Source organism: Notamacropus eugenii, chromosome 6 (assembly GCF_028372415.1).
Source record: "Notamacropus eugenii isolate mMacEug1 chromosome 6, mMacEug1.pri_v2, whole genome shotgun sequence".
Classification (NCBI taxonomy): Eukaryota; Metazoa; Chordata; class Mammalia; order Diprotodontia; family Macropodidae; genus Notamacropus; species Notamacropus eugenii.
Genome location: NC_092877.1, coordinates 25,390,850 through 25,535,028, shown reverse-complemented (window position 1 = coordinate 25,535,028; position 144,179 = coordinate 25,390,850). Strand labels below are relative to the sequence as shown.

General features: G+C 36.9%; 1 long non-coding RNA gene across 1 annotated transcript; it reads left to right on the top strand.

Moving 5' to 3' along the window:
• Window positions 1–24,366: 24,366 nt before the first annotated feature.
• On the top strand, window positions 24,367–112,783 carry LOC140512513 (uncharacterized). The gene is made up of 3 exons (XR_011969785.1): window positions 24,367–24,487; window positions 34,107–34,174; window positions 111,708–112,783. It is a non-coding gene; the product is annotated as an uncharacterized lncRNA (long non-coding RNA).
• The last annotated feature ends 31,396 nt before the right edge of the window (window positions 112,784–144,179 follow it).

Sequence of the window (144,179 nt, the reverse complement as noted above, 5' to 3'; positions counted from 1 at the left end):
ATACATTATACTTATACATGACATTGCCAGGTTGCAGAACTTTTGACTGAAGCCAGTGTCCCTTTCTACTATACCACCATGCATTTTGAAAGCTAACCACTGCAAGCTTTGCAAGGAAAGGTAGCAATCATGTCTTCTCCCTGTATTGCTTACAGTGCCTAAGGCAGTTCAATTGTCAAAACATAGTATGTAAGAAATATTTTGAATGGGAGTTTTTCATAGAGTTGGCAGCTGTTGTTTTTTTTTTTTTTCCACTGACACTTAAATTCATATTGACTCATTGAAATTAACTAGATAAGAGAGAGCTGGCACGGAGATCTAGCAATTACCAGATGATTAGAATGAAAAGAAACTTCAAAGAGCAATTAATCCAATCTTTTTTTCCTCCTATTTTACAAGTAAAAATTGAGTCCCAGAACACCAGAAAAATCAGAATTCAAACTTATATCCATTGACTGTATATCCTGTGCTATTTCCCTTGTACCAGGCTCCCTACACAGATTTAGAATTCGAAAGGACATTAGAACTCATCTACTCCAATTTCTTCATTTTCTGTCAAAGGAAACTGAGATCCTATTAAGTTCATGAGATTAAGTTATTCATCTAAGTATTCATTGGTATACTTAAAAAGTCAAATCTTTTTATCTTTTTTTCCCCCAAACTCCAAATCTAGTATACTCTCCACAATGGCATGATGCTTTCTGTGACTTTTTTTTTTTTGTATTCTCAGTGACTACTGGCTATAACTGTACATGTTCCATATGATTTTTCTTGAACAAGCATGGTTGTGGATATAACATGAATTTCTACAACCTACAATTTAATTCTTCTGAACAAGCATTTATTAGTTTGCTAGTATGTGTAATTCACTGTGCTAGGAACTCAGTGGGGGAAATTCTGACTTTAAAACAATTTGTTTGTTAGTGAAAACAACATGTGTAAACTACTACTTCAAGTGAAGTTAAATTCATTAAATAAAAATGGCATATGAAACACTGGATATAAGAAATGAAAAGAAAATCCATGATTTTCATCTATTTTGGTTCTTTTGAGCTTAATCAATATGGCAAAACTTGGCGATATTTACATTTTAATTAATATTTTTAATATACAGCAAAATTTTTAAAAAAGTTCATGCTTGCACACACACACAAAGACTGTAGAAAAGTCGGGATCCATTGATCATGTATTAATTGAACCAATTGTTTTATGTGATTGTAATTAAATATTATTGTGCCATAAAAATAGATATTAGTAATTCAGAGAAACATAGGAAGACTTGAATGAAATGGTACAAAAAAGGATAACGAAAAACTGGGGAAAATATTCACAAAATAAAAATGACAAAATAAATGAAAACAATATAAAACAAAACAATTGAGAGCAAATGCAACGATGAATGCCATTTCTAGTAGTGCGTTGATGGAACTCACTCCCTGTGTTTCACTAGAGAGCAGGTGTGCTGTGTACTTGGATTGCTGCATACATTATCAGTCACAGGAGGGGTATCAGAGAATTTTCCTCAGTTTTGTTGTTATAAAGGAGATAATTCAAGTTATTAGGAAATGATTGTTGTATAAAGAAAACATACTTCAGTAACAATTTTTAAAGGAAGGAAGCAAGTAAGACACTATTGAGATGCTCTTCCATTTGAGTGAGGCAGAAGAAGCCTACCAGGGTCTGAAAAAAGGGATAATATCCAGAGTTAGCCAGGGAATATCTCTGAACTGGATAAAGTAAGAATTGTCAGAAAGATACTAACCTCTGAGCTAGGTACCTTGACACAGTGAATAGCAAATTATCCTTAAAAAGGAAAAATTGGGTTCAAGTCTCTTCTCTTCTACATTTTTGCTTTGTGACCTTGGGCAAGTCACTTCACATTTTATTTAACTAAATAATTCTCTACTGCTGTTAAAAGTGCAGAAAATGGTACCAACCTACCTTGGGAAATGGGTCCCAGTTCCTCTCCTGAGGATGATTCACAACATAAATATAGATATATTAAGGCAAACTATAATCTATCACCATCATACTTAACAATGTTTTAGATAAACTTGCAGAAAACCTATGGGAACTAGACCACCTACTAAGGGTAGGTGAAGTAGATAAATATATCATTTGGCACTTCAGATTATCCTTATTTTATATTTTCTCTGTTTATTTTTGATTAAAGGTATGCTTCCTTTCTGTTTAAAACTGTGAAATATTCTTTTATTTCTTCAAATGGGCAATACACATTTATTAAGTACCTAATAAGGTACTTATTATAATTAAGTAAGTATGTCAGGTACTATGTTAAGTACTTAGGATACAAAGAAAAGTCAAAGACAGTCCCTACAATGAGAGTTCACAGTCAGTGAGAAAGCATGCCAACAACAATGGGCAATCAAGCTACATGCAGGGATAAACTAGAAGTAATCAATAGGGGGAAGGCACTAGCATTATTGGGGGTCTGTCATGAAAGGATTTTTTGTAGAAGGTGAAATGTTAGCTAGGATTTGAAGGAAACTAGGAGGCAAAGGTGAGGAGGAAGAACATTCCAGGCAAGGAGGACAGCTAGTGAAAATGCCTAGAGTTGTGAAATGGAGTTTCTTGTTCAAATAAAAATAAAGAGATCAGTGTTACTGGACTGAGGAGTGCATGGAAGAGTATTTAAGGTAGAAAAGACTGGAAAAATGGAGTTACAAAGGGCTTTGGTTGAAAAATAGAAAATTTTATATTTGATCCTAGAAATAATATGGAGTTCACTAGAAATTATATAAAAGGGAAGATGACAAGGTCAGTGCTGTGTTTTTAGCTCATTACTTGCACAACTGAATGGAGGATGAAATTGATCAAGGAGAGATTTGTGGCCAGGAGACCAATCAGCAAACTATTATAATTACCTCTCCTTGAGGTGATAAAGCCTGCACTAGAGTGATGGCAGTGTTAGGAGAAAAGGGAGCATATGGGAAAGATATTATGAAGGTAAAATCAAGAGTATATAGCAACTTATTGGATGTGGGGGTGGGGAGAGAAAATGAGGAGTTTAAGGTGACAGGATAAAAGCCTGGTAACTGAGAAGAAAATGATGCCCTCAATAATAATAGGCACCTTTGGAAAGGGGAAATTTTAGGAGAGAGAGAATAAGTTTTGTTTTGGACATGTTGAATTTAATGAACCTATAGGATATACAGTTTGAGAAGTTGTTTTATTTTCCTCAGTTATGAGTAAAAACAATTTTAACATTCATTCTAAGAACTTTGAGTTCTAAATTTTCTCCCTTCCTCTCCCTTGCCCCTTACTCATGGGAAGGCAGGCAATTCGATACAGGTAATCAATGTGTAGTCATGCAAAACACTTCCATAATAGTCATGTTGTGAAAGACTAACTATATTTCTCTCCATCCTATTCCACCCCCCACACAATTTATTCTATTCTCTCTCTCTTCTTTCACCCTGTCCCTTGTCAAAAAGGTTTTGTTTCTGACTACCCTCTCCTCTAATCTTGCCTCCCTTCTATCACTCCCCTTCAATTCCCCTCTTCCCCCTGCCCCTCCACTTTTCTGTAGGTTAAGATACATTTCTATATCCAGTTGAGTGTGTATAGTATTCCCTCCTTGAACCAATTCTTATGAGAGTAAGGTTCACCCACTCCCTCTTAAATACCCCCTTTCCCTAAAATGTAAAAAGCTTTTTTGTGTTTTTATATGAAAATTTACCCCATTCTATCTCTCTTTTTCTTTTTCTCCCAGTACATTCCTGTCACTATTATTTTTTTTAAATATGATCCCTTCATTTCAACTCACACCTGTGCCCTTTCTACTCATTCTAACTACCTTAATAATAAGAAAGGTCTTATGAGTTACAAATATCATCTTTCCATGTAGGAATATACACAGTTTAACTTTTATAAGTCCCTTATTATTTCTCTGTCTTGCTTACCTTTTCATGCCTCTTGAGTCCTGTCACATTTCCTATTTAGCACTGGTCTTTTCTCAAGAATTTATGAAATTCCTCTGTTTCATTGAACATGCATTTCCCACCAGAAAGATTATGCTCATTTTTTCTGGGCGGGCAATTCTTGGTTGTAATTCTAGCTCCTTTTCCCTCATAATATCGTGTTCAAATCCTCTGATCCTTTAATGTAGAAGCTTCTAATTCTTATGTTATCCTGAGTATGGCTCACCACACTTGAATTCTTTCTTTCTAGCTGTTTGTTATATTTTTTTCCTTGATCTGGAAGCTCTGAAATTTGACTATAATATTCCTGGGAGTTTTCATTTGGGGATCTCTTTTTCAGGAGGTAATCAGTGAATTCATTCAATTGCTATTTTGTCCTCTGGTTCTACAAAATCAATTTCCTTCTGACCTTCCAAGTTTTCTTTGGCATCTGTGAACTGAGAAGTCCGGAAACCACCACTGCTACCAGTGATTCAGTACCCCCAGGCCTGCTCTGGGTTTGCTGTGACCTAGTCTGTGCAAGTGCAGCCTAAATTGGACTGAGCTGGGTACAACAGACCTTTCCTGTTGACCTTCTAAGTTATATTGGATTAGAAATTTGTTTCTCTCTGTAATTTTGTGAATTCTTCTGCTCTAGAATTTGTTTAGTCATTTTTAAAGGTAGTTGGAAGGGTTTGAGGGAGAGCTCAGGCAAGTCCCTGCCTTTATTCCCCCATCTCAGCTCCACACCTGAAAACTTCTTATGCACTTAGATAAGTGAAACTGGAAAATAATTACATTAGTAAATTTGAGAATATTAGTATAATTGACTCAATTGATAATTGAATCCAGGGAAGCTCATGAGATCACCAACTGAGATGATTTAGAGAGAAAAAAGAAGAAAGTCTAGGCCAGAGCCCTGTGGGATGCCCACAGTGGTCAATATGACCTCAGAGAACCACCAAAGAAAATTGAAAAGGAATGTCCAGATAATAAAGAGGATAACCAATAGAGATTAGTGTCACTAAAATGTAGGGAAGATGGTATTTAGCAAAGCATCATCAAAGGTGCCAAAGGCTTAAGATATGTCAAAATGATTCACAATGGAGAAAAGATTATTAGAATTGACAATTAAACAATCATTGGTATGAAGATGAAGTTTCAATTAAATTACAAGGCCAGAAATAAATTGTAGAGTTTGAGAAGATAGTGTGAGGAAAAGAAATTTAGGAACATATTGTAGATGGTCTTTAAGGATTTTGGCCCCAAAAGGAGGAGAGACATATGGAACTCTTGCTTCTGGTTGTGCATTGATAAAGTGAGAGATTTGGAGGATGAAGGAGACCAGCATATTTGTAGGCACTAGGAAAACAGCCAGTAGACAGGAAGGAGTTGAGGTTAACTGTGAGAGTAGGGATGAAAAAGGGAACAATTTGTGCACAAAGACAAGATTGAGTAGGGTCACTTGTGCCTAAAGAGGCATTTTCCATGGAAAAAGGAAGGATATCTTCTTCATTTTGTTCAAGGAGTAGGCATGAGTATTATGTCTGATTATGCATATGTGGAGTATCCAAAATTCTAAACCTGCTTATTGGTACCATTTCCTGCCTAGTGGTATCAAGCTTGGTTGAGGATAAACCCTAAATGAAAATATTTGGAATGTATTCAAAAGTTTAATAATGTAATAAGTATCAAGGCAACCTTAAAGTCACCAGGACTAATGTAATAATACAAACAGAATTTTTTACTGCCCTTTGCATGTACCATGAAGACAAAAGGAATGATAAGAGTTTCAGGAAGGATATCCATAAACTTTGTTATTTGAGCACAACAAATCAACTTTTCAAGTAAATGACAAGGGGATGTTGTTAGGTAAGAATTCATAAACAAAAGCAGCAAGAGTTGTAGTGGACTAAAAACTGCATAAAACAGCATGGTACCACCCCCAAATTAATGAGAACTTAGAGTTCATTAAGGAAAGCATATCATGGGGCGGAACCAAGATGGCAGAGTAGAAACACACAAATACGCTAGCTCCGAAACCACAGCCCATGAAATATCTGTAGTAAAGAGCTGCCAATAAATTCGGGAGCAGGAGAAGCCACATAACAGCGGAGCAGATAAGATTTCTGTTCCAGAGGGACCTGGAAACCTCTCGCAAAAGGTCCGTCGTGCTGTGGATGTGGAGCCCAGCCCAGCCCTGCCATGGCCCCGGCACCAAGAGGAGAAGATCCGAGCAGATTTCAGGGACGGGATCTCCAGCGGCCATGCAGGTCCCTCCACCCACAGGTGATGGGGGTCGGTGAGAAGGTCTCTTTGGTGGGTCGAGAGGGGAGTGGGGTGCCCCCATACTCAGGCCCCCTTGGGAGGCAACAGCGGAGGCTGGAGCAGACCAGGGCTCCCCAAGCAGGCAGGAGCCTGGATCCATTGTTGAAGGTCTCTGCATAAACCCCCTGAGGGAACTGAGCCAGTGGTGAGGCGGCCCTGCCCCCACCTGAGCACCTGAACATAATCTCACACTGAATAGCAGCCCTGCCCCCTCCAAAATCCCTGAGGCTGGGAAGCAGCATTTGAGCCTCAGACCCCAAGCGCTGGCTGGAAGGATCCAGAGGCGAGGTGGGTGTGAGGAGAATATTCAGAGCTCAAGTCACTGGCTGGGAAAATGCCCAGAAAAGGGAAAAAAAAACAAGACTATAGAGGGTTATTTTCTTGGTGAGCAGGTTTCTCCTCCCCTCCCTTCTGATGAGGAAGAGTAGTGCTCACCATCAGGGGAAGACACGAAAGTCAGTGATTCTACATCCCAGCCCACTCAATGGGATCAGTTCTGGGAAAAGGTCATAAAGAGCTCAAAAAATTTTCAAAATTATGTTAGAGAGGTGGAGGAAAAACTGGGAAGAGCAATAAAAGACTTGCAAGCAAAGCATGAACAACAGATCAGCACCCTGCTAAAGGAGACCCAAAAAAATGCTGAAGAAAATAACACCCTGAAAAATAGGCTAACTCAATTGGCAAAGGAGGTTCAAGAAGCTAATGAGGAGAAGAATGCTTTCAAAAGCAGAATTAGCCAAATGGAAAAGGAGATTCAAAAGATCACTGAAGAAAATAGTTCTTTCAAAATTAGAATGGAACAAATGGAGGCTAATGATTTTATGAGAAACCAAGAAATCACAAAACAAAACCAAAAGAATGAAAAAATGGAAGAGAATGTGAAATATCTCATTGGAAAAACAACTGACCTGGAAAATAGATCCAGGAGAGACAATTTAAAAATTATGGGACTACCTGAAAGCCATGATCAAAAAAAGAGCCTAGACATCATCTTTCATGAAATTATCAAGGAAAACAGCCCTGAGATTCTAGAACCAGAGGGCAGAATAATATTGAAAGAATCCACCAATCACCACCTGAAAAAGATCCAAAAAGAGAAACTCCTAGGAATACTGTGGCCAAATTCCAGAATTCCCAGGTCAAGGAGAAAATATTGCAAGCAGCTAGAAAGAAACAATTCAAGTACTGTGGAAATACAATCAGGATAACACAAGATCTAGCAGCTTCTACATTAAGGGATCGAAGGGCATGGAATAGGATATTCCAGAAGTCAAAGGAACTAGGACTAAAACCAAGAATCACCTACCCAGCAAAACTGAGTATAATACTTCAGGGGAAAAAATGGTCTTTCAATGAAATAGAGGATTTTCAAGCATTCTTGATGAAAAGACCAGAGCTAAAAAGAAAATTTGACTTTCAAACACAAGAATAAAGAGAAGCATGAAAAGGTAAACAGCAAAGAGAAGTCATAAGGGACTTATAAAAGTTGAACTGTTTATATCCCTACATGGAAAGACAATATTAGTAACTCTTGAAACTATTCAGTATCTGGGTACTTGGTGGGATTACACACACACACATGCACACACACACACACACACACACACACACTCATAGAGACAGTGCACAGAGTGAATTGAATAGGATGGGATCATATCTTTAAAAAAATGAAATCAAGCAGTGAGAGAGAAATATATGGGAGGAGAAAGGGAGAAATGGAATGGGGCAAATTATCTCTCATAAAAGAGGCAAGCAAAAGATTTTTTTAGTTTGGGGAAAAAGAGGGGAGGTGAGAGAAAAACATGAAGTTTACTCTCATCACATTCCACTAAAGGAAGGAATAAAATGCACACTCATTTTAGTATGAAAACCTATCTTACAATACAGGAAGGTGGGGGACAAGGGGATAAACAGGGTGGGGGGGACGATGGAAGGGAGAGCATGGGGAGGAGGGTACAATTTGAGGTCGACACTCACAGGGAGGGACAGGATCAAAAGAGAGAATAGAAGTAATTGGAAGCAGGACAGGATGGAGGGAAATATAGTTAGTCTTATACAGCATGACTATTATGGAAGTCATTTGCAAAACTACACAGATTTGGCCTATATTGAATTGCTTGCCTTCCAAAGGGAGGGGGAGGGGAGGGAGGGAGGAAAAGAAGTTGCAACTCAAAGTTTTAGGAATAACTGTCAAGTACTGTTCTTGCCGCTAGGAAATAAGAAATACAGGTAAAGGGGTATACAAAGTTATTTGGACCAACAGGACAGAGGAGAGGATGAAGACAAGGGCAGAGAGGAATGATGGAGGAGAGAGCGGAGTGGTGATGGGGGCAATTGGAATGCTCGGTGTTTTGGGGTGGGGGGAGGGGACAAGGGGGGAGAAAATTTGGAGCCCCAAAATTCTGTGAAAATGAATGTTAAAAGTGAAATAAATAAATTAATTTAAAAAAAAAAAAAAGGAAAGCACATCATTCGGGATAAAGAAGAGGATGTTTCCGCTCTGCTCTGGAATCATATCTGGAACACATTGTTGAGTTAAGGACAATGCATTTTCAGAAGGACATTAGCAAACTTTCAAATGCTCAGAAGAGGAGACAAGAATGACAAGATTGTTCAGAATCGTATCAAATGAGGAACATTTCAAGAAAAGGCAGTGTAACACTTTGGAAAAATCACTGAATATGAATCAAAGATTTGGCATTGAATTCAGTCTCCACCACCACTACCTTTGTGATATTAAGCAAGTAATTTAACCTGTCTGCCCTTCAAAGACAAATATGAAGAATTTGATTAGATGACTTTTTGAGCTCCTTCCAGCACTAAAACTGATCATCCACCTTAAAAATAAATGGAGGTTTTTAAACTGAAGAAGAAATGACTAGGGTAGAGTGGCAATATGGCTTTAGCCACCATTAATTTCAAGGTTTGTCCTGTGAAAGAGGAATTATATTTGCCTCACATCACTTTGGGAGACATAGATGAGTAAAATTTGCATGGAAGTCCAGTTCAGCTAAAAAGAAAAAAAGTTACTCATGTGAAGGGATCTTTGAATGTGAAATATAGTGGAGAGAAGTTTTACATCAGTATTATATAGTGACAGGAGCACTGGATTTGGGGTCAAAGAAACTAGCTTGGAATACCCGTTCATCTGTGTGACTTCATACAGTTAAACTTTCTAGATATTAATTTTCTCATCTGTAAATTGACTGAGTTGAAATAGATAATATTTAAGGTCCCGTTCAACTCTAAATCTGTTAGTTAATGACATCTGAGGTCCCTTTCTACCATGAGATTATATCATAAATAATAATTTCATCCCTCAAAATGAGAAGAAAGTGACAACCAAATTATTATTCTGGATTTGATTCTAATTCATTTGACAGGAAGTAATTGTTGAAGAAGAAATATTTGAAATATTGGGGGGATAGGACCATGGCATATTAAATTTACAATAGATTGGAGAAAACCTTGGTGTTGGTCTGTTATGAATCCTACACTTTGGATGAACAGATTTTGAAGAATGGGGGGATAAAAAGGAAGAATCCCTGTGTTCAAAGTTGACAGAGACAGTTTTCCCCAGAGAGATGGAACACTCTGAAGTGTGAAATCTTGAAGACACAAACAGAAGCAATTCTCCTCAAAATTTAGCACCTGACAAATCCCTGAACTAACACTGCTCTAAGTTCTACATTTGTCTCTTAATTGCTAAATCTAATGGACTTTTCTTGTTGCTGTCGACCTCTCTCCAGTATTTGACACCCCCTTCCTCTTAGATATTCTGTTCTCCTTTGCTTTTCAAGCCACTGCACTCCCCTAGCTCTCTCTCTCTAATTGACTGAGAATTCTTTTCCAGTCTTCTCTGCTGATCATGAATTTTCTTCCCAGTATACATCTAAAAGGCAATATTACCTCCTTAATGAAACTAATTATGCTTTCCCTTATATCAATCCTCTATCTCTGTCTTCTCTATTTCTTTTGAGAGCTCTATCATTTTTCTATTATCAGTTTAGGTTTTCAACTTATGAATCATTCTTGATTCTTTTCCATCAGTTCTTCTATGCAATTAGCTACTGAGTCTAATTGACTCTATCTGCATAACCCCTTCTGTGCCTCTTCCAGCTCCCACTTCCTCCCAAAGATTGTCCAGTACCCAGATGGATCAAAATGTTTTCATCACCTATCCAAATTCACATGAGACCTCCATACTCTATTTTCATGGGCATTGCCTAGAGTAACTGTGGCACTAGGACAGACATTCTCCTGTGAGATTCCCCTGTCTAACTTCCTTTTCCCCATTCTTTGCTTCCTTTAGGGTCTGTTTAATGGGATCAACCTGTAGCCAATTAAAAAAAAATTGAATTTACCCCCAAGTAACAAAATTCTGAATTGTAACTCTAAGTATAATCTTCCCCATTTAATTTTTTTTATTCTTTCCACCCTACAAATTTGAATATATTAAGACAATTGTGTGTACCACAAAATAAAGGAAAGACATTTTCCTAAGCAAGAAAAAATATTTCAAGAAATACATTACATTCCTATCATATGTTGATTAGTTAAGAGTGTTATTGTTAAGTCATTTTAGTCACGTCTGAGTTTTTGTTACCCCTTTTTGGGGTTTTCTTGGAAGAAAACACTGGAATGGTTTATCATTACCTACTCTAGCTCATTTTATTACTGGGGAAACTGAAGCAAAAGGGGTTAAATAACTTGGCCAGGGTCACACAGATAATGGGTCTATGGCTGGATTTGAATTTGGGAAGATTCATTTTCCTGACACCAGGTACAGTACTCTATCCACTGTGGCACCTAGCTGCCCAAGTTAAGAGGGTAAATTCATAGATTTTTTAACCGAAATTGAACTTATAGGCTATCTGGGCCAACATCTTCATGTTAGAGATGACCTCTAATTAAAACTAGTCCAAAGTAGAATGTGATATCTTTAGAGACAATGAGTTCTTACTCATTTGTGGTCTTTATGGGTAACTTGAATGTTTGTTGGAGATGATGGAGAGAAGTTTCCCATTCAGGTGCATGTTTTACTAGATAATCTCTGAGATATTGCTTACCTGTAACATTATATTCCTTTCTCTTGTATCATGGTGCTTAGAATCCTTAACATGTATATTGTAATTTTTTTAATTAAATTAATTTATTTTCAGTTTTCAATATTAACTTGAAAAAAATTTTGAATTTCAAATTTTCTAACCATCTCCCCCCTTCTCCCACCCCAGGACAGCATGTATTCTGATTACCCTTTCCTCCAATCTCCCCTCCTTTTATCAGCTCCATACACACACACACACACACACACACACACACATACGCACACACAAACACACACATCCTTATGCCTTCACCTACTTTTTTTCCTGTAGGGCAAGATAGATTTCTATACCCCATTGTCTATATATAGTATTTCTCAGTTGCATGTAAAAACACTTTTTAACATTAATTTTTAAAGTTCTGAGTTCCACATTCAGTCCCTTCCCCTCTCCCCATTCACACATTGAGAAGTCAAGAAATTTGATGTAGGTTACATATATGTAGTCATGCAAAATACTTCCACTGTCAGTGGCTGCTACTGCCCTGGGACTGGGACTGAGGTTGGACCAGGCTCTCCTCTCAGCCAGGTGAGAGACCCTTCCCACTGACCTTCAAAGCTATCTTTGTCATTTGTAGGTTGAGAAGTCTAGAAACCACTGCAACTCCCAGTGATTCAGTCCCCCAAGGTCTGCCCCAGTTCCATCAGAGGGTCCATTCTGAATTGTGCTCCATTCCTAGCCTGGTATGATATACCCTTTCTGTTGACATTCCAGATTGTCCTGGGTGGGGAAGTTGCTTCAGTCTGTCATTTTGTGGCTTCTTCTGCTCTAGAATTTGTGGAGAGCAAGTTTTTAACACATTTTTTCAGGGGCTTGGTTGGAGAGCTCAAGCAGGTCCCTGCTTCTACTCCACCATCTTAGCTCTGACCGTTTATATTGTTCTTAAAAGTCTGAAAAAGTGTAAATACACACACACACACATATGCATATATACATATAGGCGTTTGTGTAATTCTGTAGACTTAAGAGCAATAATGTGTATATAAATATATACTTGTATATACATATGCATATGTATATATGTGTGTATGTACATATATATATACATATACACATACATACATAAACATACCTACATATACATTTCATTTCATCCTTAACACCAACCTTGTGAGGTAGCTTCTGTTATTATCCTCACTTTACAGAGGGGGGAAATTAGACACAAAGGGCAAGTGAGCTACCTAAGTCCATACGGCTATTGGCTTGTTGTCTACAGTTGAACAGATCATAAGAATATAATAAATGACATGCTTCTAAGCTAGATCAAACAATGCCTTAAACTTTCTGTCCCTTAGACTCACTGTCTGCAAATCTATGCTAGTGCTTATATTCCTTCTCCAACTTTTCTTCTTCCTTTCCAGGATTTGTATCAAGATAAAATGGGGCCATTTGAGAGAAAAATAGAAAAGCATTTTTATCTCCTTTATGTGAATGCACTGTACTGTTGGTTTGGTTTGTTTTGTTTTGTTTTTTACCTCAGAAAAAAAAAAAAAAACTTTCCTCCTGACCGTACCACATGGAGTATTGTAAACCCTACTTTTGTCATGCCTGCCATATGCATATGAGGCACGTATGATTATTCATAAGCATTTATAATAACTTCCTATCCATGAATGATTTTATCACTAGGAAAAATGACTTATTCTTGATTATCATTTTACCATTGACTATCAGCTCTGAAAACAGAAATTAGGCGCCTGACAGGCTGCCTGTCATTTGTATTTTCCAATATGTGTACAAACGTGTCACTATATATGTAGCACATGTGGCAACATGCCATGCACATATAGTACATACATGTATAATGTTTTCAAAGCTCGAATCAGTCCAGTTCATATTCTCTTGAAGCTTATTCCCATTTCAGATCCCCATGGATTCAACAAATCACCCAGCCAGTTGGCTCCAGGAGTCTCTTCACATCCTGAGCAAAAGGAATGTTGCCTTTCTTTTTTAATGTAAGAACTGGAAATGGAAGGAAGAGAAAACTGTCAAATTAATTGAAAGATACATCTATCTAACCTCGAATATCACAAGATGTGCTGAAAGTCACTGTAGTGCTTTTGAAATACTTTCAAGTATCCCAGGTCAGATCATCAAAAATTCAATTCTGATTTGAGCACAAAGAATGTTTCTTAGTAAACAGAAAGGCAGAAATAATATTTTCTACTAACCTTTGGGTTAAATGACAGTTTGAGCTCATCTTTATCCATTTTTAAATTTAAGTATCTAAATATCCTTCTCCTTTTCATCTTAAATGCGTAGATAAATTGTCCATTGGGTAATTCTTTTAATGTAATCCTGTATTGATATTCTAGTTCAAAGTCAGTCACAGGTGGGATAAATATGGATGATTAACTACTGAATCTAAAAGGCCATAGGCCATCAAGTGACTGGCTCATACCAGCCTGCTCTGGTTTATTCTCAGTTATATAATGAAGGCAATTTGCAAAGTAACTAACTAGAAATAATAATATTATTGAGGGATAAACTGTGAAACCCTCAAACAAAAGAAAACAAACTAGCACTTGTCTGAGAAGTCATACAGGACAGGCATTAATAAATCATATTTCTAGTGTATGAAAATAAGTGCATTTATTTAATAAATATCACCCATTAGGGCAGGATACCTTCATTCTCATGGAATAAAAACCTAGGAAATAACTCGGCATTATTTGGAAGGGTACTATTTCATTTGCTTTCTACATTACTGTTTTCATTACTAATCAACAGAAAAAGAGTTTAAGTAGTCACTCCCACTCCCTAGCTCTGTAACTGAAGATGAATCAAATCTCTGAGACTCAGTTTTCTCATCTGTGAAATGTGGTCAATATTATTTGTACTCTCTGTATCATAGGTTATAGTAAATGTGATGCAACCCTTGGTCCAAAACTGAAATTCAGAGTTTCTTTGGTCCAACTTCAGTCTTGGGGCCATCTCTCAAAGTGATTGGCCCATGTCTCCATTCCAGATTTCTCCTGATGGCAGCAATATTTGGCTCATTTTGTCACTTCCCAAGGTCTTGACTATCTAGGGATATAATTCATGTCCAAATTGCCATGTAAGTTTAAAAAACATCCCTGTTTCCATGTAAACACTCAAACTCATATTATAATTAACACAGAACAGGTTTTATTTTGCCCAACCAAAAATATAAAATAGAAGGATTTACATGTTGGTCCATTAGCAATCCAAATGACTGCTGAACATACGACAGTTCCATAATATTGAGTACAATATACTTATTTTTCTGCATTCCATGTATAACATATGGAAATGTTAATTTTATTTCGTGTATGTTGAATTCTAAATAAAAAAGAAAAATTCTTGAAAAGAAGTTTTTAATGTATAAAAAGCACTTTATCCCCCAAAACCATGAATATATTCCTAAATTCTTAAGAGTTTAAGAGTGCTATGACTTCTGATAGATCCTACTTTGCTGGAAAGGCTTGAGAATAGTTGCTTACTCTAGAGTCATATATTATATCTGTCATTTCAGAAGCATCTTAGACACCAAAGTGAAGTGCTTCCCCCTTCCTTTCTTCAAGTAAAGAAGATCATCTATTAAGGCAAAAAGAGCATTTTGATCATAGAAGCATAGATTTTGATTTGTGAGGGACCATAGTAGTCGTGTTCTCTAATCCACCATTTTACAGATGAAGAAACTGAGGCCCAGGCAGTTTATGTAATGTTCCCAAGCATCATAGGTAGAATTGGAATCCAGTTCTAATGACTCCAAAGCCAATATTCTTTTTCTATCAATACCAGAAGGACCCACACTAATGGCTCCCTGAAGAGGTGATTTTGTTTGCTATTTATTGTAATCTCAGTAATGATTGACACAAAAAAATACATTCAGATCTTTTTTTTTCCAAATCATGCAGGAAATCTTAAGCTCAGTTATTTATAATGTGTTTTGAAAATGACAAATCCATGTGATATTAAAGGCGACACGTTATTAATGAAACACACTATTTGCCTGTGGGTCACTTTTTGCATTTTTATTTATTTTGTAAAAGCAGTTTCCCAAATTCTATTGGCTCATTATGAGTTCCTTAAGGAACTCAGATGTAAATCCAGACTAATACCCTACAAGACACATGACTATCTCACCATTTTTTTTTTTTTTTTGCAGTGGCTTTCTGGCATATCTTTCCAATAGAGGCTGTGCGCTTGTGTGTGGGGGGGTGGGGGTTGTCAAAGTTTATGACAATTGACTTGATTCATTAAATTTTATTCCCAGATGCTAAAAGTTGGGGGTAAATAGTAACATTCCAATGAGTCAACACTTAATTTCATTGCCTGTGAGCTTAGTCAAGGCCCATCGTCTTTCTCTCTTTCCTACCAGCTAGTTGGGACATAATACAAGACTCCCTCAAACTCAAACTCACTGGAAATCACTCTGAAAACCCTACTCTATGATCCATACAAAACAAGGAATTGTTTAGATTTCGGATAGATCTGTTCTTAATTTCTTGTACTAATTCCATTCTAATTCATCAATGCTTTAGTTATCCATTGTTAGACTAGAATTTTGTATGTAGTGTCAGAAGGACTTGGGTTTTAATCCCACATCTTATGATGTGATGATGTTTGATATTCCCAAGCAGTTTAACTCGCATGAACCACAGGCAACTAAGAATCCTCTAAGTCATTCACGGGTCATCATCTGTGTTGGTGGAGGTCCATACTAAACTGATGAAATTTCAATATTTTGTGTACTCATCTTATTCTTGGGAGAGAAGTACAATATGATTTGATGTGCAAGTTTGATCCATCCTTCGAAGCATCAATGGTCACATAGGATGTATGAAAACTCCTTTCGTGCTAACATGTTTGTGTTAAGAAGAATGGTGGAGAGGCAAAAATAATGACCTGGAGCTCACGAGACCAGAATTATACTACAGTTCTGCCACAGTCTTGCTCTAAGTCTTCAAGAAATTTTCTTCTGTTCTCTAAGCCTTGTTCCTTAACTTGTAAAATGAAAGAGATAGACTAGATGACCTCTAAGATTCATCCCATCTCTTAAGAGTCTAAAATGACGAACACTGAGAAAGCCTCCATGGTTAGGTGGTACAGAGAACAGAGCACTGGGCTCGGAGTCAGGGAGACTCTTCTTCCTGAGTTCAAATCTGCCCTCAGACACTTAATACCAAAGTGACCCTGGGCAAGTGACTTAACCCTATTTGCCTCAGTTTCCTCATCGGTAAAATGATCTGGAGAAGGAAATAGCAAAGCACTCCAGTATCTTTTCCAAGAAAACCCCAAATTGGTTCGCAAGGTGTTGAACTGGATATAACAATGACACAAGACCACCAGAGGACCACACTTGCTTTTGACATGTCCTACTTGAGACACATATTTGGGGAGCTCCTGCTTGATATGGGAAATAGAAGGAACACAGAAATAGCTTTACCAAGAAGAAGAAGGTCTCAAACCAGGGCAAAAGGCAAGCACCCCTTAATCTTTTTACTAGCTCAATGTCTTATAAAGACCCTCAAAGACTGTCCCCAATCCCTTGATTTGACTCTTGTCTCTCCTTGTTTCCCCCTGCCTAGATTGAACTCTGAATGGAAAACCTTTTAAAGGCACTCATAGTTTAACTTAGCCCATGTTGTACTGTACCATCTGGATACCTGGGAAATGCTTTCCTTTTCTATAACAGTAAAAAAAAAACTTTGTTTTCCTGCCTTAGCTCTCTCAGTTGCTATATGTATCAGTCAACTTGGGCAAGAGTGCTTAATATTTCTGAGCCTGTTTCTTCATCTATATAATAGAGATAGTGCATTTCATAAGACCTTACTCTCTATCAGGCACTGTGATAAATACAATTAGAACAGCACCTAGTTCCTACCCATAGGGAACTTATATTCTAATTGGGGAAAACAACAGATGAAAGTGATGAAGAAAGGGGGGAAGGATCAAGAGGGGGAAGACAACTGACTGACTACTACCTAGAAAATATCAGAAATTTAGCAATGGACCCAGAAGAGAAATGAGTATAGGTGGCCTGAGCCCCCATGAGATGGTGGTCCTAGACAGGTACCCATAAGTCAGAGGAGAAGGCTTCAGAGTTAGGGGAACACATTAGCTGCTTGGCTTACTATGTTAGAATTTCATGAGAATCAAATGAAAAGAAGCATTTCGAAGACTCACAATTGTTATATACATGGAAAAGACCATTAGTTTCTTTCAACTTGGCGTAGTTCTATAGTAACTTCTACTTATATTACCTTTCTCTCTGCTGAGGCCTCATGTTCTGACTTAAAATTTGCTTTTGAATATTTGGGATTCAGGTGCCTCCTGTTTTCAAAATGAACTTTTCCTCAGCAGTGAATTGCAGGCTGCCCTCTGTCGGATATGCATTAGCTCCCCCAAGCCTGGCAAGGTTTCTCCTTTATGATGGAATTCTGACCAGTGTGGGCAAACCTGGCCCAGTGAGTTCTCAGCACCTGTGGTGGGTACATTATCCTTGTCAGTTGTCTATTCTGCCTTTGACTGGTTTACATTCTAGGCATCTGAGTCTAATCCCTTTGGGTCCTCATGACAGCTGTATGAGTTGGATAATTGTCTCTCGTTCCAAATTCGACATATCACCCACCTATGTGCTCCTATTAATGTTCCCTTCTAGGGCAACATTTGGGAAGCTGGTGATTCTTCAGGTGACGCATTCTGTATTGTTAATCTTATTAAATTGTAGTATACTTCTTCTGTTGGTTGTGATTTCTTACTGTGACATGTTCAATTCAAACCAGAGGTTCTCCATGGGAGTGGGGGAGTGGGGTTTGGAGGAAGTCTGTATGTGTGTGTGTGTGTGTGTGTGTGTGTTCGTGAGAGGTAGAGAGAGATGGACCTATTATATTTTTTTCCATTCCAGTACACAGGCCCACAGAAATCTATCCATGGACCACAATTTGACAACTCCTGACATTACATAATATGTTTTTTCCAGAGTTACTATCTAAAATATTTTGAATAAAGTATTGATGAAGGCATACTGTATTTTAGGAAATACTGCTGCCAGAAAGATTTAGTCATTCTTTTGCTTTTCTATATCAAAATATGTATGTGTGTGTGTGAGAGTGTGAGTGTGTGTATGTGTTTCCCCACATGGGTGTTGCAAATTATCTTAGACAAATTACCATCTCAGTTACTATCCTCACCAAGACAATTACTTCTGTACCTATCAGCCCACAGGGTGTATATAGAGTATTGGCGCATAGGTAGTATTAGCACAGTGTGCTAGGAATGTTGGATATGTACAAGGCATATTAACTTTCTAGCCTCTGGGGAGTTTTGTTTGATGAAGAAGACTGATAGTGAGAAGTACAATGGAGTGGCATTTAAACAAGCACTAGACCAGAACGTGAAGTAAGCAACGTAAAGCATGCTGTTGTGGTCAAGGGAAGGCATATATCTGGAGAAAACTGAATCTCAGAGTTGAAAAGGTCTTCAGAAACCACGTAGTCTGATCTGCACTGGAATTAGGCGTACCCTCTACTGCAAGCAGGGGTTCTTTACCTGGAAATCCAGGGATACCCAAAATATATGTATGTAGTATATATGTGTGTGTGTGTATGTATGTATGTATGTATGTGTACACACAGCACTTAAGGATATCCATAGCTATGTAGGTATGTACACATATATGCAGATGTATATACAAACACATACATATATATGCACATATGTATATATAGACATACATGCACGCATGGGTGGGTGTATACATATATGCACAATATTTATTCGCTAGCCTCTCTCAATTATGATTATAAAATGTTTAAGAACAGATTGCTAACCATATTTCAATGCAATTGTTTTTTTAAATACATATATATGCATGTGTGAATATCTGCACATATATACATACATATACATATATAAACATATACATATATAAACATATATATGATATATGTTACATATTATATATATATATACACGTACATACAAATGTGTGTGTTTATTAGATTGTGAGCTCCTTGAAGACAGGGACCGTATTTCTTTTATTAATGATATCCCTAGCTCTTAGCATGATGCCTGGAATGTAGTAGGTGCTTAATAAATGTTTATTGGATTAGATTGGTCATCTCTATGCATTTATAAACATTATTCTGAGAAAAGTTTTATAGGTTTTACCAAACTGCTGCCAAAGAGGGTGAGAATATGACGAGCCTAAGCATCTCTTCTGCTGCATCCCAAACAGCTGCCTTTACAGCCACTATTTAAGCGTCTCCAATGATAGGGGACTCTCCAAAGAAGTTGACCCTCCAGACTTACATAGAAGGATGTTCTCAAGCAGCTTAAAGTGGCTCACAAGAGCCAACTGTTAAATTTTCAATGTATTAAACCTTGGAGATCCTGAAACACTTCAAAGCCAAGTCTTGTTTCATTGTTTTGTTGGTTGTCTAGACTTAAAAGAATGACTGTGAAAGTGTTTGTAATATAAATTAAATATAAAAGTATCAAGAGTACATTTTTTTTCCAAAGAGCACAGCATACCCCTTGTCCATATCTTTGAGCCATTGCTACTAGTATTTTCATTTTACACAGTCAGGGCCAATCCAATCCCATTTCCAAATAAGAGGCATTTTAAAATACCTCGTAATCCTAAGTTTTAACCTCTTCAATCCAAACATCCTGAGTTCCTCCAGACACATGTTACAGGATTTGGATCTTTGAATCAAGGCAAATTAAAACAAAATTTTGGACTTATATACTAGGGGCGGGAAAAATTAATATTGCAATGTAGGTCCAGGATAATTTCGTTTTTAAAGACAGGTGCTATTAAGAACTTACTAAACCTCATACTAATGAATATATTTGTAGCTTGTGGGCATTATCACCTCAGTAGCCTCTCAGAATCAGTTTAAAATTGTGGAGAATTTTAGTGGTTATTTACATATCTTAGTGCACTTATTACCACCCAATTAAAAATGTGAATGTATAAATTCAGTTCAAGGCTAATAATAATAAACAATAATGGTGACTGTTAGCATTTCTATGGTATTTTAAGGTTTTTAAGTCATTTTATTAATATTGGCTCATTCGATTCTCACAGCATCTCTGAATGTCAGGTGGTATTGATATGCCCATTTTACCTATATCCTATGTTCAATATGCTACTTGAGTGTAACTTACTAGGTTTTTCACCATCCTGTCAAAACAAGACAAAACCTAACATTTAAACAGACTATTTGGAGCAGGAGTTCTTAACTTTTTATCCCCTTTGAAAGTCTGGTGAAGTCTTTGTATTTTTCTCTATTTTTAAGGGATAAAGATTCATACAGTTAAAAGGAAGCCAATTACATTTAAATATGATTGGCGAAATATGTTTAAATGTTCTCAGACCCCCGAAATCAAACATACCCTTTAGGTTAAAGAGCCTTTGATTTAATGGGGTCAGAAATCATCTGTAAAATAAGGGAAGAAATATTCACAAATGAGTCAGATGTCTTTCTGTTCATTCTCACTGAGTAGTGTGAGAAAGGAGCTCCCTCAGGGCCCCAACAAGAGGACATAGTCTCAGAGTACAGAAATGGTCTTTCTAGCTGGTCCTATGTCTGAAGGTTGCAGTGAAGGGCCATTTGTCTCTTGCATCGCTGGCTCATCCTCCTCATCTTTTCTAAACAGCCTTTTTCTGTATCAGTCACCTCAGCATGCCTCAGGTAAGGTGGTGGTGGTGGTGGCACCTTCTCAGATACGACTCTTTTTGCCCTTCTCTACCTGGTCCTGAAGACAGTTGACTTCATTGCTACTCACAACTGGATTAGGGAGAAAACAGACTCCTTCTCCTTGTGATCATTTAATCAAGCAGAGACCCAAGGATCCCATCCTTAGCTAAAAAAAATCTTTTGTCTCCCTAATACATGTGCAGCTTATCTCTTTACTTCTGTGGGAAAAGAAGAGGGTAGGGGAAGGAAAGAATGCAGGGAAAAAGAACACAGTGTTTTGCTTCATAACCTTAAACCTCCCCCTTCATTTGGGCCATGAAATGAAGGCATGATATCTCCTATGGATTGATAAAACACTTCTGAAGTCTCATCAGGATGACCTCTGAACTATTTCTCTTAAAAACATAAGATCTGGGTTTGATTTCTGAGTCTAGAAATCACCTGCCATATGACCTCAGTCAAACAACTTTTGTCGAATTTCATTTTCCTCATCATTAAGGTATCACATTCACTGTCCTCCTCATAGGGTATCAGAAACTGAGGCAGAAGGTCGTTCCAACTGGGGCCTCTGGTTCCAACTTTGTGTGGCTCAACTGGATTATGCACAGCCTTTAGAAAAACCTTTAGCTTTGTATCTATAAGTCTTTCTCACACAATCATTCCCAGTAATTTTTAATCCCAGTCCAAGCTGGAACTAACTGGTCTATCAGCCTGTGTCTTACATTAGAGCACTGGAGATCCTATACTTAGCTAAGACTCAGAGGGATTGTGACTTTTTTTTCCCTTTTAGAAAGGGTTATAGCACTCTGGTAGATATTATCAGTTGGATAATTAGCATTTATTAATTGCTTGCCCAGAACACTAGGCTTTTACCTAGATAAATGCTGATTATCAGCAATTACTTAAGTCTAATGATTGGCAAATATAGAGAGTGTTTATTCTAGAAACAAAAGTGGTTTTACCTTAGGCTGTGCGTTTGGCATCTATCCCAGAGGCTTTGGAATACCCATCCAAAGTGTTTAAACAACTGACACATTGTGTGTGGGGGGAGGGGGTTGAAGAACTGGATTTACTGCAAACTAGAGATGGGAACTTCACTTTGTCTTTAGTTTGTCTATATTGTCAATTATATTTCCTGTGTTTGGGGGAAATGAGAGGAGGGTATTGCAACCTTGTCAGTTCCTTGTTTTCCCCAGGAATTCCTTTCATACTTTATATTTTACTTTTATAAAGACTCTCGTTTTCTTTTTCTTTCCATTTTTTATATCATCACCCCTTTTTTGATGGAATCTCAAAGAACCGTAGAATGTCAGCTGCATTTTATTAAATTTACCTTAAGGGATACCACCAGTTTTTCAGAAGGATGTATCTTTCCCATGAGGTCAAAATAAGTTGTTGTTTTTTTTTTTCCTCTCAAGATTACAGGAAAATTCATGCGTGTCTGTATATAAGTTAAGGTCCAACAGTTCAGGTGAAAAGAGATTTGGGCTTATTAGTATATCACAAATTCATTCTGGGTAAGAAAAAGGATATAGTCACTAAAAAATAAACAAACAAAAGAGCAAATTCAGTCTTAGGTTCCATAAACAGGGGCATAGATCTCAAAATACAAGATCTACAATCCTACCATATAAAAAGAGATTTCATTTTTCCAACATATTTTATTTCATTAATTTTTTCCCAATCATATGTAAAAAATTAACATTCTTTTTTTTAAAAAGTTGCATTTCAAATTTTCTTCCTTCCTCCCACCTCTTGAGAAGGAAAGCAATGTGCTCTCAGTTATACATGTGAAGTCATGCAAAACATATTTCCATCTTAGCTATGTTGAAAAGAAAATACGCACACACACACACACACAAGCAAGATAAATAAAATTTTAATAAGTATGGTTCCATCTGTATTCTGAGTTCATCCGTTCTCTCTCTGGAAATAGATAGCATTTTTCATCATGGATCCTTAGGAATTTTCTTGGATTTTTGTCTTGATTAGAACAGATAAGTCTCGCAGTTAGTCATTGTACAATATTACTTCTCCCGTGTAGAATGTTCTCTTTGTTCTGGACAAGTTATTCCACACCAGTTTATATAAGTGTTCTCTGGTTTTTCTGAAGCCATCTTGCTCACCATTTCTAATACCACAGTAGTATTCTATTATAATCATATACCACAATTTGTTCAGCCATTCACCAATGAATGGACATGCTCTCAATTTCCAATTCTTTGTCCCCAAAAGAAGAGATGCTATAGATCCTCTCCCATTTTCTTTGATTGATTGGGAAGAGGAAGTACAATTTGTAAGATGTTGCTTTGAGAGAAAATAGGATGTTAGTTGAAAGAATTTTGAAAGTGGAGCCTCAGCCACTTGATAGCCTATAACTTTTGACAGGTCTTTTTATTTCCATAAAATGGAATTTCCTCTAAGTGGAAAGGTAGAATTGGCAGAATCTAAGTATCAGTGTTGTTAATCCTTTTTTAAGAGGACCAATGACATCATGGAGCATTTAAGTGAGGCAGAGTTGCACAAAGTTCTCAGCCTCACTCTTTCTTCCAGGGTCATCAAAGTTCAGTGGCAAGAAAAAATTCAAGATAACTTGTGATGGCCCAGGATGCAGTGGATAACCTTGGCATCTTTGGTATCTAACTAAACTGTAAGACATTTCACAGCACCTGCTTCAACTATTTTCATGGTGGTTGTAACAAATTGTTCTCATCTACTCATTCCACTGTGGGGAGTCTTCACATCCCTAGAGTAAACAGCTCCTAACTTGCTGAAAGGTTTGAGGTTTGCTGTTCAGCCTCAGTCTGGTTTAGCTCATCTACCTAGATAGTGTTACCTGGCTCTTATCATGGCACATGCTACAGCTTCTTGAAGGCACAGGCGAGAGTTGAGTGCCAAGTGGACACCGAAGGTTAATTAGCAGCCATGGAAAGAAGTGAGCAAGCCCTCATACCAGAAGTGCTAGTTTTCCTTGAACATCCCAAACATCCCATACATCCCAGCGAGATGGCACAGTGGATAAATCACTAGGTCTGAAGTTAAGAAGACCCGAATTTAAATCCACCCTCAGATACTAGTTGTGTGACCCTGGACAATGTCACTTAACTTTGTTTCCCTCAGTTTCCTTATCTATAAAACGAGGTGGAGAAGGAAATGGCAAACCACTCTTTTCAAAGAAAACCCAAAAGGGGTCATGAAGAGCTGTACACAACTGAAAAGGATGAAGTAACAAGTGTTAGCACAACCAGGAAGACAGGGTAATGAGTGCTTAGACCAGGAAGGCAACAGCTGTTGCCAATGTGTCTAAGGTAATCAGCAACCTCTGTCTTATGCTGAGGCTGCCGGTAGTTTGTAGTTAAAAGTCAGAGGAGGCAGACCTCTGGGCTGGTGATCCCTAGATTCTTTTCCAATGCTATCAGAGAGCTGAGTATGTTCAAAGGAGGGAGAGCAAAAGGACAAGGTAAGAGGCAGTGCAAGGAAGCTTTCCTACATCCTAAGTAGCTTTCCTCCTTTAGGTGTGTTGTATATGTGTACATATGTATGTTGTGTATGTATGTGCTGTATATGTCATTGAGGAAATCTTTGTGAACCATGCTGTGCAACAAGCAGCCTGGGGGTTAGAGTACAGAAAACAATAATGATTATCAAATATTCACAAGTTAAGCTACATGGGTTGCTTTGACCCCTACCTCACCCGAATCTTTTCATGATCTCTTGGAAGCATCAGCAGTGATAGAACCTAACAAGTCAGAGGCAATGACCTTTGACACTGAGGTCATCTACATAAAGAGATGGTAAACTTACAAATGAGAAGGATGCTGGTTATGTAATAAGATCAAGATTTATGCCGAGACAAGATTTGTAAAGAAATTCATCAAGTTATGAGCCACAACCAGGAAAGTTGAAAGTTTAAAAAAAAAAAAAGGAGCTTTCTGGACCATTTGAAAAGAAGTATAAAGAAATGTTGTCCCCTCCACATACCTTATGTCAGCTTCCTCTTATATATTGTCTTCCATAGTTAGAATGTAAGCTCCTTGAGGGAAGGGACTTTCTTTCTTTCTGCTTTTTATTTTATTTTATTTTGTATTTTCAGTGCTTAGCAGAATACCTGGCATACATTAAGCATCTAATAAACCGTTGTTGATTCACTGTTTTCTGGAATGGTGGCTAATCCTACAAGCCTTTTGAACCACCTTGCCCAAAGTAACCATCCTTGTAACTTGGGGAATATCAGTTTTCATCAGTTTCTTTATACATTCAATAAGAGACTTCCTTCCCTCTCCAGATGCAGTCTTCCCTCGATAATGGCACAGGCAGTATGACTGACAGGTCTGCTAAGCCTGCATGCAATTTTAGAGATGCTGCCTATGGATTTCTCGGCTCCTTAACACTGAAGCAATAAGGAAAGGCCACCAGAATCCCAGACTTGGTGCACTGTCGACAAGCTGTATGGCTTGGTGTGATCACATTTTATGAGGGTAATTTGGGGTTGTCTGCTCATATTACTTGGCATTTAAAATCCGATGGGACAATATACTATGGAGTAGAGAACAATTGTACATCAGCTGTGAAATGGACTGGCTGAACTGTAGGTCATTTCCATCTTAAATCTGTGTGATTCTGCAATTCTTCATTGAGCCCAAGTAAGCTAGGAAGGTCTAGCTGCTTGGAATCTCATTTCACATGAGTCACTTTCTCAGAGGGTTGGAAGCCTTTTTCTTTCTTATTTTTTCATCACAGAAATGTCCCTTTTCCTCCCCTCTCACATTAAGTTTCCACATGATTGTCATTGTTTTTTTTTAATCTTCTGTTCATATTCAAGGAAATACTGTGACTTCATCCAACTTCTAACCTCTTGTACACTTGGCAATTTTCATTTGCTTGGTCCTTGAGCTAGTAAAGGCTGCACATTATGGGTGACTGAGTATATCTGGATAGGGTTAGAGGCATATCATTTCTACCAACATGAACTGAAGATGGAGTTGTGTCAGAATAGCAAACTAACTTAGGCTACATCGTTAAAAATTAAAAATTTCTTAAATACTGGGAGCCAAGTTTAGGGATGATTGCTTAAAAACAATTCTTTTTTTAACTTCCAGAGTGATGACAGGTGTGTAAAAGATGTCACCTCCTACTGCCTTAAATTCTAAAACAACATAATACTAGATGAAACTATGTTTGGCGAAATTAGCTCAATAGGAACACTATTAAAAATCTTTAGAAATGTATGTTTGTATACCCGAATTGAATATAAAGGATATATGAAGGAAGATATTTGCATCCAGAGAAAGAACTGATAAATAGTGGTATCTATAGATAATTTGATATATGTTATACATACATATGTAGACACACGTGTGTATCTATATATATGTTATATATATATATGTATAAATGTACAAAAATACACATCCCTATTTGTGTCTAATGGTAGCCATCTCCAGGGCAGTACAGGGAAGGAAAGAAAAAAATAAATTTGATAATTTTGTTGTATATTTGAAAAGTATAGCAATTTGAGCATGGTAGATTTGCAGTTTCATGTGTAGACATCTTTTCATTAAACTATGTTTTGAAAATGCTTGTTTTAGTCTATAAATTCAAAATAAAATTAATTTAAACGAGAAGAAAAATAGATGATTGTCCCTACCTCCACGAAGGAAAAAGTCCTTTGCAACAAAATAAGTTCTAATCCATCTCCTTCTAATAAAAACAGATTCCATTGAAAATTTTCCTATGTTATATGAAGATAATTCCAAATCAAAAACACAAACACTGTGATAAATGTTGTTTAGATTTCAGAATCTTAGAATAATAAAATCTCCGACCTAAAAGGGTCCTCAGAGATTATCTAGTATAACATCTTACATAAGTATAAAGATCCTCTCTAGTGTCTCTGGAAAAAAGGATGTCAATTATCCTTTAATTATTTTTTTTGTTGTTGTTTAAGCTTTTGCTTGAATACTGTTAGCCATGTGGTGCTCACTACCATATGGAGTAATATATTCCTCCTCCAGTCAACTGTTTGTTATTAAATTCTTTCTTTAAAAATTGTTGATATGTTTCATATCCCTTAATTTTCCATTTTACCCCTTTCTGATACCTGTCTGTACACAACATTAGTAGATGCCCCAGGTCTTTGACACTGTTAGTCATGAGGGCTTATGGAAAATTATGTCAACATTAGGTTGTACAGAGAAGTTCATCAGTATTATATGTCAATGTCATGAAGGCATGTTTTCCCAGGTTCTGGATAGTAGACAAGATTCTTGTGCCTTCCCAGTCACCAATGGAGTGAAACAGGGCTGTGGGCTTGCTCCCATGCTTTTTAGCATGATGTTTTCAGTCATGTCGTCAAATGCTTTCAATGAGGATGAGCATGACGTGAAGGTCAGTTACTGTACTGATGTAAATTCTTCCATTTGAAAAGGCTACAAGTCAAGACCAAAGTGGAGGGAGTGTTGGTGCATGTTTTTCTTTTGCAGATGACTGTGCATTCAATGCAGTCTCTAAAGCTTAGATGCAACAAAGTATGGATCAGTTCTCTGCTGCCTGTGCTAATTTGGGTCTAATAACACCAAGAAAACATAGGTGCTCCATCAGGCACCACCACACCATCCATATGTGGAGCCATCCGTTACAACAAATGGAGAACTTTTGAATACTGTGGATAAGTTCACTTAGCTTGATAGTGTACTTTCCAGGGATGTACACAGTGACAATGAGCATACATTGCCAGAACTATCTCAGTGTTTGGGAGGTTCTGAAGAAAAGTATGGGAGAGATGAGATATCAGACTGACTACCAAACTGAAGGTCTACAGAGCCTTTGTGCTGACCTTGTTGTATGCCTGTGAAATGTGGACAGTCTACCAGCACTATGCCAGGAAACTGACTCATTTCCATTTGAATTGTTTTAGGAAGATTCTGAAGATCACATGGCAGGATAAAGTACCAGACACTGAGGTCCTTGCTGGAGCTAAGCTGCTAAGCACTCAAGCAATGCTTCAGAGAGCTCAACTCTGATGGGCTGCCACGTTGTTCAAATGCAAAATGTTCACCTGCCAAAAAGATTATTTTATGGGGAACTCTCATGAGACAGGCAATAACTGGGTGGTCAGAAGAAGGGATACAAGGACACTCTCAAGGTCTCTCTTGAGAACTTTGGATTTGATTGTGGGACAAGGGAGACACTGGCACAGGACTACTCAGCATGGCATGCCCACATCAGAAAGGGTGCTGTGCTTTATGAGCAAAGCAGAATTGAAACACCACAAAGGAAACATAGGATGCACAAAATTTGGAGTATCCACCCCAAATGTTCACGCAGACTCTCTGTGCCCATTCTCTAGTAAAGCATTTGGAGCTCGCATTAGTCTGATCAGCCACAGTCGAACACACTGAAACTTGACTTTATTAGGGGGATGTCATTTTTGTCCTCTTTGAGAACAAAGGACAACCCAACCATACCCTATCCAGAGAGCATTCTCTTAAATAAAAAATGAAGAAAAACTATCAAGTGAGAAAATCTATCCACATAAATCAAATCCAGAGCTCTGTGTTCCATATCTGTGAAGAAGGGAAGGAGGGGGTAACTTGTCCTACAGAGTCAAGCTGGGTCATTAGAATTGCACAAGATTCACTTTGAACTTCTGCTACTGCCTTAGTTCTTGATTTATGTTTCTTTAGTCAAGTGCATAGTTTTCCTGAGTTCTCATGCTTTATGTCATATCAGTTCATATAAATCTTTCGATGTGTCCCTGGATACTTTATATTCATCATTTCTTACAGCGAATACATTCATATATCATAGTTTGTTCAGTCATTCCCTTTATTGAAAAGCAAACTCTTTCCCCTCTTTTGCTATTATAAATAGTACTACTCTAAACATAATGGTAATTAGATCAATATACTGGACATTTTTTTTCTTAATGCAAGGAAATAGAGGGTCAGGGGAATTGCCTAATGTGGCCCCTGACCTGGGCATGTGTGTGGTCTGCCTGCCTGACAGAAACTCACTTGAATGCTTGGCTACTCCAGGAAAAAAATGAGATGGTGTGCCCCACCTTCCTCTCTGGAACATATGCAAGTAGTATGCTGTGACTATTTCTTACGCTTCCTCCATGGTGAAAGAAAGCCATTTAATTCCTTACATCTCATGGCCAATGGGAAGAAAAGCAGAGTTTTTGTGTATTGGTGCTTTTTGTACTCATATTCTGTTTTAGCTCAGCAGGCAATTTAAAAAAAGGCTTTTGATTATCACCCTGAGAGGAAAGAGTTGTAAGGTACTTACAGATACTCAGTGCCCTCCATACCCATGCCTACAAGCAGGCTTCCCCAAACTTTCACATGGGTTGCCACCAAACAGAGAAGGCCCTGCATGCTCCCAGGACTAGGTAGTCTTTGACCAGTCCCCCATCCTCCAATTATACTATTACCTGGATTTTACAATTAGGAGAAGCATCTCTCATTAAAGAAGGGAACGTTCCCCATGTACTGAGCAGAAAGAAACCTTCCTCTGACTTCTGTCCGTTGGCAAAAAGAAGCAGCCATCTCCATCTTCAAGTTGTTTACTGTCTGGCTGAGGGAACAAAGGAAAAGCAGGGGATATAACAAGAAAGATTTAGATATTAAATTGTACGGTATTGCCTGGAAATCTAAAGAGAGCTCAAAGAAAAGAGAAAGAAATGTGGCCTAGAGTCAGAACCAGAAGCAATAATTTTGTCCTAAGGAGACCCAAGAAATGATTGTTTGAGAGAATAGAGATTGGATGAGTAACTTAAAATGTCAGTAAAAGATGGAGGGGATTCCAGAGTATAAAGGACTGCATGGGAAATTTAAGTTCAAACAGAGCTGGATAGTGGAAAGACATAGCTATCAGTGCTCACTTCAGTTCCAGCTTTACTCACTCTGGACTTTTCCTTACTTCACTGGAGATGTCTCCCCACCCTGGACTCTGTCTTCTTACTGATGAGCCTGTATCATCATTCCATGGGGCTACCTGTCCATGATCATTTCACTCTAGATGCACACCCCAAACCCTTCCTATCAGCCTTTAGATATCAACCTGCCTATTCTCCACATCCCTTTTATGTGTTTTCCTCTATAGCAATAGAAGTTCCTTAGGGGTATTTTTGTATTTGTATCTGTAGCACTTTGTGCAGGGCCTGCCAAAAGTAAGTATTTGACAAGTGTACCAGCAATGAATCTGGCTTTCCAGAGGGCGCGATTAGAACACAAAGCACATAGGGAGAAGGGAGAGAGGTAGTCAAGGATGGGAAAATGTAAGTAGCAAAAGAGGGAGCAGTAAAGACGATCTACCTTACTTCTCTGTTTAAGTGTAGGCTTTATCTGAGGTAACAGAATCAGAGAACAAGTAGAAAAGATAACAGCAAGGGGGAGGGGCAGAGCTGAAATTGACTATCAATGACATGCCATTCTAGACATAACCTTGGTTTCTGGCCAAGCCTCAAGTGTTTTACTAGCCACTCACTTCATTGGTGGAGAGAAGGATGACTTGATACTGCACTCCTGTGGGAGTGGTTTGGGGTGTGTTGAGGGGTGATTGGGAGACTTTTTAGAGAGGGAGACATTTCTTTTTATTCAATAGTCATTCATGATTCCAGATGCTTCAGGGCATTAGGCAAGAGGGAGAAAAAGACTCTCTTGAAGGAGAAGCTGACTTCACAACATGTCCTTGATTACCAGCTTGCCTGCTTAGACACTTTGGGGAATTATGCTTTGGTGAAACTGGGGCTCTTGCCTTGGCTGAGTGAAGTATCATCTTGCTCCTATAAAGAGAGCTCATTCTTTCTCGTTTATTTGCTGGTGTATGTTAATCTGTAAAACTTCTCTCGTTTCTGTTTGCTTTTTTCTTTGCCAAAAGACTACTCATTTTGCTCTTCAAGATAGTGTTCATATGTGGTGTGTGTGTGTGTGTGTGTGTGTGTGTGATTGATGTTTCATATGAAGGAGCCAAGGCAACAGTGTAACCTTCAAATATCTTCCCTTCCTAATGAATTTTTGTTTTTATGAAACAATTGTTTCCCTAGATTAACATTTTTTTTTTGTGGGTGGGTACTGATAGATATAATTCTAGTTGTATATTCATTCTGTCAGAGAAGACTAGAATGTCCTACCTCATGGTCCGTTGTACTGCTCTCCTAAAGGCATGTATCACAATATTTCCCAGAGAGGGATAGGCAAAATTCCAAAACAATCTATCAATATCTCCTCCTTGAACCTGCTGTGTATACATTTAACCATCCCATGTGGATGTATGCATCTTAAATGGGCAATATGCACCATACTTAAATATCCATGCAAGAAACATTTCATCAACTAACTACCATGATCAATGAATCAGACTAGGTGCTATGTTTGCGGAGAATATTCCTTACCTTTAAGCAACTTAACATTCTACTGGAACTGGGGTGAAGTAATCAGAAATACTGATTGCCAACAGATATGTTTAACCAAAGGCCAGAACGATGAGGAGAAAAGTGGAACTCGGAAAATATTTTTCAACAGCTTCCAGGAACAATTGAAAAGTGAAAGAATGTGTTTAGTTAGGGAAATATGGAAGGTTTTACTTCACATTAGAGGTGGCATCGGAACTAAACCTTGTAGGAAGGTCAGGATGCTGGATGCTTTACATGGAGGGAGGGCCTTCTAAGAAGGGAAAATAAATGCACAAATGCTTAAAAATAGGGAGGTGATATTTTGCATTTGGAGGAATAGCTATCTCTCTGTCAATGAGCCTTTATTAAACACTTACTATATGACAAAGCATTGTGGTAGCTCACAGTATACAAAGAAAGGGGAAAGGTAATCCATACTCTCAAGATGCTGACAATCTGTTGGGAGACACAACATGCAAATAACTAGGTAAAAATAAGTTTCATACAGGATTAACTTGGAGGAAAATCACCGGTATTAAAGAATGTCAGAAAAAGACTCACTGTGGAAAATGGTATTTCATCTGGGATATTAAGGAAGACTGAGAAGTCAGTGAAAATGCCTGGAATCAGGAGATGGAGTGTTTTGTTCAAGGAACAGGGTGGCCAGTGTCACTGGATTGTATAGTACTTGGGAATAATGTGTATAAGATATCTGGAAAGGTAGAAGTTGGCCAGGTTATAAAGGATTCTGAATACCAAACAGATAATTTTATATTTTATGTTGCTTTCGTTAGATACTAGTGAAGTTTAAATAAACTAGAAGATAATTTGGAATATCTCTTAATAGGAGTAATTCAGATATATATAGATATATATATATATATATATATATATATATATATATATATATATATATATATATATATATATATATAAAATCTCAATCCAAGAAAAAAATGAAGGGAAGAAGAACCCAATTAATCACATGGCACTTCACATAATTGATTCAGTGTCCCAGAAGCTTCTGTTTATTAGAAACTGAACACAAGCACTTCTCATGTGAAGAGATTTAATTAAAGTGAGGATCTCTTGAAAACTGCCTGACCCTTTGCTAAAATCTAAAATGTAATCTCTCTTACCCAGCTGACTTGGGGTCCTGGGACATTTCCTGACCATTTGTACTTGCTTTTTTTTCTTGCCTTGATCAATACTCTATTAGATGCAACAGTTCCATAGCAGTCATCCATGAAACGATATGGCCAAGTTTCTCATCCTCTGGCTTTATTACAGAATTAGGAGCCCCTCTGTGAGTGCCATTGCTAGCAAACCATGGCCAATGGTGCAGTTTAATGAAGATAGCTGATGAAGCCAATATTGTAACATATCAAATGTAATGAAAAGCAATTCTTGTCGTCACTCACAGATCATCTGGGATCTGTTACTGATTAACTGGATGCCATTGGAGGAGGGGCTCTCAGCATTGTATAAATGTCCAAATCAGGGGAGAAGGTAGAATTGCAGCAAATGGGTTATATACTAAAATTCAGAGATGCATAACTTGCCCACGCTGCATGGAGTAAGGAAGGCAATGTCTTTCCAAGGGCAGTTGAGCGAGAAAATCCCAACAAATTGTCCTTGATTTTATGAGAAACGCACCATAGAGTTTTACATGGTCCACAGAGTTAGGAAACGTATTATCACACTGTGTGCATATCTCAAGCATATAAAAGATTCCAAATTATCTCAAGTAATGGGAATCTCATATTCACCAGGCATTGCGACTCAAGAGGGTGAAGGCAAGGCTAGAAAGTAGTTAGAGATATCAATTCTTCACAGGAGGTATGTTCTCCGATTTTATGGTAAAATGCTCAATGTATTTAGGTCTGCAATTATACATCTTAGACTTGGCAAGTAATGATGCTTCTCTTTGTATTGAAATGGTGCGAAGTTTAGAATCAGAAGAATGGTTCAGATCTTGGTTTGGCCTCATACTACTGTGTCATTTTGGGCAACTGACTGTATTTTTCCAGGCCTTACTTTACTCATCTAGAATGAGGATAATGATCCCTGCACTACCAATATGGCAGTCTCCTTGTAAGGAGCAAATGTCATAATGAATGCAAGAATCTTTTGAAGCATTACATTCTATATAATTGTGCAGTAGTTATACTGTCATTGGCTTTTTTGTAGATGAATTGAGGTTGACCTAGATGAGCTAGGTTGAACCTAAATGCCAAGAATCTGTGGTCCCTTGACCTAAACTACTAAAGCATGATGCATGGATGACCAAAGACATCAGGGTTCACATTTTCAATAAGGAATTATTTTACATACTTTACAAACTTTTACATACTTTAGATACTAAAAATAACATGCATCAGGGTGACCAGTGAAATGGGATTGTGGATAAAGAAGGAAGTCTTCAATGGGTGACTAAGATTTAATGTGTCAGAAAAAATTTGAAGGTCTGCACGTACCTATGTAAAAGTAAAACAGTTCTTGTCCTTAAGCAGCTTATATTCTAATAGAGAATATAACATTGGAGTATGTAAAGGCTAACAGCCAATCAAATCCTAAAAGTTCTCCTGGATACTTACTCACTTGGAAGAAATTTATGTGTAGACATGACACAGAATCCAATTTTCCCTAGGTTTGATTGCTGAAAATTAAATTATTCTTGCAGGTGATGAATTGGAAAATCAGCTAGTGGGATATCTTCATAGCCTACCTCTTACTGAGTGGAACCTACAGGTATTCTTTCCCTCCCTCCCAAAAAAAGTGGATCATTCATTAAACAGCTATTCATTTATCACTGACAATCTGGAATTTATCCATCAGTACTTGTTTTTATATTTTTAAATATTTCTCTATTGCTATTGAATTCTAAGAAAACCAGTAAAAATGTATTAATAGGAAGGAAGTTATCAACCTTCCATTTTCCAAAGGGAAAGGATAAAAAAAAAATTTTGTTCAGCTGAGATTTTGGTTACTTTCCTTCCTCTGCTCTTTCAAATGTCGAAGTTAATGGAATTCTCTGTGTAAATTGTGCCAGATAGCAGAATGGGAGCAGTGATTGTGGTGTTGGGAGTGGATTGTCACTATGTTCCCTTTAAGTAATGAATTTTTATATGTTGCAGAAGCACATGACCTGTAGTGGTATCACAGCATGTAATCTGGACAGCTCAGCAAAACATAAGGAACAGTTTTGGTATTAGAAACATTAACTTAGGGGGTAGGGAAATGTATTTCCATAGATTTCTGTGACTACTGGTTAATGGCACTGTTTGCCCTCCCTATATCATCTGCCTTGCCCCATCCAAACCAAGCTATGTTATGTTACATAGTAGGATTAAAATGAGAAAAGGAAGAATCCAAATGAATGATGTTCCTCACCCTACCCTCTTTTGGCTCACTCCATTATGATGATTTTTTTGGCAAGTACCTGGAATTTGTTCCAAATTCAAAGAATTGATTCTGGCAAAATTTATTAAGCAATTCTTATTGTCAGAACACTGGACTAGGTGATAAGAAGGATGCACAGATCCAAAAGACAGTGCTCATGTTCGTGGAACTTGGAGTCTTGTGGATTAAATGCAGCTAATAAGCAAATCATCAAAAGACTGAACGTAAGAGAATACAAATATGATATTATGGGAAGTCTGAGAAAACAAGAATGCTTTTCAACTGGAGAAAAAAAGGGAAGGCTTCATGAAGGAATTAGCACTTGGGGTAGACAGCAAAAGAGAAGCAGCTAGGTGACCCAGAGGATGGAGCACTGAACTTGAAGTCAGGAGCGCTTCAGTTTAAACCCCACCTCAGATACGAGCTGTGTGACCTGGGCAAATCATTTGCCTTTTGACTATATCAACTGCCTTACCTGTAAAATGGGTATAATAAGAAGTGTCTACCTCCCAGGACTGATGTGAGTGTAAAACGAGATTATATTTGTACAGTGTTATGCAAACTATACATATTACTTATTCTTGAATTGCAACAGATGGTAAGAGGATGGTGGGGTAGGAATACAAGTGATACAAGCACACAGTCATGGAAGTGTGGGAAAATGCATAGGAGATGGGGGAGCAGTCTAGTTGACTAGAATGTAGAGTATGTAGTAAGATATGACAATGTAATCTTTCCTTAAATCCCAATTTCAAAAAGAAGTTTTCCTCAACCCCTCTTAATTACAATGTCTTTCCTCTTTTAATAAATTCCTGTTTATCTTGCATATAGTTCACTTGGTATGTATTTGTTTGCATATTGTCTCTCCAATGAAATTGTAAACTCCTTGAGGACAGGAACTGTCTTTTGCCTGTTCTCATATCCCCAGCACTTAGGACAGTGATTGGTATATTGCAGGCTCTTAATAATGTTTAGAAATGAAGGGAATTGCAGAAACAAGATGGAAAGAGACCTGAGTGATCATTCATTTAATTTCCCTGGGCCTCTTATCTACATCTAAAAACAATCAGAAGTTTGGACTCATTGATCTCTAAAATCACTTTGAGCTCTAAAGACATGTCTGTATGATCCTGTGATCCATTTAGAGCATCTCATCTCAGAATTGGAATCCCCTGCACCACATATTTAGTAAATGATCATCCCACACTTCCTCTTCAAAACCACTTCCAAGATAAATTAGTCACTGCTTAAGTAGGCAGCCCGTGGATGGCTCTAAGTGTGAGGGAACCTTTTCCTTATATCAAATCTAAATCTGAGTCCCTCAAACTGCCTCATCCCAACTTCTCCCAGTTTTGCCCCCTGAAACAGAGCACAGACAAAGCTCATCTCCCTTTCTCATGACAGTCCTTCAAACAACAAGGTTGCTATGATGGAATTTCAAAGACATGCCAGTATGAATTTGAAGTTGATGATTTCAATCAAGATATTCCTTACCATGTTTTTGAAGGGAGACACTTTTATGTTTGAGTTCAAAAGGGAATATGGAACTTACTTCGCCCTGAAAGTATTGACACTTGTAAAACAGCATGTGGTACCTGAAAAGGGAAATCAAAGACTTGGGAGTACCAGCATCTTGGACTTGATCTGATTGCTAAAATCTTTCCCCTGGGACATTTTGCTTCTTGAGACTAAAGAGACTAGAAAAGGCAGAAAAATAGAAACCATACTTTAGTCTGGGGTGATGTAGAGACAAAGAGATCTAGGCAACTCAGGAGCTCTGGCAGGCACCACCGTCACAGGACGGCATCAGTCACCCCTTAGAAGTCAGCCATGATGAGCCACAGAGAATATGGGCATTCATGTACCCACATAATAAAACGATCAATTAACATAAAGTATTAAGTGCAAATGGCTTGAAAATTTTTATTGTTCAATTTGGATTCCAAAAGAAGTTAGGGTGATTGATCTTACCCAGTAGTGTCTCCTTGCTTTAGAATTTAAAAAAAAAAAAAAACATGTATACCAGACTTCATTATTGCCTTGATCAGTCTCCCTCATGGAGACATTACCATGTATAAGTCAGAAATACGTAATTACAGAGTAGAAGGAAGGGTATTTGGGGCTCACTTCCATAGTGACCTCCATTAAAGATATTTGCTGCTTTGACAGAAAAAGGGATATGTTGTCAATCGTTATTCTTTCCATGGTGGGGAGGGGGAAAACCTTTGGTACAGGTCATCTACTATGTGTGTGTCTGTGTGTGAGTATACCACAAGATGCTCCCTTCCCCAATTCCAAAAGGATTGGACTGTTTTTTGTTTTGTTTTTTTTTAAGTTTTAACCCCTCTGCCTCCATACAAAAGTTGTGTGTGTTTCTCTCTCCCTTCAGCCCCCATATTCTAAGGCTTCTCTGCCTCTCTGTCTCCACCTTCCCTATTGTAATCTACTCTTCGTCTTTTCATTTGCCATAAGGTTTGAAAATTGTGCTCTATCCCTAGAGGGTGAAAACTTTAGAGAGGAAGAACTCTGAATGGAAGTTCAAGTATTAGCAGGCAGATGGGGGAAGATTTCAAAGGCCATCAGAGCCTTGCAGGTTACAGTGAAAAGAAGGCTGCATCTGGAGTCAGAGGACCTGCAGGAGAATTCAGACTCTACTTCCTACAGCCTATGTGAGTTTGAACAAATCATTTTGGATTCAGCAAATCATTTAATCTATTCCAGCAGGATGTTCCATGAATAGATCCCTAAACCCACTAGTAGCTGTGTGGCATAACTACAAAATACGAAGAGTAACAGCTGCCTCCCGAGGGAGGGTATAAGGTTCAAATGAGTAGAAAAAAAATTATAGGGCTTAGCACCATGTCTGACATACAGTTGGCACTATATAAATGATTACTTCCCATCTCCCAATCTAGCTACAAATCCTTGATTTTCTATTTCTTCAGCTGTGTGCATGTGTTTACTTCTGCTGTTGCCAGCAGCAGTATTTGGAGGGAAATAGCTCCTCCAAAAATTTTGTTCCTGAGAGGCACATTCTCTTGCTTTTCATTTCTGCACTGCTATCCTTCCCCAGCAGTGACCAGCGTAAAATGTTCCACATTCTCACTTTTCTATTTTGGTGTTCACATTCTCTGAATGTGAGGTAATATGAAGCTCACAATTCAAATGGGGCCAACATTTAAAAAATGTTGACAATGCTTAGAACGCTGTACTAAGTACTGGAGGAATACAAGATGGCATCCTAGGTAAGTGAGTGTACTTTGAGCTAGTAGTACTTGAGTTTGAATTCTGCTTCAAATACTTAGGATCAAAGTCATAAATTGGGAGGCTCCAAAGAGACATTGAGTCCTAGTCCTTCCTTATTTAATTGAAGGGTCTTAGGCACGGAAAGCTTATGTGACTTATCCAGGGTATCTAGTAAGTATATGAGGCCACATTTGAATGCAAGGCATTCCATTTCCATGCTATTGTAGTTGTTAATTGTATGATCCTGAGCAAATTACTAAGCCTCTCCCAGTCTGTTTACTAACCTGTAAAATGAGATTTATAATAGTACCGATCTTATGGGATTTTTGTGAGGATCTAATAATGTAGCATGTATAAAGTGTTTTGTAGCCCTTACGTCTTATATGCATTTAAATGTTTGTTATTATCGCTCTGTGAAGGAAAAAAAATACCACTTCCCTTGCACTCAGGGTATTTAGATGGGAGAAGGGGGGATCATTGGACAGAATACATCATCTACACATATTTGTACAAGAACAGATGTGATTATGCTGAGAAAGACCTAAAGTAGTCTAGCAGTCTGGCAAAAAATGAAGCAGTACCCGCCTCCCTTTTCAGCTGAGGGGGCGAGGGAACACTTTTGGAAACACTATACCTCAAGTGAACCCTGTAGGAAAAGAGAATTCTGAAAGCCACATGAGAAACAAAAACATTCTACGCATACCAAATAGCCTGGATAAAGTCCCTGAGGCAGGAGATTTTCTGGGGAGCTTGAAAAGCAGACAATAATCCAGTTAGTCTTTTACAAAATACCTTTGGCATTGTGCCTGAGGATGAACAATCTCGGGTGGGACCAGTCACCAGGAATGAGCTGCAGGAGTTCCACCCTTACCTACTAGCAAAGCAGTAGATATTTAGGTTAATTTGCCCTGCCTACAGGGCAGCTGTGTCCTAGACAGATCAGCCCACCACAGCCAGGAATTGTAGTTCATTCAGTAAGTGGGAGAAAATGGAGAAACACAGCATTGTGACTCAGCTGTGGTGGTCAGCTTTCACTCCCATCATTTTCTGTTTTGTATACTGTGACTCCGACTTCTCTGTTTCAAGAGAAAACAGCAAGGATGGAGACAGGGAGACAGACACAGAGGGAGTTAATATCCATGGTTATTTCTACCTATGTATATATTTATATGTATCTATTCACAATCTGTGTGTGTGTGTATACACACACAAAAATGCATGTATATGTGTGTTTATGTAAATATGTGTATACATTTATATGTACTTATGTGTATAAATATATGTGTGTATATATATATATATATACATACATACATATACACACATCTATATGTTCTACCACCACCACCCCCTTTTAGATGGACAAACCATGTACCTACTCTGACAGTTTATGCCTGGCAGAGCGCTCTCTCCATTAAACTGTCTCATTGCCTTATTCCCTGTGCCAGACAGCATCTACTCTTTCTACATCCTTTGGCTGAACTCTATGTATTCTACCTTTATTCCTAAAGTCACTGCTTACAGAATGAAAACAATTTATGTTTCTTTAGGGATTTATGGTTTACGAAGCACTTTTCTAACTATAACCTTGTGAAATTGTTAAAGTAAGTGTGACCTGCATTTTACAAGAATAGTGGATTAAGAACATTAAATGGTGTCTTAGATCACACAGCACTTTGGAACTTATTAAGCCTAGGCCACATCATTAGTTAGGGCTGAATGCAGTGTCATGAGAAAAGCATCATAATCAGGGGTTGAGATGATCCTCATTCCTACTAATTGATTTTAAGTGACTTCATTGGACTGATCTGTAAATGAGTTGCTTGAGAGTAGGAGGTATTTCAGTTTTTCTATCTGTATACTTTATGCTTAGCATAGAAATTGTCATATTGTAAGTATACCTAGTAAGTACTTTTTCCATTCATATTTAATTCATTCATTCACAAGAACTCAGTATTATCTTCTGTAAAATAAGGATCTTTTACTGGATGATCTTTAGGACTCCTTCTGCCTTGATCATTTTGTATATCACTCTGTAGCTTTATGTCACTTGTTCAAGTAACTCCAATAATTTCCCACTGTCTACCACCCTTTCCAACTCTATGACTCTACTATTCTTGAGCCTTGGATTTGATGATGCACTTAATATATGCCTAACCTTTCTTTCTGCCATATAATTGACTTATGCTATGTTACAGCGAGTCTATCAATTAATTCCTAAGCATTCAGTGTCAATGCTGTGTTGTTTCCTCAGTCTACAGTGTCTTCTCCCAAATTATCCTGGTGAAATATTATTTGACTTTCAAAGCCCATGTTTAGCATTATCTTTTAAGCCTTCTATGAATCCCCCAATCAACCATGGCCTCTCCCTTCTCTGATTCCCCCACAAGATTTGAGTTTGCCGTCTACTATGGGATCGATTGCATTCTATTTGATATGTCTAAATATCATTTTTTATTGTCTTATATTATTTTGTAGCTCATTCAGAGCAAAAAGCATGAATCACTCAGTTTTCTACTCTCCACAAGAAATTCAGTAGCTTGCACAGAAGTGCTAGATAAATATTAGCTGAATTGAAGTGAGTTAGCTGCTTCATATCTTAATAGAGAAAGAAAAGGAGAAAGCAAGGGATAAATTCCATTAAACAAAAAGCCACATTCAAAATGAGAACAGCAAAAGACTTGAAATTTTCCCAAGATTGTCAGCAGTTCTCTTTTATAAAATGTGTTGACTGAGCAGTAGGATCCTAATGCCAAATGAGGAATCAAAAGGGTTGCATTAAATCTTCCTTAGACCATTTGTTTACATGTATATATACATACATACATGCATATATATGCATACACACATACATAGATACATGTTCCGAGGCTGGAATTCAGTATAAGTGTAATAATTTTTCTTTAGTTTCATAAGGTAAAGTAATAAAAATAATAATCCTTTATGTCTCTCTATCATTTATAACACTAACATACAGTCTCCAATTTGATATGGCCTCTCTGTGAAGTAACAATCCAAACATTAATATTCTTTGTAGGTAAAGATTCATAGAGGCAGAAAAACTTGTCCAAATTCACACAGCATTTGAATAATAATCACTAAATATCATATCCAAGAAGTACTTTAAAGTCATCTAACCTTTACTGTACCTAAATACAAATTCCTTCTACAATATACCTGACAAATGTCATCAATCTTCACCGAATCCTCTAAGAAGAGAGTTTCCAAGGTTTCTCATTCTTATTTGTCTAATTCTATGTATTAAATTTATGGAAAATCACCTAAATCTTTATCTTTACCTCCACTGCTTCTTGTTCTGACTTATGGGATCAAAATGAAGAAATCTAATTTCTCTTGTAAAAGACAACCCATCAAATACTAAAAGAAAATCATCACACCTCCAAATCAGTATTTTCTTCTGCAGGCTAAGCATCTCTACTTCAATACAGTGGAAAGCAAAATGGATTTGGATCCAGAGGATCTGGCTTCAGAACCTGCCTCAGAAATTTATAGTTTTTCTAATTGTTTACAAAAGTCACTTAATTTCTTTGGGCCTCAGTTTCCTTTTCTGTAAATTATGTGAGTTGGAGTAGATAAGCCATTAAGATATCCCTTGTCCTATATCTATGATCTTATGGACATATATTTATGATACCGAATACCTTCACTGTCATGATTGATTTCAGACACTTTAATATATCAGTCAGTTTCCTCTGGATAATCTACAGCCTCTCAATGTTACTCCTATGATCTAGTGCCTAGAACTGAAAAGAATCATTTTAGAAGTTTAGAACCCAGACTAGAAATCAGTGCCCTGCCTCCCAGTCAGTCTTTCTTTCCTTTACACCACACTGCTTCATTAAGATGGCCTTTTTGTTATCATACCTTCTCAATCCCCCTTATTCAAAAAAATGTTCAGCTGTCTAGTAATATAACTAGTTACCTCTTTTTAAGTCCACTACAAATTATTGACAATGACATGTTTGGAAAACAGTTTGTTAAATTTAGTTACGATGATTAAAATCATATTGAATCAAGTCATTTATCTTTGCTCAAATCACTTTCTTATTTTATTAAAAAAATCATTTTCAGATTAACAGCATATTACTGAAATTCATTAGATTTGATTATAGTGATTCATGAAATGTTCGACATTTTACTATAAAAGCATAAAAATGAACATCAAGTTTAAATTTCTTTATAGTCTGCAGTAAATGCAAAGTGACATGATGAGTCAGCTTTATTAAAAGTCAAATGCAAAGGCTATATTGAGAAGCAATGATAATATAAGGAAATAGTTTTAAAGAAAGCTTTTTTTTTTTAATCTCTTAAGACGATTCAGCATTGAGTAATTAAAGCTACATTTACCATGAAAATAAAAATTATATTTAGCAAAAATCTCTTACCTTTAAGACTGAAGGACTCATCTAGTCAAGGAAAATGACCTCCTATAAGTTTAAATGTGTTTATTAAAGATCTGTCCATGGGTCTGAACTATTGGTACAGTAGCTCAGAGTTCCATATGGCTCTGTGCACACATGAAATACCTTTAAATTAATTGCACTCCTTTCTTATTCCAAAACTACAATGCTTCTACAGGATCAAATCTATGTACGACCAGTAATGGAGCATGAAGTAACACATGTAAAAGCTCAATATTTTTTTAAACTGAATTGAATGATTTTTAATGTTAACCTGCTATAACTAGCATTGAGGACTCTGAGTTCACTGACTACCCTTTAATGTAAGAGCAGAAGTTTTCTTCATAAAAATGTATTTGGACATTTGCCATAGTAGTGAATCACCACAAGGTATCACTTCTCCAGGAAACTTCTCCCCTAGAATCTGCTAGCCATTCTTTCTCTTCCCTATTTTTATTTTTCCATGATTTTGGCTATCAGTCAGAGCACTTGTTTTATTTATGGAAATAAAGATAATTTTGCTTTGTTCTTACTGGGTGGCACAATGTATAGAGTTCCAGGCCTGGAGTCATAAACAATTAGATCAAAACCAGCCTCAGACACTTTTTAACTGTGTCACCCTGGACAAGTCACTTAACTCTGTTTGCCTCAATTTCCTCATCTGCAAAATGATCTGGAGAAGAAAATGGCAAACAACTCAAGCATCTTTGTCAAGGAACCCCCAAATATGTACACAAAGAGTTGGACATGACTGCAAAAGCAGCTAAACAATAAATCTCTTCCAAGGTTGGAAATACACACACATGCATGAGCACACATACATACATATGTATGTATATATAATTTTAGCATATCAAAACCAGAAGGATTCTTAAAAATCTCCTCGATTTTGAACAACCACTTAATTTTTAAAATGTTATTGTTGGATTTTGTTTTGGTTTGGTTTTTGGTGCTATTTTGCCATGACTATTAGCTTTCTTCATCCTGTTAATTGCTTCCTCCACTAAGTCCTACCTTCAGGGCTATAGCTCCAGAAATAAAATTAGCATCAGAGGTGATGTAGTCCAGGAACCTCATTTTGCTATCTGTACTCCTTCCTGGAATGCACTCCTTCATATATGGTCTTCAAATTTAACCTTCTCTAACAGACCTTTGCTAGCACCTCCCCATACTAATACTACTACTGCCTTCCTTCTGAGATCACAGGCAGGGGATTCCAGTTTTATTTTTTTTTTTTACTCCCATGGAGATAATTGTTTGTATATTGTCTCCCCATTAGATTGAGAAGTCCTTGGGATTGGGGACTGTTTCATCTTTCTTTGAATCCCTGATGTTTAGCCCAAAAATTGGAGCCCAAAAAATGCCTAATGAATATTTTTTAACTTGATGATGTATTTCATTCTACATCTGTATAACCCTTCCCCCCCCTTGTTAAGATGAATTTCTTATCTTCTCCCCCTTTAAGAGATTATTCCCTATAGTTTATCAAAGTAAGGCTGCTTTTCAGTGCTGGTATTTATAACATTAATACCTTTATCATATATACTGTTATAAATTGGAATTTTTCACCTTATAACTCACTGTCATCCCATGATTTTTTTTTTCTGAAGTCTGTGTATCTCACCACTTACTTGTTATGTCACAGTAATATTTTATTACCATTCTAAGATTTGTTTGGTCATTCTCCAGTCAGTTGCACTAATGTTTCTTAATCACTTTCTGCTTGATACAACTCTAAATATTGCGTTTAGCCCCCTTATTTGACAGCTTATCGGAAACCCAGGTTAAGAAAATATGACTCATCAGGAAAGAACCTGTCTCCTAACTCAGATCCTAGTATGCCTTCTACAGCACCATTGCATCTCTTTCCATACATAAGAGTCCTTTCTCACTGTGGGGAAAGTGTATTATAGTGGAGGAAGAAGTGAGCAGGGAGTCAGACCTGAATTGGAATAAGGCTTCTTAGTAGATTCAGGAGCCTGGGAAAGTAATTAACATCTCTAGCTCAATTTCCTCAGCTATATAGATAGATAATAAAAACATTAGCAATCCTAACGCAGAGTTGTGGTGAACAAATGAAATCATTTTGTGTAAAGTACTTTGTAAGCCTTAAGGTATTACTTAAATCATAGCAATTATTATCGTTATTGTTATTTTGATAGTTAAATATTATGTGAGAGAGGTATTTTGAGATCTAGAATAACAACAATGGATAGGGAGGCTTCCACTCACCTAGCATTTCTCTTTGAAAAGGCGTTCCATCCATTTAAAAAAGTGCTAACCTGTAACAGGCTACTGAGATATTGACAAAAGACTGAGAAAGTTTGAGAGTCAAACTCTGTGGAGCATATTGAGAGTTGTCGTGTATGGCAGATGCACTTGCGCTCAAGTCGCTGATAGGCTAGGTTTAACATGGCTGAAGAGTAAAAATAAAGGGGGAAATAGTAACATTAACTTTTGAAAGACAAAGCTGGGGATCTAAACAGATTACATTCCCCTTGAAACAGCATTGCAGAAGAAAGATTATAATTCTTCTGGTCTATATCGTACATTTGCATAGACATTTCTAAAGAAGCCTAATTCATGACATTATTTATGGGAAAATATAAATCAGGCAGCTAGGAAAACCCTAGGGAAAATTATGAGGAATTAAAGAACATCCTTCCTGATGGGAGGATGATGAAAAGGAAATTTCAGTTGTTGTGGAAATTATGGACCATTCTTTGAAATTTCCTGATTGTTCTATCATGAAAAGTGATTGCCCAGGTGATTAAATTCAGGGCTTGGTATTGATGAATGGCCTATTTAAACAAGCCTCTCCTGCATTTTTAACAACCTCAAAAAATTTATTTGATTCTATTCAGACATATTACTACTGTTTAAAATGCTAAGGGACTATTATTTCTGCTTGTGGTGGGGGTGGGGAGATGTTGAAGAGAGAGGGGAAGTAGCACTGGGCTGGTATTTCAGGAGACATAGTTTCAAGATCCAGATTGTGATATGATCTTCAAAAAGTCAGTAAGTATTCAACCAGCAATTACTGAGTGCTTAAGGTGTTCCATATTGGTGGTGGTGTTTCTTGATTCTGAGAGGACCATGACATTAAGGAGGTGATGCCATGATATGCAAGTGAACTGGATTTGAGTGAGGGAGGGCTATGCAAAGTCACCAACTTCCTCTTCAGCCATCTGGGTACAATGACAAGACTTCCATCAGCATAACTGGAGGTGGCCCTGAATGCTGGGGCAGATCTTGGCCTTTTTAAGCTAAGGCCATGTACTGTACTAAATACTATAGTTACAAAGAGACAAGTATAATCTCTGCTATAAAGGAGTTCATATTCTAAAAAAATAAATAAGCACAAAAGTAGATCCATTGAAAACAAAGACTGAATAGAAGTTAATTTTGGAGGGCAAGGCACTAGCTGCTGGGGATGGGGAAGGAAGACCAGAAAAACCATTCAGTAAAATATGATCTGGATAGATCCTTTAGCTAAATATTTTCAATTGAGAAAAAAATGTGAATTTTTAAAATAAATTTATTTCTGTAAGCATTTATAATCTGTCCTTCCCATTGCTCATCCAAATGAGCAAAAGAAAAGAAAAGGAAACTAACATTGTATACATGGATAGTCCATCAAAACAAATGCCCACTTTGGTAACTGACAAAATTGTACATATCTCTCTGTATTTTATGTGCATTTTTTTCCTGGCAGATGTGAGAGGCATGCTTAATTTTCATTCTCCTAGACTTATGTTTTGTCATTGCATTGAATTGAGTCCTTGAAGTTTCATAGTTGCCTTTTTCTCTATAATTTTACTAACATCGTACAAAATCTTCTCTTAGTTTTGATCACTCTGCATCCATAGAATTTTTTTTTTCTAATTTCCTGTGAAATTGTTCATTATTTCTTGTGGCATTGTAATATCCCATTTTATTTGTATGTCATTTTTTAGCTATTTCATCTGGGAAAGTATTTTAACATCTTTGTTTCAATTTCCTCATTTATACAAATGGAGTAATAAAAATAGTAGCATGAGTATCACAGGGTTGTTATGATGATCAAATGGCATGTGTGTATATATATATGTATATATATAGAAAACACTTTTTAAATCTTAAAGCATTATATAAATGTTATCTTCGTTATTATTATTCCTTTTATAGTTGATAATTACTTTAAAAAGATGTACTTGAGATACTGAGATACAGAAGAATAGAAGTGGAGGTGGTATGCTTCACCTGTCTCTCATAGAACATGTCTCCTTCACTTTCTATCTTGGAACTATTAAAAGTACTTCCTATTAGTATTTTTTATTGGTCCTTTCCTTCTTTCTTTGGTCATCTTAGTGGAAAGATCTAATAATGAGTTGTCAATCTATGATATACAGTTTAGTAACTTTTTTAATTACAAGCTGCTTTTCAGAATTTCTAGAGATAGCATAATTCCTAGTATGGGAAAGACTGATAAATTATTGAGATTTAGCTCCTGGGGGATCTGTCATCAAAGGTAAAAGAGTCAGAAAAAGACTAAAAAGAGGAGATAAGGAGAAAAAAATGAAATGATCTAAGATCTTGGAAGAAAATTCAATTAAAATCCTAGAGCACAAGCAAATAAATCAACAGGAGATACATTAAAACAGAATGGCAGATAGCCACAATGATGTCTAAATAGATCCAAACATCTTAGAATAAACTTTGAAACTTAAAAGAAATTGAGCCAGCAACTAATAAGGCAGAGGGCCCTGAGGATTCCCAAGAATGCCTACAATCACAGCTGGGATGTTCCTTAATGCTTCAAAAGAGAAATAAAGTTTCTGAAAGCAGAAATTAAATAGTAACAAATGGCAGAATTTATGATCTGAATAGCACAGATAGTTAACAGAATACACAAACTTAAATATATGGTGGCAAGTCTCTGCAAAGAAGTAAAGAGAACAACTGATTGGAAATATAAACATACTAAAAAAAAGAAAGGTATTCTGGAAGAAGTAAAACAAGATTGGTAAAAATAAATAAGCAAACATGATCTGTCTAAAAGCAAAATCTGTCCATTTCAAAATTAAGAGTGTCAGAAATAAAATGTAAAGATCATGTCTCCCAGAAGACAATGATCTGTCAAAAAAAAAAAAAAAAAAAACCTGAACACCATACTACAGAAAATCATACCAAAAACAAAAAGAAAACTGCTTAGAACTTCTGAACATAGAAAACGAAGCACCAGTCTACAGTATAAAAAAAGATTGTCTCCCAGAAGAAAAGACCTTTTGCTACAAATTCTTAAGTGTTTTTCAGGGAGGAGCCAAGATAGCAGAGTAGAAAGAAGTACTTCTAGAAGCTCTGCCCCATAGGCCACAAAATACCTGTGAAAAATTACTCTAAACAAATTCTAGAGCATCAGAAACCACAAAACAACAGAGTGGAAGAGATTTCCAGTCTAAGGCAGCCTGGAAGACTGACAGGAAAAGTCTATCACACCGAGCATGGAGCAAAGCACAGCCCAACCTTCACTGCAGCAGGGACAGGACTGGAGTGGGCTTCAAGGTGCCACCAGCAGCAGCTACAATTCCCAGATTCCTCAACCCACAAACACCAAAGGCAGTTTCAAAGGTCAGTGAGAAAACTCTTTCACCTGAGTGAGAAGGGAGTATGGTCCCCTTGCCTTAGCCCCAGCTCCAGGCAGCCCCAGGCAGCCTCAGTTTCAATAGTTGGAGCCTTGGCCTAAAGAATCTGGGGGAACTGAGCTGCTGATCTGGATCTCAGACCTGAGGGGCTCTCCTGGGTTGAGGAAGAGTGCTGGTGATGGAGTTAGTGGAAGCTCTGGAAGGGGAATCCTGCAGGTAGATTCTGGGCAGAACAGAGTGTCTGTGGTTGCTCCTAGACCAGAGTGCAGGCCCAGAGAGGAGTAAACTCCTCTCCCTTGATTGTGCCACCTTGGAGGAACTGAGAATTTACAGGTCCCCAGAGTATACGCTCCTTTTGAAAAAGGACCCAAAAGTCAAGTAACTGGCTGGGAAAATGCCCCCAAAAAGGTAAAAAATAAGACTATAGAAGGTTACTTTCTTGGTGAATAGGTATTTTCTTCCATACTTTTAGATGAGGAAGAAGAATGCATACCATCAGAGGAAGACCTAAAAGTCAAGACCTCTGCATCCAAAACCTCCAATAATGGTCTCAGGCCATGGAAGAGCTCAAGAAGGATTTTGAAAACCAAGTAAGAGAGGTGGAGGAAAAATTGGAAGGAGAAATGAGAGAGATGCAAGAAAATCATAAAAAGTGAGTGAATAGTTTGATAAAGGAGACCCCAAAAATGCTGAAGAAATTAACCCTTTGAAAATAGACTAGCCCAAATGGCAAAAGAGACCCAAAAATTCAATGAGGAGAAGAAGGTTTTAAAAAGCCGAATTAGCCAAATGGGAAAGGAGCTTCAAAAACACTGAAGAAAACAGTTCTTTAAAAATTAGAATGAAGCAGATGGAAGCTAATGACTTTATGAGAAACCAAGAAATTACACAACAAAACCAAAAGAATGAAAAAATAGAAGGCAATGTGAAATATCTCATTGGAAAAACAACGGACCTGAAAATCAAGGAGAGATAATTTAAAAATTATGGGACTACGTGAAAGCCATCATGAAAAAAAGAGCCTTGACATCATCTTTCATGAAATTATCAAGGAAAACTGCCCTGATATTCCAGAACCAGAGGGTAAAAATAAATATTGAAAGCATTCACTGAACACTTCCTGAAAGAGATATGAAAAGAAAATCTCTTAGGAATAGTGTAGTAAAATTCCAGAGTTCCCAGGTCAAGGAGAAAATATTGCAAGCAGCCACAAAGAAGCAATTTAAGTTCTGTAGAAATATACAATCAGGATAACACAGGATCTGGTAGCCTCTACATTAAGGGATTGAAGGGCTTGGAATACGATATTCCAGAAGTCAAAGTAACTAGGATTAAAATCAAGAATCACCTCACCAGCAAAACTGAATATAATACTTCAAGGGAAAAAATGGTCATTCAATGAAATAGAAGATATTCAAGCATTCTTGATGAAAAGACCAGAGCTGAATAGAAAATTTGACTTTCAAATGCAAGAATCAAGAGTAGCATGAAAAGGTAAACAGGAAAGAAAAATCATAAGGGAAGTTGAACTGTTTACATTCCTACATGGTAAAATAATATTTGTAACTCTTGAAACTTTTTTCAGCATTTGGGTAGTTGGAGGGATTATGTGTGTGTGTGTGTGTGTGTGTGTGTGTGTGTGTGTGTATTCATATATATACGTACATATCAGAGCACAGGGTGAGTTGAATAGGAAGGGATGATATCTAAACAAATAAAATTAAGGGGTGAGAAAGAAATATATTGGGAGGAGAAAGTGAGAAATGGAATGGGGCAAATTATCTCTCATAGAAAAGGCAAGAAAAAGATTTTTAAAATGGAGGGGAAAAGGAGGAGGTGAGAGTGAAAAAGTGAAGCTTGCCACCATTACATTTGGCTTAAGGAGGGAATAACATGCACTCAATTTGCTATGAAAATCTATCTTACACCACAGGAAAGTAGGGGAGAAATGAATAAGTGAGGTATGGGTAGATGATCGAAGGGAGGGCAAATGAGAGGAGGGGGTAATTAGAAGTAAACACTTTTGAAGAGGGATAAGGTCAAAAGAGAGAATAAATTTGGGGGGGGGGGAGATGGAATGAAGAAAAATATAGTTAGTCTTTCACAACATGACTTTTATGGAAGTCTTTTGCAAAACTACACATATATAACCTGTATTGAATTGCTTGCCTTCACTGTGGGGATGTGTGGGGAGAGAGGAAGGGAGAGAAGTTGGAACTCAGTTTTAAGAATAAATGTGGAAAATTGTTTTTGCATGTAACTGGGAAATAAGAAATACAGGTAATGGGGTATGAAAACCTATCTTGCCCTACAAGAAAAGACAGAAGAGGGGGATAAGGAGAGGGAGGAGTGTGATAAAAGAGAGGGTAGATTGGGGAAGGGGTAATCAGAATGCTCAGTGTTTTGAGGTGGCAGGAGGGGAGAAATGAAGTGAAAATTTAAAACTCAAAATCTTGTGGAAATGAATGTCAAAAACTAATAATAAAGAAAGAAAGAAAGAAAAACAGAGTTTTTCACAGAGGTTAAATTTTAAAATTTTAGTGACAACACATTTCACAAGTGACCAAGAAAAAAGACCTTGAACTGTAAAGGCAGATTTGAATGACAGAAGACTCACACACCTGTCAGGAACCACAGAAAGGGATAGAATGACATATTTCATCTTGTAATCCTTTTGACTAGAATGCATTTTTTTCAAGGCTTTACTTGACTTGTTTTGGGTCCCTGTGAGATTACTCTTGTCCTGTGCTCTGGCCAGATGTTCCTTTTCATTGAGTTCTGGTACCTCTCCCTGTATTAGGGCTTTCTCCAACTCCTAACAAACTTAAGGGCTACTTCTACATCTTGGCATTCAAAAGCTACCACTTCACGCATGGCTTGGCCTGTTTTTCTTTATGACTGTGTGTACTGGGCTTGATGAAGCTGGTGCTGAGTGAACTCCAATCAGCGATCTCCCACAGCTCCCTCTGGTATGCTTTCCATACTCCCTAGCTTGTCTATCTCTGAGTCTCTGCAGAATTCCTCGAGTCCTTCTCTGGATCTTGGTCTGGGTGAAAGAGCCCACAAGGAATTAATATTATCTCTTCATTCGCTAGTACTACTGCTAAGTCCAATGGAGTGCTTTTAGAGGACCTTGGTATCTGTCTGCCTTGACATGACATCATCTTTCTACAGAGATTCTTATGCCTTTTGTATCATAGATTCCTCTGGTAATCTGATGAAGCCTCTGAACACATTCTTAGAAAAAATTATTATTAAATGCATAAAAGGAGATTAAATATCCAAGATTGCAAAGGAAAACAATGTTGAAATAGTTATAAAATATTTTGAGAAGGAAATTCACAGGTCCCAGGTTAACCCTTGCTCTGGTCAAACCCATTCATTGCATAGGAGAAGAAATACAGGTGATCCTTTTAAAGTCTTACATAGGAAGTAAGAAGTACATCTTTGATAGTAGGTCTTCTGAGGCCCAGTAATCTTGTTATTTGTATTTTTAAAGCTTCATCTGACAGTTTTCTTAATTACTTCATAGGGCTGTTACAATGAAAATGCTTCTTTAAAACCTAGAATACTATAATAATGTAAGTTGCTACTAAAAAGAGTATTTTGGAGAGAAAGAAATTCACTCTGCTGATGCAGATTAGGAATACTGCCTGAGTGAGATTTGACCAGTCCAGGGTCACCTAACCACTATGCATGTTCTAGAGACATTATTCAAACCAGGTTTCTATTCTATTTTGCAAGGCTTTTCAATCATTAAGTTTATCTTAGTGTTATTAGAAAGTATTGGTTGAGGGGGGTTGGAGAGAGTACAATTGTTGTTTGGGCACTTATCTCAACCCATCAAGATCAGGATCTCATTCATAGCCTTTTCCTGATCAATACTAAACCACCTTCCTGGGGCTCTGTTACGCCACTCCAATTGCTCTTAATCCTTTATCTTGTGTGCCTATAGATCTGTTGCCTTTCTCTTCCTTGGTCTGATCACTTCTTTTAATGACTTTCCTTCGAATTCTGTTACTCACTTGAAGAGAACAAAAACAGAGTTGTGAGCATCTGAAGACTAATTATGACCAAATGTGTTTGGAAAAGTCTCTGTGATGATGAATCAATGGTTTCTGTAGAAAGGAGGAAACACTCAAAGAAAGTTAAGAGAATTGTGGGGGTGATTATGGATGAATCATAGAATTTCAGAGATCGTAGGGATATTAGATGCTATCTAGCCTAGGTGTGGTTGTTGTCCTGCATTCTAGAAGAGGACCAAAATGACATCCCTACGCTAGAATGAAGGTACAATGTGCCCGGCTGTGGCTGATCAGACCAATATGAACTTAGAATGTTCTACCACAGGTTGGGCACAAATAGTCTATGCAAACATCTGGAGTGGATTCTCTAAATTTGTGCATCTCACATTTCTTTTGAGCTACTTCCATTCTGCTTTGCTTATAAAGCTTTCTCTGATTAGGGATTGCCATGCTGGGTTGTCCTGTACCAGTGACTCCCACATCACATAATCCATTCCAAGTTCTTAAAAGAGACCTTGAGAGTATCCTTGGATTACTTCTTCTGACCTACCCTGTATGTGTATAAGAATTTCTTCCTCAATACTCAACATATGGCATATGGATGAGTATTGCAGCGCCAATGCAATGTTCACAGCACCATAGGTGCTATGGTGTCTATGAATATGCTGGTATAGTTCTAAATTGCAAAATACAACAGACTCTCCACATAGACAACCAAAACATTTATTCAGACATCAGAAAGCCAAAATACATCATAGTAATAACGAAATCTATATGCAATAACAATGCAGAGAGCAACACCAGCCCCAAGCCTTCCCTGTTTCCCATAAACCAGCTCCCTTAAGCAAAATCACAAACAAGCTCTTCCACTCACACTACCCAGCTACCTGTTTTCTCTCTCTCCCTCAGTTCTGACTGCTCTGACCAATTTCCTCTCTGCTTTGCTCTATCCCCACCTCTTCCTGTTCTACCTTTTCTGCTCTACCCCTTCCTGTTTTATGTGACTTAGACTCATGTGCATCAGGCTTCCATATGACTTAAGCAGTTCACATGGGCCTATTAATGGACAGGAAAGATCTTCCCTTAAGCAAAAACATATTAACCCTTTATGCAAAACTACATTAACAATACAAATATTTGCTTGAAAATCTCAAAGGAGAGGAAAGTTACTCCTTCTTGTAGCAGCACATTTGGCTCTTAGGCAGCCCTAATTGTTTAGAAGCTTTTCTTTTCCTTGAGTTTAATCTGCCTCTCCCCACTTCCATAAAATTAGTTCTTTTAAATGGAAAGCAACTGTAAAGGTCATTCAGCCTAACTTTCTAATTTTATAAGGTAGAGAAATGAGGCCAGAGTTACACATATATTAAAGGTGCAAGACAGGATTTGAATCAAGGTTTTTGTTTGTTTGTTTGTTTGTTTTTTATGTTTCCAATCCCAACATAGTATCTATTCTATAATAGATAATGATCCATTTTCTCACATTAGTTCTTACTTCTGAAGCTAAAAAGAACTTGAACGCCCTTTCTTTACCTTTATTTTTCTGTCTATTTATCTTTAATATAGAGGTGAAGACAAAGCATAAGTTTCACAAAGTGTTTGGCCAAAAAAGGTACCTGAAAATTTACCTAATCTAATTTTACAGACAGAGAAATATGGACTGGGGAGGTTGTGTCTTGTTGATGGCCACAAAACTGTTTAACAAAAAAGTTAGGACTAGACTCTGTGTCTCTTGACTCACATACTGTGCCGTTTTTGCTGCCTCGTTGATGAGCATGAGAACTAAATGATCCTTCTCTCAACTGTATCCCTTTGCATTTAAAGATATTATTGCTGGAGATAGACTCTATGATTAATGAGCTCATAGCAAAAGATGATTCTTCCCACATGGTGCCCTTCTGGGTCTTTCTCTGATCAGACTACTCAAGCAGAGTATTATTTGTGACTGTACTTTGCTCTATAGAATATTCTCTAGTGAATGATTCTGGATGCCCATTTGCTAGAGCTATATGAATCATCTTAAAATTAATAAGCCATATGAGACACACACACACACACACAGAGTTATTGAGTGCCATAAGGGGTCAGATTTATCAAGAAAGCTATGAGGAAATGAAAGAATATAACAGAAGCAAATGACTTGGTTACTGTATCTATGGCAGAGATAAAATGAAAATTGGAAGTGCTACACTCCATTGAATATAGAATCCCTTCAGTAGCCTACGTTTATTCTCCCTACCCTCATTTTAAAGAAAGTATAAGAACATGTATATTCCTGCCGGGCATGGTAGAGCATGTCTGTTTTCTCTGCGGCTAAAGTAGACTGAGGCTGGAGATCTACCTGAATTTAGGAGGTCTGAGATATATTTGGGCTAATGCTGCCCACGCATCCACACTAAGTCCAACATCAGTATGCTAAGCTCCAAGGAACAGAGTAGCACCAGGTTGGCTAAGGAAGGTTGAACCAGTTCTAGTCAGAAACAAAGAGTCAGAGTTTTTGTTCCAGTCAGCAGCAGGGCCAGGTCTGCGAGTGGCCACTGCACTTCCAACCTGAGTGAGATAAGGAGACCTAGTCTCAAAATAAAACAAAATTAAAAAAACCCTCCCCTGATGAAAATACCTGCTCAATGTGTACCAAGCTGTAGAGGTTCTAAGCCTCTAATGACTTGATAAACAGAACCTTTCCCAAATAAACTTTTTGTATTTGTTTCCATAACTACTATTGAATTTCTTTAACAAAAAGGAATGAATGGTGACAACCAGCAAATCTTAGTCCTAAGAGGTTAAAGAAGGTGCAATAATATTTGTAAAAAACAACGAATTCTAACCTGCTGCTAAATAAATGAGCAAGCATAGGAAATATGGATTAAGTCACAGAGCAGGAATGTATTCTAGCAAATAAATTTCTGGTCTTGCATTCAGAAAGCCCTGAGTCTGAATCCTGGCTCTGTTTTCACTTGGTGTGCTCCCATGAACAAGTGACTTAGAGTCTCTGAGCCACAGTAAAACGAAGGCAACGATACCAGCAGTACCTACTTTGTAAGATGCTTGTAGTACCCAAATGAGCTAACATATTTCAAGCAATTTGTAAATTGTAAAGAGGGATATAAAACTAGTTATTGGGAAAATTATAGATTTCCCAAATATCATCCTAGCTTCTTTATTTCCCACAAGTATGGAAATACACATTGGATGGTAGAGTTCCAAATGTTTGTGAACCTTTATCTTTGGCAAGTTGGATTATTGGGTGAACTCATGTATTTATGTTTACTGGAGAGAAGTTCAGTGAGATACACTTAAACTGATAGCAAAGACGGAAGAGAGCCATAGGATGTCTTCAAATATCTTTAGGGCTGTCAGAGGGAAGAGGAATTAGTCATTTTCTGCTAAATTCTGGAGGATAGAAACCAGAAGGAATGAGCAGAAACGAGTTAGGTTTTATCCAGGTGTAAAAAAAAAAACACTTATGCAAAGATTAGAGCTGTCCAAAAAGTATAACAGGCTGGCTTCGGACGAAGTGAATTAATTCCCCATTACTGGAAAACTAGATGAGTAATCATCAGGGAAGTGGTAAAAGTATCCTTGCCCATGAATGGGTTGCAGATGGCTGCTGAGGCCCCTTCTATCTCTGAGATGTTATCACTCTATATTAAGATTTGGTCATCAGCAATAAAAACAATGGGCTATCTCTTTTAATTATCAAAACACTTTGGTGCTAGGTAAGAACAAAACAGGAAGATTAATCATCAGAACAAATTAAGTACATAGCATACAGAAACAAATGAAATCAATCACCTAGTGTTAAGGAAAAAAAAAAACCCTAAAGACTCCAACCACTGGGGTAAGGAATCAGTTTTTCATTAATACTGCTGGGAAAGCTAGGTAATACTGAGGGAGAAATTAGGTTTCGACTAAGTCCTCACACTGTATGCCAAGATAAGGTCCAACTGAATATGTGACCTAGATATAAAAGATCATATCATAAACAAATTAGAACAAGGAAAAATTACTTTTCAGAACTAGGAAGGATCACGGAAAAATAAAATGGACAATTTTGAAAACTATATTTTTAAAGGTAAATTTTCTTTTTTCACAGATAAATCTAGTGCTGCTAAAATTAGAAGGGAAGGTGTTGACTGGGGGGATTTTCTCTGATAAAAGTTTGATTCTCAAGGCACATGAGGTACTGGTTAAAAATATTTCCAAAGATTTGTCTTCCGTATATGTCCAGTACACACATGTGTATATATGTATGTGCATATGTATGTGTGCATATGTGTGCATGCATATGCATGTGTGTGCACGTGTATGTATATTTATATGCATATGTGTGTATCTTTGTGTGTATAGATTTAGAGACATCTGTGTGTTTAACAACCATATTAGATACTTTTGCTTCCTGTAAGCAAAGCCTGCCTTAATGATGAAAATCCTCTTTCATTTATGCAGTCAGGAGAGTTTTCACATTTTTCCTCCCCAGAATCTTGTAAGGCAAAAGTAAAGTCACCGTTCTGCCCACTTTACAGATTAGATGACAAGGCTGGAGAGGCAAAGTTACTTGATCAAAATCACACACCTAGAAAGTGAAACAGCCATGACTTAAACTGATACCTTACTCTGTGTTCTTTCTACTTCACCATTCAGCCTTTCTCGTTTTACTTCAGCAAAGCTTTTAAGGAGATGAGATTTGTCTTTAAAGTCTCAGTCATCTTCCTTGCCTCTTATCATAAATACTTCTCCTCTTATATTTCTAGCACTAAAGCTGACCCTGATGATATTTCCATCCTTTCAATATGACACTTTTCCTTACACTAGTCATTTTACTTTTACCATGCCTCATTCCCACAGATTTATTTTATTTAGTGCTATTATTTTAATAATATTGTTATTTAATAATACATAATTATGTCATAAGTCCATTTACTCTGTTGTATTGATGACTGGTAATAGCTTAACCTACTCTCCCACCCAGGAACTGTGCTCCTTGAGCCAGTCTTAACAAAGAGAATAATGGCATCTGGTACTTGTAACTGGTGGAGTGGTAGTGGCAAGACATCTTTTAGGCTAGATACTTCACATTCCCACCTCACCCCTAAACTATTCCCAAGAGTAGCTGCTTACTCCAGTTATACCTATAGTAGATTCTGCCTTCAAGCTCTTCTTATATTATCGTTTGTTTTTTTCTTTCCTATGTCTAGGTTTATACATGGGCAGCTAGGTGGTACAGTAGAGTGTCATGCCTAAAAGTCAGCAAGATGTCTTCCCAAATTCATATCTAGCCTTCTACACTTTATTAGCTGTGTGACTCTGGGCAAATTACTTAATCCTGTTTGCCTCAGTTCCTCATCTATAGAGTTAGTTGCATCAGAAAATGGCAAACTCCAAATAGGGTCACATAGAGTCAGACGTGACTGAAATTATTGAACAACAGGTGAACCCAGTCCTGTGGAAAGAGGCAGTGCAGCCTAGAGGTACAAATATTGAATTACAATTCAGAAAACCAGAGCTGCAACTCTTCTCGGCCAATATTTGTTGTGAAACGTTGGGGGAAAGAAGTGGCATATATAAGTATGAGTGTGTGTGTGCACATATGCATGCACGTGTGTGTGTGAGACACATGCATATACATACAAAGATCAAGACATATAGATATGTGTGTGTGTGTATACACACACACACATATATATATATACATGTATCTATCTATATCTGTCTATCTCTCTATCTCTCTATACTATATCTCTCTATCTCATTCAGGCTGGAAATTCAGTGTCTCCTCGGTGGGTCCCATACTGTTTAGACTGGTGTGAAAGTTTTGATCTTCTCTATTTCATATACTTGCAGGAAGTGAAAGATTTATATTTTGTTCATTGTTTGACAGTGCTGTCAATTTCAATATCAATTATTTCTACAAGCTGAGTACTCCATTCTAAATTATTCTAGACAAGTCTTTCATTATTCTTTGAGTTTCTCATATTTCTTACTAAACAATTACATCCTCTCACATTCATGTAAAATTCTCCAAAACCTCCTCAGGCAACATGGTGGCCCTGCAACTCCTAGAGGCCCACCTAATTCTGAACTTAGTGTGGACACCTGGTCAGGAACTTCTAAGTTCAAGAGATCCATCAGCTCATCAGCCTAAATGCCTGGAGACTGAAGTGGGACACTGTGTCTTGGTATATACACAAATACATCACAGAATATGTATTGATCTTCCTTGCTTGTAGGCTAATTAAAAGCAAACGCATAAGAATAATTAGAGAATAAACACCAAAAAGCCTCATGAATACAAACACTGCAACATATTCACACATTTGTTGTAATAGCACCACATAGAAAATTTGCCATTTTACACATCTATCCAGTCTACCATCTGTCTTCTGAAAAGTTGCTATTTCACAAAAATTTTGAATAAACAGATTCTTCTTATATAACTCTAATTGCTAAAGCTTTCAGAATGAGAAAGTCCTATAATTGGAATTTAACTCAGACAATTTTCTGACATATTTTATTCATTATCTATTTGAATAACATTCATTTTATTTATGATATTTGTGGGTTTTGACTAGAGAATATCCCTGCCATTTCTACAGAATTTTAACATTAATGAAAAGCAGTCCTCATGAGAGTATGATGAGTTATGTATTACCAGTTTTATTTTTATCCTACTTTGCAAATGAGGAAACTTGAACCAAGAGATGGGCTCATGTGCATTTAACTTCTATGTAGATAATTCTGAGGTCTATATGTCCAGCCCCCTTTTCCTTCATGAAGTTTAACCCTGATCACGAATTGCATATTGGATATTTCATTCTGAATGTCCTGGAAACATCCTAAATTTGGCACAAGTCAAATTGAACTTTTTTTCTTTCCGTTTAAACCCCCCAAACTTACCCATATCTTCCAGAGACATTGGAAGAACATACACATACACCCACATATATATACATATATATTCTCACAAACACATATCACACATATACATACTTATACATACACACATGCATATAAACATAAACACATGCATATATACACATACATACACACATGCATGCATGCACACACACAAGGAGTTCAAAGACAGGAAAATTTTACATATGTCAAAAATATTGAGGAGGACCCAAGATGGTGGAATAGAAAGATACACATATGCTAGCTCCGAACCCACAGCCCATACAATACCTGTAAAGAAGAACTCCCAACAAATTCAGGAGCAGCAGAAGCCACAGAACAATGGAGGAGAGGAGATTTCTGTTCCAGAGAGACCTGAAAAACTGACCTGAAAGGTCCATCACACACGTGACCCAGAGCAGAGCCCAGCCCTGCCTTGGCTGTGCAGCACCGAGAGGAGCAGATCCGAGCAGGTTTTAGGGGAAGAATCTCCAGCAGCCCCTCAGGTCCCTCTACCCAAAGGCACCAAAGGTCAGTGAGAGGGTCTTTTCAGCTCACCAAGAGGGGAGTGGGGTGTCCCCATAACTCAGGCCCCCTTGGGAGGCAGCAGCGGAAGCAGCAGCAGAAGCAGCAGCAGACAAGGGCTCCCAAAGCAGGCAGGAGCTCGGATCCATTGTTGAAGGTCTCCACATAAACCCCCTGAGGGAACTGAGCCCTGTGAGGAGGCCTTGCCCCAACCTGAGCACCTGAACTTAATCTCACACAGCCCTGCCCTCACCAAAAGCCCTGAGGCTGGGAAGCAGCATTTGAATCTCAGACCCCAAGTGCTGGCTGGGTGGATCTGGAGGCAAGGTGGGTGTGGAGAGGACTCTCAGAAGTCAAGTAACTGGCTGGGAAAATGCCCAGAAAAGGGGGAAAAAAATAAGACCATAGAAGGTTACTTTCTTGGTGAACAGATATCTCCTCCCTTCCTTTCAGAGGAGGAAGAACAATACTTACCATCAAAGAAAGACATAGAAATCAAGGCTTCTGTATCCCAAACATCCAAAATAAATATTCAGTGGGCTCAGGCCATGGAAGAGCTCAAAAAGGATTTTGAAAATCAAATTAGAGAGGTGGAGGAAAAACTGGGAAGAGAAATGAGAGAGATGCAAGAAAAGCATGAAAAGCAGGTCAACATCTTGCTAAAGGAGACCCAAAAAAATGCTGAAGAAAATAACACCTTGAAAAATAGGCTAACTCAATTGTCAAAAGAGGTTCAAAAAGCCAGTGAGGAGAAGAATGCTTTCAAATGCAGAATTAGCCAAATGGAAAAGGAGGTTCAAAAACTCACTGAAGAATATAGTTCTTTCAAAATTAGAATGGAACAGATGGAGGCTAATGACTTTATGAGAAACCAAGAAATCACAAAACAAAACCAAAAGAATGAAAAAATGGAAGATAATGTGAAATATCTCATTGGAAAAACAACTGACCTGGAAAATAGATCCAGGGGAGACAATTTAAAAATCATGGGACTACCTGAAATCCATGATCAAAAAAAGAGCCTAGACATTATCTTTCATGAAATTATCAAGGAAAACTGCCCTGAGATTCTAGAACCAGAGGGCAAAATAAGTATTCAAGGAATCCACTGATCACCGCCTGAAAGAGATCCAAAAAGAGAAATTCCTAGTACATTGTGGCCAAATTCCAGAGTTCTCTGGTCAAGGAGAAAATATTACAAGCAGCTAGACAGAAACAATTCAAGTATTGTGGAAATATAATCAGGATAACACAATATCTAGCAGCTTCTACATTAAGGGATCGAAGGGCATGGAATAGGATATTCCAGAAGTCAAAGGAACTGGGACTAAAACCAAGAATCACCTACCCAGCAAAACTGAGTATAGTACTTCAGGGGCAAAAATGGTCTTTCAATGAAATCGAGGACTTTCAAGCATTCTTGATTAAAAGCCCAGAGCTGAAAAGAAAATTTGACCTTGAAACACAAGAATGAAGAGAAGCATGAAAAGGGAAACAGCAAAGAGAAGTCATAAGGGACTTACTAAAGTTGAACTGTTTACATTCCTACATGGAAAGACAATATTTGTAACTCTTGAAACTTTTCAGTATCTGGGTACTGGGTGGGATTACACACACAGACACACACATGCACGCACACACGCACATGCACACGCACACAAAGACAGAGAGCAGAGAGTGAATGGAATAGGATGGGGTCATATTTAAAAAAAAATGAAATTAAGCAGTGAGAGAGAAATATATTAGGAGGAGAAAGGGAGAAATGGAATAGGGCAAATTATCTCTCATAAAAGAGGAAAGTAAAAGACTTTTTAGTGGAGGGAAAAAGAGAGGAAGTGAGAGAAAAACATGAAGTTTACTCTCATCACATTCTGCTAAAGGAAGGAATAAAATGCACACTCATTTTGGTATGAAAACTTATCTTACTATACAGGAAAGTGGGGGAGAAGGTGATAAGCACAGTGTGGGGGATGATGGAAGGGAGGGCAATGGGTGGAGGGAGCAATTTGAAGTCAACACTTGGGGAGGGACAGGATGAAAAGAGAATAGAAGCAATGGGGGGCAGGATAGGATGGAGAGAAATATAGTTAGTTTTACACAACACGACTATTGTGGAAGTCATTTGCAAAATTACACAGATGTGGCCTATATTGAATTGCTTGCCTTCCAAAGGGAATGGGTGGGGAGGGAGGGAGGAAGAGAAGATGGAACTCAAAGTTTTAGGAACAACTTTTGAGTGCTGTTCTTGCTACTAGGAAATAAGAAATACGGGCAATGGGGTATAGAAAGTTATCTGGCCCTACAGGACAAAAGAGAAGATGGAGGCAAGGGAAGGGAGGGATGATAGAAGAGAGGGCAGATTGGTGATAGGGGCAGTTAGAATGCTCAGTGTTTTGGGGTAGGGGGAGGGGACAAATGGGGAGAAAATTTGGAACCCAAAGTTTTGTGAAAATGAATGTTTAGAGTTAAATAATTTTTTTAAAAAAAGTAGAAGTATACTTGGAGAAGGACAGAAGTCACGTGGTATAGTATAGTCATCCACTCTGAGGGCTATTGAAATGGCCTCTAATCAATGGTATGCTTGGTTAAATGCTCAGCAACCAACTTTCTGGGGGAAAACAAACACAAACACACACACACACACACACACACACACAAAACACAACATACTTCTAAATTCAAACTTCATTATTAATATTTTCTCGATCACTTTCTTTCATCTAGACAATCAACAAAACAAGCCCTGATCTGTAACATTTGCTCATTTTGAGGAGTAAATGCTCGTACTGAAAATTTAACTACCAGTTCCCAAGCCATCTCCAGCATACTTCTTGACTAATTCAGTCATGAATTGGCTATAATCTTTGGGATAAATAGATTACCTAGCTTCTTTGTGACGTAATTGCAAAAACTTCATGTATTTGTGTTTTTTGCCTGACATCCCCCAAATAAACATCCATTTAAGAAGCAAAAATAAATACATAAATGAATGAATAAAAAATGTGGAAAGTAATCATTTTGGGTACAGCAAAGAATTAGAAGCACAATATTTGTCCATTGATCAATGTTTATTAAATACATGGTAGTTTCCTGGTTCTGTATTAGTCCCTCAAAGTAAAAATAAAAGTATGAAAATAGCCTCTTGCCTCAAGGAACTTACACTCTGGGAGTAGAAGTATTGGAAATTATGAACTTGAGTGAATTGAAGGATGGTGATATTCTTAAACCTCATTCAAAAGTTATGAAAAAAGGGATTTGGGGAAAATATGACTTATTTTTTGAATATATTGTAGTTGAGATGCCTATTAGATACCTGATCATCAAGTTATTATTACCATATTTTGACCATGTTGATGACAACTATAATATCTATTATTTCACAAATTTTTTTAAAGATTCAAATGAATAGAAAAGTACTTTGTGAAACTTATTTACATATGTTTGTGTGTATACATGTATCTGTTAATACATATAGCACACACACACATATATATTTATTCATTTATGTTTGTAACCTCTAGATCTATCCACATAAGTATACTAGTACAGGTACATATGGTTATGTATGTGTGCATACACAGTTGTCATTTACTATCCACATATGTCCACTCAGCTACCAAATCTTTTTCATGACTATTTCCACAATACTTTTGCGCATATATCCCTTCTATGCCTAGTTAAAGGCACCATTCTATAAAGTTGAAGTCCTTAGCCCCTCTCACCTGTGCTGCTTCAATAGCCTCTTAATCAGTTTCTCTACCTCAACTTTCTCCTTATGTCTAATTCATTCTCCACTCAACTGTCTGAGGGATTATTCCTAAAGTGTAGGTCTTATCACGGCACCTCCCTCTATTTAATAAAGTCTAATGCCTTATTATTGCCACCAGAATCAAATATAATAACAACAGCTAACATTTAGAAAGCACCTTCTAAGTGCCAGGCACTGTGCTACGTACTTAATAATTATTACCTCATTTGATATTTGCAACAATCCTGGGAAGTAGATGATACGTTATTCCTATTTTCCAGGTAATGAAATTGAGGGAAATAGAGGTTGTGTCTTGCTCAGGGTCAGTCTGCTAATAAGTGGCTGAGACTGGATTTGAACTCAGGTTTTCCTGAGTCCAGACCCTGTTCTCTTTCCACTGAACCACCTATAACTTCTTTCCACCTGACCCCTTCCTACCATTCCAGTATTCTTATGCTTTATTCCTTTCTGTCAGCTCTGTGATGCCTCTGTTAGTTAGGCTCTCCTGGCCTATTTGCCATTCATGTCTCCTGACTCTGATTTTTCACTGACTTTTCCCCAGACCTTCCGTGCTACCCCCATGTCCACAGCACTTTCCCTTCTTCCTTCTCCTCTTGGCCTCCTTCTAGATATAATTGAAACCCCACTTTTTATAGAAGTCCTTCCTTCCCGTCCATACCTACCCTCTAAGATTAAATTCATATACATAGAGATATCTATAGACATTAATATAGATTTACCTATATAGATATATCCATAGCTATATAGATACACTTATATGAATATATTTATAGCCATAACATCTTGTACATCCAATGTTATTACATGATACCTCAAGTGCTACCTTTGATGCCCAAAACACTAGAGCTCCCTCCCTCCTGACCTCATCTCCATCTTTCAGAACCCCTGAAAACTCCTTCCAGACTCAGCTCAAGGACCACCTTCTACAGAAGGCTTGTCCTGATGCCCCCTCCCAAATTTTAGTGATTTCCTTCCCAAATTTCCTGCACGTGCGCGCGCGCACACACACACACATTATTTCAACTGACTAGACTTTTTGTTTTTGTCTATATTTACACAAGCGAGGGACTAGAGTAGTGCCCAACTCATATCAGATTCTTGATAAATGAGTTTTGATTGATTATCAACCCCATTTTACAGTTGAAAAGACACAATTTTGAGACATTACATAGTTTATCCGTTGTAACATAGTGAATAATTTTGGGAGGTGAGATTTAAATTGAAGTCTTCCTTACCCTCAATTTAACACCCATATTCACTACTTGACAGAGCTGTTGATTTCATGATTAGTCATTTCTACAGTATCAATACTCCTTCTCTATGTATTATTTCATGCAAGTCTTCCTTTGATTTTTGGAATTTGTTATACTTGTTATTAAAGGATAATACTCTATTGTATTCATATAACATCTTCCAATTATTGAACAACCATTTTATTTTCAGTTTTTTGCCACCACAAAAAAATGCCGCTATGAATATTTTGACATATACAGAATATGTCTGTATTAAGAGATGTATGTATATATGTGTATATATACGGCAGCATGGCATAATGGATTAAACTTGGCCTTGGAATCATTGTGACTTGTTACAAATCTTTCCCCTGTGACATAATAATGATATGATCCTGAGTAAATTTTTTTAACCTCTAAGTGTTTTAGGCAGCCCTTTAAGATTATCAATTACTTAAAAAGTGTTGACCTTCATTGGAAGAGGGTATTTCTTCATGTGACTGTTTCTTATACCAATAAAACCAAAGGTCCAATCCTTTGGGAAATACTATGAGATGTATCTGGACATGTCAGCTTGGGGGAGATTGAAGGGATACTTGAATACCAGGCAACAAGTTTGTGCTTAAATATAATGTATATCACAGCTGTTGCTATTTTATTGTGCCTTCCAGCTCAAAACCCTAATGATCCTACTAAAATAAAGGTTATTCTTGTTTGCTTTTGTAGATGAAAAGTTGCTCAGATCAGAATGTCCACCTAAAATAATATAGGAATGTGCAACTGGAGTAACAGACTATCCAGTTAGTCCATCAGTACTTGTATTGTGGATAGGTCCACAGATGTACAATTAACTGACTCCAGATTGGATGGAGAGAAAAGTTTATTGGCATGAATCATATTTGGGAAATTATTTTGTATTTTCAAGGATTCCAAACTGTTCACTATTGGAAAAGCTCATCTTTTAATTACATAACTTAAAATAATAGCATTATCCTAGGAGAATCATAGCACAAATGCCTCAAGGGCATTTGGGAAAATATGGGGAAAATATGGTGGCTATAGGAGAGTTGTAATATAAAAATGTCACTAAGGGCATGGTATGACAAAAAAGGGAAAGTAGCCAGCCATGCTGTGAGAATGACAGATAACAGATGAGTAGGCCAAGTAGTAGCAGTTGAAGTCAGGAGCTTCCAAACTCTGAGATCCAATTTTTGTAGAAGATGGGATTTTTTCACAATATTCTCAAAGGCGTTCCAAAGTTCAGGTTCTCTTCTCCATTTGGTTTAGTAATAATGCTGAACCCAATCATTTTACCACTATGGACCTAGAGAATCATCCTCCACCTTCATATCACTACTACTGCCATCACCACCAACACTACACTCACACACACACACACACACACACACACACACACACACACCAGTCATAGAAAAAGTGACGAAATAGATCAAACATTCATGAAAGTCTGTGAATAAACAAAGAGGGTGGTATTATCAGCATATACGCCTTCAAGGGAAACCTGGCTCAGCATGACTCAGAACTGGCCTTTATCTTTTAATTCAAAACCTGATTACAGTTGGTCAGAAAAAGTCAAGAAATTCAATTTCTCTAGGGGTAGTTATTGCAAAGTAATGGCATTTCTGTAAACACAGGCAAATTTAATTTTATCCAGTTATTGCTTCGATTATCTGCTTGTATTTGCTAAGTTTTGACTAGACTACAGGAGCCTTAAACAATTTGAGGAAGCTGTCAACACTTTGTCTTGACTATATTAATGCCCCTCATTACACAAGCAATGAATTTCCCAAACTCATTTTATTTCCTGAAGCCAACAGAGGAGTTCAAGATGTCAGACTGCCATTTTCCAATGAAAATCAAATGCAGGAGAATGAGCCTATGGTGACATTAACAAAAAGAAAGCTTTTACTTTGTGCTTTATCACATATAGTATTTTATTACATGGCATATAATAGCACCCCTTCATTCATTAGTAAACATTTAATAAATGCATATTTTATTTGATGGCTTTAATTTTTCATTTAGGAGACGTTTGTTAAGCATCTACTCTAAGCTAAGCACCTTTCTGCATGCTAGAGACTCACGATGGGAACAAAACAGTCCCTGCCAACATGGCGTTTATGGCAGTGAGGGAGAGGGGAGAAATGAAATAAACCTTGAAGATGAATAGAAAATCCATATGAAGTAAATATAAAGTAATTTTAGGGAGTAAGGCACTAGTATAGGAAATATTTGACCTGATTTTTGAAGGATGTGGTTGTTCTTTGAAATCCCAAAAAATTTTACCACCTTCTTTTTAATTTCTTGATTTAAGTAATTTTTGCATGGAAAGACAGCACTCATCACTTTCCAACCATCAAATGAGTATACTTCAATATGTAGCATATTCTTCTACATCTACACCAGCCTTTGCTGTTCTTTGTACATCTGTCTCTCTGTCTTTCTGTCTGTATCTTCCAGAATTGGAGTTCATAGAATCACAAATATAAACCTGGAAGGGAACACAGAGACCATCTGGACTAACTTCCATTTAGCTCAGCTACTGGTGACTGAGACTATTTCTCCAACTCCATTCTATCAAACTTCTCACACCGGTGATATCTGTACCTCTATTTGAGGAAATATCATTCCAGCTGTATTCATTTCATATCCAGTTTAGTAGCTGATTCTCTGAGATATTTTCTAACTTTCTCCCAGCTTTCCCCTTACTTTTTCCTTTCTAGTTCCTGTTTAAATGCAGTCCTGAGGGGCAGGGCCAAGATGGCAGAGTAGAAAGATGCATATACTCTAATGCTTCTCCCACAGCCCACAAAATACCTGTAAAAAATGACTCTCAAAAAATTCTAGAGCAGCAGAAGCCACAGAACAACAGATTGAAAGAGATTTCCAGCCAAAGGTAACCTGGAAGGCCGACAGGAAAAGTCTATCTCACAGGATGCTGAGCAGAGCAGAGCTCAGCCCTGGCCAAGCAACACTGGGAGGAGTAGGACTTGAGCAGATCTCTGGGGCAGAATTCCCAGCAGGGAGGGACCCAGATTCCTCAACCCACAAGTGCCAAAGAAAGTACCAAGGGTCAATGTGGGAGGACTTTCCCAGCTGAGTGAGAGGGGAGCAGGGTTCCCCCCACACTGGCCTGAGGCCATGGAAGAGGCAGCAGCAGCAGTGGCCAGTAGGTGGCAACAGTGGCCATGGAAGCAGCCTGGGTCCATTGTCCAGGAAGCTCAGCTTAAAGCTTCTGGGGAAATTGAGCTGCTGATCTGAATCTCAGCCTTGAGTACTGCACTGAGGGTAGGAGGAGCACTAGGACCCTCCTCTTGACAAAGTATTCAGAAGTCAAGTAACTGGCTGGGAAAATGCCCAAAAAGGGGGAAAAAAAATAAGACCATAGAAGGTTACTTTCTTGGTGAACAGGTGTCTCCTTCCACCCTGTCAGATGAGGAAGAACAAGGCGTACTGTCAGGAAGTCAAGGCTTCTGCTTCCAGTACCTCCAAAATGATTATGAAGTGGGTTAAGGCCATAGAAGAGCTTGAAAAGCAAGTCAGAAGCTTGCTAAAGGAGAACCAAAAAATGCTGAAGAAAATAACACCTTTACAAATAGGCTAACTCAATTGGAAAAAAGAGGTCCAAAAAGCAATGATGGGAATGAGGCTTTAAAAAAGCAGAATTAGACAAGTGGAAAAGAAGGTTCAAAAGCTCACTGAAAAAAATAGTTCTTTAAAAGAGAGAGTGGACTTCAGGAAAGCTAATGACTATGAGATAAATCAAGAAGTTACAAAACAAAACCAACAGATTGAAAAAATAGAAGATAATGTGAAACTTCTCATTGGAAAAACAACTGACCTGGAAAAAAGATCCAGGAGAGACAATTTAAAAATTATGGGACTACATGAAAGCCTTGATCAAAAAAGAGCCTAGACATTATCTTTCATGAAATTATAAAGGAAAACTGCCCTGATATTCTAGAACCAGAGGGCAAAATAAATATTGAAAGAATCCACCCATCACCTCCTGAAAGAGATCCGAAAAGAGAAACTCCTGGGAATATTGTGGCCAAATTTCAGAGCTCACAGGCCAAGGACAAAGTGTTGCAAGCAGCTAGAAAGGAACAATTTGAGTATTGTGGAAATACAATCAGGATAATACAGGATCTGGCAGCTTCTACATTAAGGGATCAAAGGGCTTGGAATAGTATATTCCAGAAGTCAAAAGAACTGGGATTAAAACCAAGAATCACCCACCCAGAAAAATTGAGTATAATACTTCAAGGGAACAAATGATCATTCAATAATACAGAGGACTTTCAAGTATTCATGATAAAAAGACCAGAATTGCATAGAAAATTGACTCTGAAACACAAGAGAACCATGAAAAGGTAAACAGGAAGGAGAAATTACAAGCGACTTACTAAAGCCGAACTGTTTACATTCCTACATGGAAAGATAATATTTGTAACTCTTGAGACTTTTCTCAGTATTAGAGTAGGTGGAAGGATTATACACATACAAACACACACACACACACACACATATAGACAAAGAGTACTGGTTGAGTTGAATCAGAAGAGATGATGTCTATAAAAAAATAAAATTAAGGGGTGAGAGAGGAATATATTGGGAGGAGAAAGGGATAAATGGAATGGGGCAGGCTGTCACTCATAAAAGAGATAACAAAAATCTTGGTCAATGGAGGAGAAAAGAGAAGAGGTGAGAGGGGAAAAGTGAAGCTTATTCTCTTCACATATGGCTTAAGGAGGGAATAACATGCTCACTAAATTTGGTATGAAAATCTCTTACACTATAGGAAAGTAGGGGAGAAAGGGACAAGTGGGGTGAGGGGGATGATAAAAGGGAGGGCAAATAAGAGAAGGCAGTAACTAGATGTAAACACATTTAGGAAGGGACAAGGTCAAATGAGAGAATAGAAAAAAGTGGGGGGAGGGCAGGATGAAGGGCAATACAGTTAGTCCTACACAACATGACTATTGTGGAAGTCTTTTGCAAAACGACACATACGTAGCCTGTATTGAATTGCTTGCCTTCTCAGTGAGGATGGGTAGGGAGGGAGCGATGGAGAGAAGTTGGAATTCAATGTATTAGAATGTGTTATTGCATATGTATTACTGCATATAACTGGGAAATAAGAAATACAGGTAATGGCATATAGAAATTTATCTTGCTCTACAAGAAAAGAGAGAAGATGGAGATAAGGGAAGAGTGGAGTGTGATAGAAGGGAGGGTTCATTGAGAGAAGTGGTAATCAGAATACAAGGTATTATGGGTTGGGGGAGGGGAGAGATGGAGAGAAAAATTGTAACTCAAAATTTTGTGGAAATGAATGTTGAAATCTAAAAATAAATTTTAAAAAGTGCTGTCCTCACTCCATTAGATTATAAACTCCTTGAGGGTGGAGGGTATCCTTTTTGCTTATATTTTATTCTCATTGATTAGCATAATGCCTCATATATAGTATGCACTTCATGCTTTAGCTATCTGTTATGTTTCATTTTATGTAGATAAAGAAACTGAGGCATAATGAATTACTAAATAACAAATATGAAGTAATCATCAGAAGCAGAATTTAAACCTAGGTCTTCTGATTCCAGATCCAGTGTTCTTTACATTATTCCAATTTTATGTTAAACTTCATTTTTTAAAAATTTTTAACAAAAGTGTCCTGTTTATATTAAATAAGAAATTGATTAATACATCATAGTAGTATTAAATTATTTTTTCAATTTTAATTGTCAGATACTTTTTTCCCTTCCCTCACATTTCTCTTCTTAAAAATAAAAAAGAAAATAAAAACCCTTTAAAATATATGTAATCAAGCCAAACAAATTGCCTTATTGATCATACTTAAAATTAATTTTTTGTTCTGACAATCATCTCTCTGCTAGAAGGCGCATAGAATTCTTCAGTATCTTTTGATCAGAGTTTTTAATAGCTTTCAAACCAGTTTAGCAATGCTGTTGTTAATTTATAAATCATTTTCCTCATCCTGCTCAATTCATTCTGATTCAGTTCAGACAAGTCTTCTCAGGTTTCACTGAAATGGTTTCTTTACTATTTGTTTTTTATAGTATAAGAGCATTATTCCATTTCAGCAATTGTCCAACTGGTGGGCAACCTCTTCATTAATGGTTCATTGCAACTACAAAAAGAGTTGCTATAAATATTCTAAATCTCTTTTCAACATATAACTTATTTTATATTTCCCTTACAAATTCATGAAGTGTACAATGATCTCCATGTTCTTTATACCTGCCTGTGCTTCAATTCATATATGCTTTCCCAGGGTTTTTTTGTTTGTTTGTTTGTTTGATTGATTGATTAATTTATTTTTAGTTTTCAACATTCATTTCCACAAGATTTTGAATTCCAAATTTTCTCCTCATCTCTCCCCTTCCCTTCCTCCAATAAACTGTGCATTCTGATTACCCCTTCCCCCAATCTACCTTCCCTTGCATCACACTCCTCGCTTCCCTTATTCCCATCTTCTCTCTTTTCATGTAGAGCAAAATAGATTTCTATACCCCATTACGTGTATTTCTTCTTTCACAGTTGCATGCAAAATCAATTCTCAATATTCATTGCTAAAACTTTGAGTTCCAACTTCTCTCCTTCCTCCCTCCCAACCCATCCCCACTGAGAAGGCAAGCAATTTAATATGAGCTGTTCTCTCTTTTGACCTTGTCTCTCCCCAAAAGTATTTACTTCTAATTACTCCCTCCTCCCATTTGCCCTCACTTCTATCAACCCCCCCACACCCTACTTATTCCCTTCTTTTCTAATTTCCTGTAGTGTAAGATAGATTTTCACACCAAATTGAGTTTGTATGTTATTCCTTCCGTAAGCCAAATGTCATGAGAATAAGCTTCACTTTTTTCTCTCACCTCCCCTCCTTTCCCTTCCATTGAAGAAACTTTTTTTTTGCCTGTTTTATGAGAGATATTTTGTACCATTCCATTTCTCCCTTTCTCTTCCCAACGTATTCCTTTCTCATTCCTGAATTTAATTTTTTGGATATCATCTCTTCCTATACAACTCATTGTCTGTGTGTGTGTATGTGTGTGTGTGTATACACACACACACATACACACATGTATACATACACATATACACACATAAATTCATATACACATATATAAACATATACATATATACATACACACATACATACATATACACGCATATATACATGTACATGTGTACATGTGTACATATGTATGTATATAATCCCTCCAATTACCCAAATACTGAGAAAAGGTTCAAGAGTTACAAATATTACCTTTCCAAGTAGAAATGTAAAAGTTAAACTTTAGTAATTCCTTATGATTTCTCTTTCCTATTTACCTTTTCATGCTTCTCTTGATTCTTGTGTTTGAAAGTCAAATTTTCTATTCAGTTCTGGTCTTTCCATCAAAAATACTTGAATGTCCTCTGTTTCACTGAATGATTATTTTTTCTCCTGAAGTATTATACTCAGTTTTGTTTGGTAGGTGATTCTTGATTTTAATATCATTTCTTTTGACCTCTGGAATATCATATTCCAAGCCCTTCAATCTCTTAATGTAAAAGCTGCTAGATCTTGTGTTATCCTGATTGTGTTTCCATAATACTCAAATTATTTCTTTCTAGCTGCTTGCAATATTTTCTCCTTGACCTGAGAGCTCTATAATTTGGCTACAATATTCCCAGGAGTTTTTCTTTTGGGGTCTCTTTCTGCAGGTGATTGGTGGATTCTTTCAATATTTATTTTACCTTTTGTTTCTAGAATATCAGGTCAGTTTTCTTTGATAACTTCATGAAAGATGATGTCTAGGCTCTTTTTTTATATCATGGCTTTCAGGTAGTACCATAACATTTAAATTGTCTCTCCTGGATGTATTTTCCAGGTCAGTTGTTTTCCAGTGAGATATTTCACATTGTCTTCTATTTTTTTCATTCTTTTTGTCTTGTTTTGTAATTTCTTGGTTTCTCACAAAGTCATTAGCTTCCAACTGCTCCATTCTTATTTTTAAAAAGCTATTTTCTTCAGTGAACTTTTGAACCTCCTTTTCCATTTGGCTAATTCTACTTTGTAAAGCATTCTTCTCATTGACTTTTTGGACCTCTTTTGCCATTTGGGTTAGTCTATTTTTAAAGGTGTTATTTTCTTTAGCATTTTTTGGGGTCTCCTTTAGCAAGCTGTTGACTCTCTTTTCATGACTTTCTTACATCACTCTCATTTCTCTTTCTGATTTTTCCTACACCTCTCTTCCTTGATTTTCACAATGCTTTTTGAGCTCTTCCATGGCCTGCATCTATTGCATATTTAATTTGGAGGTTTTAGATGCAGAAGTCTTGACATTTATTTCTTTCTCTGATGGTGTGCCTTGCTCTTCCTCATCTGAAACGATGGAAGAAAACAACTATTCACCAAGAAAGTAACCTTCCATAGTCTTATTTTTCTCATTTTTTGGGCATTTTCCCAGCCAGTTACTTGACTTTTGATTCGTTTGTCAAGTAGAGAGTATTCCCTGGGGACCTTTAAGTTCTCAGTTCCTTCAAGAGGGCACAATCAAGGGAGAGAAGTTTCCTCCTCTCCTGGCCTGTGATCTGGTCTGGAAAAAACCACAAGCTATTCTGCCCAGGATCTATGAATAGAATTCCCTCTCCAAAGCTTCCACCAGCCCTACCAAGTCAGTGCTCTTCCTTACCCCAGGTCAGCCTCTTGAGTCCCCCAGGCTCTTTAGGCTGAGGGCTCTAAAAATGGATGCTGCCATTGCAGTTTCTGCTACTGCCTTGGGCCCAAGACTATGTCTGGACTCACTCCCTTCTCATCCAGGTGAAAGACCTTTCACACTGACCTTTGAAACTGTCTTTGGCATTTGTGGGTTGAGAAATCTGGGATCCACAGCTACTGTCTGTGTGCCCCTAAGCCTGCTCCAGTCCTGTCCCTGCTGTCCCATGCTGCATGGCCAAGGCTGGGCTGCACTTTACTCTGAGCTTGGTGAGAAAGACCTTTCCTGTCAGCCTTCCAGGCTGTCTTGCACTGGAAATCTCATTCACTCTGTCGTTCTGTGGCTTCTGCTGCTCTAGAATCTGTTTAGAGTCATTTTTTACAGGTATTTTATGGGCTTTGAAGGTAGAGCTATGGCAGGTTCCTCTTTCTGCTCTACCATCTTGGCTCTGCTCTCTATCCCCCTTCCCCCAGGATTTTCTGAAGCCACCCTGCTTATCATTTTTTATGGAAAAATAGCAATCTATCACAGTCATGTAACACAACTTTTTCAGCTATTTGATGGCACCTCCTCAAGTTCCAATTCTTTGACACCACAAAAGTGTTCTTATAGGTATTACTGTTGTTGGTAATCATTTTCATATTTTGTGTTTTGTAAAATAGATTCTTTTCCATTTGATTTTATCTCTTTGGAATACAGACTTAGTTAGGTCAAAAAGATATGTCTAATTTTATAGCCCTTTAGTCATAGTTCCAAATAATTTTCCTGAATGATTTGACTAGTTAACAACTCACCAAAGGTTCATTTTTATTTGTTTTTCTACATCCTCTTCAGCATTTATCATTTCCTTTTTTTCTGTCATGTTAATCAGTATAATAGGTGTGAGGTGATACTTCAAAGTTGTTTTAATTTAAATTTCTCTGATCTATGTGGATTTAGAACATTTTTTCATGTAAGTAATGACAGCTTTGAGTTTTTGTTCTGAAAACTGGCTGTTTGAATCTTATTGTGGCTGTTATTGTTGCTTTGGGGATAGGTAAGTGGTTCAGTGTGAGGAATGATGGTCCTGGAGTGAGGAAGACCTAAAGTCAAATCTGGCTTCACATACCACTAAATGTGTTTCATGGGCAAGTCACTTAACCCTGTTTGCCTCAGTTCTTTATCTTTAAAATGAGCTGGAGAAGGAAATAGCAAACTACTCCAATATCTCTTCCAAGAAAAGAACAAATGGGGTCACAGAAAGTCAGGTATGGTAGAAATGACAGAACAACAACAACAACAATTTCCCAATGAAAAATAAAATTGATAGGTTTTATATCTTCTGGAATTGTCCGTTCATATCCTTTGACCATTTATCAGTTGAGGAGTAACTCTTATTTTTGTAAGCATAGTTTACTTCTATAGATATTTAAGGAATGAAGCTGTTATCAGATAAACTAACTGTAAAACTTTTCTGCCCAGTTTCCTACTTTCCTTCTAATTTTGTCTGCATTGGTTTTGTTTTGCAAAAGAAAAAAAAAAGAAAAAACTTTAAAATGTGATTCAAATTCTCCATTGTATTCTCATAATATTCACTATCTTTTGTTTGGATAGAGACTTATTCCTTATTCAGAGATCTAACAGGTAAATTTTCCTGTGCTTCCCAAATTTGTTTATGATGTCAATCATTTCATCTAACCCATTTACCAATTTTGAGCTTATTTTGGTATATGTCATAAAAGGTTGGTCTGTACCTATTCTTTTTTGCAACAGTACATTCCAGTTTTCTAAGCAGTCTTTGTTAAATGATAAGTTCTTGTCAACCAGTTTGAGTCATCGTTTATCAAACACTGTGTTACTATGGTTAGTTACTACTGTATACTGTTTACATAACATAGCTCAGTGATTTACTACTAGTAGATTTTTGACCAGTACTAGATTTTTCCAGTGATTACCACTTGTTAATATAGTTTGGACTCTAGTACTGCTAGTCTGCCTTCCTTCACATTTTTTTTAATTGGTTGCATAGATATTCTTGATCTTTTGTTCACCCTTATGAAATTTATTGTTTTTCTAGCTCTAGAAAATAATACTTGGATAATCTAATTGGTGTGCCAGTTAATAACCTAATTTAGGCAGAAGTGACATTTTTGTTATATTGGAACTGCCTACTCATTGGCAATTAATATTTCTTAAATTGTTTAGGTGCCTTTATTTGTATGAAATCTGTTTTGTAATTGTGTTCACACAATCCCTTAATTTGTCTTGGTTGGTAGAATTCCAAGTATTTAATATTGTCTGTAGTTATTTCAAATGGAATTTCTCTATCACTTCATGCACGGTTCTATTGTTAATATAAAAAATACCAGTGAGTTTTGTTGGCTTATTTTATATCCTACAACTTTGCTAAAATTGTTAATTATTTTAGCCAGTTTTTTACTTCATTTTCTAGGATTCTTTAAGTATCCCATCATGTTATCTGTTAAGAATAATTGTTTTGTTTACTCATCTCCTGTTTTTAGTCCTTCAATTTATTTTTTCTTAGCCTATTGCTATGGATAACATTTCTATTTTGTGCCTTAGTTTACCCTTGTTTTTCATGGAACCTGTCCAAGATGAGATATCTGAATATTTTTGCCAACAGTAATAGGCAAATACATGTTATCAAATACTGTGGATCACACTACGTGTCTTAATTAAAAGTGATTAATTATATTTATATTTTCCCTAATATTGAGCCATCCTTTCATTTCCAGATATAAATGCCACCTGGTCATAGTGTATTATTGTGAGGATTGGAAGCTCAATTCCGTGTGGATGGTCTCGGGCGGGTAAAAGTGGGACTTCTAAATCTTAGAGTCTTACGAGGCCCCCCATGAACAGCGGGGATTCGAGAAGGTCAGACTGAGCTAGCTTGGCTAGCTCGGGTATTTCTGCCTCTCCCCGGGAGATACGTGATGGGTGGAGTCTCCCTGCCCTCGAGGTCGTCCTGGATCTGGGCACACTATTGTTATCTAACAGCACGGTATTTAGATGCAAACTGTGCAGCTGAAGGTTAAGTAGGATTGAGGAAGCCTGAAAGCTCTCTTAGCACGTAAGGAGCCAAGAGGACAGTAGGCTCCGCTTTCTTCTTTCCTCTCTCCCCTCCCCCTCTCTCCCCGCTTGTACTTCTACTTCCAATCCCTTAAGATCTTAGCCTCCTTAGGAAATCTCCCCCTCTTCCTCCTAAGGAAGACCCCCTGCACTTGTAACCTAGACCCTGAAATAAAGCTCAACCCTTGTTCGACTCTGGAACGTCCTTTCTCTCATATGAGCATCCGGTTTTGGCCAACCGAAGACCTCGGAGGTGGGGTAAGAAGACTCGGGTAGCCCACACAGGCCTCTAGGCCTGGCATATTATACTGTGAAATATTTTGGTAACCTCTTAGCTAGTATTTTATTTAAATTTTGTCATCATTATTTATTAGGAAAATTGCCTTTTATCTATCTCTCTTGCTCACTCTCTGTGGCTTAGGTTTCAGTATCATGTTTGTGTCATAAAAAGCATTTGGTAGGACTCACTACCTGTTTTCAAATTTTTTTTCATATTTAGATTCATCTGGTCTTGAAGATGTTTTCTTAGACATTCATTTATGGCTTGTTTAACTCTTTTTATAAAAATATGGTTATTCAAGTCTTCTATTTCTTCTTTAGTTAATCTGGTTAATTTATATATTTGTAAAAGTTTCTCCATTTCACTTAAACTTGTCAGTTTGTTTTTTCCTGGAATATATTTGAGAAAAATAACTCCTAATAAACTTTGTAATTTCATCTTCCATTTCTGATATGAATTCTAAATCAAATTAACTAGGTATTTACTTTATTTGTTTTTTTCCATAAAATCATTTCCTCATTTCATTTATTAGTGTAATTTTACCCTCAATTTTCTTAATCTCTCCTTTGATTTCAGAATTTCCATTTCATTTTTTAATTGAAGATTTATAATTTTTTTCTATTTTTAGTTGTATGCCAAATTCATTATTTTATCCTTTCTCTCTTATGTTTACATACATTTTGAGAGATATACATTATCCTTAAGTAATTCTTTAGCTGCATTCCACAAATTTTGGTTAGTTGTCTCATTGTTGTCATTACCTTTAATTAAATTATTAATAATTTCTATGATGTTATTTCACCCATTCATTTGTTAGCATTATATTATATTTATTATTTTTACTCTTTATATGGCTCTTAATTGAATGTAATTTTATTGCACTTTTGTCTGAAAGAGGTACATTTACTATTTCTGATTTTCTGTATTTCTTTGTGAGATTTTTTAAGTGCTAATATATGGCCCGTTTTTGTGAAGGTCCCACGTAGATTAAGAAGAAAGCATACTCCTGTCTATTCTCATTCACTTTTTTATCCAGATGTCTATTAATCTTGCTTTTCTAAGATTCTATTAATCTCCTTAAAAATCTTTCCTGTTTATTTTATAGTTATATTTATCTAGGTCTAAGAGGAAAAAGTTGTGGTATCCCTTTAGTGTAGTTTTGTTATCTGTTTCCTCCTATAATTTTTTGATTTTTTTGTTTAAGAATTTGGATGCTAAAATAAATAATTTTGATCAAATTAAATTATTTTTTCATAAACAAAATTAATGTCATCAAGATTAGAAGGAAAGCAGAAAACTGGGAAAAGTTTGTGGCAATTTTCTTTTTCAGATTAAGGCCTCATTTCTCAAATACATAGAAACTGACTCAAATTTATAAAAAGAGTCTAATTCATAAATGGTAAAATGATATGAAGAGGTAGTTTTCAAAAGAAATCAATACTATAATAGTCACAAAAAATGTTCTAAATCATTATTGAAGAGAGAAATGCAAATTTATATAACTCTGAGATACTATCTCCCACCTATTTGGTTGATGTGACAGAAAAGGAAAAACAGAAATGCTGAAAAGAATGTGGAAAAAATTGGGATGCTAATGTATTGTTGATGCATTTGTGAATCAGTTCAACCACTCTGCATAACAATTTGGAACTATACCTAAAAAGTTGTAAAACCATGCATACCCAGCAATAATAATAGTAGTTCAGCATCCCAAGGATATCAAAGAAAAGGGCAGAAGACCTATTTGTACAGAAATATTTATAGCAGCTATTTTTGTAGTGACAAAGAATTTAAAACTGAAGGGATGAAATACACTATCCACCTCTAGTCAAAAAACTGATGAAGTCTGAGTACAGATTGAAGTAATTTTTTTTCATTATTTTTCTGGTTTTTTTTTTTCTTTGCAACATGGCTAATATGGAAATATGTTTTGCTTTATATGACATCTATAACTGATATCATATTGCTTGGTTTCTCAGTGTTTAAGGAAGGGATTAAAGGGAGGGAGATCATTCAGAACTCAACATAAAAATATATGTGTAAAATAAATTCAAATAATCAGAAAATAAAATCCTACCTTCTGTGCGAAAAATAAACAATCTAGATGTTATGCCATTTGGTACATATATGTTTAGTATTGCTCTTCTGTCATTGTCTAGGATGCCTTTAACAAGATGTAATTTCCTTGCTCATCTCTTTTAGCTAGGTCTATTTTTTTTTCTTTTGCTTTCCTGGACATCATGATTGCTAAACTGACATTTCTTTTCTTTCTTGTTTTTCTTCAACTAAACTATAATAGATTCTATTTCAACCCTTTATTTTTAGTTTGAATGTATGTCTGTTTCAAGAGTGTTTTCTTAATAAACAACATATTGTTGGAGTCTGATTTGTGATCCATTCAGTTAAATGATTCTGTTTTGCTAGTGAATTCATCCCATTTATATTCACAGTTTAGATGACTATATATGCATTTCTTATTTTCTTGTTTAACCTTCTCCTGAAGTATAGTAGCTCCTGAAAAGTATGTTTTCCTTTTTACCACTGCCTCCCTTGATCTTTTCTCTCTTTTATCACTTTTTTATTTGTTTCCTTCTCCTCCTCCTTCTCTTTTGGGTAAGACATTTCTATAGTGGAGAGAGAGAGCAGATGTATAATCTTTCCTCTTTGAACTAATTCCAATGAGAGTGAGATTCAAATGTTACTTTTGGCTGCACCCCCTAGTAATTTCTGCCTGCATTGTAAAAGCTCTTTCTTGCATGCCTCTTTCATGTGAGATAATCGTCTCTATTAACCCTCTCCTTTTCCACTTCTCCCAGTGCATCCCTTTTCCTCACCTGTCCATCTTTTGAAATCACCCCAACATAATCAACCCATTCCCATGCCTTCTGTCTGTGTAGACTCCTAACTGCCCTAATAAAAAGAAAATGCTGAAGAGTCACATGTATCATTTTACCTTACAGGAATGTATACAGGTCAACCTTTTTGAATCCCTTATAATTTCTCTTTCATATTTACTTTTTATGCTCTCTCAAATCATTTATTTGAAAGCCAAATTTTCTATTAATGCCTGTTTATTCATCAGGAGTATTTGAAGGTCCTCTGTTTCTTGAAATTTCCCCTTTTTCCCTGAAGGATTATACTTAGTTTTGCTAGATAGGCTATTCCTGGTTTTAAGCCTAACTCTTTTGCCTTGCAGAATATCATTTTCCAAGCCCTTTATTGTGATAGCTGCTAAATATTGTGTGATCCTGACTAGGGTTCCACCATATTTGAATATTTTCTTTCTGTCTGCTTGAAGTATTTTGTCTTTGACCCAGGAGAACTGGAATTTGGCTGCCATATTCCTGGGAGTTTTCATTTTGGTGTCTCAGGAGGAAGTGGATAGATTCTTTGAATGTCTTCTATTTTATTCTCTGGGTTTTTTTTGTATATCAGTGTAGTTTCACTTTATCATTTCTTAAATAGGATGTCTACAATCTTTCTTTTACCATGATTTTCAGTTATACCAATAATTCTTAAATTATTTCTCCTTGATCGATGTTCCCAGGTCAGCTATTTTTTTCTGATGAGATATTCCACATTTTCTTCTCTGCCCTCCCATGTTTGAATTTGTTTTATTGTTTCTTCCTGTCTCATGGAGTCATTAGTTTCCATTTGTCCAGTTCCAATTCTCTTTTGTAAGGAATTATTTTCTTCAGTGAACTGTACCTCTGTTTTCTTACTTGGCCAATTCTTATTTTAAGGTGCAATTTTCTTCAGTTTTTTGTCTTTTAACAAGCTGTTGATTATCTTTTGATCGTTTTCTTGGATTGCTCTTATTTCTTTTCCCAGTCTCCCCTTACTACTCTTATTTGATTTTCATAGAATTTTTTGCTCTTCCAGGGATTATTGTTGGGCTTATATCTGAGGCTTTGTTTGCAGCTTTTTTGTCTTTATTGTCTTCTTTTGAATTTTAGTCTGGTTCTTCTATGTCACCATAGTAGCTTTTTATGGTCAGATCCCTTATTATTTTTGTATCATTTTTTTTTCTAATCTGTGTCTCAACTTTAGATTTTATGGCTAAGTTGGGCTGGCACCACAGTGTCACAGACCTCTCTTTCCTACCTCCCAAGTTGTCTTGGGCTGGAAAAATGTTTTTCTCTCCAACCTTTTGTTAGCTTTTCCACACCAGAATTAGAATCAAGGCATTATTTTGAAGTTGTTTGGAGGAGAGTGTTGGGAGCACTTGGGCATCATGCTTCCTCTAAATAATTATAAGTAATTTCTTGACTCTGCCCTTAAAAGTCTGACTGTGCACATTTGTTGCAAAGATATTTCCCCTTATTTTCATTGTGGTATGGGGGGGAGGTTGAAACAAAATAGATTTTTTTTATTTATTGAAAGATTATTTTCAAAGGAAAAAAAGAAATGTGAGGCTAAGTGATTGATTGACCCAGAATTTCATAGTATCCAATGAAGAATTTTAATCTTGGTTACCTGATTCTCTGTACTGCTTTTTTCCCCTGATTCCATTAAGATGACATTATTGTAGGTCACTAGATTTATATTCAGGAAACCATAGGTATTAATCAGGCCTCAAATATTAACAAATTGTGTGATCCTGGACAAGTCACTTAACCTCTCTGTGCCTCCATTTCCTCTTCTATAAAATGAGGGTGGAGTGGATGGTTGCTGGTATTACTTCAAGGTTCTAAATTTATGAGTCTATCATTTATATTGTTTTCCTCCTTCATCACTATGTGATGGCCAACTTTCTCACCTGGTGCTGTCTCCCTCTGATCCACCTCCCCTTCTCATGTTTAATTCAAATGTGTTTTTGGCTAGACATCCTAGCTTGTTCAATGGCCATGCTGAAAAATATGAACTGACGTAGAGTGAGGTAAGCCAAATCAGGGGAACCATATGAAAAAGACTAAAATGATGAAAATCAAGCCTCAGTATTTTGTAGTCATGAACACCAAGGTAGGTTGTGAGGAAGAGGGAAGAAAATGCCCTTCTATTCCTTCATAGACAGGTGTATGACTCTGATGAGAAATATTGCATGCATATTATTGTCAAGCACAGTTGTTATGTTTCTTATTTTTGCTGACCTTTTATAACTCATTTTAGTTTTAAATGAAGGACAATTCTCTGAATAGAGGTGGAAAGGAGAGGAGAATATTTTAAATTTAATGTTATATAAAAGGAAGCAGAATATTAAAAAAGTGCTTAAAATAAACAGTGTCCTTATATGACCCTTAAAGGCTAGAATGAAATTTATTAATATTACTACATGAACTTTATAAAGTTAGTCCTTCCTTATTTCACAGCTGCATTCCCATGTATGTGACATAGACTTGACCTATGAATAAGTGAGTTCTTGTCTAATTATAAATGCAATCATCACTGGATCAGACTTAGATCTTGTCCAGAGTGCTCCTTTTACAAGTGAAGAAAATGAGGACCAGAGAGGGAAGGGATTTGCCCAAAGTCATCCAGGTAGTTAGTGGCAGAAGTGAGATTTGAGGTCAAGGCCTCTGCCTCCAGAGTAAGATGTGTATCCCTTCTACCATAGCTACCTATATGTGTGTATTAGCATCTCTGTTCCAATACACTTGGATTCACAATTTAAATGGCTTTCACACCTTTTTGGAGAAGGAAGGCTGTACCAGAGTATATCTTCAAAGACAAATTGGTGAATTCATATTGAGCTATGGGTCACACACTATTTTTAAAGAAGATCGAAATGTTTCTTGTTACACAATACAGGAGACACGGTGTGGTCTAATAAAAATGAACCCCAGATTTGAAGTCAGGAGACATATGGCTTCCAATCCTGCCACCTCTCTGCCCCCTTTCTTGTGTTGTTCTTCAGTCATTTCCATAGTGTCCAACTCTTCATGGCCTCATTTGGGATTTTCTTTGTAAATAAATAAGAGTGCTTTGTCATTTCTTTCTCCAGCTCACTTTACAGATGAGGAAACTAAGGCAAATATGGCTGAGTGGCTTGTCCAAGGTCACATAACTACTAAGTATCTAAGACTGAATTTGAACTCAGTAAGAGGAACCTTCCAGACTCTAGGCTGAATTCTCTATCCATTGTACCACTTGGCTTCCTACAAACCTTATCTCCCATACTGTCTCTTAAGTGAAGACTTTGAAGCTTCAGTCCCCTCCTAGAAATTCCTCTCTATGTTCTTTATAAATGGTTCTGATATATTCCCCACCTAGTATAATGTAAGCTCTTTGAGGGAAGGAATGTTTTTGATTTTTTTGTCTTAATATATCCCCTAAGGGTGGGCAACCTGCAGTCTCAAGGCCACATGTGACCTCAAAGTCACAGGTTTCCCCCTCAGACCTAAACCAAAAATAGCACCTTTCAAATGCAGTTCAAATATTTTCTGAATCAAATTGCATTAATATGAGCTATTAGTATTATAAAATATGTGCCACATTTACGATGGCCCAGAATAAAAAATGAAAAGTTCTTTTATATTGTTTGTTTTATATGTTGGAAGTGTGAATATCTGACTCCCCTAAATATATTTCATCATCAGAATGCATGTGCAAACATTTCTTTAATTGAAGGTGTGTTTAACCATTTTAATTTGGAACTATTTACCCATGCAAGTAATTACAGGGGCAAAGATTTTAATTAAGAGAGAAGAAAACAAGGGGAGGAGCAAGGAAAATGGATTAGAAGGAGAAAGGAAGAGGAATGGAGGAAGGCAGAGGCGAAGAAATTTTTGCTTAAGGGGCTTTGAGAAATGGAGTTGAAGGTCTCTGTGCCTGATTAAATGTGAACATGAGAATAAAACCTCTTGAGGTTCAGGGTCATGTGAAATGTCATTGAAAGAAGATACTGTTATACTGTGCTCTGCCTTAGAGTACATTTCCCTGTTTCCTTAGAGCCTTCTTATTTCAAGAAAAAAAAGGGTGGGGGGAGTAAGACTTTCTACTCTTTTTGGTACCACAGTGATGACTTAAAAATAAATTGTCATTTCCACTAGGGAAGGCTGGTATGAATACGTCTGCATTCCAAGCAGCTCCTGCCATGTATAAATAGTGAATTATTCTCACTGGGCTTCGATGGCAAGCTGCTGCAGCATATCCTGGACATGATAAATTATATCATTAATGAGTCCTTGAATAGGAGATTTGGCTCATTGTGGGAAATGATTTCCCATCCTATGCCCCCAATACCGGAAATTTTCTTTGCTAGCTTTGGAATTAGAACCTGAAATTATTTCAGTGTCTTCTTCAGTAGCAAATGATTTCCTGGTCCTGGCAAGCAGTGGGAACAGTATTGGCTTTGTTTATAGAAATACAGTGTGCTCCCTTATTCTCTGCCCTAGATAGATAATATCTGGACCACTGGGTTCTGTTTTGAAAGCCATGTTTAAGGAAGGCCATTAGCTTGGTAGGCTGGCATGTTTGAAAAAGTTACAAAATAGGCATTTATTAAGCTTTGACTGTGCATCAGGCACTTTCCTAAGTGCTAGGGATACAAGAATAGGTAAAAGACAGTCTTTACCCTAAAGGAGTTCATAATTTAATGGGAATAAAATAAGCAAAATATATGTAAAAAAATCTTTTTACAAGACAAATAGGGAATAATTAAAAGATGGAAATGCTAGAATTAAGAGGGACTGGGAAAGGCTTCCTGAAGGAGAGTGGATTTTAGTTGGGACTTAAAGCCAGAGATGCCAGGGAATATTTTTGTGGTTGGCAATCATGTCATTGGGTGAACAGTTTAAAGAACTGGAATGTTTAGCATAGAGTAGGAAAAAAAAATAGAGGACATATGACAAAAGCTTCAGTCATTTGAAGATTGGGCTAATGGAAGGCAATTTGGACTTCTTTGTGTTGCAATGAGTAGAACACTGGACTTAAAGTGAGAAAGTCCTGGGTTCAAATCCTGCCTTAGATAATAACTAGCTATATGATTCTGAGCAAGTGAATTAGTCTCCCGGTTATTCAATTTCCTCATATGTAATACAGAAGTACCTACATCACAGAGTTGTTGGAAGGATCATTTAAGATGCCTATGAAAAATGATTGACAAACTTTAAACCACTCTATAAATGGGAACTCTTAATATTTTAACTGCTAAGGGCAGAACTAGAATCAGTGGTTGAAGTACCAGAAAGTAAGATTTTAGTTAAAAATATTCTAATAATCTGAAGTGTCTGAAAGTGGAATGGGTAGCCTCAAGAAATGGTGAATTTCCTATCACTGGAGCTACTTAAGTAAATGATATTCATCAGGCATGCTGTAAAAAAAATTTGTGAGTGAACAAAGAAGTTAGATTAGCTGCCCTCTGTTGCCCCTTCCAAGAACAGAAATCTATCGTTGCATGATTGTGCGAATTTTTGAACAAAGTTCTTACCTTTGGTCTATTCTAATTTCCACAATGCACTTTTCTGAATTGTGAATATTAAAAAATAAAATAGAATAAATATTTTAGAAAGGCATAGGTCTATCCAGAAATTTCTGTTTTATTTTACCAACTAATTCCTTCATCCAAACTCCAACTCACCCATTCAGGCTAGACATTACACAATTAAGTTCTATAAATTATTGTTTCATTTGAACAGCATCCTAACAGAGATATCCCAAAAATGTAATTGGCTGACTGGGAAGTGGTGATTTTCCTCTCACTAGAGGATTTCAGCAAAGGTTAGATGCCCATTTATCTGAGAGATCAGAGAGGGAATTCCCATTCAGAAACAACTCAGGCCAGATGACCTCTTTTCCAATTCTATGATTCTCTCTGTTGCTCATAAGTTTGCTACCAAGTACTGTGGATAAGGAAAGCTTTTACAAACTCCTGGAAGTGGAGGCTTAAGTTTCAGAGACAGTGTGCTGAAAACTCAACAGCTAATAGGTCTATGCCATACTTCAATTACTTTCCTCCTAACTTCTGAGCCTGACAAAGCCCTAATTTGGAACTCAAGGTGATTGATGAGTTGCCTTCTTTACAATATATCACTGGTCTTCTAGGACATTCATTGTGATGAGCAAAAAGTGTAAACACTGCTGTGTGCATGTCAACATGGAGAACTGATGGAGCCATTTGATAGAAGTGGGAAAATGTTGAGACATCCCAGAAGTAATAAAAAGTGAAAGGAATGTTCATGTCACTTCAAGAAAAGAAACATGAATTAGATAACCTCTCAACCAAAACCATTTTTACTGAGAAAAATCACTGAGCATTAAGGAAGTTTGTTTTCTTTTCCAGTTAGGTCATCTGCTGGCCTCTACAGTTTGGGGAACACTCATGCCTTCATAAGCATACTCACACTCATATTACCTACATTTTGGTTGAACTGTTTGTGGTACTTGCTGTACTGTGGTGGTTCTGGAAAGAAATATGAAAACAAATTGCACAAACACCTACATCTGTGTATGTCTCCTTTTCTTGCTCCCTTCCCCTCCTCTCCTTTCTTTTCCCTCTTCTTTCTACTACCTCCTTCTCCTCTTCTTCTGTCTCCCTCCCTCTCCCCACCCTTCTCTCTGTCAAAATAAACATATGCTTGTGTCCCTTTAGTTAGCATGGTATAGTGAATAAAGAATTACTCTTGGAGTGAGAAAGACCTGTATTCAAGTATCACCTCTGACACATACTGGCTACTAGATGACGTGGGCAAGTCACTTAACCTTCAATTAATTCCCTCAGACTACAAAGTAAGTTTTCAAACCATAGTTTGAAATTATTTCCTGAATTGCATTGGTGGAAGAAGTGTCCTCACTGGAAGTTCCTATATCAGTGAAATGACACATCCTTTCCCAAATAATATAAACATATATTTGTACACCCATAAATATGTCCATACATATACAGGTATGTGTATATATGCATTTATTTATGTGTATATATATTTTACCTTGTGTATATGTGTGTACTATAAATACACATGCACAAATATAAATACCTTTATTGCTCATAACTTCTCTTTTTCCATTAATAAAACAATCCTTCAAGTCAATCAATTTCATAACTTCAGTCATCTTCAATAGTATGGAGGTAGCTGGCATACGCTAGACTTGGAATCAGCACAATCTGTGTTTGAATCCAGCTCCAGTCACTTGTTAACTGTGTGACCTGAGACAGGTGAGTTAACTTTTCACTTTCAGTTTCCTCATCTGTAAGATAGGGATGATTGACATCTAACACACAACACTGGGTGAGGATGCTTTTCAAAACCTAGGGTGATATTTAAATGCTAGATAGCGTGCCTATGATTATGTTCACGATCATGCTTCATCCCTCATATGCATATCCATTCCTCAAGTCATTGACGTTCTATTTCCTCGACATCTCTTACATCTATCACCTTCTCCCCACTCACAAAATTGTTCTTCTTCAGACACTCATTGTGTTAATGGCATCTTAACTGTTCTCTTGCTAACTCTCCACTCTCTCAAACTCCATTCATTTGCCAAAAAAACCTTCTAAAGTATATTCTGATCTTCTAGTTGCTCTATTTAAAAACATTATTAAAGTGCTTGTGTTTGCAGGATGTAATCTAACACCCTCCATTTCCAAACTCTTCATAATTGACTTCAACGTACTGCCCAGACACTTCACCTTATACCTCAAAATTGCCATTTAATGTTGGGTTTCCATTCTTTTTTCAAAGTCTTAGAATGTACCCTTTCCTAGCTTCTAACCCAGAGAATATTCAGCTTCATTCAAGGCTCAGTTTATGTGCCACCCCAATGAAAAACATTTCTAATTGTCCTAGTTGTTCATTATCTTCTTAAATTATCCTGTTAATTTATTCTTTAAATAGATCTTTATCTTTTTTTTAACCTGTCATTTTTCTCCTGATAAAATGTCAGCTTGTTGAAGATAAGAAGCTGTTTTTCATTTCCATATTTAAACCCCCAACCCCTAGTATAACATCTTACACACAGTAGGTAATAAATATCTGTTGGATTGGAATGGATGAAACCCATCCAACATGAAAATGTCTTTATTATTTTAAAAAAAACCATCAACCGATTCATCATAAGTAAATTGTAAAATTGGCATTTCTTTTGCATTTACACTGACTTGGCTCTAGTCCTGTGATGGACAGAATTCTCCTCATCCTGTGGCTATTTTTCATACTTGTCACTTAACCATGTTCATCTCTGCCATACTTAACATGAGTTAAGGCCTCAATTTTCAATCTTTATAAAGCAAGTATCCTTGAAAGATAAGGGCATCCAAAGCATCCAAGTTTAAGGGCTCACCCAAGGCTGGAGAAGCTCCTGGTAAGGATATGGCTAGATCCATCCTGAATGAAATTAGCATAACTGTCAGCTTCTTATTCTTTATCTCTGGTGAAAATCCATTAAGTGTTTGAATGAGGTCATACCTTCTGAACAACTGACATAAGGCTCTCATTACTTCCATTAGACTAAAACAATAGATTTCTCTGGATAGGAAGAGATTCTGTTATTTAATGACCTGCTTTTGTGTACTGTGATACTCTTTTTACTTTACAATTTCTACTCAGGTGTATAGGAAAGCATATACATACATACATACATACATACATACATACAAACATACATACGTGTGTATATGTATATATGCATATGTATATATGTATATAAACATTATTTTTTTGTGTTGGTGGAATGAAGACTGAACTTTTACTACAGGCAAACTTTCAAAGTCAACAATAAAAAACATAAATTTACTTTCATTTTCTTATTTATTTGAAATCCATATTGATCTTTTATTTTTATATCACCTTTATTTTGCCTTGCAGTTTTCAGTGTTTCTTAATATCTTCAGTTCATTTGTCAGTGCTCTTATTCTTCCCCTGTGGGGAAAACAATGAAAGGAGAGGGGAGTAGTCCAGAACTAACCAACTCATCAACTTTGTGTTCCACAAAGATAGTCCCCTACATCAGAAAAGAAAGGAGGGAGGCACATGTTCTTAAGCCTTCTTTGTAAAAACTCTTAGTCTACGTAATTATTCAGGTTCGGGGGCAATCATATTTTTATTGCTTTCCCTTTACACTGTTGAAGTCATTTTATATATTCTTTCATGATTCTTCTTATTTTATTATACATCAGTTCATATACATCTTCTTAGGCTTTTCTGAATTTTTCATTCACATTGTTTCTTATGGTAGAGTAACATACATTTACACTCCCACCAAATCACTCCCCTTTAACAATTCTGTTTGCTCAGTTTTTCCTATTAAAATGAAATTTGTTTCATTGCCTTCCTTCAAAAATGTGTGTGTGTGTGTTTCTGTGTGCATTGTCATTTCATCAGATTTTTCTCTTGATACAATATACTAGCCATTTGTTGGGTCAATAGGACAACTTCTAAGGTCTATCTCCACTTCCCCAAGTGCAGGACACTCAGCTGGAGGAATTATCCGTGATTGAAAGACTGATGGTTTTAAGCCTTTCACCCTCCATGGGGTAGCTTTTTCCTCCCATTTTCAAAGCCCATTTCCGGACTCAGAGCTGTTTTAACACTTTGAGGACTCTAAGTGACCTCTTCCCTCTCAGATAGTAGAGGCACCAAGAGCATCTCTTGGACTCACTGGGAGCTATCCTTTCATCTACTGATTCAGAGGGACAGACAAAAGCTGGACTTTGGTTTCCTGTTTTAGATAAAAGCAAGAATATCTTTACCCTGACTCCTAAGAAGTAACTTTCTGGAATGCCCAGGTCATGCTTGCAGTTGGGCAGTTTACCCTGCAATGGGAAAAATGAATAGGTAGTAACATAAACGTAAACATGAAATTCAACTTGATTCAATTTATCCCATTTTCATTTTGAAATGTACGAATTCTAAGCTCTTCATTCCAGCATAGAATGAGTCTCATTACATCCTACTAATTATCTCACCTTACCTCTACTGGTCTTCAACATATACTGCCTTGTTTAGTCAAACCAAGCCAATCTTTTCTAGGATGGGTGTATATGTTCATTTTGATGGCCATCTCATGCCCCCTGCTGTTTACCTCTGGCTGGAATGACTTCGTCTCACATTTTAGCTACACAAATCCTATCCATCTTTTAATGTTCAGATCATCTTAGCTCTTTTGACCACTGCCTCCCTTTAGATTTAGGTGACTGTCTCCTTTTGTGTTCTCTGTACTACTGAACAGTTCTCAACATGCACTTTGTACAAACTAAAACTATTCCAATGTATGAGTAGACAGACAATGCAGTGAATTTTTTTACATATATTTTGTAGTCACTTTTTAATGTGTAATCTGAGCTGCTCAGAAATGGAAAAAAACGTGCATAATGCAAGTTGAATATGAATGAAAGCTCTTGGAGTGTGATTGTGAGAATGAGCAGGCTCAAACTCAAATGAGTTTGAGAAGCTACTAAGGTGAGACAGCTGCTTTTGAGATTTGGGGAGGTAGAGCAAGCTCTCAGGCAGCAGCACAGTGGGACACAGAGACAGAGGAGCAAAGAGAGGCATAGAAAAAGGGAGAGATACAAAGGAACTATGGCAACTATTTAATGATGCCAGTCCAGAATCTTGAGAATGGGCATTGTAGACAGCTTGTCCCCTTATTGTTTGATGTCTGTGCTATTAATACCCCTAAGAAAGAGTGTGGTTGGCAAATAACAGGTTATTAAATGCTTTTGAAGTTGTATTAAATTAACATAAAATAAATGTGTAACGGTATCTGGCATATAAATAGCACTATAAGATTTGTAAATTATTATTTTATTTGACCTTCATAACTCTAATTTTGGTATTGTGGTGATTATTTTCATCTTACAGAAAATGGAACTGGATCAGTACTGAACCCATAGCTCTTTTAATTCCAAACCTAGGGCCTCAAAACCCTTACATTGAATCAAATCAGATGAAAATGTTATAATGATAACAGCCAAGGCTGCACTATATCCCTGCATTTCATGGAAACAGTTATCCTCCAGGATGGGAAGCAGACAGGCTCATAGATTTACATCTTGAAGGGATTTTATAGGTCATCTAGTTCAACCCCCCTGTTTTCCAGAGGAAAAATCTGAAACTGATAAAGGTCAGGTGACTCTCCTAAGGCCAAAAACGAAGTAAGTAAAAGAAGAAGAGTTTGCCCCCAACTTCTCTGGCTCCAAATTGAGCGTTCTTTATATTGTACCAGGTTGTCTCAGGAAATAAACAAACAACAAACAAATAAGCCAAAGTGTTTCTGACATTTGGAATTCTCCAGTAGAGACACTAACTTTGCCAGATGTATAAGATGTGAATGGGCTGAGAACCTAGCTCTGAGGAATGAGCCCACAAAAAGCCAGGCCCTTCCTATCCCCTACCTTTGTTGATTGTTGGTTGTTATTTTGTCAGAGTTCACAAAGCGTTAATTTTTATGACCAAGAAACAAGTTTCATTCTGATTCCTGGCTCCGTGGAACTGCTCTCCTGGAATGCACATGACTGAGGAACTGTTGTCTCCAACTCACAATTCAGTACAGAAAAATAATCTTCCCATGTCGGAAGACTCAATCTACACACCACAAGATGGATATTTAAAATAATAACCAAAAAGAAAATATGGAACCTCTGTGTGTGTAAGCGTGTTAACTTTTTGCTGGGTCCTGACACAAATGATTCCACATTTAACCAATGACTGAATCACTTATGTAGTGATTCAGTGAAGTTCCTATGTACCCAAGAGTGATTTGATCAATGGCATTTAGGGAAGGAATGCAAAGCTCTCCTGATAACAATCATTTTAGTAAATTTCATTTACTTCAGGTATGAAAATTCAGTTATTTCCTAATAATAGTGCCCTTATCCTCAATAAGGGTGAGCACAGTCCAGGCCACTTTATGATTGACTTTCCATAAAGTCTCCCTCTCACCTGGTCCCGGTGAATCTTGACAGAAATAACAATTAGATGTAAAGAGAGAGACCCATAGATATGTTGGAATGATTACCCCTCTCCCCCAACCAGGTCTGTGCTTTCTGTGGTACTGTGGACTGGAAGCCTGGGGAGACATACACTTAGACAATTAGGAGTGAAAAATTGCCTGATTCACAACTATCCTTTGCACACTTGCGTTCGTTCTCAGTAACTGACCCACAGTTTCACAGTGTAGAAATCTTATAGTCAATGGAATTGGCCATTCTGACAAATAGGGACTGATCCATGTAATGTGTTTTTGATACATTGTTTATTTTAAATTGAACACGTTGAAATGCACACATGCATAGCTATGCAGATAGTGTGTGCGCAAGCACAGGTGTGTGTGTGTGTGTATATATGTGTGTGTGTGTGTGTGTGTGTGTGTGTTGTGGGGCCAAATGAGATTTCTTTTGTGAAGAGGCCACTGTTCTCTCTAAGGAAACTCCTCTGTGGGTGAAAATAGGCGTTTATTCTGCCTAGGACATCCAGAAAAATCAGTGATTTGTCAAGAGCCCAAAGCTAGCATGTGTCAGAATCTAGTTTCTAGACCTTCACTTGGTCATCATACCTTTAAGATTGGCCCTCTATCGATTACCCATCTGTATCTATGTGTTGCATATATGTATACATCAAACAGCAACGCTGATACAAAAAACACCTATTGTGTGCCAAATTGCCATGAAAGTTGGCAAGTTCGAAGTCTCTTCAAAAGGGAAATAATTCATATATTAAAAGAATTTGCATTTGATCAAGAGAGACACACAATGTACGTAGATTAGGACACATCAAATAGATAGAAAAGTGTAGGTAAAAGACACAGACAGTCGTGGGTTCCAAAAAAGCTTCATTTAGAAACTGGGCCTTGAGTAAAACTAGGAATTCTCAGAGTCAGTGAGTAGGAGATGTCATTACACACAGAAATATACAAACAAGTATTGATATGCATTACATATGCATGTATATGTGTCTGTGTGAGTACATGTATGAGTATCCAGAGTTCTTAGGCAACAGTGCACATCACAGCACTGTGTTAGGAACAAGGAGTCCTAGATTCTATAGTCAGATGACTATGTTGTTTGTTTTTTGTCTTATGTTTATAAACTCCTGAGATTTAGCACAATGTCTGGCACGTAGTAAGCACTTGATACACATTGACTTTACTGAGACAAGTCCTAGACCATTTGATTGTGGTGGGACAAGGAGCCTTATATTAAATATAAGATATTATCCAAATAGTTTCTAACTTCTGTATGATCTGAAAAACTCTGGGGTCTATCTCATCTAATCTATAACCTGCTGAAGAATGTGCTCTGCAACATACATGACAAGTGGGCATTCAGAAGATGCTTGAAGACTTCCAGTGATAGGGAACTCACTACTACAGCTCAACACTTTGATTGATTTATTTTCATTTTCTTACTTGAATACTAAATTTTTTTTCTAAATTGGTATCATTCTGGATTTTGCCCCCAGGACCAAGTAAAACGAGTTTCATCCTTCTTCTATGTGGCAGTTCTTTAAAAACTGGACAACCATTAGGTTAATCCTCAGCTATTCTTTTGACAGAACAAAAAAAAAACATATTTCTTCAACTCATCCTTGCATGGCATGATGCTGAGGCCTTTAACCAGCTTGGTAACCTTTCATTGAATACATAAATAAAAGATTAATAATGATAATAATAACAAACATCTATTTCCCAACTTATCAACATCTTTATTAAAATGAGGTGCCCAGAATTGAACACATTTCTGCAAATATGTTACTGCTAGGGTCCATGATCTCATTCTTGAATGCAGTGCCTTCTTCAATGAACTCTCGAATCCCCTTATATTTTTGGTTTATAATAAAGATGAAGAGAGAGGGTGATTCATTAGTTATGCTCTAGAGAACTGAAGACACCCTGTTATGGTACATAAGTTATAGACTGTAATAGAAGTCTCCATTAAAGTCCCAAATAGTGCCTAGCATGGCTATAGAAGTCCTTAGGAAGCTGAAAAATTCAGGGTAGAGGAGTTCTTATTACTTGTGATTGTTTGACACAATATTTGTTGACGTTTTTTCCCTCTCCTCATCAAAAAAATCATTGAGGACCTACCCTAAACCAAATAACTGACAGTTGATTTCAATAGATATGTTTTAATCACATGGTCTTTATTTCTTAATGAACTTCTTTTTCCTTTCATTGATGTCCTCGATTATTTCTAAGTGAATTTTATCCTCAAGAAGTTCCATGTTCTGTATTGAAATACAAGCACTCACACATACAACTGCAGCACCATTGGGCCACCAACAAAATTAAATTACATGTGAAAATGAAAGTTAAAAGTTAGATAAATAAAAAAAAACTAAATTGCATCCTCTTATTTTGTCACTTTCTATAGCATTTTTTCAGCTACAAGGACATAAGGGAAAGAGCATCAGATTTGTTTTCTTTTCTGGACTAAGTCCTTACTTCTCTGATAGGTCTCAGATATATAGTCTTCTACTCCTGCTTCAGTGTCTTGATGTGCTAAATGAAGAAAATAAGCCTTGCCTTCCATTGTCTATAGGATGAGATTAGCAAGTTTATCTAAAAACACTTGGAAAAATCAAGGATTGTATATGAGATGTAAAGAAATCTGGATTCGAAATTAGAGGGCCTAGGTTCAAACCCTGCCTCTTTGTCTTTTCCATTGTCACACAGCTAGCAAACAGTAGATCCTAGACTGGAACTCAAGTTGTCTGCCTCCAAATTCAGAGCTCTCTCTGCTGTATCACACTAAAGACAAATGTCTTTATTCACTCACTGATGTGACCTTTATGTGGGCAAAGAATATCTTGGGTTTTCAGTTTACTCATGTGTGAAACAGAAGGGTTGGACTGGATAGACTCTACCACCACTCTTAGTTTTAGAGTCATGAACTTAAGATATATGAGATTATTTATATCACATTATTTATTCACATTATATTACTTATATTACAAGATGCTTCTGCCACATAACCACCTAGTAATATCAATGAGTCTCTATCTTAATGAACCTTAGAACACTTTATCTTTTTGGTTTTTGAATGCAGGAGAGAGGTTATTCTTTCACAAAGCTAATATTCTACTGAAAAAAAGTGTTTTACTTGGGAAGGCAGGTCTATTGTTAAAATACCAAAACTTAATTTAGAAATTTAACTACTTAATTAAAGTTGAATAGCTTCATTTAGAAGATAAACATAGTGGTGTTAACAGAAGCAAATGTACAAAGAAAATTAAACTGAGGTATATATAAGCAAAGTGAAATAGATATTTTTTTTATTAAAAATGAACTTGTTTAAAATGTCTATGTATTTTTCTCAAAAGTTAAACTTTTCTGGACTGTAACATCTAAATGGCTTTCTCCCAATATTCCATTTTGTTTGCTTGGTATAGATGAGGCTTATAATCTCTATATAAAAGAAGCAGAGCAGACAATTATGCCAGAAAATTAATAATAATTACTGGGGATAATTAGTAAAATTTAATGTAACTATAAGTTACAGAATAACTATCTGCATCAGAAGAAAGAGTTTTTTTTCACTTTGAGCCTGAGGTAAAATGAAAAATCTAATTTAAAAAATTACTGACTGTGAGTGAAGGAGTGCAATGTTATGTTACCTATGTTTTAGATGGTGAAAATGAGGCTCAGAGATGTTTAGTGACTAAGGCCAACATATGTTCTCTGACTCCAAATAAAGTATTCTTTCTAGTCCATCACATTAAACGAATGTCTTTTATTTACAAAGTTAATCATCAAATTATCTTTGGATAAGAATTGTACAAGGTTCTGTGTTGATGTTTTAAGGGTCCCTCACCTCTAGGGGCTTTCAGTGTATTTCATGAAACAGAAAAGACACCTACAACTATAACTAAAAAACATGCCAGTGAAAACTTAATTACCATATGAAAAATGCAGTGAAGTACTCTAGTCTTTCAATTGAAGGAAAATTTCCTATTCAAAGGGATGGTTGCAGCTAAAAAGTTTTCCTCTTGTTCTGGCAGTGAATGGGCATAAGGGAAACCTGCTGCATCTAATTTAGGATATTAATCAATAAAAAAGCTTTATATGAAAGCCATGACATGGGTAAACCACAAAACATTGGTTAGCCTGTGGTAGGGGAAGTTACTATAGAATAAGCATACTATGAATAGCAACAATTTTTAAAGTGTATTTTATAGCGTTTGAAAATGCTTAGTCATATTTGGCTCACACAATTGACCTTGGGAACATTTACGTAGTACCAAAGTGGCCTCCTCACAATGACCCTTTAAGGCTGGTAATGAAATATTATCACCATTTCATAGAAAAGGAATCTAAGGGTAATAGTGGGTGGAGTGATTTATATAAGGTCTCACAACAACTATTAAGTGACATTACCCATCTAATTCTAATGCCTCATGTTCACCTCTCACCCTGCGAGGGAGCACTACCTTGTGTGTGTGTGTATGTATGTGAATGTGTGTGAGTATGTGTGTGTGAGTGTGGCACCCACCCACCCATGTAAAGGAATTCGTGAAGATATTTGGATTGATCGTTGTAAGAGAATAATAGGTTTTTATGTCTTGTTGCATTATTTAAAAATACCTCAAGTAGATAATCAGGCAGGAAAAATTTAAAAGTTTTTAAAAATCCCATTCCTAAGGAAACTAATATCTGCTTCTGTCTCCTTTCTTATTTTCCCTTCCAGCATTCTGTAGCTTGGATACCTAAATTTATTTAATTCCCTTGAATCATCACTCAATTATCATTATTTCACTTTTCCTAGACTTACCTTATAAAACTGAATTAGAAACAGAGAGCATAGACTATCAGAGCTGCAATATATCTTGGAGGTCATCTAGTCCAAAATTTTCATTTTATACTTTAGGAAACAAGTGTCAGGCATGCAAAGACATGCTCAAAAGCATGCAAGTTGATTAATCCCTAAGTATAAAATAGGTATCCACTATAGACAAAAGTCTGAGATATAAAGAAAGAGAAAATCTAGTCCCTCTTCTCAAGGAATTAGCATTCTAAATGGAAAGATAAGACATGTGTGTGAAAAATAAGCAACAGTACAGAAGTAAATATAAATGTTGAATTGTAGTACAGGTAACGCACTGTACAAGATAAGAGATAACCCTGTAATGGTCCTCTGAGATCCAGAAGGGCTTGGGTGAGGAGGAAAAACTGAGGAACGATTTGAAAAATGGCTGATTCCCCAACTGATAAATGGTCAAAGAATATGAATAGGCAATTTTCAGAGGAAGAAATTAAAGACATCTATAATCATATGAAAAAAATGCTCTAAATCACTTTTGATTAGAGAGATGCAAATCAAAACAACTCTGAGGCACCACATCACACCTAAAAGATTGGCAAACATGACAGAACAGGAAAATGATAAATTTTGGAGAGGATGTGGGAGAGTTGGAACACTAATTCATTGTTGGTGGAGCTGTGAGCGCATCCAACCATTCTGGAGAGCAATTTGGAACTATGCCCAAAGGGCTACAAAAATGTGCATACCCTTTGACCCAGCAATATTGCTACTAGGACTGTATCCCCAAGAGATCATAAAAATGGGAAAGGGTCCCACATGTACAAAAATATTTATAGCAGCACTCTTTGTAGTGGCCCAAAACTGGAAGTCAAGGGGATGTCCATCAATTGGGGAATGGCTGAATAAATTATGGTATATGAATGTGATGGAGTACTATTGCGCCACAAGAAATGATGAACAAGAAGACTTCAGAGAGGCCTGGAAGGACTTATATGATCTGATGATGAGTGAAAGGAGCAGAACCAGGAGAACTTTGTGCACAGCAACGACCACAGTGTGCGAGAGTTTTTGTTTTTGTTTTTGTTTTTGTTTTTGTTTTCTGGTAGACTTGGAACTTCATAATAACGCAAGAACTTAAAAAAAAAAAATTCCCAAAGGTTTTCTAAGGCAAAATGCCTTCCACACTCAGAGAAAGAACTATAGAATTCATTTGCAGAATGTAGCAGATCATTTGTGTGTGTGTGTATTATGTTTTGATTTGTTATATGATTTCTTCCATTTATTTTAGTTTGTCTACACAGCATGACTATAGTAAAAATGTAATCAATAGGAAAGTATATGTAGATCCTATATAGAATTGTATGCCATCTTGGGGAGGGAGGGGGGTACTGGGACGTAGGTGGGGGGGTAAAAATCTGAGTTTTTGGGTAGGGAATGTAGAACGTTAAAAAAAAATATATAAATTTAAAAAACGAAAAATAGCTGAGCATTAGAAAGGCAAACTGAATTAATCATAACTGGTATTAGATAGCTCTTAAAGTTTGTGAAGCTTTTTTTTTTCATATATTTCATCCTTGATCCTAACAATAGCCTAAAAGTTAGGTACCTCTATGATCATTATTTCCATATTACAGATGAGAAGAATGAGACAGTGACCTGTTAATGATCATATAACTAAGAAGTGTTAGAAGCTAGATTTATAATAAATTCCAGCCCTTCCTTACTGAAAAGGTACTGATTAGAAGTAGTTTCATTTAGGAATCCAAACTCCCCCATGACAATCATGGCATATTGTTCTAGGAGGATAGATGGGAATGGAGAAAGAAGATGGTGGAATCCAAGAATCTTCTGCCAGTGTGATTGTACTGCATTCATTTAACTGAACTGAAAGGAAAGGGAGATGGTAAAGACCAGGTCTTTCTTTGTTGTTGTTAGTGAATGAACCTTAAATCTCTGAATAAAGCACTACCATTGACAAGTCTCAAATGCTGAGGTCAACCAGAAGTCTAGAGTATGTGGAAGGAGGGAATTTCAGTGTTTTGTCATTTTTGTCTTATCTGAGAACTGGAACACTATAGAGCAAGTTGCAATGGACTGAGTGTATAAGACAGATGGATATGGCAAGTAAGCACCTGTGGGAGCTTGTTTCATGGTTACTTGAAGGAAATAAAGCTTGGAGAGAGGCAAAAACAGACTTTTGCCACAATGTATTTTACTTCATGGTATATACATGATCATGGCAAGTGGTAAATATCCATTTACTTCTCTGCTATGCTATAACCCAGTGACACTCCTCTAAGAAGGAACTATGTTACATGCAGTACGTGAAGATGTTAAATTAAAGGCTGCTTTCCAAATGTAAGGTGATTCGACACCAAACTGGACTGGGCAGGTTCTAACTAGACTTGGTGGTCTTCATTCAGAACCAAGCCATTTTAAGGAGGGAAAAATAATTAGGCTGAACAAGAAAACATGAAGTTTTGATGATACTTTGCTATGAAAGGAAAACACTGTATTCCTTATACAAAGCACAAATATCTTTCATTATTTATAATAAAAATGTTGAAATCTATCTCAGCTCATTTATTCAATTCAATTCATTTTTTTTAAAAAAGAATTTTATAACTGCGTACCACCACATATATTTTGCATTACAGCTGCACATATATTGCTTTGTACCTCTTTGTAAGAACACCAACCAGGTTTTCAGTGATTGACAAACTTTCACACATATTGTTCTCTGCAGAGTGATACCAGTTTTCTGATCACACTCATACACTTGGCTAATAAGATTTTAAGACGCAGTACATGGCCTGTCCTGGAACTGTTCTGCCTATACTTTAGAAATATGTCATGTATCAGCAAAGTTTTCTGAATGTGACTTGCTAATTTACTGGTTTTTATTTTGCCACCTTTTATTTGTACTTATAAAGAAACAATGTACTAGCATAATAACTTTGGATTGCTGTGTTGATATCATGTGGTTTTAACATCATTAATATTTAACAAGTAAAAAAATAAAAGAAGTAGTTTCATTCTTTGCACAGTGTCTGGTGCATAGTAGGTACTTAGTAAATGCTTACTTAATGAATAATATTCTATCCGTTATACCTGGGTTGCCTTTGAAAATTCAGAATTGAATTGATGAAATAAAGAGATAGAGGAAATAATGAAAGAGCAAACTCATCACTTTTTCCCCCTAATGTAGCAATGGATTGGAAAACTTTTTTTGCCCGGGCTTTCCAGGGATTAGCAAAGGAAGTCTCCTGAGTTGTTAGCTATAAATATCCATTTTAATATTTATGACTTACTAGTCATGATTGAGAAAGTCGGTTGCATGCGTTTGAAATATTAGACTCTTTCTTTTGACCATGCCACCATGCCACCATTCCACATGGGAAAGTCTCATGGGAATGGAAATAACCTAGAAGAAAAGCAGCTCTCTTGGCCTCCTTTTCCAAAGGTAAAAAAAAAAAAAAAAGAAAAATGAATTTATCCTATCCAGCCAATTGCATAAAGCCTCATTTCAGGGCTGGAAGGATCCATCATCGTGTCAGGTCAGCTGCATCTCTACACACAGTATAGAATTGTACACAGTGCTGATAGAAATGTTGGTAGAGAAGCCCAAGGAGCAATTGAGATTGATGAACAACACGGGGGAATGTCCATAAAATATAATTGCAACACATGGAAAGAGATAAACAAGAAAAACAACCCAGGAAAGACTCAAAGTAATAAAGCTTTAAAATCCCAATTCTGACATTTGATGTTCCATTAATAACACAATAGCTGTTTGCACAAATACTCTAGCCATGAAACATCATATAAAAGCATCAATTCTTATCACTATTCAGTGTATTAGCAAGTGAATAATTCTTGCATCCTTCTCAGAATAGAAATATTCCTTGATCTCTTTCCATACAACAAAGATGGAGATTATATTATGATTAAGCATCTGAAGCAGTAGGAAAACCAGCATGCTTGTTAGAATTATTGTTGTCTGAATACTTTTCCAAGAATGTAGGAATTCACCAGCTTTGGTCTAGAGAATGAATAGTCCTGACTCCATCCTTGCCCCCATCAAGTAATTCCAGAGGATCGTAAATAGAGACATTTATGACATGATAGTATAGTGGCAAAGAGTACTGGTACTTTATTTGGAGTCAGAGGACCTGCCCCTGCCATTTATTAGCTATGTGACTTTGGACTGGTGACAAATTCTCTTGGCCTCAGTAGTTCATCTATAAAATAATGATCAGACTAAACCTCTAAAGCCAATTCCAACTCCAAAATTACAAATCTGTTCCTTGTATTCTTAATAGTAGAGTATAAACTCAAAATGAAAGATACTTCATCTTTGCCTTTTCATCCTGGTTCCCATCACAGTGTCTGACATGTATTTGGCATTTAATAAATACTTGTTGTATTGACTTAATGTCATTAACTGCTGCTGGGTTAATAGAGAAGTAAAGCAGAAGAAAACAATTTTCTGGACAGCTGTTGAGAGTAGTTCAGTTTAATAGTGGTCTTTCTGACCTCTCCCATTTTCTAGAAGCCATTGCAGAGTTAATGAGGGGCCTCCTAACTGAATCTGTACCATTCAGGTGGCTCCACTCTCCAGCCTCAGCTCTCCTATTGCTCTTCTAGAATCAAGGTGATTGTTAGGTTTTCAAGTCATACTACTTGGTGGCCAGGAACATATTTGAGTTCCCTGCCCCTTCTTTTTCCCTGACTCTAAACCCAGTGATACCATAGAGCTTCCTGTCTCAAACTTTCTTTCTCCAGAATTCAAACTACTCATTTATTCTGGGTCAATTATGAATCACAGGTTCTTGGACTATATAAGCCAGAAGGAAAGGATGATTGGGTCTAAAGCTTTCTTACTCCAAATGAAGACACTGAGTGCCAGAGTTTTAAACTAGTAAATTATCAATAAACCCAAGGGTCCAACTCCCAGTCCAATGGGACTGATAATCTGATAAGCAGATAAATGTGTTTGTATTTTAGCCTTGATGCTCATAATGTTATAGTGTAAGTGTTGATCTATTTCTTGTGCCTCTAAATGATTGATCTGTGTTCTTAGTGTTAATGACTTTGTATCACATCCTGTTAGGTTTGAGAAAACATGTGTCCTATTGTAAATCCATAAAAAAGGAATTAATTTTGTTATTGTGCCTTGGAGCACATTTTATTTTCCATAGAAGTAAATCTTTTTTATTTCTTTCACTTGAAAGTGTTTTTTCTAGTGTAGCCTGATTTCTGGTGACCCCAATCCTAGGTTTCTTATTCTTCAAGGAAGAGGAAAATGGATACTTTCAGCAAAAACTAAAACAAACAAATAAAAACAACCATGGTCCTCAGCTTTTAGATTCAATTATTTTAACGTTCATTTATCTGATAAACAGTGATTTGGAACATTTTTATAGCACTACAAATAGTCTTGATTTCTTCTAAAAACTGCCTGTTCATACCATTTGACCATGTGTCAGTTGGAGAATGACTTAGAGTCTCTTAAATTTGACTCATTTATCTATTTATTGGATAAATGAGGCCTTTCTCAGAAAAACTTGCTGTAAATTTTTTCTCTCCTGGTTTTTTTTTTTTTTTTTTACTTATCTTCTTATCTTGACTGCATTGGTTTTGTTTAGGCAAAACATTTTTGTAGTTTAATATAAGCAAAATAACCTATTTTACATACCATAATTTTCTCTTTCTGTTCTTTGATCATAATTTTTGCTGTTATCTATAGATTTGACAGGTAAATTATTCCAGGCCCCTCTAATTTGCTTATGGTATCACCATTTATGTCTAAACCGTACCTATATTGACTTTACCTTGGTATATGCTGTGAGATGCTGGTTCTCTATCTAGTTTCTGCCAAACTTCCTTCCAATTTTCCAAGAAATTTTCTCAAATAGGCAATTCTTCTCCCAAAGATTTGAATGTTTGAGTGTATTTATGCATATATGTATATATATAGATAGATATATATGTGTGTATACATATATCTATATATCTATATATATATATATAAAACCTACCATGAGGATTGAAGTTCTAATATTAATACAACCAAAGATGATATTATTGACTTTTTACCACTGTCATAATTTTCCCACTGTGATATCTATATATATATATATATGTATATATGTGTATATATACATATATATATATATATATAGTATTTTAAAGTTTGAAGAAAAAACCCTATACATACATTATCTCAGTTGTTCCCCACTTGTCTGAAGTAAGTACTATTATGACCATTTAACAAAGTAGGCACTGAGACTTACTGAGGTTATGTGACTTACAAAAAAAGGTGACATACATTCCATTTTATGTAAGTACTTGGCACATGGTAAGTATTAAATAAGTGGTTTTTAATATTAATTTGATTCATTCATAGATATAAAAATTGGGGGGGAGAAGAGATCATCTAGTCTAACACTTTCATTTTACAGATAAGGAAACTGAGGACCAAAGAAATTAACTGTGCACCTAAGTAGCAAGAAATAAAGCTAAAATTTTAGCTCAAATCCTTACTCTCCAGATATAATATTCTGTCATGGTGACTATTGCTTCATATTGAGTTTATAGAATAATTTATTTATATTATCAGTTATTTTTATGGAACAGTTACTTATCAAGGTATTCCCTATCCTAGATTTGCATGATTGATCTTTTGAACCCTAAGAATAAAAATACAAAATTATGACTATTAAATTTAATGTTAATGTATTTACTGACTTATTGATTTGACTTATTGATTTGAGGGTGTGGATTTGATGTGATGTTAACTGCCCCAGATATGTGTTAGTGGAAAGCTTGATAAACATGATATCTATACTTTATTCTGTCATCATCTAGAAATGTTGAGTCAAATATTTACAAAGACATGGATTTTTCAATTTCTCCATTAGCTTAGATGGTATGGATGATGATGTCCCTTCATTTCTATCTTTATAACCATTACCATCATCTTCTTCTTCATCATCAGATGTTTATTGAATATCTGGAATGTACGCTAGATTCTTGACCTGGGAAACAGTGTGAGAATTAGATTGCACTTGAACTAAGTGGTAGGGGAATTTGGGAATTGAGAGGTAATTAGACATAATCTAATCCATTTCTGTAAGGTATAAACCAAGAAAACAATCTTCTGCAGAAAATTCCATCTACTTTAAAATTTGCCTTATTTTAATCAAATTTTATACTAACATACCTTCAGAATATAAAGCCAACTCTTAATTATTCCAGGCAGTGCTCAGTGGCATGCACCCTTAAACCATAGGCAATCAACTGAACATGTAATTAGCCACCAATTCATAGTACATAACTTTTTTTCCTCATTTACTGAGTAACTACCATATAATTTATTCTTAAAATCTGACAACATAGGAAATAACATGGAATTTCAGATAGGTCTCTTAACTGTAAAATCACCCGGAGAATAAAATTTTTAAATTTAGTCAATTATCCATATTTTTAAGCTTCATCAAGACAGATATCTAGCTCTTTACCACACAGCCCACATCAATTTCAAACTTTGTGATATGGAAAGTGATGTTTATATTTCAGTTTATTGAAAAAATATGGTAGTTATGTAATTATTTTCCTTAGTTGGTGTCTTGTCTCTCAAAGTAGACTGAAAGCCTTTGGTGGGCAGGTACTAGATGTCATAATTATTTTGTGCTCTCACAATCCCTAATATAGGGCAAGATGCAAAATAAATGATCAATAAATTACTATTGATTGATTTAGGTAAACAATGTTTTTGAAAAAATATGATTATCTTTTTTTAACGATTTATCACATTTATGTAAATGATTAAAATTAATTAATTAAACAAGTCAATGTTTTGAAAGGGAAAGTACCCTAATGGGAGATTTCATCATGGTAGGGAATTACAGTTGTGGAGAGTCTGTTCACTGATAAAGAGCGTCAATTTACCCATAAATTAAGCATAGCCTATTGTCTAGGTCACAGGTCTTAAACTGTGAGTCACAATCCCATATGGGGAGCAAAAAATTTGGCAACAGAAAAAGGTTTCTGATCATGCAATGAACAAAAATTATATAGATAAAGAGACAGAGATATATAAATATGCATATACACATATATACATATACACACATATGCAGACATTCATATAAACATATATATGCACACACATGGATATGACATGCATGCACACATGTAAAACACATATATGCATGCATGTGCATGCACACATAAATATGCACATATTCAATAACATACATATATGTGTGTATACACACATATACATAAATACATGTGTATATATGTATGTATAAATTTAAAATGAATCTGAGTTGTTTCTGGCAGCACTTGACAATGTTGTGTCACCCAACTTCAGTGGAGTCTTCGTTCTGAAGAGAGAGCATGTGCACTTTGCACTGTGCATACCCTCAGGTCAGACAATACCAATGAACACTATCAAAATGGGAAAAATGGTCACACGTGGAAGAAAGTTCAGAAGCCCTGGCTAGTGTAATGAATTATTATGAGTCAAAAGCAGTTTTTAGCCTGGGTTTTCTATATTCCAATATCATCCCTATATCCCCTATCCTACATTGCAATTTATTTTGTGATTATTTACGTCTAGAATTACTGTAAATATTAAGAAAATAGTTGCTGGTTTTCAGTCATGTGCTCTGAGTCCCATTTATCTGTATTTCCCTTTCCACTAATAATGCTGATTTTTAATGTGTATTCTGTTTTGCTTTTTTTTTAATTTTGCATTATTTGATAAAAATCTGTTCAGATTATTATATATTCCACATGCTTTTCACAATTTTACATTAACAGCATTTTAATCACATTTATTATATTAAATTAACACAAGCTCGTTTTTTCTCCCTCATGTCTACTGTCTGTCTCACAATCAGAAAAAAAAAAAAAAAGAAAACCCTTCAAACAATTATGCATAGTCAAGTAAAAGTACATTTCCATCTGGGACATATCCAAAATATTTATACATCTTATTCTCCTATCCAAGTCCATCCCCTCTCTAATGAGAGGTAGCTAGTATGTTTTATCATTGATCATCCGGTGTCATCTTTTGTCATTTTGTTGACCAGGATTTTAAGACTTTCAAAATTGTTTTTATAGTACTATTCAACCTTACTTCTCTTGTTGGATGTTGAGTCTAGTTTAGTTGGTCACAGTTATGAAAATCAAACAACTGCTCACAAACAGAAATCTTTGAGAAGACAGTGTTCTTTTATTTTTCAGAATACTTTAGAGTGTGGAATAATTATACCAAAGTGTATTATACCTTTTTGGGATAACCTTTACTGTGTACTTCCATGTCGCTCTCTAAAAAAGTTTATATCTTTATTTCTACCAATAATTAATTTTTATATCTATTTATCCAGAACCTAACCAGCATTGAACTGAATTTCTTTTTATTATTTTGACAGTTTGATGGATGTGAGTTGATAACTCAAACTTGTTTTAGTTGTCATATCTTTGATTACTAGTATGGTCAAACATCTTAAGAGATTAATAACATTTCAATAATTTCATAACAAATATTCATTATTAATCATATATTTATTCTCTATGTACTCATATATATATGTCTTCTCCTTTGATGGAATGTAAAGTGCTTTGCAACAGGGATTATTTTTTTTATTTTTGTGTATCCAGTACTCAGCTGATTGACTAATAGTAAAGCCCTCTGCCCTAACCCCAAAAATTCATTTTAATGACTGAATAGAAAAAGAAAAATAACAAATCCCTGAATATCTGACTTCATACCATCTTTTCTTAATTAAAATTTGTGTATAATCCAAGTGGAAATAACTAAGATGCATGCCATAAGGTGTGGATACAAATCCATTTACTGCCAAACTTTTAATCAGTTTTTCCCAAGAGCATTTCTTAAATCAATATTTCTCTTTCCCAGTTAAAAAAAAAATCTTTAGGTTTAGCAAATGCTAATATTTTGCATGAGTATGGATGGACATCTGGTGATCTGTTTCATGATCCTACTTTTTCTTTATTTTTGACCAATACCAGATACATTTGATAATAAAAACTTTGACATTTTAATCATGTGATCAGCTAAACCCTGCTTTATGAGGTCCCTCACCTTAGCACTCCTTTGATATTCTTGCTTTTTTTTTATCTAAATTTCGGTATGACTTTTATCAATGTCTGTACACTACTTGTTATATGAATAAACATTTTAATCGACATATATAATAATTTAAGAATTATTTATTTTTACCACATTAACACTAAATATCTCTCCACTTATCCCATTCTTTCTTTAATTACACCTCCATAGTTTTATAATTGTTCTTGTGCAGGGTCAGCATATTTCCAAGTAATCTACTCAAATAGTGCAGAAGTTCTGTGGTCTCATCGATGAGTTCATTTCCTACAACAATGATGATTCCAGCCCATTTACGGTTTCTCATCCTCAGTCATGTACTCTCATATAACCACAAGAAAGATGTTGCTTCTCAAGCAGGGATAGTCCTTATTTTGTTTTCATACAGAAGAATAAAATTTTAACTTGCTGGCTGAACTGTTCTTTATATGTTCCTTTTTTTCACAATGGGACTGAACTATTTTACCCCAGCCATACATTTCTCTGAATGCTTCCTCTACCACTTCAACACAATTCCTTGTTCATACTATATTACACCTTTATGATGCACACAATGTGCTTTTCAATTCCCCTTTGGCTCATCCTCAACTTAACATCCTTGGAGACTATAATATTATTTAATTCAAAGCCATAGGACAACATCAGAAGAATGCTGATGTTTAAAAGATCGCCCTTTATTCTAAGGAGAAGCTTGCAGCCATTAAAATTTTATTACTCTATATGAAAAGAAAAAAAGGAATATCCCTATTTGTAATTGATAAGGGCTGTCTAGCATTTGTCTTCCTCTTGTTCTGTTTTGATGCCTTATCCATTTGCAGGTGTGTGTGTGTGTGTGCGTGACTGGGTGTTGTTGTTGAGGTGGTGGTGGTGGTCCTGTTGAAAAGTCTCCCTTTATTCCGTTGTTTACTTGATGTTAGTAATAGTAGGTCCAGAATCTGAATTATACCTTTCAAACTATCTTATATAGTGTTGACTTAGGAGTGGGAAACAGTTGGTTAATGTAGAGCTGTTAATTTTTGGTTTTGAGCTACTAAATCAAAAACTTGCTTTATGGTTAAAAGAAAATAATAAGCACAATCAACCTTTATTTTCTGTGTTTTTCAGTCAAGTGTATCAGTGCATAGATGTGGAATGGCAATGTGAAAACTCTCATCCAGGGTCACTATGATGCTTGTGAAGGGTTTTTGTTGTTCAGTTGTTTCAGCTGTGTCCCATTCCTTGTGACCCCATATTGGATTTTCTTGGTAAAGATGCAGGAATGGTTTGCTGGTTCCTTCTCTATCTTGTTTTACAGATGAGGAAACTAAGGCAAATAGAGTTAAGTGACTTGGTCAGGGTCCCACAACTAGTGTCTAAGAACAGATTATCTAGATTTCATCAGGAAGATGAATCTTTCTGAATCCAGGCCTGGAAATTTACCTACTGTCCCATCTTGCTGCCTATCTGTGTGGGTTATCTTTATAAAAATTTTTTATCATATGGGTCAATAGTTACTTATGATATTCTGGTTGGTATTCAGAGAGTGTAAGGGATATAAGTTCCAAGATTTGTCCAAGTATTTTGTAGCCTCTTTTCTTTCATATACCTAGAGAATGAATCCATCAAAACCTTCAAATTGTGACACTAATGAAATTTAATCTAGTCTGATTATTTTTTTTTCCATTTTGGTTTTCTTCACTGGTATTTCCCCTTTCTTCATTAGGATATGGAATTGTGCCATTGTGAGGTTACATGTTCAAAGACAAAATGTCTTGATGGAGAAAATGTTTTGTGTTTTATATATATGCATATATACACATATATATGGTACAAATTTATAAATTTGTAATAAACATTTATAAATTTATATATATATAACAGATCTTTTTCATTTTGCATGTTTATTATTCTGCTTCCAATGTCACATCTTAATTAATACTCTTAGAATAAATAGTTCATTACTTTTCCCTGTTTTATGAGTATGTGGTATGTGAGTGTGTCTGTGTACTGTGTGTATGTCTGTGTATGTGTGTTGTTGTAGCGATGGTAGTGGTCTTGTTAAAAAGTCTCCCCTTATTCCATTGTTTATTTGATATTAGTAATAAGAGGGCCAGGCAGCATATTTATCTGAATTATACCTTTCAAACTATCTTATATAGTATTTTAAGAGTGGAAAACAGTTGGTTAATGTAGAGCTGTTGTTACTGTTTTGAACTCCTCATCTTCCAAAATTATGACTCGTAATAATTAACACCTATCTTACAGAGTTATTCTGAGGATAAAATGAAATAATATGTCTAAAATTCTTTGAATATTTTAAAGCCCTTGATGAAAGGAAGCTATCATACTACTATCTTTCTCTAAGATTTTACAGATGATTTCAGATTCTAAAGGTTTTTACCTTTAGTAATCACAACTTCCCAAGTAGATGAAATGCTTGCTGAATGGAGTGATCGATAGGTTCCTTCGATCTCTTGTGTTGATGATTCATATCAGTTAAATTTCTTTGTGTAATTGTTGTAATCAGTAGTGATGTTCTGATGCACAAAATTCCACTATTTTTTGATGTTAGAATAAATGGAAACTTTCTTTTAATGATGTTTTGATCATCTCTATTGCTAATAAATAAAATGCAAATGATTCATATTCTATAAATCTTTATATCTTAGGACTTAGCTGAACTCATTTCTTAAATCTTTTCTTTTCTCTGACAGTTGAGGGTATTTTTGACTATATTGTCATATTATCTTCTGATATATATATATATACATATATATGTATATATATATGTATTATGTATTGATTTATTTCCAGTACTACTCCTTTTATTGTTTTTCTTTACTGCTATTTTGGCAATTGCTAGAATTTCCAGTAGTATGAAATATAAAAACAGGAAAAGTGGTTCTGCTTATTTTGTCGCAGGATTTGTTTTGTTGTGTGGAAATGTTTACAAGGTTTTCCATTTTGTTGGTTATTGGTTTGCCAGAGATAGTTTAAAAAATACATTGAGAAAGAATCTCTTCTTTGTCTCTCTGTCTCTCTGTCTTTGTCTCTGTTTCCATCTCTGTCTCTGTCTCTATATATGTATGTACACACATATATAATATACATACACACATATACACGTATGTCTGTGTGTATATATATGTATATATTTTATACAAACACATGTTATTTTTAGTTCTTTTGTCTTAGGTGGCTATTTGATTTTTCTCTCAATTGTTATTTTCACATCAATTTATGAAATCACATGATTTTTAAAAGGACTTTTTGCACATATGCCGCATTATATTCAAAGGTTTTCTGATTTTGAACAAATATTAAAAGCTTCTTAGCAGTGATGAAAGAATGGACATTGCAATTTTATAATAACTAGTTCTTCATTTAGAAATTTTGAATTCTATTAGGAAAATTGTCCTAGAATTTACTTTCCAAATAATATTTTTACCAGCTTTTAATGGCTATACCATAATTGCCTCTTAAAATGTATTGGGAATTACCATCTTTACCTAATTTTATGAATAATTCTATAATATGGGGGCTATTTGTTCTTGGAAAAATTGAAAAAAATTCATCTGTAAGTCTGTCTAGTCAAAGGTTTGTTTGTGTTTTTTCCCCAATGAGATAAATCTTTGAACTTTTCATATTTTCCTCCAAGTTGGGATTGTTTAAAATATTCATTTCTTTTTGTGTCAATTGGGGTAACAATAAATCATCTAATTATAGATCACCTAATTATGTTACATTTCATAACTTGGAATATGTAAGTGAGTAGTCATTTATGTCTTACAATTTAACTGCTTTCCCCCTCCCTTCATATCCAGATATTTTGTTATCCTGTGGACACCTCATCCTCTGAAGCAGAAATTTGGCAAAAATATATCAGAATCTATTTTTCTTGTTTTGAGTAGGTCAGAAAAGCATTTGTGATTCAGTGTTAATTATAAGCACCCCAAAATTGATGAATTCCTGTTTCTTGTCCAGCATGAGAAGTTATGCCCAAAAGGTCAGGAAAACCAGATGGAGAACCAAGAGCTCTGTATAATTAATAATTTTCTTTGAATAATTGCTTAAATTAACATGAAATTTCCTCTGTACTTGGCTAACCTGAAATTGAATGATGAAAGTAATGAACAACGTTATAATAGCATCAGATGGCAGAGTGGAATGTGGGCATCCTTTGAATTCTAGAAGTACTGGATTCAGGTCCCAGCTACAACATATTGTGTGACCCCAAGCTGATCATTTAAGTTTTCAGTGATTCTAAGTCATGTTCTAAGAAGATAATCCGAAGGTAATCACCTCTTTGCTTTAGTAGAGGAAGTTTCTTCACCAAGAGCCATCAGTATCAAGAAAATCACAGATGGGATGAAAATAATTTCTTAAAAGGCTAAGGTTAACATATCTTCAGTTGTTTCATTATACCACATTTGCTCATACTGAAAGGCAAGATGGTTGAGTATACAGAGCCCTGGACTTGGAGTTTTGGTGATTTGGCTTTACGTCTCTCCTCTAATGCTTCATTAGCTGTGGGATTCCAGCAGTCATTAAGCTCCTCTGATCTTCAGTGTACACACATGTAAAATGTGGACAGTAATGCCTATATGACCTATCTCATGGGTTTTCTACTAGCTAATACCTTATTTAGTATGTTTTTCAATTATATTGTTTAGGAAAATTATTCTTTCTCTCTGCATGTATGTGTATGTATGCACACATACATGTACATATATATGTATATGTGTATACATATATAGACACACTTAATTTGTGAACATATTTGTAGGGATAAATAAGGTATAACACATGGAAAGCTCACTCCCAAATTTGCAATGTTCTATAAATGTTAATTATTGCTACTTCCACTATCGTTAATATTCTTAAAATAACATGTACAGTTGCCTTGAGTAAATGGTAATCACATCGTTATCACCAACTATCTGCACTGACGGTTTCTTCTGGCTACTACAGAAATACTTTCTGTATAGTCCACAAAATTCAAGATGCTGAATTTCTTAGAAATGAAAACAACCAAACACTTGCTGAACCCCTGATCATATTTATTTCAAGTCAGAGACGCAAGAACATTGAATCTACGTCTGTTGTTATTCCCTTACTGCCATCTTCTGACATGATATATGTTTGCTGCTAAAGCAATTTGTCACCTCTCCCAAAGACACTGCCAGTTCTGTGCATGGGTTGAATTTCTAGGCAGACCTGAGCAATCAGGGCTCTGCCTTCCATTGAACTACTTTCATTTTTTATTCATTCTCTTTCCCTCTTCTTTTCTCTAGTGAGAAAAGCTACTTGGCTGATAAGCTGGCTGACAGTGGAGTTCATGGAATGGATTGTGGCCCAAGCAAGCAAGATGGAAATAAATTGGACTACTGGGCATTTTTGTAATCCCAAATACACTCTATAATAGGGAGGAGGTGGAAATAATAATGAGGAATACCTCTTTCTAATGATGGAAATGAAGTCAATTGAAGGAATGGGAATAGGACTTTCCAAAACCATGAGCCAGCAAGACATTTGATTTGAATAAAAATGATTTAATGGTGGCATAACCCTAGTGTAAATAATTTCCAAACCCCATTATGCCCTAGAGGCAAATGTCAAAGGTATTCACTAAAAGCATAATACTATACAGTATGACATGAATCTGATTATCCTTAATCATGAATTCTGTGGAGTATTAATGCATTAATGATACACAGAGGATATGATAATGATAATAATAGTAATTCACATTTACACAGCACTTTAAGGTTTATCATTAATAATAATAAAAAGTAATGTAACCAGCAAGCCCGGAAATCATCTTTAGGGAGAGAGGGCTGAATTTCCCAAGACTCTTATTGTCTTTTGTCTGTCTACTTGCTTTCCTTCTTATGACTTAGAATTTGCAGAGTATAAACATGTGACTTAAGCTTGAGTCTTGAATCTTTGCATTTGGTAGCTGGGTAATGGTTGGTTCTGTGGTCCAAAGGCCACATGCAGAATGCCATCTTACTCTGCCCTCCCAACTTTTAGTGTTCTCTAGTTTCTGTAATTACCTTTTGTTAATCTGTTTACGTACATGTTCTCTTTCCTTCTAGAAGGTAAGCTCCTTGAGGGCAAGACCTGTTCTCTGTGGGAGTTTTGGCTTGGTTATTGTCTACTTCATTTCCACAGTACCTGATGCTTTGTATATGTTAGATGCTTAAGAAATGTTTGTTGAATTGTATATTATTAAATTAATGGGATTCTTCTTTCCAAATCAGTACTCATTTTGCATTTCCCCAACGTCTCATTCATTTTCTCTTTAATGAATCATGAACACACCTTTTAGGCAGAAATAAAAGTGCAATAAAACTCCTATTTGATAGAATCTGGGCTTACCACATTTTCTGATTAGTGCCTGCTTTAGTGTGGGACTCCTTTGGTTTGAATCTCTTATTATTGAAAACCTTTCTAAAATAAATGAATCTATTTCCCTGCAACGGGAAGTAGAGTGAACATAGCTGAATCTATCTTGATTGACTGTGGACTTTACAGGGGATTGTCATCATGAGGAAACACAAGTTCTGTTGTCTGGATCTGTAGAGAGATAAGGGGTGTGAGATTTAGGGTAATGTTTAATTTCTACCTTTTAGTTTTGAAAATTGTAGTGGGAATTCATGTTTCACATAGAGGCTAAATGAAATGTCCCTTAGATTTTTTCATCCACAAATGCCTTCTGATTCAAAAACCCTGTATCATCTCTGAAAGTATTTTGAAAGATTAATGCTAGTCATAAATGTATAACTTTCATTTGTTTGTAAATTTTGCCTCTATCTCATAGCATCATAGATTTAAAGCTGGAAGGGATCTTAGAGGTCATATAGTTTAACTCTCCCATTTTATAGGAAGAAAATAGGGAATAAAGGAGAAAGGGGGAGTGAAGATAGGGAAGGTTAACAATGGAAAGGGAAAGGGAACTACAGAGTGGAAGAAGTAAAAAAGAATGAAATGAAGGACAGGGGGAATAGAGGGAAAAAGAAAACATCAGAATACTATCCAATGTATCAGCTATACCTAATGATATACGCAGTGGTTCCCACCTGTAGTTCCTCACCTCTGTGATGAAGGGAAAGATGTATATTTTCTCATGTCTTTAGAAGGTATAAACTTCACCATTACAGTTGTTCATCTTTCATGTTTTTCCATGTGCTTGTTGTAGCCAGTTTACATATTGTTTAATTAGTTCATTTACTCAACTTTGTGTCACTTCATATGTCTCCACATGTATTACCTAGTCTCGCACACATCATTAAAATGTGAATATCACATTATATTGAACATCATAGTTTATATCACTATTCCCTAATTGCTAAACAACTGTTTTGTTTTCAATTCTTTGCTACCATAATAATACTCCTATTAATATCTGGATGTATATATTCATCATTATCATCATTTACTATAGCATGTTAAGGTTAGCAAAGAGCCATATAGGTTGTCTTATCTTGTCTTCACATTAACTCTGTGAGGTAGGTACTATTATTATCCATGTTTTACAAATGAGAAAACTGAGGTCAAAAGAGAGAAGTTAAAAATTCATCAGAATCCCCACCTAGGAAATGTTAGGGGCAGGATTTGAACTCAGATCTTTCTGATTCAAGTTTAGTACAACTACTATCCCTTATATCTCCTAGTTGATCCAGTAGGAGATATTTCTTTCTATCTTATAGTTCTTTGGACCATAAACTAATAAAGCAATCTCTGGGTTCAACGTTAGTGAATCACTTTTTCTTCAAGGTTGAGTCACATCTTAGGCTTTAATTTTGGACAGATTGCTTTAATACCTGAACAACAGAGAAAACCAATACTTTGGAAGACAATTATTATTCAGTTCTGTAAGACAGGAAACATGAGCATAAATGCATGCAATGTACCTCAAACTAACAATAATATCTAGCATTTATAAAGTACTTTAAGATTTGTGAAGTGCTTTATATCTGGTCATTACAACTATTATTATTCCCATTTTACAGATGAAGAAATTAAAACGAAAAGAGTTTGAGTGACTTTCCCAGAGTCACAAGGTTAATATATGTCTGAAACAGAATTTTAAACAAGATTATCTGGGCTCCAGGTCCGACACTCTACCATCTAGCAGTATTTCCATATAATGAAATTAATTATCTCAACTATTATCTATATTCATCATTATCCAGATGTTTGGCATGAAGAGGACATAACCCAAAATGTCAGGGTATTTATTTTTATTGTGCTTTCCCTATTCCACCTCTCTTCTCTTCTCATACTCACCAACTCAGCACCACCATAATTAGTTATTTTTGCAAGAAGAGAATGTCAGTTGAGGTGTGTGTGGGTTTAAGCAGGTAGATATATTGGGAGATATATGGACAAGGATAATTAGAAGGATAAGTTTCAAGGTTAGATACATATATACATTCCTACGTACATGTGTACATATTCTTATTTCTCTGTGTTCTTACACAAGTTTGCCACATTCCTGGAGCAGCCTCTCTGCTTATCTCCATCTTTTATAATACTTTCCTTCCTTCAAAGCACAACTCTTTAACTACCTTCTACTCAAGGTCTTTCTCTAAAATTAGTCGCTTCCCATTCCTGCACTTCAAATTATTTTCAATATACATGATGTTCCCTCTGTCCGAGTTACTTTTCTCATGGGATGCAAACACCTATGAGGTTATATGATATGAAACTATATGATTATTTTTTCATTTCTATCCCACATACCTAACAGCACAGGGAACAAAGTGGCATCTTGATAAATGTTTGAATTCAATTTAATTTCCTTCTATGGAGGGTAGAAAAAACTTTTGTAACAAGTCAGACCAAGCTCCCAAAGTCCAAAAAGATGCAATTTGAATCTGTTGCCATCAGAAAGAGAGGGATTTATCACCAAATGAATGTGCTTATGGAGAACAGTAAATGTAGGCTTAAATCAGGTGGTATAAAATAACAGCTATTCTTATTTATGAGTGATACTCTTCCAAAGGTGAGATGGGGAAAAAAATGATGACTTTCAAGGTTACAATATAGTCTGGTGCAAAAGGCTGTCTGCATCTAAGAGATGGGATAGTATTAATAATAAATCCTAGTATGAACTTCAGGAAAGCTGGTTTTCTTTCCACTGTGGGTAGAAACAGACCAGGTCTTTCATTTACACCATCATTTCTAATGATGTTCAACATCTGGCTAAAAGAAATTGCTGCTGACTGAAGCAGCATGATATCTGGGTCAAGGCTAAGTCATATTTGTGAAGCAATACAAGATCATGTTCTAAAGTCATTGTGCATTTGATCTGCCATGTGAATTGAAGGTTATCAGTGAGAAGGCTTTTCTGCTTATGGTTAAGGGACTGAAGATCATGGCACAAAGACGTATTGAATCATGGTTGAAAGGGATTAATGCCATGGCAGAAAGGCATCTTTGGAATGTCCTGCTGCCATTGGAAAAAGTGAAATATATGGAGGTCATAAAAGACATATATGAACTCTGGAGAAACCTCTGGAATTGGAAGACTATCTCTAACTCAAAGGTCTGATTGGATGTTATGAAGAACTTTGAAAAATCTTGTGAGGGAAGTTTTATGGTTGTGATTATAACCATTTTACAACTGTACATTCAGTTCAGAAATAGTGAGGGATTTCCTTAACAGGATTATGAGAAACTTGAGGTTTAAAAAGAATACTTAATGTCTTTCTATTGACTGGTAGAGTTTGAAATTCAAATCCTCTCACTACTTTTCAAACAAATCTTCAGCATGATTTAAATATATAATAATGACTTGCAAATAAATCAGTGAACCGATGTTATTTTCTAATAAAAGGAAAAACCTAAAACTGGAAAACCTTGATTTTGCATAACAATATAAAGAAAAACTAGTTCTAAATTGGGAAATCATTAATAAAAATGAATGCTCTAAGCTAATTTTAGGAACTAGGTGGCATAGTGGAAAGAGTGCCAGGCCTGTAGGTAGGAAGATGGGTCTTCTTGGGTTCAAATCTGGTCTCATACACTAGTAGTATAATCCTGGGCAAGTCACTTAACCTTGTTTACTTCAACTTCCTCATTGTAAAATGAGATGGAGAAGGAAACGGCAAACAACTCTGGTATGTTTGCCAAGAAAACCCCAAATGAGGTAAAAAAAAAAAAATCAGACCCATCTGAAACAGCAGCACAACAAAGCTTATTGTAACTTTCATCTGAGATGTCACTTGCCATAATAAACAAATCTGTATCTCTGCAAACATTTGGAACAGACAATCTGAGGAAATAGCAAGTGTGCTAGAAACAAAAGTTCTAGCCAGTGTCTAGATGAAGAAGGCTTACTTATGTGTATAGTAATTAACCACCACTAGCACCAACTCCAACTTCACTGGGAGGCATATGGTAGCATCTAGACATTCTCTTCAGGCTAATGTTGGAAGCAGACCCATGGGTGTATGTGATGATGTATACTGAAACATTAGTAGGGTGTTGGGAGAAAATGGCATAGATGGAGTATTTGTGTAATTGAGAGTAAACCAAGGAGAGGGATTGGTTAGTGATTCATCTATGTTAAAGTGGAAGATCTAATTACTGTAATGGATTTAAGGACAGAGGGGTTTAGATTGTTTAGGTCTTTGGGTATGGATTCCAAGAGATATGAGGGTCTTCCAAAGAAGAAGAGGGATGATTTATAATGATAGTCATAATAGTATGAGGTGCCTATAACTGATGAAACAAAGGGAATTTAGAGGATACGGAACATGAACCACGCATGGCATGAAAGAGTCCATAAATACGCATTTATGAAACACTTACTGTATGTCAAAGAATAGAAGAAAAAAAAAAAGATCCCCATTGGGAAATGGCTGAAAAAGTTGTGGTATATGAATGTAATGGAATACTGTGCTGTAAAAAATGATGAACAGGCAGACTTGAGAAAAACCTGGAAAGGCTTACATGCATTGATGCTGAGGGAAGTGCCCAGAACCAGGAGAACATTGTACACTGTAACAGCAACATTGTGAGACAACTGTAGTAGAATTAGCTCTTTTTAGTGACAGAATGATCTAAGACAATTCCAAAAGACTCATAATGGAAAATGCTATCCACATCCAGAGAAAGAACCATGAAGGGGAAATACAGATCAAGCATGCCATTTCTCTTTTTTTGTTGTTTTTTTCTTGTGTTTTTTCCCTTTTGTTCTGATTCTTCTTTCACAACATAACTAATTTGGAAATATGTTCAATATAATTCCACATGAATACCCTATATCACATTGCTTTCCCTCTTTGGGGGGAGAGCAGAGGGAGGGAGAAAAGTTATTTGATACTCAAAATCTAATAACAGTGACTGTTGAAAACTATCTTTACATGTAATTGGAATAAATAAAACACTATTAAGTGGGGATTTTTTATTTAAAAGGAGTTCTCTTACTATTAACCCCAATATGTTTCCCTTTAAAAGAATCCTCAATGACTAGGTGGTATTATATTTTTGTACAAAATTATAGATCCCTTGGATTAAGGTACAAGTTCTCTTGATTTTTTATTGCTCTCTGTATATTCATTATGTACCTTTTCCCCTTTTTGCATTCTTTATGTGAAGAGAATCTGCTTATCTTATATCCAGGATATCTTCTTAACTTAAGGCTTTTACCACTACCACCATCACCACCACCACCACCACCACCATCACCACCACAAATAGCAGTACCACCACAGTCACAACCATCATTATCATTATTAACATTTACAGAGAATGTTAAGGTCTACAAAGTGCTTTACATGTGTCCACTCACATCTGTATAGATGTGGATATAAACAGTCTTATGATGTTCCAAAAGAATAGCCTGGATTGGAGGAAAATAAGACAAATTCTGAGATTCCAAGAGGAAATTCTGGAATTTGCAGTATTGCAATTAAAATAGCTAGTAACAATAGCATCTAGCATAAGTGGAGAACTTTAAAGTTCTTTAAATACTTTCCAAATATCACATTTTACTCTTCTAACAATCCTTGATGGCAAATTGAGGCAAATCCTCCTACTGTGCCCATTTTACAGATAAGGAAATAGAGACAGGCAGAGGTTTAGTGACACATCTTAATTGGGGGTCACATAGCTGGGAATGATCCAATATGTATCTCATAGGGAGCCAAACACTTTCCCCACCAAAAGAAAAAATACTGAAGCCAGTTTTTGTTGAGCACAGAGTTAAGGTTCAGAGTCAGGGCTTATATGTATCAGTAACTTAGTGGTCAAATACTTATATTTTTTTTTTCTCTTTGTAATGAAAATAAAACCTCAAGCTAAAGAACTTTTCATAGCAGTGTCCATTGCATGTAACATTATGATGGTTACTGATAAACTGTCTCAGAAATTCTGAGTTCATAAGGGAATAAGGGAGATGGGCATGAGCCAAGAATCAATAGCTTTTACTCAAGGAACTAAGGATAAAATTTCCAAAGGCTCTGAGAGCTCCTTGAAGATATGGAGCCATTTGATGTTTTTTCACTTTCACCAACACACAGCACAGTACGTCCTACATATTAAGGTTTTCATCAATGTTTATAAATTGAGTTGAACTGAGGGAATGAGAGAAGTATCAGTAAAAGGTTTATAGGCTTAATGTTCTTCTTAAAAAATTCAAGCACAATATACAGTATAGTTGGAGGAATGCTTTCTATACACTATAGTTCCCAAAATGCTTTGAGTATGGCCTCATTTGTCAGCTTTATCATATTCATTCTTCCCTGATGAAAGCCTTCAACTCAGTCTCTTGGAGGATGACCTTGGGGAAAATATCTCTGATTTTATGGTGATTAATAGGAAAATAAAAATCTGTTTTGAGAAACGCTCTTTACAGTTTCATGTCTATTCTACATAAAGGAGACAAGTATAATATGTAAGAGATACCTATATTGGGTCAATAGGGAAAAAGAGGGTCTATTGTACAATACATATTATTTTTATGAATTGAAGTTCTTTGATGATCTTTTTCAGTTGTTTAGATAATTATGTTTAGATAACATGCTGGCAGTAGGATGCATGCCACCATCCACTACCTTTGTAGATCCATGATGGCATCTGAATTAAAGGCTCCCTGTCTCTCTGTCTCAGTGTGTCTCTTGTCTCTCTCTCCATCTCTCTGTCTCTCTCTCTGTCTCTGTTTCTCTGTCTCTTTGTCTCTCTCCCTTCCTCCCTCTGTTCCTCTATTTCCCTCTCTCCCTCCCCCCTCTCTTTTCCTCTCTTTCTCTATCTCTCCATTTGAAATCTGACCTTAAGTTCTAAGTACTTGTGCAACCTTGGATTCATTATTAAATCTCTGTGCCTTACACTTCCTTGCATTTTTAAAGGTGGTCTTAGATTTTCAGGCATTGTGTTATTTCATAAGTGAAGCAAAAACCAAAACAGCCCCGTCATCAAGAAAGTCACAGTTTATTGGAAGAGGCACCACATTCATACATGGAAATAGAAAAATAGTACAAATTCAAAATGAGGTAACTTTGGAGTAAAAGTACTGTCTTCAAAAAAATCTGAAATACAAACATTCATTCAAATTAGCTAAAATATTATCAACCAGTCAAAGACTTCACTTATGCTTTTTTGTGGACTGATTAATAATAAGTGTGCTAAAATGGATTCTCAATTAAAATCAGATTATTGAATGGTAGATATTTAAACACATAGTCAGTAATCAATCAAGATGATGACCTGTAACAAAGTTTTAATTAGTCCAAGTGGGTGATTAAATCTCATAATTTATAAGTGATTACTTAGTAGTAATCTACTTATGGGGAAATTATCTAGTAGTTGGGGAAATTAGCTCCAAGTAGTTTAGAACAGATTTCTTCCCCAGTATTGATCAGATTTGAATATGGTGAATTAGAGTGAATTGTGTCCAAAGGAAAAAGATGTGGCTCCTTCTGGAAGCTTTACTCCGTTTAAAAGCAAGATGTGAACTTTTTGTATCTAAATATCATGTGAGGGACTGGTTAATTCTTTGAGTAGAAGACTGTAATAGGTGTTCTGTATATATTATATACATATATACGTATATAATATATACGTATATATGTATGTGTGTATACATGTGAATGTATGTGTATATGTATATATATGTGTGTATATATATATATATATATGTAATGTTATGGATATCAAGAAAAATTAATTGAAATATCAGGCCCAGGTCTTTGAAAATGAAAACCAAAATAGTAAGAGAGATAACTCTAGAGATTGAGAAGAAGGGAGGCAAATAGTCATAGAAATGTTGAATGTTTGAAATGGAAAGAATCTTAGACATAATCTGCAGATGAGGCAAGTGAGACCCAGAGAAGAAAACTAACCTGACTAATATGACACAGATAATTAAAGTTAGATCTTTCTTCCAGTTAAGGGTAACTTAAAGTTGTTTGGGTTTTTTTAATTGTTATATTTCTTATTGGTGGAAATATAACGATCATATCCTTAGCAACAAAGTAATAAAATGAGAGAATGATTCCGAATTGTAAAATATTAGTCAGTTGCAGTTGCTTTGTTTGATTAAAAACAAAAAACAAAACAGAAAAGATTGTGAGTACTTGGGCTTTCAGTGGCATTCAGTTATAGAAAAAGGGTAAGAATCCAGACTTTGGAGGATTAGAGCAAGGTTCAAAGGAAGCATACAGGAATGACCTAAAAAAGATAAGAATAGAAAGTGGAACTCATGGGAAAGCTAAGAGACTGCCACTTGGCAAAGAGGGGGGAGGTGGAATGCTTTAGCGATCAAGACGAATAAGTGGGATGCAAATCACAGGTGACATCAGAAGTCATACTATTCACTAAGGGTGTGGGCCAAGACTTTAAGTTCCAGAATCCAGGTAATTAACCAAGTCTTAATAGCTTAGACAAGAAATGGGTCAAATATCTATGGAGAAAGTTGTGGCCATGAACCCAGACATGTATATTGGAAGTGAGAATAAGAATCCCGTCAATGAATCTAGATTTCATACAAGAACTATCGGCTAAAACTGAGTCAATAATTTGTCTGAACTAGTGGTATTTTATATCAGATCCCAAAGATGGCTAACTTCCATTGTAAGTATTTAAGGCAATGGGAAAAACCTAAATAGTGAGAACAAAGAGGAAGTAGAGAGGAACAACGAATGACAGATAGGCAGCTCCTGACAAAATGAAGTTAGGAAAAATAAAGGAAATTCAGTATTGGAGAGAGGAAAAAGTGCACTAGGTTGAAAGTAGGATATCTAATAATGAAAAAAATGAATCAAAAAATAGAATAAGGAAAGAAATAACTTCTGAAGGTATGTGTTGATAGAAGATCATGACACAGCATAACTGACCGAGAACCAGCTGGAAAGAGCTGGAAAAAGAAAAAGGGAAAGAAATCATTGGGAGATAGTCGCAGGAATGGAGCATGTGTAGTACATTTTTAAAATTATAAGTGGTGTTGATCATACTACTAAATAGATTTCTGCATACACTTCATGGATTCATAAAATCTGTTCGACCGAAGGAACAGATCTCAGAGGCCATACCTGAACAAGCATCCACTCTACAATGTGTTCAATAAGGGATCTTAGCCTTTCATTCATTTCAGACCTCTAGTGAAATAGCATGGTTGTTGCTGTTTGTCCTTCATTATCAAAGAGGATAGATTTTATCAGGAAGGTGATGTACAAATGAATTGGATTTAAGTGAGGCAGGGTTGTGCAAAGTCACTAGCCTCATTCCTCCAGAGCCATCTGACTCAAGTAACAAGATATAGATCAAGACTGGAGATGGCCCTAAATGCAGTGAGAGATCTTGGCCTTTATAAGCTAAGATCATTCCCAGGTCTTAGTTTATCTGAGCTAACACCCATTCAGTGACTAAAGCTTAGTAAGAAATGTGGCCAAAAATGGCCTCTTTTACCTAGTCCAAAATCAAACAAACAAAAACCAACTTAATCTACAAGGGTTCAGAAACAATTGTTATTTACACTTAATCTGAGCTATCAAAACCCGATGACCAAGTGAGGTTTGGGCTGGGATCTATCACTGGCCAATCAGTGAGAGTAAGTGATTTAGGCTTAATTCATGATCATGTAAGTCTATTTGCACCCAAATGGATTTTATTAAAGACTGTTTATCCAATGCTATATTTAAAGAAATCACAAATGAAACTACATGGGGCAAAAGGAGTAATTGTCCTAATTTTTTTTTTTTTTAATGACAATAAATAAGTAGGAAGTAGGAAAAAAAAAATCTAGCCCATAAACTGAAGATATCTTGTGAGATTTGGTGATCAAAGTTTCTATACTTTTGGGCAAAGCAACCAAATATAAGGATATGATTTCCTATGTGGCAGAGGGAGAAGAGGGGAGGAAGGGAAGGGAAAGAAAGGCAAGGCAAGGCTCAGATTAGCAAGACTCAGCTCAGCTAAACTCAGTTTAGCTAGGCTCTGTTGAGCTAAACTCAATTTAGTAGACTTGGTTTAGGTTGACTCGGCTGGCTAGGCTAGGCACTGGCTCAGCTAGGCTAGGCTCAGCTAAACTGGTTTAGCTAGGCTTGTCTTCGCTTGGCTCAGTTCAGCTAAATTCGGTTTAGGTAAATTCAGTTCAACAAGTCTCACCTCATCTAAGCTCAGTTTAGCTAGGCTTGGCTTCAATAGGCTTGGTTCAGTTAAACTTAGCTTAGTTGGCCTTGGTTTGGCTAGGATAAGCTAGGACAGGCTAGGCTTGGCTAGACTTGGCTAGGCTCAGCTAGCCTAGGTCAATCTCATCCTGACAAGGCTCACCTTGGCTAGACTAGATTAGACTTGGCTGGGCTAAGCTAGGTTCAGTTAAGTTTGGCTCCCTAGGCTTACTTTGGCTAGGCTCAGTTGGGCTCAGCTAGGCTAAGCTTGGGGAGGCTAGTCTGGTCCTGGCTAGGCTTACTTAGGCTCACCTTGGTTAGGCTCAGTTAGGCTTGGCTCAGTTTGGCTTGGCTTCGCTAGGTTAAGGTCAGTTAGGCTCAGACAGGCTAGGCTCACTTAGGCTTGAGTAGGCTTGGACAGCTTACACTAGGCTCAGCTAGTCTCACTTTGTCTAGGCTCAGTTATGTTTGGCTTGCCTAGCTCAGGCTTAGTTAGGCCCTGCCAGGATAGTCTAGGCTAGGCTGTGCTAGTCTTAGCCAGGCTCAGCTTAGTTAGGCTCACCTAGGCTCCTCTAGGAGTTATCCTTGCCTAGGTTAAGCTCAGCTAGGCTCAGCTAACTTCAGTTTAGGTGGCCTTGGATAGTTAGGATAGGCTTAGCTATGCTCAGCTCAGCTAAACTGGGCTCAGCTAGGCTCACTTTAGATTGCTTTGACTCAGCTAATCCCAGTTTAGCTAGGCTCGACTCAGCTAGGTTAGCTAGGCTCAGCTAGATCAGCTACGTGTAGCTTGGCTAATCTCTTCTTGGCTAAGCTCAGTTTAACTTGGTTTAGGTGGCCTTATCTTGGCTTGGCTATGCTCAGGCAGGCTAGGCTCAGCTAAACTCTTCTTGGCTAAGCTCACCTTGGCTAGTATTGGCTTGGGTAGGCTCAGGTAGAGTATGCTATACTTGGCTGTGCTGGCCTTGGCTGGGCTCAGTTAGGCTTGGCTTGCTTAGGTTAGGCTCAGTTAGGCTTTGCAAGGCTAGGCTTGGGTAAGTTTAGCTAGGCTCAGCTAGTCTCATGTTTGCTAGGCTCAGTTAGACTTGACTGGGCTAAGCTTGGCTCAATTAGGCTCAGCAAGGCTAGGTTGGATCTGGTGAGGCTCAGCTCAGCTAGGTTAGCCTAGGTTCCTCTAGGAGTTAACCTTGCCTAAGTTAAATTCAGCTAGGCTCAGCTTAGCTAGCCTTGGCTAAACTAGGCTTGGCTCAGATAAACTCGACTTAGGTGGTTTTGGATAAACTGAGCCAGGCTTGGCCAGGCTCATCTAGGCTAGGCTGAGTTGAACTCTTCTCAGCCAAGCTCAGCTTAACTAGGCTCAGCTCAGCTAACCTCAGTTTAGGTTGCGTTGTCTTGGCTAAACTCAGCTTACCTAGGCTCAGATAAACAAAGCTTAGTTAGGCTTGGCTCAGCTAAGCTCAGTTTAGCTAGGCTAGGCGAAGTTAAGCTCTTCTTGACTAAACTTGGCTTAGCTAGGCTCAGTTCAGGTAAGATTGGCTTTGTTACACTCGGCTTAGCTATGCTTAGCTCAACTAAACTCAGTTTAGCTAGGCTCAGTTTAGATAGGCTTGGCTCAGCTAATCTTGGTTTAGGTGGCCTTGACTTGGCTAGGCTTAACTAGACTAGGCTAGGCTTGGCTAGGTTAGGGTAAGGTTACGTGTGGCTTGGCTAGGCTCACCTTGGCTAGGCTCGGTTAGGCTTGGCTTGGCTAGGGTAAGGTCAGTCAGTACTTCAGTCCGTACTTCAGGACCTAGGGGGCCACATATGGCTTTGAGGTCACAGGTTCCCCATCCCTGGTCTAAACCTTGTGCGTGGTGCAAATGTCACCTTCCACAAGAGGCATTCCCTACGCCTTCCCCTAGCAACTGATGTCATATACCTCTTCAGTTATCTCCAGTTTAGCCCTATATGCAAGTTATATCTTCATGGCTATTTCCATGCTATCTCTCATTAAATCTGAGCTTTCTAAAGGCAGGAATTATTTTGATTTTTCTTTGTATCCCCACCACTTAAAGCAGTACTTGGCACATAGTAAGCGCTTACTAATTGCTGGTGGATTGACTGCTTCACAGACCTTGGACTTTTGGCTATGAGAGCAGGAGCAGGGATAATTTGTTTCTTAAACAAGTAAAATATTGATTGAATTAGGGCAGAAGCCCCATTTGCTTCTTAAATTTTGTTCTGCTATATAGTATAATGCTGGAAAAAGAGAGTCTCTAGTGATATGGACATATTTAGAGAGAAAAAATCTCAAATTTTAAATAGTGAAGCAGTTTTTAAAACCCTCTTCCTTACCAACCCTGTCAATTAGGTTGGTAATGTAAGCATTGTTATCTTCTTTTTTCTTTTGATGAATGCCAAAACTGAGACTCTGAGAGGAAGAGATTATAAAGGCCATGTAGGTGGCCTAGAAACAAGCTAGATGGATCATCTCCTAGAAGACTCACTGTTTTCATGATTGCTATATGCTGACAGTTATTTTACGTAAGTCCTTTTTTGTTTTTTTTCAGTCTGACAATTAAGTGAAGAATCCCTTGACACAAAAACTTTGTATGCAACAACTGTATGGCGGGTAAGCTCAGAGAAGCATATTAGTTTCAAATAAATACCATCTGATGTAGCAGAGACCAACACAGAGATAGAAAGGAAACACTTGTTTGTTCATAAGTAGTAAGCACGGAAAAATCAGAACACAGATCGGAAAGAGTATTTCACAGGTCGGGGGGATTTTTGTATTGTTTGTTTGTTTGTTTCCAGACAATAGACAACAGAAGCATGGATTCTTACCCAGAAAAAGAAAAGTAGAGTCAGAGTCAACCCCAGAAAAAAGAGGATAGATTCAGCCAGAATTTAGTAACTTATTTTTAAAGGATTTTATTTGTTTAAAATTAAAAAACAAGTATAGAAAAGAGGAATATGCATAGAGAGAAAAGGAGGAGTTGAGAGAGTTAAGGGTGTAAGGTAAAGCAGGAATTTAATACTAATCCAGTTAAAATAGGGGACATACTGAAAATGAGAGTTTCAGGAGATATGTCAGTGCAATGACCAGGGAATATTCAGGGCTTATAGCAAATGGGTTGTTCAAAGACTTGGCTGTATGCAGTGAAAAAAATGGCAACATTTTGGTGATTTATGGAAGCAACAGGTTGACAGGAAGCAATCAATATCTTCTAAGCCATTTATCACTCTGAGTGACAGATGCACACACTTCTTTCCTTCGCAGGAAATTACATTAAAAGTTTCAACAGCAACTTGATGTACTTTTGAAAACCCTGTTTTGGCAAAGAGACAGCATTATTTTTACTCAAGGAGCGTTTTGTTAGCTGTCTAAACCTTGAACAACACAGTGGCCCAACTGAGAGTTTCCTAGGACAATGTATAGGATAAGTGGATTTTCTTTCTTTTTTAAATTTCTCTGTCTCTCACATTCACCTTCACCTCCATTCAATAATGTTGTACTACAGTACAGATTTCATATTGATGCAATTTTGAAATGGAACTTTGTGGTTATGAAATGTAGCTTCTAGATTTTAGAGCCAAAGAAACTGTGTCATATGCAATGAGGAGACTTTTTATCATTAAAAATATCAATATATAGTGGGAAATGTTGAATCTGATTTTGAAAGAACTAGATTCACGTTCTTGCCTTCCCTCTTACTATGTGACTGCTACAAAATCATTTATCGTGTCTAGTCTCAAGTGTCCTCATCTATTTTGTGAAATCACTGGATTACAGTATGTACAGGACTGAATTTGAAGTAAGGTGACTTGCATACAAAGCCCATCTCAATCATTTAGTAGCTATGTAACCCTGGGCAAATCAACATTCGATACACACTTCTAATCCCTTCTGCTGTGAGAAGCCAAGGCTAGTGGATTGCTTTAGTTTGGGAGTTCTGAGCTGCAGCAGTGCTAAAATTAGTTGGTTGTGTCTGTATTGTGTCCAACATCATTATGGTAAGACTTGGGGAGCTGAGGACTACCATGCTGCCTCAGGAGGGGCAAGCAGGTCCAGATCAGAAAAAAATGGAGGAAGATAAATCTTCTGAGCTGATTAATACTGAGGTTAGGCCTATAAGCTATTGTACAGTCAATATGAAAGAGATAGGGAGTACCACTCTCAAAAAAATCAAAAAACAAACAAAAATACATTACCATGCCTTTTTTAATCATCTGTAAAATGGAAGATAAGACTGAGTGAACCCTCATATTCTTTATACCTCTAGATCCAGTATTCTGTGATCTTGTGACTTCTAAGCCTGTAGATATAAAGTTATGAATCTATGATCCCCACGACATAGACAGTAGAAGCATCATGTATCTAATTATATTGAATAGGGTCAGAATCATTAAGCAGTTTTCAGGAATAAAAAAAAATTCAGTACAAGAACTCACATGCATTTCTTTTGATTATTCATTCCCCATTCTCTCTGCTGCCATATACTGCATTTTATCTATTTACTGTTCTTCTAGAGGCAGAGGGTCATAGTGGATGGAGTACTTGAAATCAAGAAGTCCTGATTCAAATCTTGCTTCTGAAACTTATTAATTTTATGACAATGAGCAAGTTACTCAACCCCTTTCAGCCTCAACCTGAGATATATTTCAACCAAATATAGACTACCATTTTTTAAAATTTCATTTATTTATTTATTTTTAGATTTTAACATTCATTCCCACAAAATTTTGAGTTCCAATTTTTCTCCCCATCTCTCCCCTCCCCCCACGCCCTAATACTCCACCTTTTCTGTATCCCCCATATTCTCTCTTTTCTTGTAGGGAAAATATATATTTCTACACCCCATTACCTGTGTTTCTTGTTTCCCAGTTATATGCAATAATAATTCTCAACATTCGTTTCTAGTACTTTGAATTCCAACTTCTCTCCCTCCCTCCCTACCCATCCCCACTGAGAAGGCAAGCAATTCAATACAGGCTATATATGTGTCATTTTGTAAAAGACTTTCATAATAATCATATTGCATAATACTAACTATATTGTCTTCTATCCTACCCTATCCCCCCTTTTTTTATTCTCTCATTTGACCTTGTTGCTTCCCAGAAGTATTTACTTCTAGTTACTCCCTTCTCTCATTTGCCCTCCCTTCTATCATCCCCCTTATCCAACTTGTCCCCTCCTCCCCTACTTTCCTGTAGTGTAAGATAGATTTTCATACCAAATTTGGCGAGTATGTTATTCCCTCCTTAAGCCATATGTGAAGAGGGTAAGCTTCATTTTTCTCCTCTCACCTTCTCCCTTTTCTCCTCCAGTGAACAAGATTTTTCTTATCTCTTTTATGAGTTATAACCTTCCCCATTCCATTTCTCCCTTTCTCCTCCCAGTATTTTCCTCCCTTACCCCTTAATTCTTATTTTTTTTTTCTGGATATCATCTCTTCTGATTCAACTCAACCTGTACTCTCTGTCTATGTGTGCGTGTGTGTGTATGTGTGTGTGTGTGTGTGTGTGTGCGTGTGTGTGTACATATATATAATCCCTCCACCTACCCAAATACTGAGAAAAGTCTCAGGACTTACAAATATTATCTTTCCATATAGGAATGTAAAGAGTTCAGCTTTAGAAAGTTTTTTTATGATTCCTTTCCTGTTTACCTTTTCATTCTTCTCTTAATTCTTGTGTTTGAAAGTCGTATTTTCTATACAGTTCTGGTCTTTTCATCATGAATACTTGAAAGTCCTCTATCTCATTGAATGACCATTTATTCCCTTTAAGTATTATACTCAATTTTGCTGGATAGGTGATTCTTGGTTTTAATCCCAGTTCCTTTGACTTCTGGAATATCATATTCCAAGCCCTTCTGCCCCTCAGTATAGAAGCTGCCAGATCCTGTGTTATCCTGATTGTATTTCCACAATACTCAAATTGTTTCTTTCTAGCTGTTTGCAATATTTTCTCCATGACCTGAGAACTCTGAAATTTGGTCACAATATTCCTAGGAGTTTCTCTTTTCAGGTCTCTTTCAGGAGGTGATGGGTGGATTCTTTCAATATTTATTTTGCCCTCTGGTTCTAGAATATCAGGGCAGTTTTCCTTGATAATTTCCTTGATATCATAACCTGTAGGCTCTTCTTTGGATCAGGGCTTTCATGTAGTCCCATAATTTTTAAATTGTCTCTCCTGGATCTATTTTCCAGGTCAGTTGTTTTTCCAATGAGATGTTTCACATTATCTTCTATTTTTTCAAACTTTTGGTTTTGTTTTCTAACTTCTTCATTTATGTCATAGTCATTAGCTTCCCTGAACTCAATTCTCTTTTTTAAAGAACTATTTTGTTCAGTGAGCTTTTGAACCTTCTTTTCCATTGGCTAATTCTGCTTTTTAAAATCTCCCTCTCCTCATTGGCTTTTTGGACCTCTTTTTCCAGTTGAGTTAACTTCTTTTTAAAGGTGTTGTTTTTCTCAGCCTTTTTTTTTTTTGGTTCTGTTGACATGCTTTTCAAGTTCTTCTATGGCCTGAGCCTATTTCATATTCATTTTGGAGGTACTGGAGGCAGAAGTCTTGACTTCCTCTGACAGTATGCCTTGTTCTTCCTCATCTGAAAGGATGGAAGGAGACACCTGTTCACCAAGTAAGTGACCTTCTATGGTCTTATTTTCCCCCCTTTTTTGGCCATTTCCCCAGCTAGTTACTTGACTTCTGAATCCTTTGTCAAGAAGAGAGTCCTAGTACTCCTCGTCTCCCCAGTACCATGTGCAAGACTGAGATTCAGATCAGGTGCTCAATTCCCCCAGGAGCTTTGGGTGAGGGGCAGGGCTACCACTAAGGGTTGAGGTTCAGATCAGCTGCTCATTTCTGCCAGAGGATTTAAGCTGAGCTACCTGGACAGTAGACCCAGGCTGCTTCCATGTAGCAGCTCCCCCGCTCAAGCCAGCTACTGCCGCTGCCTGGGGCCAATGCTGGGTGAACCCCATTCCCCTGTCTTCCAGCTGGGAAAGCTCTCCTACACTGACCTTTGGAGCTTTCTTTGTCTCTTGTGGCTAGAGGGATCTGGGACCCTCCCTGCTGGGAATTCTGCCCTGGAGGTCTCTTCAGGTCCTGTTCCTCCCAGTGCTGTGTGGCCAAGGCTGGACTCTGCTCTGCTCAGTGTCCCCATTAGATAGACCTTTCCTGTCAGCCTTCCAGTTTACCTTTGGCTGAAAACCTCTTTTGCTCTGTTGTATTGTGGCTTCTGCTGCTCTAGAATTTGTTGAGAGTCATTTTTTACAGGTATTTTGTGGGTTATTGGGGGAAGTGCTAGAGTATATGTGTCTTTCTACTCTGCCATTTTCGCTCCACCCCCCTATAGATTACTATTGTGATAGATCTTTGTTCATCTTCCAAGGAAATAATGGTTCACTCGTTGATGGATTGCACTTGTGTATGTGTTCCTTCTAAGACCTTATCTAATCTGTAGGTAACAATGTAATATAGTTGAAAGAATATCATCCCAGAATTCATGGGAATCTGAATCCAAATCCCAGGTCTCCTATGTACTGCTTGGAAGATGATGGACAAGTCATTGAATCTCACTAGACCAATGTTTCCTCATCTGTTAAATGAAGGAATTGGGAAAATTGCCTAAATGACCCCTTCCAATCTGAAACGTGATCATTTATATCTCAGTTTGTGCATCTGTAAAATGAGAAAACTCTTTCTTCACAGTATCACTGTGAAGATAGTCCAGTTTAAACCTTAAAGTATAACATAACTGAAATAATGTATGCATAATAGTTTACACAAAGGATTTAGAGCTAGAAAGTCCAAATAGCCTAATTCTCTTATCATTTAGATGGGAAAACTGGAGCCCAGGAAAAGGGCCTAACTTGGCCAAGGTCACAGAAGTAATAAATAGAACTCATGCCCTCTGCTCTGTTCATTCCATCTCACAACCTAAATTCCATTTACATTTGTATTCATTCATTGTCAGTTGTGCTCCCCCTATTCTCTTCCCTCATCATCTTGGGCTTTTATTTGAGAATTAGCATGAATTACATGTCTAGTCCTTTATCCCTTTAAAACATGCCTGGTGTATTTGCTACTCTCATTGCTGTTTTGTACCGTACAAGCCCAAAAATACATATAAATTTGATGTGTTTTCTTCTCACACATTTTTGATGCCAGTACTATCCCTTCTGGCTGTTCTCCCTGGTGGCAATAAATATGGCTACAATTTTCTTTCTGCCAATATGAACAGCACATCTTTCTGCATGTCATAAACATATTTAGGTGTTCAAAAAGGAAGGAAGCTGTTTCTTATTAGAACTGTTTTTGAGAATTAAAAACCTTTTGATTAGGGTACTAGCATATATTCCAAAATGCCTGTTTTTATGCCTGATGGTCAAAAATATTGGGTTTTATTCACATCCATGCTGCATGCCAGAAAATAACAGTCTGTAGTATAATTTTGCCTCAAATAGATGTGCAGAATTTTTCATAGGATTGTAAAATCAGATCCATTTCAGTTGATTGAAATATGTAGATTTATTCAATTATTTGCCTTTTCCTGTGAAACTGGGTAAAAACCTCACTGTGCAAAATGGAGGTTTTTACCTCTAAGAAACAGACTTGTGGAAAAGTTCCACCGAGTTCAGTAGTGTCAGTTGCAACACTTCTAATTTTGACCCAAATCTGATTTGGTAGTATGTTCATGCATGGTTATTTGAAACATAATTAGGTTTAACTTGGCATATGTAAAGTAATGAATGATTCCCCAGACTTAGGTTAGTTCCTTTACCATGTTTTCAAGGGAAAAAAAATACGTGATGTGTGTTTTAGCTATTTTTGCCCATTAATACTGCAGTTTAACTGTTTAAATATTCTGAAAATGAGGTCAATTTCTACAGGAATCAGGCAAGAAATTTCTGTATATATACAAGATACGTGACTGGGGGCTTTACTTTCACCCTACATTGGACAAATTCCCAAGATCCTTGAGCAAAATAAAAATAAATCAAAAAGCTATGACTTATGTAAAGCTCTTCCTGTATAATGATATTATATTTGTAAGATCTGCCTCCCTGAAGGAGAATGACTTGCATTATAGTCAGAGTTATCTCAGAACCTAGAACAGAAATGGCTATTACAATACTCTACCCACATGACTACAACCCTGTGATCTCCTTTCCTAGTCTAATAGTATGGATTATTCATATCTCTATCTAGTGCCCTCATATACTTGCTCACAAAATCAGCACCTTCTGGGAACTCTAAATTTTTGCTTTATCTTAAGCTCTTAAAATTTCAACCCCATACATTTTTTCTTCAACCTTCATTGGCTCCTCTAGGGAGGAACTCATTTCTCCCAACAACAGTCTCCACTGTTCATGACTCTGGGCTTATCATTTAATGTAGTTAAGCCTCAGTTTACTCACTTGTACAATGTTGATAATGATAACACATACCTCACTAGGGGTGTCGGGAAGCTCAAATGAGATAAATATAAAGGATTTTTCAAAGGCTGAAATACTTTATAATGATAAGCAACTAGATATCATGTTATACATGAAGAATCTCTCCATGATGCTTGAGCACATCATGAAGACAATCCTTCTCTGCTTCAGGGTTCATCATCAGTGTTTTTTGTTTGTCTTGCTTTACTCTCCCCCTTAACCTTCACTTTCTTTTGAAGAATCTATGTTCCTAGATATATCCATGTGTTTTTCAATAGTTTCCTTGGTAATCACCTTCTGGGTTCTTGCTCTTGACAGACCCTAAAGATCAGTATAGTCATCCTTCCACATTGTGACTTTCTCCATCATGATTTCTACAAATTGCAGGTTGGCATAAGGAATTAAATGGGAATTTGGGGGGAGTGTTGTGGAAGCCACAGACAAAAGATGAAGTCCAGCAAACAACAAAAAAAGTTGAGAAACTCAGAAATGCATAAAATATATGAATAGTATTATATAATATAATAAAAAGAGAAGGAAATTCATAAAGCCAGAAGATCTCTTCTCTGTTACAAAGGGATTGCCAAAATGTTTTTCACAGATTTTTCAGATTGTGAAAACATTGCACCTTTAATTCCCATGATGCTACAGGACTAAGTTTATCCAATTCTTCAGTTGCAGATATATTAAGCATTCATTCTCATTTGATGCTCATAGCAACCCTGTTATAGGTAGAATAGGTGTTATTATCGCTATTTCCTCATTTGTAAAACATGGAGGGGGGTGATTGTAACATTTAGTTGCCTCAAAAATTTCTTTCAGTTCTTGATCTAAGATCTGGTGACTGAATTTTCCTGATATCGTCTTCCAGTTGAAAGTCACTGACCTCTGTTGACTTTCTTGGGACTGTATTTTAGGATTAAAAACTAGAGAAATATGTCCTCAAAAAGAGCATCTGCTTTTAGTATTATATTTGATGAAAACTAAGAGAATTAAGGTTCCTCAACTAACCCCCAGCCCAGGAATTCTTTAGTTCTTCATTTGTCAAGAAGCTACTTAAGGGCCTGGAGCTGAGTGTTTCTTGGTGCTTCTATCATTCAGATCATTGTTTTTCAGTGATTTTGATCATATCCAACTCTATGTGACTTCATTTGGGGTTTTCTTGGAAAATGTAGAAATGGTTTTCCTTTTCCTCATCCAGATCATTTTACAGATGAGGAAACTGAGGTGAACAAGGTTGAGTGACTTGCCCAGGGTCACACAATTAGTAAGTATCTGAGGCCAGATTTGAACTGAGGAAGATGAGTCTGCCTGACTCCAGGCCTACATACTCCATCCACTATACCACCTTACTATCCCCATCAGTCATAATTAAACTCAATCTCCTCTGCTTTTTAATTACCAGAACTTATAAGCTTCATGAAACCAGTGAGAAATCCAAAAGATTGGTGAAATTCTTTAAAGTAATATCAGTGACTCCATGCTCTTAATCAGGTATGTATATGGGTTCTCCAGTCTGTTAGCCTATATTTCCCATGATCTTTGAAGGATATTCCATTTATCTCTCAGGAATAAATACTAGCCTTTAAAAAAAATCCTTTACTAAAAAAAAAAAATCCTTTACTGGTGTTAGAGACTTTCTTGGCATTTCTCATGAACCTAAGGGAAATGTGTTATCTTTAGAATTTGAAAGTAGAAAGATGTCATATATGAAAACTCATAGGGAATCTATAGATAGATTTCTGAGCTAGTTTCTTGGAGACTAGAATATACAACTGTTTTTTAAAGGCCAAAGATAATCACTAAGGAAAAGGTCTAAGTATTAACTCAAACTCAAATCAAGTGTCTCATGAAGGGCTAGAGTGGTGAAAAGTTATGCAATAAAGTCATAGGAGACCTCAGCTTCAAGATATGTGCTGTTTTCATATTTGCTGAGTTTTTCCAAGGGAATAACACAATAAAGATAAAATATGTGAATAAAAAGAAAAAGTGAAACTCACTCAATTTTGTTACAACTTTATGCATTAAAACTTACTCAATGAGAGGAAATTGATTTTCAAATCCCGACCCTTCTCTCTTTACTTAGCAAGAAAAGAAAAATAATGATAGCCTGCTTATTCAGAAAGAATCTGACTGAATGTGAAATCAGAAAGATGAGTTCTACTCCTGAAACTCCTATTCCTGACACATACTATGTAGGTGAACTTGGGTCACCCAATTTCCCCTTTGTGTAACTCAGTTGCTTCAGAAGTGAAAGGATGAATGGCACTCAAATGGCCTATTTCCTGTCTGTTTTGAGCAAAGTGCCTAATGAATTGTATGAAATATCTTCCCAGTATGTAAGTGAGTGAAGGATATGAATTGCAGTTTCCCAAAGAAGAATTTAAACCATTAAGAACCATGCAGGGGAAGTAGCCAAACTACTAAATATGCAAGACAAACTTCAACACAAATCAATCTGATTGGTATAGATGATAGAAGATGAAGTCAATTTTGTAAAGAGCTGTAGAAAAGCAAAGGCCACTGAACCTGTTGGCAGATCTGTGAATTGGCCCAAACTTTCTATTAAACAATTTGAATTAATGTGAGAAAAAAAGAAGAAACTTTACACTGTGACACAGTAATACCACTCAAGAGCTTTTACATCAAGAAGAAAAACACAAATCGCATATGTAAAAAATACTTCTGTTTCTAATTTCTGTATTAAAAATGGATAGAAAGTGGCTGCCTGAAGTGACTGAAAAATCATGGCATATGAATATGAGGAAAAGGCAAAATGGACTGCTTATATCATTTCATTGGTATAGGGAAATCTTGGGTGAAGAAATCCTGACACCCAAACCCAACCCATCAGAAACTTCTTTAACACTTATGTTTTCAGAGAGTTACCTAGATCACTGAGAGGTTGACTTGTCTGCATTCATGAATCAGAGGCAAGACATGAAAACCATTCTCTTGGCCCCCACTGGTAATAAGTTATTTCATCTTAACAAAAGAGGCCTTGATGTCACCCAAAGGAAATTTCCTATTGTTTCAAGTGATAAAATCTAGATATCATGGAAATGTTAAGATTCTGGGGTTTCCCTACATGTTTACTTTCCAATGTCCTTTTCTCCAAAGAAAGTCTGGAACCACTGGTGCCCATTGTTGAAACAAGAAGAATCCTTCTTCTCTACAAAATTCACTAACTAACTAACTAACTGACTCCACACCAAATTCACGCATGGAACATTTCGTCATCATAGCTCAACCAATGAGAAGAGTCTTCAATGGAACTACTCCAAGGTGAAAGTTTGCTTATATATTTTCACTTCAGAATATTGATTTCATCGATGTGGGGAACTACCAATAAGAAAAATGCTCCTATTAAAGGAAATTAGTAGCAGCTTGGTAGAATTAGAAAGCTTCTTAATGCACAGCAAGGGTATAAACCAAGGTCATATAACTAGTACGTGTCTGGGACAAAACTCAAACCCAGATATTTCTGACTTTTATCCATATCTCCATTTGCCTGTATATATCTCCTTATTTCTATCTAGATATAAATGTAGCTATAGATATATTTATACATACAAACATACGTACTGTATATGTGTATACATATACTGTATATGTGTTTCCCTAGAAACCTGAGGAGAAATGTAGCAGCTGCTCTTTGGGGAACCAACCAGCAGGTTTTAGGGCAGTCTCTTCAGAACATATGTTATGCTGGCAAAATGCTTTGCACACAGTATTTACTTAACAAAAATCTGTTCATTGATTGATTGATCAATCTGCAAGAAATAATAGCTAGAAGTAATTCCTAAAACGTACTGGTAGAAAGGAATTATTTATACGCAATTAACAGAAAATGGAATCATTACAATAATGTAAAAAAATAATATTCAAAGTTAACCTCAGTTTAATGCAATGAACAACATTATTTCCACAGGAGAGATGATAAAATATTCCTCCCCCCTTGGAGAGGTATGCTGATTCTGAATTTGTGTATGCTTGCAGATAAGTTGGTTTTGCTTTACTCTTTTTTTAATAACGGAAGATTCCCATGGGGCATGTTACATATATTATGTATTATTTAAAAAGATATTTATCACGTGTGTTTTAAAAATTATGGGAAATTTGAACTGGCATTAGGAATAATTGCCATTGACCTTATTTGAAGGGCATTAATTGTAAGATACTATTTCACTGCAAGGAAAAAAGTATAAAATTTTACTTTAATTACTCGCTTATTTATGTTTAGAAGTATTTTCCTCGAGATTGGTAGTTAGGTGATGCAGTAGATAGAGTAATGGACCTAGAATCAAAAAATCCTATTTTCCATAGTTCAAATCTTAGCTGTGCCACCTTGGACAAGTCACTTAACCCTATTTGCCTCAGTTCCCCATATGTAAAATGAACCAAAGAAATGGCAAGTTATTCCAGTATCTTTGTCAAGAAAACCCCAAAAGAGATCACAAAGAGGTGGACAAACTGTAAAATGATTAATCAATAACAAATTTTTCTTTTAAATTACTCTAGCAAAAAGGGAATAAGACAAAAAAAATCTTTTCCTCAAAGGAAACTCAGACTCGGCAACAGCATCCCCCACAGTTCTGTTGAAGTAATTTGAGAATCATCATGTTCTGACAGCTCTGAGAACCACCTAATTGTGGGTCAGACCCTGGCGTAGTGAGGTTATTGGAAGTCTGTTTGTATGTCCTATTCAACTTAACTCACTGGAATAGGAAGTGAAAGAGGAGATAGACTATAAACCAGCTTAAAATTGTTTGATACTGTGTGTAAACCGTGAGGGTCATGGATGATTGATATCCTGCTTTATGGTAAATATACTTTTAGATAAACTTGTTAAGGGAGCACTGAGCTCCCACCTGCTAGAACACCTCCCTGGCAGACATGAGTCAGAGTATAGAAAATAGAGTATACAGATTTATATTTGCAACATTTATTAAGTTAGAGCACTAAGAAAAAATGGTTGTAGGAAGAAGATCAGATGAAGGAAAAGGAATAAATTTCCCTGGGCAATGGTTTGAATCCTTTAAGAATAAAAGGCCTGCTTAAGATGTCAAAGTATGGAGAATATCAACAAAATAGGTTAGGCCTGTGTAGGGCTGTGCTGGAGCCAGCTCAAACTAGTTCCAATTGTTCAATTTTCTGTGTGAATATTTACACATCTGAAATGTACAAAGACCTGAAATCAGAACTTGATTTATTGTTTTGTTGATTGTCTAAATTTCAGAAAGTGATTGAGAAAATGTTAAGAAAGCAGATTAAACTTAAAGCTTGTCATTTGTCTATTTTTTATAACATTTCATTATTTAAGGACCTCTGCTCCTGTCAAAATACCTGGAACTTGTTATTTGGGGAAGGCAAAGTCTAAGGTGAAAAACTCATTTCTAGTCAAAATCTCTTCTGTGTAGACATGTGCAGGAAAGAGGAGCCTGTTTTGAGAGGTGAATATAAGAATTGAAACTGTCGGAGGTCATTCATTCTGACACATAATTGAACAGGAAATGCCCGCAACCATATCCCTGACTAGTGGTCATCCTGTGTGAAGGCTTACAGTGGAGAGGCCACTGCATCCTAAACTATTCCTTCTGTTTTAAATAGCTCTAATGTTAACAAGGGCAGCTAGGTGACACAGTGGTTAGAGCACCAGGACTCGGATCAGGAGAACCTGAGTTCAAATGTGGCCTTGGACACTTACTAGTTCTGTAGACCCGGGCAAGTCACTTAATCCTATTTGTCTCAGTTTCTTCATCTGTAAAATGAATTGGAGAAGGAAATAACAAAGCACTCCAGTATCTTTGCCAAGAAAACTCCAAATGGGATCATGAAGAGTCAGACACCTTTGAAAACATACTAACCAATAATCAATGCTAACAAATTTGTCCTTGTATCTGCTTCTTCATACCTTCTACCCAGAGTTCATAGGGTCATAGGATCATAGATTTCGAGCCCAAAAAAAAGGATATCAAAGAACACTTGGTTCACTCCCTTTATTTTATGGATGAGAAAAGTGAAGGTTAGAGAACTTGTGATTTTCCCAAGATGTCACAGATAATAAGTTTGCCCTCCAGAACCAAGAAGGATAAGCCCTAGCTATTCTACATGCCAGCAATCTAAATGCTTGGGTCTGGTTGTAATTTCTCCACCCACTCCCTGCCCACCACCAATTTTCTCTTTTCCTGTTTTCTTTACTCTCAGGAGAAAAAAGAAAATTGTATGTAGTCAATCAAAAATCATTTATTTACTGCCTACTATGCACCAGGCATTGTGCTAATCACTAGGGATACAAAGAAAGGTAAAAAAAAAAAAATCACCCTCAAGGAGCTCATAGTCTAAGGGAGAAAAAACTTGCAAACAACTATAAACATATGCAGGATAAAATCACAAAAATTCTGCATATGCTGTCCATGCTTAAAGTCTCAGTTGTCTTAATCTATTTCCTCTTTTCACCCCCATCCACTCATTTTCAAAGTCCTATAAATTCCACCCCCAAAAGGTCTCTCTAATCCATCCTTTTGATATTCATTCACTCACTGCCTTATATCAGACCATAATTGTTTTACTCCCAAACTATTTTAATAGTCCACTCACGGTTCTCACTGTCTATGTTCCAACACACCCTCTTTACGCTAAAATCATTTCACTAAGACCCATGTCTGCAATGTTACTGCCAAGTCTACATGAGTCTCTACAACTTTTCTCTCTCTGACACAGCTTTAATTCAAGTCACTCCTTTTAACATACTCTATTTTCAGGCCATACAAGACTACTTTCTCTTTCCCAAATTCAACATGCTCTTTCCAGTGTCCATACATTTGTGGAAGTTGCCTCTCAATGCCCTAGATATAGTAGACACTTCAGATATCCTCGTTGAATTCAATTATCTCCCAGCTCTCTGCCTTGCCCTGGCTATTCCCATGCCAGGAATGCACTCTTCCCTCATCTCTGCTTCTTAGACTCTCTAGTTTCCTTCAAAACTCAGCTCAAACACTGCTTCCTTTGTAAAGGGTGACCTGAATCCCTAGCTACTACTACTACCCCTTAAAATTATATTCTTTGTGTTTGCCTTCACACACACACACACACACACATACACACACACGCACACTCGCAAACACACGCAAACACACACACACACACACACACACACACACACACACACACACACATACTCCTGCATCTCCTCCTCTCCAGACTAGTCCTGGAGGATAGGTGTTCTTTGACTTTCATTCACTGTCTTCTCACACATAAGGAAAGTCAGGATTGTAGACCTATACCTGGGAGGAATATTTATTAATAGCTTTATCATCCAATCAACTTGCTTAGCAGAGGAGGACAGAGAGACAGACCCAAGAAAGTTAAGTTACTTGTTACAGGTCACACAGAAACTGTCAGAGTTGACATTAGAACTCAGAACCTCTGCTTTCAGAACTGATTCTCCCTCCACTCTGCAATGGTTGCCTATGTATTATGGCAAATCAAGACATCGCTATTAATACTAAGACTCCTGTACCTCCTTCTCATCATATGACATGAAAATTTGTAAGCTTATCCCCACAGACCTATTGCTAATATTTCATGCTTGACATCTGACTCTTTCTGTAACGTCTAGCTACCTTTCTATAGATCAAAAGCAGTGCCCCTTGTTAATGATCTCAGCAATTTCCATGCAAGTAGATATAGAGATAAGGAAAGACCCTGTGAGTTCATTGACATAAGGAACTTCCAAGTAAGACAATTCAAATTGTCAATGCAGATAACCATCTTTTCAATATCTTAGAGTTGCCTAGAATACTGAGAAGTTAAGTGAATGGTCAAGGGTCTTGTGGTTGTTCAGCTATGTGCAACTCTTCATGACCCCATTCTCCTCAAAGGTGTTGGTGTGGAGTGCCATTTCCTTTTTTTTTTTTTTTTAATTAATTTTTAACATTTATTTTCACACAATTTTGGGTTACAAATTTTCTCCCCTTTTATCCCCTCCCCCCCCCAAACCCGAGCTTTCTAATTGCCCCTGTGACCTATCTGCTCTCTCCTCTATCCTCCCTCCCTGCCCTTGTCTCCATCTTCTCTTTTGTCCTGTAGGACCAGATAGCTTTCTTGACCCCTTAACCTGTATTTCTTCTTACCCAGTGGTAAGAACATTACATTTGGTCCTAACACTTTGAGTTCCAACCTCCTTAGCTCCCTCCCTCTCCACCCCTTCCCCTTGAAAGACAGGCAATTCAATATAGGCCATATCTGTTTGGTTTTGCAAATGATTTCCGTACTAGTTGTGTTGTATAGGACTAACTATATTTCCCTCCATCCTATCCTGTCCCCCTTTACTTCTATTTTCTTATGGTCCTTTCCCTCCCCATGAGTGTCAACCTCGTATTGCATTCTCCTCCCCATGCCCTCCCCTCCATCCTCCCCCCCACCCTGCTTGTGCCCCTGTCCCCCACTCTCCTGTATTATGAGATAGGTTTTCCTATCAAAATGAGTGTGCATTATATTCTTTCCTTTAGTGGAATGTGATGAGAGTAGATCTCATGTTTTTCTCTTGCCTCCCCTCTTTATCCCACCACTAATAAGTCTTTTGCTTGCCTCTTTTATGAGAGATAATTTGCCCCATATAACTTCTCCCTTTCTCCTCCCAATATATTTCTCTCTCACTGCTTGATTTCATTTTTTTTTTAATATATGATCCCATCCTCTTCAATTCACTCTGTGCACTCTGTCTCTATGTATGTGTGCGTGTGTGCATGTGTGTGTGTGTGTACTCCCACCCAGTGCCCAGATACTGAAATGTTTCAAGAGTTATAAATATTGTCTTTCCATGTAGGAATGTAAACAGTTCAACTTTAGTAAGTCCCTTATGATTTCTCTTTGCTGTTCGCCTTTTCATGGTTCTCTTCATTCTTGTGTTAGAAAGTCAAATTTTCTTTCCAGCTCTGGTCTTTTCATCAGGAAAATTTGAAAGTCTTCTATTTCATTGAAAGACCATTTTTTCTCCTGAAGTATTATACTCAGTTTTGCTGGGTAGGTGATTCTTGGCTTCAGTCCTAGTTCCTTTGACTTCTGGAATATCCTATTCCATTCCCTTCTATCCCTCAATGTAGAGGGTGCCAGATCTTGTGCTATCCTGATTGTGTTTCCACAATACTTGAATTGTTTCTTTCTAGCTGCTTGCAATATTTTCTCTTTCACCTGGGAATTCTGGAATTTGGCCACAATGCTCCTAGGAGTTTCTCTTTGTGGATCTCTTTCATGCGGTGTTCTGTGGATTCCTTGAATATTTATTTTGCCTTCTGGTTCTAGAATCTCAGGGCAGTTTTCCTTGATAATTTCATGGAAGATGATGTCTAGGCTCTTCTTTTGATCATGGTTTTCAGGTAGTCCCAGAATTTTTACATTGTCTCTCCTGATTCTATTTTCCAGGTCAGTTGTTTTACCAATAAGATATTTCACATTATCTTCCATTTTTCAAATCTTCACGCTATGTTCTGAGATATCTGTCTTTCTCGAAAAGTCCTTAGCGTCCATCCGTACCATTCCAGTTTTGAAAGATCTATTTTCTTCAGTGAGCTTTTGAATCTCCTTTTCCATTTGGTTAATTCTGCTTTTGAAAGCATTCTTCTCCTCATTGGCCCCTTGCACCTCCCTTGCCAGCTGAGTTAGGCTAGTTCTCAAGGTGCCAATTTCTTCAAGATTTTTTTGGTTCTCCTTTAGCAGGGAGCTGATCTGCTTTTCATGCTTCTCCCTCATCCCTCTCATTTCTCTTCCCAGTCTTTCCTCCACCTCTCTAACTTGATTTTCAAAATTTCTCTTGAGCTCTTCCATGGCCCGAGCCCACTGGGTGGGCTGGGACACAGAATCCTCGATTTCTGTGTCTTTGCCTGATGGTAAGCATTGTTCCTCCCCATCAGAAAGGAAGGGAGGAAGTATCTTTTCTCCGATAAAGTACCCTTCAATAGTTTTATTTCTTTTCCCTTTTCTTGGCATTTTCTCCAACCAGTGGCCTGACCTCTGAATGTTCTCCTCACACCCACCTCGCCTCCTGGTCCTCCCAGCCAGCATTTGGGGACTGAGATTCAAATGCTGCTTCCCGCCTTAGGATTTTTGGCAGGGGCAGGGCTGCTATTCAGTGTGAGAATTAAGTTCAGGTGGTCAGGGGCAGGGCTGCCTCTCAGGCACAGTTCCCTCTAGGGGTTTATGCACAGACCTTCCACAATGGATCCAGGCTCCTGCCCGTTTGGGGAGCCCCTGTCTTCAGCCGCCTCTCAGCTTCTATCTCCCGGGGGGGCCCGAGCCATGGGGGCACCCCACTCCTCTCTCAACCCGCCAAAGAGATTCTCTCATCCACCCCCGTCAGTCACCTGTTGGTGGGGGGGCCTGTGCCGCCTGCTGAAGATCCCGCCTCTGGAGCCCTCTCAGGTCTGTGCCTCTCGGATCCGCGGCCGCCGCCGCCGCCGCAGGTCCGGGCTGGGCTCCACGTCTGCAGTGCGACGGACCTTTTGCGAGAGGTTTGCAGGTCCCTCTGTGGGTGGGGGGACCCGCGTGGCTGCTGGAGATCCCGTCCCCGTAGCCCTGTCGGATCTCCTCCCCTCAGTGTCGCGGCCGCGGCAGGGTTGCACTCTGCTCCCCGTCCCAGCGCCCAGTCTGCCGCGCGAAGGACCCCCTGCGAGAGGTCCGCAGGTCTCTCCAGAGCAGAAATCTCCCTCGCTCCAATACTCCGTGGTCTCTGGGTGCAGAATTCGCCCTGGCTTGGTCCCCTCTAGCCGTTCTGTGGTTTTTGTGTTTGGAGCTATGTGTATGTGCGTCTTTCTACTTCGCCATCTTGGCTCCGCCCCCGCCATTTCCTTTTACAGCTCATTTTACAGATTAGGAAACTGAGACAAACAGAGTTAAGTTACATGCCCAGGATCACACAAATCTGAGGCCACATTTGAACTCAGGAAGATGAATCTTTGTGACTCCAGTCTAGCACTCTATGCACTGCACTATGTAGGTGTCCATGCCTGATCAGAATCAGACAGTCACTATTTCTCATAGATGAGCCTTGAATTCAGGCTTCCCTCATTCAAAGAGAAGGCTGTCTATCCATTGAGCCACAAAGCCTCTCAGAGAGTACATGAATTACAGCGAAATAGAAGTACCCTCTTTCTAATGGTGCAGTGAATGTGATTTCCTGAAGCTCGTTGGAATTCTCCCTCAACCTCATACTCCTATCTCAAGGGTCAGGACAATAGGAGATTGCCAGATACAGGTTAAAAGCTCATTCCATAGGCTTAGAATTGCAAGGTGCCCTACTGCTGTAAATACACTGTTTATGGGGTTTTGAGCAAATAGTAAACATTTGTGCCGTGGTTCTCAGTCTCAAGGAATCCACAAAATAAAACTATATAGAATGGTTTTGAAAATAGTTTTTTCCCCGTTAAGTCTCAAATGAAACTATAAATACAGAGTTCTGTCAGCTAAAGGCACAAAAAGTTATATGAAAATTATATTCAGAACCTTGCCAATTTTCCTGTAGCAAAGGAGCTGCTGGAGTTGATTCCATTGAATAGGTAAAGATTAATTCATTTGTCAAAGAGATTTAGTGTCAAAAAAAGATTTTAGCAAAAACCTGGATTGGACTTTATGGGAAGGGTCACTAACCTGTCCATAAACTTTGCCCAGCGATCTCATGACTGCACATATACCTTGAGGGATTCAGTGATAGAAGGAAAAGTTCCAT